General features: G+C 49.2%; 3 protein-coding genes across 21 annotated transcripts; 1 reads left to right on the top strand and 2 right to left on the bottom strand.

Moving 5' to 3' along the window:
* Positions 1 to 9,408: 9,408 nt before the first annotated feature.
* Positions 9,409 to 22,767, top strand: TMEM200B (transmembrane protein 200B). Its single transcript, XM_075047666.1, has 2 exons — positions 9,409 to 9,572; positions 16,874 to 22,767. The coding sequence occupies exon 2, from the start codon at positions 16,897 to 16,899 to the stop codon at positions 18,199 to 18,201; it is 1,305 nt and encodes a 434-aa protein (XP_074903767.1). The 5' UTR covers positions 9,409 to 9,572; positions 16,874 to 16,896; the 3' UTR covers positions 18,202 to 22,767.
* A 5,223-nt stretch (positions 22,768 to 27,990) lies between these two features.
* Positions 27,991 to 115,447, bottom strand: EPB41 (erythrocyte membrane protein band 4.1). Of its 19 annotated transcripts, XM_075047645.1 has the most exons (26): positions 105,328 to 105,344; positions 79,057 to 79,525; positions 76,476 to 76,706; positions 73,965 to 74,069; positions 70,812 to 70,854; positions 68,800 to 68,875; positions 68,061 to 68,279; positions 65,724 to 65,811; positions 65,019 to 65,171; positions 63,439 to 63,536; positions 62,921 to 63,093; positions 61,718 to 61,834; positions 60,245 to 60,373; positions 59,046 to 59,153; positions 57,282 to 57,493; positions 55,427 to 55,483; positions 55,266 to 55,310; positions 54,390 to 54,452; positions 51,342 to 51,521; positions 49,369 to 49,419; positions 37,300 to 37,752; positions 35,941 to 36,069; positions 34,100 to 34,201; positions 33,584 to 33,664; positions 32,607 to 32,714; positions 27,991 to 31,696 (listed from the first exon to the last, which is right to left on the bottom strand). In XM_075047645.1, exons 2-25 carry the CDS (start codon positions 79,516 to 79,518, stop codon positions 32,616 to 32,618), a joined length of 3,474 nt encoding a protein of 1,157 aa, XP_074903746.1. In that variant the 5' UTR covers positions 79,519 to 79,525; positions 105,328 to 105,344; the 3' UTR covers positions 27,991 to 31,696; positions 32,607 to 32,615. The 19 variants fall into 19 exon arrangements, with proteins under 19 accessions (XP_074903746.1, XP_074903755.1, XP_074903756.1 ...); XM_075047654.1 differs by lacking the exons at positions 37,300 to 37,752; positions 105,328 to 105,344 and adding an exon at positions 115,270 to 115,447; XM_075047655.1 differs by lacking the exons at positions 37,300 to 37,752; positions 105,328 to 105,344 and adding an exon at positions 115,270 to 115,447 and having other exon boundaries at positions 49,384 to 49,419.
* An 11,089-nt stretch (positions 115,448 to 126,536) lies between these two features.
* LOC142040185 (CCN family member 2-like) lies at positions 126,537 to 141,185 on the bottom strand. The gene is made up of 5 exons (XM_075047665.1): positions 139,242 to 141,185; positions 133,855 to 134,068; positions 129,683 to 129,934; positions 129,042 to 129,250; positions 126,537 to 128,830 (listed from the first exon to the last, which is right to left on the bottom strand). The coding sequence occupies exons 1-5, from the start codon at positions 139,302 to 139,304 to the stop codon at positions 128,519 to 128,521; spliced, it is 1,050 nt and encodes a 349-aa protein (XP_074903766.1). The 5' UTR covers positions 139,305 to 141,185; the 3' UTR covers positions 126,537 to 128,518.
* Positions 141,186 to 142,819: the final 1,634 nt, after the last annotated feature.

Here is a 142,819-nt window from a genome sequence, read left to right as displayed (position 1 = left end):
TTTAAGAGTGTGTAGTTCTTCCAAAATTCATCTTCTTCCTAGTGACATGCAGCAGTTCCCACAGGCTGGCAGTGGTGAAATTTTGCAGCATTCCAGGCAGTGGTTCCCAGTGACCTTCCCCAGCAGCCAGTGGTCAGTGCTGTGGGATGCCGAAACTCCTGCACCGTGCTTTTGCCTGGTAAATATGGGAAAGCATGATTACAGCTTCACCATTTCGGCTTTTTCTTGTATCCCATCAGCTGTGGAACTGCCTGGTTTTATCTAGAAAATAGCATGTTGAAGGTACATACCTGTTGCTAATTAATAGTTATTTCAACTGAGGTCAAAGTACAGTCACTCATTACATCGGGGGGGGGGGGGAGAAATGCAGTTAAAAGCTCTCCATTCTGACAATAATAATTAAACAAGTGCATTTATTAGCCAGGGCAGCTCCATTTCTGCTTAGCATCAGTAGGATCCAGGGTGACTAGCAAGATGGCATTAATGGTGAAGTATCCTGCATTGGGACTTCTGGAGTAAAAAAACTGCAATGTCCAGAGGATGTGTCGCAGGCTGAGGGGAGGGAATGGAAAGTGGGATTTTTATATCCCATGACCCATAGGGCATCAGCAAAGCAGAGCTGGGACCTATGCTGGGCACTGCCCAGGAGCCGCAGCTAAAACCGCACTGCTGCCAGCTTCCAGCGCTCGCAAATGGGGATCCCCGGCCCCCGACTCATTGCTCCGCATCCCCCTTAGCTCTGTCCCCAGTTCATCCCACTGCCACTTCCAGTGCTCAGCTTCCAGCTCCACTCACAACCCGACCCGCACCCTCCCCGGGCAGGGGAGATGCCTCCAGCTTTCCTGCAAGGCAGGACAACACATCAAAGGCACCAAACCCCTGACTCGTCCGTGTCCCGCCTCGGCCCCTCTCCCTCTCCTCCCCAGTTTGCATCATGGAAAATAATGTCCGCAGGCCTCCAGCCCAGGATGCTGGCTCGGCTCCATGGAGCCGCTCGGCTCCCTCGTGCCCAGGGCCGGGTGAGACGTGAACACAAGTTCCTCCTCTGTCTAGGGAGGGGGCATTTTTTCCCCTCCCTTCCCTGATGCTGCATCTCTTCCCCTCTCCTGGAATAATTATAGCTGCTTGGGAAACGCCGAGGAAAGCCAGCAAAAGAAACCGCTGCGTTTTCCTCCTTCCTTCCTTCTTGTCCACCAGCCAGAACCAATTAAACCTGCAGAAGCTCAGCTCTTCCCTGCTTCCCTTTTAATTTCAGACCCCCTAGTAAGAGGAGACATGATAAAATGCAAGATTAAATGCCTAATACGTAGGATTTGGGATTACCGAGGCTAGACTGGACAGTTGGAGGTAGAAGGATGTGTCCGGTTAAAAGGAGGTTTGAACTGGCAATGCTTCCCCGCATCTTCTCTCCCGTCTGCGGCATCGAAAGGGCAGGGCAAGTGTGAAACCCCTGCACAGATCCAGCCCAGAGGCGTTCAGAAACGAAAGGCTTTGCTCGCTGATGTTCAGGGGTGGCCTTGGGAGAGGGGTTCTGTGCAAGGCTGGGGGGTGAGGTCCAAAATCCCACCCCACTGCAGCAGGGTGGGGGTCCATGGGGCCAAGTCTTTTGGGTTTGTAGGTAACAGCATCGAATAGCCCCTATCATAAACCAAACATACCTCACCTTGACATCCCCTCTGCTTCTCACTCCATGCTGGAGGGTTTCAGGCTTTGATGGCTAGAAAGATGCTGCTGATTTATTCATGCCCACTTCCCACCCATTAGCGTTAATAGCTCTGGTTGCTCTCCTCCGTCTATGGAGCCCACTCCTGCCCCTGCCCGGCCTTTGCTGGGAAGGTCAAGCACAATGAGATGCTGGAGCCCAAATAATTTCCTGGAAATAACTGGTGTGCCAGGTTTCCATCCTCAGCATCCGACCTTTCCAACAGGGAAGGAGAAGGATGCCAGCAAATGCCCCCTCTCTGTTTCTTTTTCCTCTTCTCACTCAAGAGAAGAAATTGCAAAGACGAAATTGTGGAGAGCTGGTCTGCCTTCCTCCCAGCTGCTTGCCGGCTGCACCATATGGCAAACAAGCTCTGCTCTGGTTTGCTTTGGGTGGAAATGTGTCCTTTGGGTGAATCCCAGCCCTGTGTAAACCGCATGGCCACTGATCTTAAGATGGGATCACCACATCTCATCTCGCTGAGCAGCCGGGGGGGCCCAGGACCATTCCAGGGGAGGGAAAATCAGGTGTGTGAGATAAACCTCCACATCTGAGCTGGTCAGAGGGAAATGAGCTCCCCGAAAGATGCTGTTAAATGTCCTGGTGCTCCTGCCCTTATGTTCCCTCTTTGCTTCAAACCCATTGCCCTGCTCTGGTCCCACACCACCACCCCACGTCTGTTTAATTTTGCCACCTTCACTTTTAAACATTACCAGGGTGCAGCTCCAGCCCCGCTGCCAGACTGGTGTCCCTGGGGACTGGGATAGGAACGATTCGGGGGGCCATACTGGTGTTCTGGTGCTATAGGGCTGAAATCCCCTGCTGAGACCTTCGGGGGGGTCGGGGGGGGGCTGCCCTGCCAGGAGCATTGCAGTGATATGTGTGGGAGCGTTTCGCATCCTCCCAAGCCCTAGAAAGTGAGAGATACTCCTTGCACATGGCAGCTCTGTGCCTGCGAAGTGATGTGGGGGGGGATCTGAAAATGTCGAGGAAAGGACTGCAGAGGATGAACTTGTATCCAGGGGTGAAGCCGAATATCCCAAATGAAGAAAGCTTTGTGTGTGAGCTTCACGCTGGGCTCATCTCCTTTTCCAAGGGATCTTTCCCAAGTCCTGCCCCCTCCCAAGGTCTCCGCTCCCTGCCGGCACCCTGGGATGTTATTTGAAGCCCGGACATGGATAAATGCAGTAATGTTTGAGAGATGCTGAGATGCAGGTGATGGGTCGAGGAGCAGATAAATGTGTTAGGGCTGAGACACTGCTCAGGCTCCTCCTGCTCCTACCTGACCTGAGGTAACTAACTTTAATGTACAAAATGAGGCTGTGGCCATTGCATTGGATGATTTTTTATTTTTTTTTTTTAAACTAGTATTCCTTTAGAGCTTAATAGCAGAACCAGAGCCTTCTCTGGGGCTGCCTGGGGAGCTGGTGCTCAGACACAGCAAGAGACACCATTCGAGTGAGCAACTATTGGTAAGGGCACATCTCTGCTTTGGGGATATTCACCGTGTTTGGGAAATGTAGGGCTCAGTTATCTTAGTTGCCAATAAGGCCTATTTAATGTGCTGACGTAAGGTGTGTCCTCAACTTGCAGACCGAGGCAGGTGAGGGGACATTCTCCTCTCGTGGCTGCCAAAACGCCTGAGCCCTGCAGTTTTCCTTGTGTGACAGAGTGGAGATGCTCACCTTCTGCATCAGCAAAACAAATATCGAAGCATTTTTGGGAAGGGGGCATTTGGCACAGGACAGCTCCATGTCCTGCTGGGGGGAACAAGGAGCGGGGACATTGCCAGACACTGTTGGTGTCACCTCCGCTGGGAGGGTCCCTCCATCAGGCTGAGAGCAGGAGACAGCCCTCTCCCCCTGCCACACCAGCACAGCAAGCCGCTAATGAAGGCCTGGTGCTAATGAGGGTGTGATTTAATAAGGGAGGGGACAAACAAGGGACAGGAGGTGCAGAAGGGTTGGGGACATGGACCCCAGCCAGGGTCAGCCCTGTGGTAGGGCAGGTCTCCCATCAGGGACCGGGGTGAGAGCCAGGTGTGCGGAGGACGATGCTTTCCCGGTGTGGTCCATCCCTTCGGAGCGCTGATGCCTTAAGGGCTTCTGCGGCTGCAGACGTCATCCCATCGATCACGTTCATTAGCTGCCAATGCAATTCTCCATCAATTTGAGTTCTCTTTTGAACTTGTTCGTGAGCTCATACAGCCATGGGTTCAGCAATTCAGTTAAACAGAGTCTGAAAAATGTGTTTCCCTCTGTGTATGTTAAAATTTGGCCCTGGTGGTTTCATTGGATTCCCCCAGGATTTCTCCTGTAGGATGAAACACCACGAAGATCCCTTGCCTCTCCCCCGAACCGCTGTGGTTTTACCAAGCTGCTGTACCTGCAGCAAGAGCCCAACCTGCCCCGAGTCCTGCCCTGCCCCTGCCCGCTCCGGGAAAGCAAGAGAGGGTCAAAAAGAGCCATATGGAGCTGGGAATGTTATGGCTCATTTTGAAATGAAAAGGCAGTCTCAGAATATTGCATTTCTGTGAAATATCCCATCCTAGCTTTAGCTGAAGCACTTCGCTCCGGCTCTTATTTTTGTTACTTCAACTTTAGCAAGCACTAATGCTTAGTAATTTAGAACATACCTGAAATGACAAACCAAAACATTTTGATGTGGGAACCTCTCCGAAATCTGGGGAAGAGCTAGAAGGACAGCCTTTTGGTGCATTTTGGGATAATCCTTCCTAGACGGTCTCTTCTTCCCATCAGGACTCAGATCTTGATCTGTTGTGTGACCAAGCAAATAAAGCAATGGCCAGATGCATCTACTCCAGAGCAAAAAAACCCCTTTCCTGAACGCTTCTGGCCACTTAAAATTAAGGCACTGACCCCCAGCCCAAGCCATCCACCAAGGTGGTGAGTACATACACGATGGGAGCAAGTGCCTTCCCTCTAGCTCTCTATTCCATTCAGAACATACAGTATCTATTCTGCTTTAAAGAGACACTGGGTGAAATTAAAACCAGCTTCAATGCAGATTTCCTCCCCCAGCTTGTGCTAGCGCTGCGTTGTCGGAGCTGGAAATGCAATGGCCAAGTGGCTTCTGGCTAGTGCTGGTCCTGGGTCTGCAGCGTCTTGCTCCCCGCTCCTCCTCCTCCTCTCCCGGAGTGGCTGCTGGAGCATCAGGAATGTAACTGCAGCAGGCAATGTTATCTTCCCAAATATTTTCTGTCGAGCATGGGTATGTTTCTGTGGCCTTTCAGTTGCATAAAGCTTCACAGAGCTGTGTTTTGGCCTGAAGTTATCAGCTTGATGTTCCTTTCAACTGGAAAACGTTTCTTTTTGGTTGTTTGTATAGAAGGAATAATTCTTTATGCGGACCTCTGCAATCCGTGAGCCTGGTCAGGCAAGGAGGAATTGCTTTACATGGCAGTGGAGGAGAGATCCCGTAAATCAGGCCCCACCTTGTCTCCTGCACAAGTACTACTGGGTAGAGAATAAAATAGAACATCATACGGTACAGTATGACATGTGCAATACAGGAAAAGTTTGCAAAACAGGATTATAAATCACTGGAAAGAGAAGAAGCATTTAACTTAAAGCTTTGGAAATATATTAAAACTCACTCATTTTGTAAATTTGGTTAACTCATATTAATCTGTGAAAATATGCAGGTTTTCTTCTATGTGGAGACAGATGACATTTCCAGAACTCAAGTCTTTAGGCTTTTCCAAGTTCTTATTGAAAAGCCGGAGATAATTACTTTTCCAGGGACATAAAGATAATGATTCCACATTTACAGAACATGATTAATAACAAGTCTGTTTGTATTTACAGTCACTTTGCTTACCACTGAAATGGGGCCACCTCCAAAGCAGCCTATGGAGCTTTTTACCCCATGGTGCTGGGAATCTGGCACTGTGGTTATTTCCAGGCGTGACATCAAAAAATCTCTCTGAAAGGGACTTGGGGAAGATGCTGGCTCATCCTCCTGCTCCTAATGCCTTGCCCAAATCTCCTTCCCTGCCTGCCTTGGCTTCGGTGGGTGGGGGGAATGGTTTTTCCCCCTTCTCTCTGCAGCAATCGTAAATATTGGGGAAGCTGCTACAGCATCTCCCGCTGGATGGAAGCTGGATGGAAGCTGGATGAAAGCCTTCATGCCCTACAAGCATTGGCTGCCAGCAGCCTGGGAGGGGATGGTGGTCTGACTCCTCAGCCAGAGATTGCTTCCAGCCACAAAATGGTCTGCCTCTTCCCAGCGCGAGGAGAGCCTGACCACGGGCCAAGGATGCAGCAGTGAGCAACAGCCGTCGCAAGGCTTTTTTTTAACCTCTGCAGCTGACTTGGTGGTGGGAATACGTCACATCCCGCTCTGTGCCTCAGTTTCCCCATTACTAGGGAAGGGAGAGGGATGTCTGCTTCGTACCTTGCACTTCTTCACAGCTGCAGCTCCGGTGCTGAGCAGAGCTGACCCATCCAGCCCCATCCCATCCCCACGGCTCTGACTCCCCCCTTCCCCGGGGCAGCACCACCAACCCCAGCCAAAAGCAGACAAGCTCCTGCAGGTTCCTCAGCCAGAAGGGACCCTGCTAGCAAGAAACCTCACAGCTAAGCCCTGCCTGCTGCCCAAAATACTCTCCGGGTGGTGACCCTGCTTTGGCAGGCAGTGCTCCCCTCCCCATCACCTCCAGCCCAGGTTGGCAGCTGCCTCTGCCAAATCGGAGACATCGTGGAGGCTCCTCTCTCCCGTCTCTGCTAATGGGGAAGGCTCCGCAGCCTTGGCGAGCCGGTGCCAAATCCCACTCCAACAGCTGTATGTTCTCCAGCATGAGTCATCCCCACCCCGAGCTTTCAGCCTCTCCATAACAACATTCCTTCTCTCTGATCTCAGATCCTGGCTGTGATCGCTCGCTGTCTAGTTCTCCTTCCTCCATCCACATGGTTCCTCCTGTCCAGGCTCGGTCCCCAGCCGAGGCAGCAGAGAGCAGAGGAGGCTTTGCCAGGATCACCAGAGCTTGAAACAAGGTGGATGCAGGTCCCCTCCCTCCCCCAAATTCAAGAGGAGGTGCCCAATTACCATGAGATTCATTTTTTCTCTTTCTGAAGAGAGACGGTGACGTCAATTCTTTTTCGTATTGTTTTTTTGTTGTTCTTCCCCAACCAAGATGTGTCTGTAAGAGCAAGCGCTGCCCAGAGCATCGGGGAAAGGGCCCCGAGCCTTTGGTCCTGCACATCTCCTGTCCCGCCGTGAGCTCTGCTCCAGAGCCTCCTACCTGAGCCCCTTCCTCTCTCTCCCTGCTGTCACTTTTGTCCCCAGTGGGTTCTTTTCCCCTCTTCACCTCTCTGCTCCTCCGGAGGTGATCCTGCCGTCTGCAAGGACACAGGCAACTGCAGCATCCGCCTCCCCCTCCGTGAGCTGGGTATGGCTGGAAGGGCGGAAGAGCCAGGTTGAGCTCTTCCTTCTCTGCAGGAGCTCGTCCCCTGCACAGTCCAGCTTTAACCCCTGAAGAACGGCAGGCACCTGCCCTCTGCCCTACGCTGCCTCCAACATCGTTTATCACATTAATGGTAGGCCCACAGGAGACCAACCCGCTGGGGGGGCATCCCTGGGCGACCTGCAATCGGAAAACTGCTTTTGAGCAGGCTCCTGTGTAGGGATGGGCAGTGCCTGGGCGCGATGGCCCTGCGCCAGCCCCGTGCTGCCAGATCCCTTCCCTACCCGCGCTGCCGAAAGCGTTGACCCTTGCTCCTAAAGCTGCCGGCGCTGAGCTCTCGCTGCTTCCCCCTCCGGCTCTTTGGCCGGCTCCGCCTGGCACAGGTACAGCCTCTGAATAGAAATCAGATTTTGCTCAAAAGCATTAATTTCTTCTGGATCGTGGAGTGCCCAGATGGTCTCCAGTGGTAGCGAAGGGAGACCTTGAACGTGTCGCTTGAACAGCGTGAAAAGCCAAAGTCAAATATCATTCCTCCCTGGGCGGTTGTGTTTGTTAGCTTGCCTGGATGGCCGGGCTGAGCGAGGCATCGCCCTGGTCCAGCGGTGCAGCTGGTACGCTGAACCCGCAGCTATAATCCCTTGCCTTTCCCCAGCGCTCATCCCTCAAGAAGCTCCAAAGTTTCCCAAACACTGCTTTTATTCAGCCTGGCAGGGGAAGATGACCCTGTGTAACACCTCCACAGCATAACCCAGAAGTGGGGATTTTATTTCTCTCATCATCGACTCCCTGGATGATGCTCCCCTGCCAGAGACAGGTGAGGAACCCAGTATCCAGCGCCTCATTTTTGAGCTTTTCCCCTAAAAACCTTTCCTGGGCAGTGGTCCCTGCCAGAGAGCTGGCTGACTGCATTCTGCATCTGCTCACGGACCATGGGGTGCCTGTGGCAAAGTCACGCGGGGAATTGCAGAGTTGTGTTTTGTGGCTCCCTGGGGAGAGCAGGGGTCTGGTTTGATGCTCTGAGATTTACCACAAGTGTGGGGAAGAGGGGGGATGCAAGCTTGGTACATTTTTAATTAAAGGCTGATAAACAGCCTCTCTGACTGCAAAACATCAGTAGCTTGGGGGTGTAACGAGGCCGAATCTCCTCAGCACTTACCAGTGCGTTGTGTTGTGGTGTTGGTGCGTGAGTATGTTGGTGAAAGCTAGGAGCAGTTGTTTCAGTGCATCGCGATGTGCCACCAGCGGCTACAGCTGTAGGACTCCGCTCGCTGCCCTGTGAGGATGGGGATGCGGGGATGGGGATGTGGGAATGGGGATGAGGATGGGGATGCGGGGATGGGGATGAGGATGAGGGGATGGGGATGCAAGGATGGGGATGCGGATGCGGGGATAGGGATGAGGATGAGGGGATGGGGATGCAAGGATGGGGATGCGGGGATGGGGATGCAGGGATGGGGATGTGGGGATGCACTGCCATGACCCTTGGGGCTGACAGAGAGGTCTGCGTCTGTCATTGTGGCAAGTTCCGAGGAAGAAAGGCAAAGCGACGCACTCAGAGCCGGCTCCTCGCAGAAGCTCTCCTCTTTGTGCCTGCCTGGAGGAGAAAGTGCCTCTGGAACCTGCCTTAACCACTGTTTGCAGTGCGGGGGGGGGGGGCTCATCAAATGCCTCGGCTGCCAAAGTGAACTTGGGGTAATGCTTTTATCCCAACTGCTAAACTCTCCTGTGCTCTCACAGCTGGCAGGGGGAAAACCACCGCAAGCCCAGTCCCCGAGCAGACTGGCCTGGCTGGGAGAAGTGGGCTCTGTTGGTGCATCGCAGGGCTGGGGGGGGGGGGGGCGTGGGAGTGGGAGGAGGGTCCGTGGACTCTGAGCATCCCCTCAGGTATCGGCGGGTCCCATCCTGCGCCGGGAGGGGGCTGGGGGTCCCTGCCGGGAAAGGCAGAGAGGGCACCCGAGGGGAGGCGGTGGAAGGCAGCCCGGCCCCGGCGGCTGCCCGCCCTCCTCCCCGCCGCTCCCCGGGCTCCAGCCCCGCGCTCGGAGCCAGGAAAATCCCCGCAAAGCGATCGCAACTTTCCCACGGCCGCCAACCGCGCAGCCCGCACCCCCCCGGGAAGGGCAACCGGGGACCGGGGGAGGGGTGTCCCGGCCCGGTTCAGCCCGTCCCCCTTCCCCGTTCCCCGCCATCCCCGCGCTCCGCCTCCCCCCCGCGGGGCCGCGGCCGGGGCCGGGCGGGGCGGGGACCCGGGGCCGGGCGGAACCCGCCGCCCCCCGCCCAGACGTCCCGGCGGCGGCGGCGGCGGCAGCGAGCGGGGAACCGGGAACCGGCCGCTCCCGCCGCTCCATGGCCCCGGCCGCGGCGGAGCCCAGCGCCCGCCGCCCCCGGGGGACCGGCCCCGGCCCCGGCCCCGGTCCCGGTCCCGGTCCCGGCGGGAGGCTCAGGGCGGTGAGTGAGGGATGGGGCGGCGGGGGGGGGCACCGGCGGAGGGGGGGGACACCCACGCGGGTACACGGACCCGGTACCGGCCGTAGCCGCTTACATTAACCCCGGGCACAGCGACGCCGCCGCGGGATGCACAGCGGGCACCCCCGGCCACGGGGCATCCACGGACAGGGGGTACCCACGGACAGGGGGTACCCACGGCCACGAAGAGGCTCCCGCAGGCACCCAGCGCACGCAGGGACACGAGCAAGACGGACCGATGGACGCGGGCAGAGGCGCGCAGCCCTCACACGCGTGCCCACGGCGACACGCACACTCGTGTGCCAGCCCACGCACGGAGACACGCACCCTCACACGGCCAGAAACTGGGACCCGGGCAGCAGCCGGCTGTAGTATCCAAACCCCGGGAGTTTTTGCACTTCTGAGGAGCGGTCACGCAGCTAATCCCCACGCGGGTTTTGGTGTAGACACTCGAGAGAGGAGAAGCGGGTGGAAATTATCCCGGTAGCTCCTGGAGTTTGGGATGGGGAAGGCCTTTCAGCACAAGGGGCTCAGCTTTGCGGCTTGGAGTTGGGGGGGGGAACGACCGCAGGCAGAGCCACGGCTCCCGTCTCGCTTCCAGGTGGGTTTTGATTCCTGTTCATGAAATCAGGGAGATGGGGGTTTTTGCAGGGTAAAGAGTAGGGGAGATGGGAGGTTTAAAACGCCGGAGGCAAGAGTAATCCCAGCTGGGAATATGGCTAGAAACTTCACTGCCTGCAGGCAGAGTGGGATGTGGGTCCCTGGGGCGGGAGGAGATGGGTTATATGTGTTTGTACCCGCTGGATAACTTGGGCCATGCCTGGGAGCAGGGAGGACTTGGCAGCCCCCCCGGAGTCCCCTCCCTCCCTCCACGCTGGCAGGGATTTTTCAAAGGAGCAGCAGGGAAGGTGCCAAATTCAGAAAGAGTTTGCTCCTAATTCCCTGGAAATCCCAGCCTACGGATTTTATTTTTTTTTCCCCTCCTTCCTTTTCTCTTGGCCGTGAGGATTTGCAAGGTGCTTGGCCGCAGCCTGCATCCCCGGGTGCCCTGCCACCCCGCACCGCTTCCCGGAGGCAGGAATTCTCCCAGGAAATCCCCCTGAGCTCCCCACTCCTTCCCCCTCCACCAAGCAAGCAAAAAGCTGCCATTAGAAATCCACTCTCCATTTAAATTTAGATGCCTGCATTATCTTGAATTTGAATTTATTAATTATTTGCATCTGGTTCATATCAAAAAAAGTTGAGCAATGCAGATGTCCTGATTTCGGCATCAGCTTGGAGGAGAAACACAAAATTTGCCAGCATTTCTATTGTCTCCTTAAACAATGGCCCGTCAGAAGCAGCCGGGAATTACGATCCCCTTTGCAGGGGTCTGACATGAGTTAAGCATCCATCCAACTTGCATGATCCCCGCTATGGGTGACTGCGGCTCATTTCCTAGCCGTAGAGATTAGTCTAATTAGCAGAGCAAATCTGGGTAAGGCAAGCTCTTGTAATTAGTAATCAGTTGGATGTTTCCACGCACTTTCTTTGCCTGAGGGGTAGAGAGTTGTTTAGCCGATGGCCCCGTTTTGGAAGCAGGGAGGACTTTGGAGAAGTCAAGGTGAATGGAGCTGGAGCAGCTGGTGGCACTGGTGGCTCTCCTCAGTCCCAGGTGTTGCTGCATCCCATTTGCCCATCGTGATCTTCTTGCCTGGGGGAGCCCATCGAGCATGGGGTGGAAAGCAAAGAGACGGGCCCGTCTGCGTCCCCAAACCACCCCAGCACCGTCTTTCCCCATAGCCTCCTGTCCTGGATCGTGTTCCAAGCGACAGCGGTGGCCCCGGCAGCTCCTGGCTGCTGTCTGGGATGTGTGACCTGAAGATGGGAAGCCGGCAAGATGCTTCTCCGCAGCTTGGCCAGGCGTGGAGGTGATGTCTCCATCAGCAAGTGCTTAGTGGAGGTGGTTGTGTGTCAACATCTCATCCATCCCGTCCTTCGCTTGGGGAAACCGAGGTCTCCGCTGCTGTAGAGAGAGGAACGAAGGATGTTTAAGACTAATGAGCCATCACCTTTGGGTGACGGGCAGAGGGTAGTCATACCCGGGCTCTTCTGTGCTGCAGCAAGGGTGAAAATATATCACAAGCCTTGTTAAAACCAGGTGCAAGACCCCCCAGCCCAGGACCAGAAGGTGGTTCCTGCTGGGAAGGGGGATAATCCTTCCCACGCCGTGATAATTAGCATTACTGGGTTTATGTGGGAGCTTCTGTGAGGTAACTTAATTAATTATGATTGATTAACAGGTGTCCCCAGCCAAAGCTGAAGCTGGAGAGACGTTTTGTCACTGCGTTGGGAACATGCTTGTGCTGGGGTCACGGCAGGGTGGTTTTACCTCTTGGGACCGAGCCCAGAGGAGGCTTTGCAGCTTCAGAGTGGGAGCTGCCGGTGGGTGCTGGGATGGTGACAGCATTTTCTTCTGCTGAGAGAGACCCAGAAAGATACCCATTGGCTTTTTATTTTGTTTCCTCTGTCTGAACAACTTTAATGTGTAGCCAAGGGGGAAAATTTGAAGTGGACTGAATAAAATAGGAAAGGAGGCGGCACCACGCAGGCAAGGACGTGAGGCCTCAAACCACCCCAAGCATCCAAGATGCTGGATGCACCATGTGCCAGGACTGATGCTGCTCCTCCGCTGGCTTTGCTTCTCCTCCAGCTGGGATGGGAGGTGAGATAGGGAGAGGGGACCCAGTGCCTGGATGCTGCTCCATGCGATCCCCTCCCTGCCCCGCGCCGGGGGCGGCGTTGGAGGTTAGGCTGAAAGGGAGTTATTTTTAAGCATCACATCTCGGCGCAGACTGTCATTACCATTCCCCGTACCTTTCCCGGTGGGTGGGGAAGCCAAGGAAGGGCTCTCGCAGCACAGCTCGGCGCGTCCTCGTACCCGTAAGGTCTCGGCTGCCTGAGTCCCCCTTCCCTGCGGAGGGGGGACTTGGGGCAGCTCAGCCACCACGGGCTTTGGCGTCACGGGCTCCCTCGGGGGCTTGGACGAGGCGGAGGGGGCTGCGCTGTGCCTCGGCGCTTTGGGTGTCTCACCCATCACCGCGGCCTTTAAACACGCTGCGGGCTTTGCTGGCTGATTTGGCAACAAATTTCCAAACCGGTTTATTCCCAAAATCAGGAGAACGGCTTTAAAGTCACTTTTAGGAAAAGAAAAGGAGGTGCTCTCTGTTTGTCAGGCACTTCTTGAGTGTTCGTTACAGCCTAGGCTGCTCCCGATACCAGCTTCCCCAGGGTGATGCTCTGCAGATGTGACTTGCAGAATACTCCCAGGATGGGATCCTGGGTGCAGGATGGGATCATGCCCTGAGGATGGGCAACGCAGCCTGGAGCGGGGCAGGACGGTGATGGAAACACTCTCCCTGGGGAGATGCCGAGTTTTAAATCCCTGCTGGCGTGGTGGAGTCTGTCCCACACCGAAGCCCTTTCCAGGTGTGAGCCAAGTGCACTCCTGGAAAGAGAACTGGCAAGGGGGAGAAACCTGCAGGGGGAAGGCAGCTGCCCTCAGCGCTGCCTGCACTTGGCCCTTTTCCACTCGGTGTTTTTGCAGCTCTCCAGCACATCACCAAGCTGGCTGGCCGCTGGCTGGCATCTCCTGTGGCACAGCACTGGGGTGGCATTGCCCAGCACCGGTGCAGCCCTTCATCCCTCGGCCGGAGGGAAATTTTGAGGCCAAATCTGCTTTTTGATAGCCTGTGGCACGCTGCAAATTCAAGCTGGCAGCACGATCATGGCAGGGGCAGAGCATCCCCAGGGCGCTCAAGGGATGCAGGGACCCACCTGCAAGAGGGACCCTTCCCAAATTCCGCTTTACTCCCAGTCCAGCTCTGCTGTTGTCAGATGCGTTGGGATTTAGTGTCAAATTTTAGGAGCGTCTGTCTGCAAAGGCGGCGGGAGAGGATTGGGGGGGGGGGGTGGAGCCAGCAATATGCCTTCATGATGGGGGGGATTAGAGAAATATTTGGGTTTATTTTAATGCCAGGCTTATTGCGGGGATTGGAAGCTTAACTCCGAACCTGGCAGCAGAGCAGCCCTCATCTCGCTTGATAACGCTAACGGCGTTTACATTTCTATACTGTCATTCCTCCCCACCGGGAATCAAAACCTCAAAACTGGAGGCGTCGGGTCCCGGTGAACCACGGCTGCCTCCGGGCTGGAGGGAGGTGGCCGGGAGCCCTGGACCACTGCCTGTCCTGCCAAGGCACAGGGCTGTCCCCCTGCCCCGGCAGCACCCACGGGACCCCCGGCCCTGCCCTCCAGCTGAGCTGTGTCTATTGCCGCTGCTCCAACGTTGAATTAATCCATTCGCGTGAGTGTCAGCGTCTGCGAGTTGCAGAATTGGATGGCAATGCTGGGTTTTATTTTTTTTTTTTTTTAATATATTTTTTTAAAGAGCTTATATAACCTTGGGGATTCTATTAATAAAAATAATGGTTTTGAACTCTGGGAACAACCAGCCCCGGCAATGAGCAATTAAATGCTCCAACTTCAGAAAGCAGGCAGCTATCGGGCGGCGGGGAGATAAGGGGAGAGGCGCTCGGGGCAGGAATAGTGGCAGGGGGCTGGGGAGGGGGCGAAGAGGATTCCCTGCCTGGAGGCAGATTGCTGGCATCTGCCTGTCCCTCCTGCCCTGTATCTCCATCCCTGTTCCCTGGGCAAAGGGAGAAGAGGGGAGAATGGGGTCTGGACCCCGTGGATGTGGGGTGGATGGGCACCCTTTGGTCCTGCTACACCCATTTTTATCATCCCAGCTCCCATAGTTTAACACCGGGTTGTATCTGGCACAAAAGCGTGGGAACAGCAGCCCGGCATGGCCGAGGGGAACATCACCTGGACCCAACCCAACGCCCTCGGTGGGACCCCCGGGGGATGCTCGTGGTCCCCACGGGCGCTGGCTTTGGCTCCGGGGGGGCTCAGGTGGGCTAAAGGGGATAATGGCAGAATTGGGTTTAAAGAGGCACAACTGAGGCTCTGGGCCAAAAATCAGAGGTGGCTGGTGTGTGTGTTCAGCGTGATTTTCGGGGGCCATGAGCCCTGGGGGGTTGACATTTCTCTGCCTCAGCCAGTAACAAAGAGCCTTTGCTCCGCTCTTGCGGTTTGGGGGGGGGGGTGTCTTACTTTTTTAATCCCTGAGTAGCCAGCAAGGCATTTAAAGGGTTTGATATAAAATTAAGAGAGGTTGAATCTAAGATGGTAATTAGAGAAAGCTGGGACATAACCTAAATCAGGGCATTTGGAGGCAAAAAAACCACAGTCTTTGGGATGTGTTTGAGTTGTTTCCTTTTAATACCAAAATATTTAAAAACTCATTTTTCCATTCGGGGTGAACATTGCATTGGGTTTATTGTGTTTCTCCCTTTGCAATGCAGGATTATCAGCTTGTTTCACAGAAAGGTTTAACACCCCACTCAGCAGTGGGCTGTGGGTTTGGGTTGTTTTGTTTGGGACTTTATTTTTTTTCCTTTAAATCTCCCTTATTCAAATTGTCACAGCTTGACAGCCTTGTGCCAGGAACATGCTGTCATCCTGAAACTCATATCTTTAATTCCTTCCCTCTGATGCTAATAACACCTTAAGATGATTAAGACTGGGGAAAAAAAAAACTTAGTATCTTATTTTTCTGCCATCGGTGATGCTGGTTGCTGGCTCTCAGTGCTTCATTCATCTCGGGGAGTAAAATTAGAGCGGTCACCCTCCTCCTACCAGGGTGTTTCTCCATGGTTTTAGTCTCTGGCTTTTAATTGCTGAATATCGATGCCGCCGTGCTATCCGAACGCTTTCCTTTTGCAATTTAAGATGCAGCATCCCTTGGCTGGGGGCCACCCTGCAGCGCTCCCCGCTCACGCCGGTGGCACATCCCTGGGCCCCGTTTGGGAACAGCCCGGGCAGCGTTCCCACGCCAGCCTCCGGCAGCACCGGCAGTGCCAGGAGACGCCGGCGAGGGCACGGACATGCCGTCCTGCCCGGGCTGCACAGCCACAGCCCGCATTACCAACCATTGCCGGGCACACAGCAGCAAGTAGCCGGGCTGCAAGGACACGGATTCCTGTCAACATGAGGTTATTTATTTTTTTTAAAGATGTTTTCGGTCTGGGACGTGTTCAGGGCGTGTTTTAGCTTCCCCGTATCGCGGGGCACCGCTTACCCTGTGCACAGCAGTGCCAGCCCAGCTGACGCTTCCCTGCCAGGCTGGTCACCGGCTGGTTTTGGCAGCAACTTCGGCACCTTCTTGCTCATCTAGGAAACAAGGTACTGGATAAAATGGAATACAGTGCACTCTGGAAGGCCCCATAAATCCCTGGATGTGGAGCTTTATCTTGGTGTGTGCGAGGGCAGGACCCCGTGGGTGCACTGAGGGGGTCGGCTTCCCCCTGAAGCAGGAGACAGCAGCAGACTGGGAAAAACGCCTCTTTCAGCTTAAATCCTGCGTGGGTGCTGAGTTGGTGGGTCCTGCGGTCTGACGAGCAGCTCGAGGATGATGGGGTGTTGGTTTAGGTTTTTAGGTCGTGGTTGGATAGCGAGCGGAGCAAACTGGGGAGCTGCGTCGTTTGCAGGGCCCCGTGCAGTGCGGCTTTGTCAGAGCTTTGCTTTGGGTTTTCACGTGCAGCCGTGCCTCAGTTTCCCCAGCGGGCAAATAAACGGCCCGTTCCCTCACCGCTGTCAAGCCGAGCTGGCTGGTCGCACCCCTTTGGAGGTGTAGCGGGACTTGTTGACCCAGGACAGGTCATTTGGGCCCCTGATGCCAGCAATGTCTCTGTGCCAGTGCAGCATGTGGTGCAGTGGGGTCCCGGCCAACCTCACTGCCCTGCCCTGTCCCAGTTTAGGGATATGAGTTTTGAAGCTTTGGCAGCGCGGTCCACTGCTCTCGAGCGGGGAGAGAGAATTAACTAGAGGAAAGGAAGCAGGTGAGGGAGGAGAGCAAAGCTGCTGGTCCCTGACGTGGTGCAGCCTGTGGGCTCGGTGTCCCCTGTGCTCCCGGCATCCCCATGCTTCCCATATTCCTGGCATCCCCGTGTTCCTGGTGTTCCTATGCCCCCCATGCTCCCGGCATCCCCCTGCTCCCAGGGTCCCCATGCTGCCGGCACCCTCCTGCTCCCAGTGTCCCTGTGGTCCCCATGTTCCCAGCATCCTCACGCTCCCAGTGTCCCTGTGGTCCCCACGCTCGTGGCATCCCCATGCTCCCAGCATCTCGGGCACGCGGACCCCCAGTAATGCCTCTTCACCTTTTTCTCCTCCCCACCCCGCAGGAAGAGTGGCCGAGCCGGAGACGATGACTGCCGAGAGCGCTGAAACCAACGGACCCATGCGGGAGCCGGAGGGGGGGACGACTAAGCCACCGGTGCCCCCCGCTCCGCCACGGCGCCGGGGACGCAGGCTGCGGCGCAAGTCACCGCCGGAGGTCCCGGTGAAAGGGCAGCTCCGCATGCGCTCGCCGTCGGGAGCCTTCGTCATGGTGGGCATCTCAGTGGTCCTGGTGGGCATGACCATTGCCGTGGTGGGCTACTGGCCCCATCGGGGACCCGGGGGCACTGGGGCCGGTGCCAGGAATGCCAGCATCGCGGGGGACATGAGGAGGGAGGTGGCCGCCGGGCGCCACGTGCCCCACAGCGAGAAGCTCAAGCTGATCGGCCCCGTCATCATGGGCATCGGGCTCTTCATCTTCATCTGCGCCAACACCATGCTGTACGAGAACAGGGACATGGAGACCCGCAGGCTGATGCAGAAGGGGCTCTACTCCATGGCGGCGGGTCTCCCCGAGGGGACCGGCCCCGAGGACGGGCGCTGCCAGCGCGGGGACGGCCAGCCCGTCCCCAAGGCCAACGCTGAGTGCGTGGAGGGCTGCTACCAGGTGGATCTCTCCTGCCAGCCCTGCCCCGGCCCCTGCAGCAAGTGGTCCGACTGCTACGGCCCCAACAGGCTCCAGACCACAGCCGAGTTCCTCCAGCACCCGGCAGCATCTCCCGCCGCCTCCCTCCTCAGCCTCCGCTCCGGCGCCTCCGCCGAGGCCAACCTCAGCCTCTCCTGCCGCACCGGAGCGGAGTCCCTCCTCTCCTCGGCCGTCGGCGCCTTGGCGTTGCCCGTCATCAAGCTCAACAACCGCTTGCTGGACGCGGCGGCGCGGGGGGCCAGCGGGAGGGCCGAGGCGGGACATGCCGAGCCCCCCTCCGAAGCACCACGGCTCTCCCGGGCTCCGGTCTCTGGCAGCATCGCATCCCACAGCCAGGACCGTGGTGGTGGTGGTGGTGGCGGCCACATCGTCATCAACATGGATGGCGGCTGCCCCGGCACGGAGCCGGCGGCGGCAGAGCTCAGCCCCGATGCGCAGCTCCACACGCCGGGACACTCCAAGTCCCTGGACCTCGGCCAGCCGGGGATGCTGCTGGTGGCCCCCATCAAGGACCGTAAGAACCGGAGCTGGCCCCGGCTGGACCACGTCAGCCTGGTGGGTTATGCCAAACTGGAAAGTACTGGCGAGTCCTCGGACCGGCTGCTGGAGCCCAGTGAGCCCCCGAGCCGGGGCGAGCTCCGACCCAGCTCCTGGGTGGTGGGGATGGAGCGAGGCGTGCGGGTCTGACATCCCCAGTGCCCTCGGGGACCGTGACGTCGCAGTCCCTCATCCTGGCCCCCAGCACCCACCAGCAACCCCAAACCCCCGTGTCCAGGAGGTGTTCAGGGACAGTGTTTTTTACGCGGATGCCAAGATGGAGGTCCTGACCCGCTGCTCCTGGGGGAGGACTCGCCTGGGGTGGGTGGGATGTCCTCTCCTAGCTGCCTCTCGACAGCTTCCCGATGGATGCCCTTGGCCTTACAAGCCCTTCTCCCGGTGGCTTTTCCAGAGGAGCCCTCACTTTGAGACCCAACGCAAACCGCTGGATGGGGACACAGGGTAGGCGAAGTCCCACCAGCCCCCGCAGCACTTTATTTCAGCGGGGTTGGGGTGGGGGGATGTTTTGGGGGGTTGGTGTCCCCTTGCCCACTCTCAACCCACCGGAAAATTTGCTTGACCAGAGCACGTAAGCCCGACGGGGCTATTAAATATTATCTTGATGCCATGCGGTCCCGCCTCGCCTCGTTGTCTTCCCTGCAAGACGCTCAGCTGGAGAGAGTAAGGATGCTCTACAGCTACTGAATATTTGCAGGATAAGGTGATGAGCTCAAGGTTTGGGGCTTTTTTTTTTTGCAGAGTAGGGATGTAAAAGGTGCCCAGGAGAGCTGCAGGCAGCGAGCGAGATGCTGCTGCCCACCCTCCTGCCATCCAGGCAGCTGTGAAATTAAAACAGAGTCGCTGGGGTGCAGCAGTTCCCAAAGCCTGTCTGCGGGTCGGGGCTTATTTGTGCTGTTTTCTGGTGGGGTGAAGGATGCGGGTAGTGGGAGGAGGGATGCGATGGGGCAGAGAGGTAGGGGTGAGTGTTGGTGCTAGTTTTGCCGGGCCCTGTTGGGTGCCGTCGTGTTATTTGGTGCCCTTTGGATGCAGAACAGGAGCTGCGTGGGATGAGGCCAGAGGGCCAGTCTTGGCACTGGGGTGGTGTGATCCCCAGAGAGAAGGTAGCACAGAAACAAAACCCTCAAAAAACCTCTCATCATAGCAGAAAAATGCAGTAGGAAAATGTGGATAAACCGAAAAATGAAGTAGAGAAACAGGATTCACTGTGTTGGGTGAGGCTGCGCTGCGGGATGCAGCTCGCATCCCGTCTCAGGAGACAGCTCCAAGCTCAGCAGCCTGGAGAAGGGAAGCATCAGCTGCCTGTTTTCTTGCAAACAAGCAATGGTTGCTCCATCATTTCTTTCCCGATCCTGTCCCAGGACCTTTGCCATGTTTGCCCCTGGGGAAGGTGTGGGCTGGTCACTGCTTTGGTGCTCAGCCCCGATTCCTGTTGATTCCCCCTGGCATGTGGCTGCGGTGTCCCTCCGATGTCCCCCGTGGGTGAAGCCCACGTGGGGATGGGGACAGGGGGTGAGGAGCTGTCAGGTCCCACCAGCCATGGCATGGCCATGGGGCAGCAATGGTGGGGCCTGATTAAAATAAATAGGAACTGGAGGAATATCCTTCACCTTTGTATTTTCAAGGCAGGGGTGGAGTGTCCCAGCTGTGCCACCGGCTCATGCAAATGCTGGGACAAACCCCCGCCAGGGTGTCCTCCCTCCACCCTGGGAGGCACGATGCTGGGGTTTGACCCGGTCCTTCTCCCCCCCCAAAAAAACCCTTTTTTAACACCGAGTCCATCTCTGGCTCTGGCAGAGGCCCAGGAGCCGGAAGGGGGGTGGTTGGGCACCCACTGCCAGTGGGTGCTGAGCCTCGGGTGGCTGCCAAGGGCACCGAGGTGGGAGCATCCCCATGGCAGGGTACTACTTGGGCAGATGGCTGCATCTTTCCAAAGCATTTTTTTGCTCTTTGCCTGTTTCTTTTCCCCCATCTCCGGGGAGGTCACCTACCAAAAAGCAGAGAAGGATTTTTTTGCAGCAGCATTGCCTTTTCTAAGCGTCTGGCACCAGCATCTTGGCCAGGTACCCAAGGACCACGTCTGATCCTGCCCCCCTCATCAGTCCAGAAGTAAATGGTGCCCTTTATGCTCTGATCACTGCCCTGTTCTCCAGCCAGAAACACCCCATCCGTCTGCAGCAGCTGTGTCTGCTGGTGCTGGGGACCCAGCCCAGCCCATCCCACTCCCCCCAGTTCTGGGGCAGGAGGAGCCCCGGGATGCCAGGGGCTGTTGAAGGATGGATCGGAGAGAAAGGGCGAGGACTGGTCTGCTCTCCGGCAACTCAGGAGGCTTCAAAATGCAATGTTGCAGCTTAGATGGGATCTCTGCCTTTTGCCTTCCCAAGACCAGAGCCCACCATGGTGCATGTAAATGGCTGAAATATGTTTTATCTGTATGAAATGATTTGGGGTTTTTTATTCCTGTCTCTGCTTCTCCCTCTCTCTGGTCTGAACTGAGCATGGAGCCTTGGATCTTGCAAACTTCAGGGACGACATCCTTCTCCAGACCAAAATCTCCCTACAGAATGGCTTGGAAACTGCCTTTTCTGGCAAAAATATATTCCCAGCACAAGCACTCCTAGCAGCTCAGAGACTGACATCTCCCTGGCCCAGGGCTGGGGCTGGGCAGAGGGGAACTGTCCCCAGCCAGGGGCTTTTATCACCCATTTCTGTCACCCCATGGGGTTGGGGACAGGGGACAGGGCTGCAGGAGCCGGGGAGGGTTGTGCTGGCAATGCTATTGTCTCTCTCCTGGCTTTCGTCGCCTTCCACATCACCCTGCATTACCAGTGGCACTTGGCACTGGAGCTGGGAAGTGGTAGTTAAAGCCTGCAAGAAACAAAACCGCTCTGCACTCATTTTAGAAAAGTCAGGGTTTCCACAATTTTTTTTTTCACCTCCCTTAGGAAACTTGGCATGTTTTGTTTCAATTTTTAGTATTATTTTTTCATTTTAATTTCTATTTTGCCTTTCAAACAGGAGTGATAGCAGCTTTGTGCCCTATTGCCCAGACTAGATCTGGCCCCATCTCCACCTTCCCCCATGCTGCTCTACCTGGTCCCAGCCTGCCCCATGCGAGACCCCCCAGCTGCGGGGCTGCTGAACCACCCTTTTCCCAAAAAGCAACCCCTAAGCTCCCCTTACACCCCTGCAGTGTTTTTTTTTTTCTTTTTTTTTTTTCCTGCTTTACAAGAAAAGGCTGTCTCTGTTTCCGATGCAAACTCTCCCCAAGAAGTTGGGCACCAGCATCCCCCTTTGCAGGGAAGCAAAGATGGGGCCAACGGCTGCGGTTTGGGAGGCAGTAGCATCGCTGAGGTCTCGCTGGGAGCGATACCAACCCACAGCTCAGCTATTTATTTGGATGCTTAATCTCAAAATTATTTAGGCACTGGTTCAATGCAATAAACAGCAACAACAAAAAGTCACCGGCGGGGTCTGCCCTGAAGCAGCATCCCAGGGGACGTGCCAGGAGGTTGTTTTTAGCTGAAAATAACTTTTCATTCGGGCTTAACCAGCTGCAGCCAGAGCTAATGCCGGGCCCTGGGCCACACTTCAGAAACCGGCAGCAAGAATTGGAGCCTGAAACACTGTGAGGAGCTGCACCAGGAGCTGCTTCAGGGCTGGGGGCTTTTGTTTTAATTTTTCCCCTTCATTTTCTGGCTGAGACTCAGCCCGACCTTGGGAAGCGGCTGCAACCCAACGTGGCAAATGATGGGGGACGAGAGGGGAACCTGCCTGCAACATCTCCTACCTGGACCACGCACCCACTCCAGCACCCTCCTCCTCCCCCAGCATCCTCCCGGCCAACTCAGCAGCATCCTCCGAGGGAGAATTTCTGAGCCATGTAGGGATTATTTCAAAATGCAAAGCTGCTTTATTAATTAGTCTGGTGGGGTGAGAAGACCCATGCTCTCTCTGGGGAGTGCATCATCTGCACATCCCTCATCTGTAACTCTGCCTGTGGACACAGTTTCAAGAGTGTTTGTGGGATTTTAACATCCATCCATTTCAGTGGATGGATGCTGTGGATGCTCTCACTCCCACACTGTCCTGGCAGCATGCTGGGAATAACACTGAGCAGGAATGGATCTGGGTTAAAAACAAAAATTTAAAAATAAAGCAAAAAAAAAATCCACCCTGGATCCCTCCATTGACCCCACTCGGCTGCAGAGCTGTGAAATTAAACCACCCTGGAAGCACTGAAGATCTCATGCCGTGCAGCTTGTGAAGGGTGATGCTGGACGGTATCTTATCTTATCCTGCCTAGGAACCGGCTTTATAAACTATAGATTAAATATCCAGCCCTTATCATCACCCACTGGCGTATCCCCACCTCAGGAGGTGCCTGCTGCAGGTTGAGATTCTGACCAAGAGAAGGGGGATTTCACCAAAAACACCAGCAAAAGAAAATAGTGGGGTTGTCCCCAGTGCTGACCATCCAGGCTGACCAGGACTGACCACAGGGTGTCCCTTGGGCTAATTGCAATTACCCCCACACCACCAAGGGACCTCTAGGCTGGTGCACGGCTATGGAACAGTTTGGGCCAAAAATGGACAAAATGTGGAAAATGGGTTGGGGGAAACCACTGCTGTAGGCTGTGTGTGGGAAAAATGCCCCGGGGAAGGTGCAGACCCCACCAATGGTTGTGAGAGGGTCTCCCATGCCCAGGGCCACCCCAGCCAGCACTGGTGGGGCTCCAGGTTCGCTGCTGGGACACTTCCAGCACAGGGGAGGGGGTGGAGGGGAGGTGGGGGGGTAATAACAGCCCTTCAACCATCTCTTTAATGGGGCATCTGCACAGAGCCGGAGCCAAGGACTGTGCAGCTCAGACAGGGCAGGGTCGGAGCCAGCCCAAGAAACATCCCCCAAAGGGGCTAAAAGGGGGAGACAGAGAGAGAAGGGCTGCAGCAGCCATGCCAAAAAGCAGCAGATCCCAATCATAAAGGATCCAGACCTAAACCCCCGAGCACAGAGAGCTACGGCCACGCTCAACCAGATCAGCCGCAGCTGGGGCACGATTGCTCCCACCCCACACCTGATGCTGCTCAGCCCACCCGGTCCCACTAAGCTGCAGGGTTTGCAGCCCTTCCTCCTTCTCCTCCTTCCTCCTCCTCCTCTCCCCACAGCAAGGGAGGTCATTGCCATGAGTCTGCTTGGCCGGTAAGTCCTTCCTTAAGATTTAAAGTCTGTGTGAAGGAAAGCACTCTGCTAGCGGCCACGCACTTGTAGTACAGCCAGGGAATGCAAATGTTGGTGCATTATTTAGGGTGAGTGCTCTCTGCTATAAATCTCCTTCCCGAGGCGCTGGGAAGATGAAGTGTCGGGGTTTTCTGTGCTGGGGCTGAGGCTGGGGCCGTTGCAACGTGTGAGGAGCGATAGTGCGGCACTTTGCGCCTTATGTTTAAAGCTGAGGACCCCTAAGTGGGGGTGATGGCGTGTAGATGTGCTCCCCGGTGCTATAAAGCCTTGTGACCTTCTGGCGACGTATGAAGGGTGCTGCTTTTGGATGCTTTATTTAAAAAAAAAAAGGAAGGAAGCGTGATACCAAGTGCCCCTCTGTGTTAATGAGCCGGCACTGAGTCAAAGGTGTCTGTCTTAGTGCTTCCCGGCACCTAAAGGAGCCAGGACGGGGCTGGAGCTGGGGTGGGTTTGGGGGTAGTTGCTTCATTTCTTTTTTTCACTTTACTTTTTGGCTCTTGTGGGTTTGGGGGTGTCCTGCACAGGCTCGCTGGCACCCCAGGCTCTGCACCTTTCTCCTGCTGCAGAAACGGGCTGAGCAATGTGGGGCTGATCCCCCTGGGACTGGTCCTGGGTGGGATGGGGTGAGCCGAGCTCCAAAGGCAGAGTCCCCCATCGGCATCCAAGCGACATGTGCTGTCCTGAACAGCTGAGCACTGGAGTGTGGCCGGAGCTGGAACCCAAATCTCTGGGGCTTTGGCTTGGCATCCATTGGGAAGCGCTGCCCATGCTGGGGGCAAACTGGGGGAAGGAAAGGATGTGTGGACAACGTGGTATGTCTGGTATGCAAGGGGTTAACTGGAGCATGGGGCATTTAAGGGCTGGGAATTTGGGCTTTGGGAATTCATTCCTACCCCAGGAAAACTGTCTCATCTGGAGAAGCTTGGTAGGATGTGTGTGCTGGGGGCAGCAGGGGAAAGCTCGTGCCTTGAAGTTTTACTGCTATGGAGGCAGAGCAGGGTGCAGGTCAGGAACATCCAAAAGTCACTGCGTGCGGCTCCCCGGGGACTCGGCTGCACCAAAGCGTGGCCAGCTCTGGACCCTGGACCAGCCTCGGTGTCCCGCAGTGGGCAGGATGGGCAGGAGCCCTGTGGCTGCCTTCGGGAGATGAGATGTAGCTCCTCGTGCTGCCAGAGCTGGGACTGGTGGAGCCAGGGCCGGGGAGCAGTGGTTTGCTTCTGGACGTGTCCTCCAGGAGAAAGCTCCCGTGGCACTAAATGTCGTGGCCACCCGAGATGGCCCCTGGGTGCCGGAGCTGCTCCAACCCACTGCCTCGTCCTGGGTGAGTGTCTGGGCACTGGTTTGCACTGGCATAACTGGCCCCTGCTCCTGCCTCGGATCCCACGGCAGCAGGTCTGCAGGTTTCCCTGGCACTTGCCAAGGGCAGTGGGATGCATCCAGCCGGAGCGTCCTGCTCCACAGGGTGATGGCGGGGCCAGACTCTGGCCGGGGAGCTGCCACTTCCCTGCTTTGGGGGTTCGGAGCGGGAGGCGAGGCCGTGGTGACGATGGAGCGAGCTGGAGGGATGCCGCTTCAGGTCTGTGGTGTTTGAGAAGCCCAGCGTGGAGCAACTGGGCTGTACTGGTCTGCACCGGGCTGTAATCCGGCCAGTTGATTCGGTTTTCCAGCCTCCCAGGGGCTGGTGAGGTGCCAAGGTGCTCTGCAGAGCAATAGGGATGCTCTGCTCCCCCAAACTGACTTGGGGGGGCTGCTCCTGGGGGAGCATCGAGCCCTTAGGGTGGGAGTGAAGAGCTGCTGGGGCTGATGCCCACAGACCTGCAGGTGTCCCGCAGCAGTGGGCATCCCGGAGGGATGGGGACGAAGCGGGGATGAGCCCCATGCCACCGACCTGGCTGCTGCAGGACGGGAGGTCACTCCCTGCCTCTGGCTTTGACTCTTGCCCCGTGCCTCAGTTTCCCCAGTTATGGAGCTTGGGGCTGAGCCCGGTGTCTGTCCTACCTGGCCCGTTGCAAATGCAATTCCTCCCTTTCAACCCTGTTCATCCCAGACCCTCAACCACCCTGGGTTTTTCCATCTAGAAGTGATGGAGTCGACCCCGCTGCTTGCCTGATTCCCGCAGCAATTCCCCTCGGGGCCCTGAGAGCGGCCCTGACCCTGGGACACCATCCTGACCCGCCAGGAACACGACTGGCTGCCCGAGTCCCCGAAACGAGAGGAATGACCTAAAAATAGCCCAGGCTGGAACAAACTGGTGTTTGAATGGGAACTTTGTCCTCCCAGCGTGATGGCTGCTCCTCTGGGTGCTGGGTCAGGGTCCGGGATGGAGACCCGAGGAAGGACCAGGGATGGGGATGGGTGACAAAGGGAAATGGCTTTTGCCGGTCCTTCGCAAAGGATGGGACCTCTGGGATAGAGCCGTTGCCTTCCGTGTGGGATCTGGGGGCTGGAGCTGGCGTGGGGCCACCCAGGAGCCCGGGCTCGGCCCCCTGGGAGCCTGCGGGCTGCTGCTGCCTTCTGCTGGTGTTGGGATAAGGAGTTTGGGTTGGGTTTTTTTTTATTTATTTATTTGCATCTCTCTAGATTGCCATGGTGTTTGTTTGTTTACCTAATATTTTCCCTTGCTTGTAGCCAGGCAAAATGCCACAGGGCTCCAGGCTTGGCAGAATTTGCAGTTTGGGGGTGGGGGGCAAACTGTGGCATGGGGCTAAAGGGAAGCAATAGGGCTGAGCAACCCCTGCCCTGGCTGGTGGGGGGGGGTAAAGGCACCCTGTTCTTGGGACACCCAGCCTGGGGGAGGCTTTAAGGAAAAGCTGGGTGGTCTCCTGGTTGATGTCCCCAGGGCTCGGCGGCAGAGCGAAGGGTCCGAGCATCGGTGGTTGGTGTTTGCTGTCCTGGCGCTTGTCCCCTGGGGAAATGAGCCAGGGACAAACGTCCCCTGGGCATTTGACATGGGGCGTAAACGTCCCCTGTGCTGCCGGCGTCCTTGCACCTGCAATGGCAACGGTCCTGCCTGGCAAAGCATCGCGGCTCGGGCAGAGGGGCCGTGTGGGACCAGGTCCCTGGTGCCACCCGTGTCCCTCCAGCGTGCCCGGGCCAGCACTGGGGAGGGGACAGGCTGGGAGCCCCTTGGGGAGGGCAGGGGCAGCGGGGATGGTCGTCAGCTCAGCGTCCCCTCGCTGTAGGGTTGCCCTGGTGCAGGGCTTCCAGGGCTGATGGGTTTTTCTGCCAGGACACGCTGCCGGAGTCCAGCGCGCCCCGGTACGTGATGCTCCCCCCGTTATCGCCCCATGCCAAGCCGGGCACTGCGGGGACGGGCTGGGACCCACCTTTGCTGCGGGGCAGCTCGCTGGAGCCAGGCAAAGCTTAGTGCTGCTCCTTGGGTAATGTTAAATAATTCAGAGAGGGGGCAGGTGATGCCTTGGCCGACTGGCTGCTGAGCAGGGGACTGACACCCCAAAAAGCTGCTGACCAGGGGAATTAATCCTTTTCTTGGCCATTTGTCCCCCAACACGATGCCTTTGGCTGCAGCTCATCATGCCACTGCATTATCTGAAGGAGCTGGGACCTCCGCAAGACCCAGCTCCCCGGGACAGGGTTATTTAAAGTGCGTTTTGGTGTCACCCTAATGGGAATGGACAAGGCGAGGAGCCCGGGGCTGCCCTGGCCGTGTGCGACAGCCCGTGTTGGCTTAGAGAAATAACGTCATGTTCGACTCTGCCTCATTGTTCTAAGTAAATCAAGTTGCTGTGACAGGTTACAGAAAAGCAGCTCCAGCGGTGGTCATTTCCCAACTATCGGGGGCTGATTTCTGCGGCTCCTCTATAATTTTTGCTTTACAGTACATTGAGATTCAATACTTGGAGCAGCTTGAAAACAAACTGGCCAAAGGCAAGGTGTCAGTAAGATGCAATGACTTGTCTCTGGAGCAATTTGAATTAATGTTGCTTTTAGCATGTGAATATAGACATGTGCCCGAGTGACAATGAGGTCATGTAACCCTTCCCTTTCTGTCTGTTGGGGAAACTGAGGCACAAGGGAGGGTGGCATCACAGCCAGCCCCAGGGCTGCCCCTGCCCATAGGGATGTTTTTCCAGTTCCCAGTCTCCAACTGCACTAACTGGGCCAACTGGCTTTTGTTCTCTGTCGGGCTGGTGGCCAAGATGCCCCATCAGCTTTCTGCTTGGTATTTCTGTCCCTCCTAAAGATGCTGCAGTCAGAAAAAAAAATGAAACAGGACAAAAAAAGAGCTGGGTTAGACATCTCCCCTGCTCCAGTTCAATCCAATTCACTCGGGGTTTGGCAGCAGCTGCCGAGCAGAAACCCTCATCTGAGCTCACCTCAAATGCAATAGTTCAAAAAGGGTTTTATATCAAGTGATGATGCTTTAGGGAAAACTTGGACTCTGGGGCTCCCTTTTGGCCCCTTCTGGGGGCTTTGGTCCCACACATGTCCCCCCTGGGAATGGTTTAAAGTATCTGAAGCCACCAAGAGCACAGGACAATGCAGCTGGTGGCAGAGCCCAGTGCGGGGCTGGTGAGAGCTCCAGCAGTCATGGCACACAGCAGCACAGCCTGCACTGGCTCTGGCTTCGGTCAGAAAAAGCAAACTGCCACAAAGCTAGGCTGGGGAGAGAGACCTGGAGGAGGATGAGAAGATGAAAAAAGGCTTCAGGTCCAGGGAGGTAGTTTTGTTTGAAAATTTATTGAAAAATGCAATACAAGAAGCAATACTGAACACTTATGTCTGTCTAAATGCTACAGCAACTTTCCCTTTGATTTACTATGAAAGTCCAAAATAACAGCTCCTATCACTAGTCAATCTATAAAGATTTGCCAATTTTAAAAGTTCCTATCTTTATAAAGAAGAGTGTAAACGACTAGCCTAGACAATTCACAATTGCCTTAAAAAAATTGTACAAAGCTCCTTCATATTCTCAACTAAATTATTTTATTTTTTTTTTTACAAGTTTCATCTCTAAGGCTGGGACACTACCACCTCTTAAGGTAATTGTACAATTAGGAAAATCAGCAAACCACAGTTTATTAAAACCAGAAATCAGTCAGTCCTTTGCTAACACATCTGTGTGGTCAGAGATTGCTATTTGGCAACCAGAGCTGCCGTTCCAGTTTAATGGAGGAGAACATGAGCTCCTTGCCTTCCTTTCTATAAAAACATTCATTCATATATAAATAGCTTCCATATAATGTATATTATACAATCAAGACAGTCTCTGGGTGAATTTGTGGAGTGGGAAGAGCTGGGAACATTCATATAAATAGACCTTACTTAGCTGGTTTGTCCCTAGAAGTAACACAGCATGCTAAGAGCCAAGGATTTTAGAAACCCATCAGAGGTGGAAGGGATGCGGGCAGCCCTGCCATAGCCCCTGCTGAGGATGGAAGAAGCTTCTTCTGCTCTTAACTTTTATCTTCTTCCCAGGCTGCCGCTGCTCCTGTCCAGCCCCTGGGCTCGGGCGCTGCATGTAGACGGCTGTGTTGGCTGGAGAGGGTCAGCAGGGCTGGAAATCCCCCATGGGGTCAGACAGCAGGGTGATGGCAAAGGTCAGATGAGGCTCAGCGCAAGGGATGAGCTTGCTTGTCTGAAACCAGCTCTGGTCAGCACTATCGCCGTGAAGAGGCGATAACTTGTTTAAACTACTCAGGGAGAAGCAAGAACTTAAGAAGGGAAAGTGTGAGAATGAACAATCTGGAAACAGCCACCCCAAATCCAGGAAAAAAAAAAAGGGTGGTGGTGGTGTCTATGGGCCCTTAAAAAGGGAGGTACACAGACACAGTGAGCATATCCTTTTGGAAAGGAACCACCTCTCATGCCAGCAGGTTTTTCTCACCCTAGAAATCCCCTGCTTAGGGTGTTCTATCCCACTTATCGTGCTCCAGGCACAGGACACCCCAACTGAACAGCCAGGGCCAAGCTTCAGCCTTGCACCACGTTCTCCTAAATTCTCATGACAGCCAAGTGCCTTTAAGTGCTATGGACAAACTTAATTTATCATGCTGGCTTTGTCTGCTAAAGCTCAGAAATCCTCTTAATGATGACTCGGTGTGCCCTTTCACTCCTCAGGTAGCTGCAACAGGTTGAGAAGGAAGGACCGAGTGGCAAAAAGCTGAATTCCCAGAAAAGGGACATTGCCAGAGGGATGCTCAGCATGATGGGCGTTTAAGGCAAGCGTTACCCAACTAACTTGAGGACAGCAGGGACACAGATCTGTTAAAGGATCTGCGTAGCAGAATAAGGAAGGAAAGGGCTGTTCAGACATAAATAGGAAGACTTAATCTCTACACTACAGCTGTGGAGCCCAGGACTCCCTAAATCCCCAGAATAGGATGCCCGGTACCCAGTGGAAGGCAGAGCATCATTGTGGGAAGGGACCATGCACCCAGAGCAGCACAAGAAGCAGGTACCAGCATGGGAAGGCTGGAGGCTGGGAAGGACCCACGGCCAGCAAGGCTCAAAGAAAGCAAAAAAAATCCAGCAGCTCCAGCATTTTCAGCATAGTCTCCAATCAATACTGACAGCTTAATTAAAATTGCACCTGAATCTGAGAAGCTACACTAGCCCCAGTGTAGTTCAAAGGCTGTTTACAGCTAAACAGCAAGTCATTGCAGCCTGAGCTAAATCCAGTGACTTCTGAAACACATTATTCAAATTTAAAATAGCAGAGAGCTTTTTTTTATTGCCATTTGCTTCCCATCCTCGACTGAGGAGCAGCAGCAGAGCACTCCATGCCCTCAGCTACCAATGTGCCACACTATATATATATATATGGAAAAAAAAAACAACAAAAAAAAACCCAACAACCAAAACCACAACCTCAAAGTGTACTAAAGTGTTCACAAGTGTCTGGGCAGACTCTTTACAAAGATTGGGTTTTTGTTTGCTTTTTTTTTTTTTTTTTTAAATTTAAATGCTGGAAGGAGAAACCAGGGCATGATCAGAACATTTCCACACAGCTCAGAAAGCAGCAGTGGGACCTCAGCCCCCAGTGCTGTGGAGGGAAGCACATCCAGCCTCAGAAAAGATGTTTTCTGGTCACCTCCACCTAGCTGGAGATGGCCCCTGTGGTCTGTAAGCTCAGCCTAAAGATGCAGACACTAACCCTGGTATTTCATTCCAGCAAGGTGGTCATGAAGCCAAAGTACAGATCCTTAAAGCCAGCATGGAAGAGGGGGTGGCAGCACTTTCCACATGGCTTGGCTCGATCATGACCAGCAACACCTGACACCTAAGATTTCTTGTTCAGCCTCTCCAAATACAGCTTTACAGACCTAGGAAGGATTGTCTAAAGGATTTTAAATTAAATGATAGTAGGATATATGCCCTGGTATATGGGTAACAGGTTTAGCTTTAAATAGCACTGTGAGGGGAGGAAGAAACCCAACCCATAACTTACAAAAAAAACTCCCCTAATTTAAAAATCATGAACACAAGTGAAAAACTATGACACTGAAAAAAACCCAGTTACTATGAATGCTGCATAAGCCTACCTTAATAGCATTCAGAGTCCAAACACCTTAAACGCACACTTCTAAGGGCTTTTTAATTTAATGGCATCTAGAAAACACAAACAGGTAGGTAGCACTCGGCAGAGACACACAGGAGGAAGGCGAGTTGCTATCACAGTCCTCTTAAAGCTCTAAAATTCACAGTATAAGATACTTGAAGCAACTTCCAGTATTCCTTAAATCTAGTCAACTATTAAGATGTGTGCATAGGCTACACCACAAAACCCTACTGTGTTCACACATCGGGGGCCTGAAACCCAACGGGGAGGAAACTCGGAGCGAAGACAGCAGCTCTGCTCTGCACGCCCAGGTATCATGGCCGGAGTCTCAAGCTCCCTAGAGCTAAACAAAATCAAGAGGCAATCAGAAATGCTGCACAAAACTGAAGTCTGACTTTTTTAAACTGACTCTCCCAGCAGAAGGACCCATGGCTTTTTGAAGGCGCGTATGGATCCCGCGCTTGGAATATGCACGGATGTGGCTTATCTCCGTTATCCCTGATGAGGCAGAGGGAATATGACTTAAAAAAGTGACCCTTTGAGCCCTGCGAGGTGTGTCAGGGTCTGTATCTGAAGAGGCTATGCGTGAGAGGGAATGCAAAATTGAAAACCTGTAAAAAATATTCAGTACAGTTAGAAATATGGCATACTTTTGTCACAATATATAAAAAAAAAATCTATATCCAACGGGATCCAGTAGAGTCTGGAAAATCCCAAGTAAAATGTCAAAGCGCAACTCCTAATAAATGATATGAATGTCTCTGAGTGTCAAGTCTTGTAAATCCGAGGTCTTTGTGCTCCAGGTAGTTTCTTGGTAATTTTGCTGGGTTTCTTTTTCCTGGTGTTGTGTCTGGCAGGAATGCTACCTAGAAAGAGAGAAACATGGTAAGTCATGGCTACTAACAGCCATCTTTCTGGGAAAGAGAGGAACCTGCTTCCCTGAAGCTGTCAGAGAACTGAAATCAGAAGATGAGTTAACCATCAATGGTAGGTGTGAATTCAGGCTCAGAGCCACCACCAGGCACCTGGCACAAACAACGCCCTGCTCCCATCCCTGAAGGATCGTATTTTAAAAGTTGCAAGCCCAGGAACCGTTAGGAAACCTGTCCCATTTTTATTTAGGTTTGAAGAGATAAAAAGCTCCACCACAATGTCTGTTTAACCATGCTGTGTCTCCTGTTGCCTAACTTCTTCTTGTTCCACCTCCCAAATCTCAGCAAGTACCAAGTTTGTTGGGATGAGGCAGGACACACGCAGGGCAGCGGATGGCACAGACTTGGGCAACACCATCATCACAGGCATCAGGATGGGCTTTACAGCACTGATGTACAGGCAGAGCTGGATTCCTCAAGCAGCTCTTTCCCAAAACCATCAAGACTGCAGAAAAGGGATCTTTCCAGGCAAGTCAGGAGCACGAGGTCCATCTCAGGTACTGACACAGGCAGGGGTCTACGTGAAACCTATAGGTCAGTGTGCTTCAGGTGCATCAGAGGTGTTTGGTAAGGCAAAACAGCCTCATCGCAGGAGCCACGTAGCGTCTTTTAGACAATTTTGGCTCACTTCCACAGCAGGATTAGTCTGTATTTGTGACTGCTTCATCAGCCTTAAATGATTTAATAGGAACAGCCTGAGCAGGACTCATCATCAGCCAACAATAATAATTTTACTTAAACTTTGACCATATTTAGCCAAACCTCAGTTGCACAGAGATCAAGCCCCCCACCCTGGGGGGAAAGCAGCACCCGTCACTCACTTATACATGGTCTCCCTACTCACACAGCCTCGCTACTCCTCTGCAATCTCGGTCTCCTGGTGTACAACCACTTTGGTCACCGACATGTCCGGGTGCTGCTCCTTTGCTGCCTTTATCGCCTGCGCTAGAACCTGAAAGAGACCACATTTCAGAGCATGCCACCGAGGGTCCTCAGGGGAATAAGAGGCTTTCTAACTCTGGGGAGAGAAAAAGAAAAGTGATTCCACTTCAGCTGCACAGTTTGGTGACTTTTGGTGGTATTAGATTTTCTTCTGAAAGGAAAAGCTGTTTTCTAAGAATACACTACATCTCTCCACTGCCCCATGGTAGAAGATGGATGAGAGCAATTAAGCAAACCCCGTTTATTCTTCCAGCAAGTGCGATGAGCACATTTCAGGTATCTTCTCCGACATTTTCTTTTGGAATTAATAAACTAGTTCTTGTTGTATGAATATTCTCCAGCCCCGTGATACTTGCAACTAAAATTAAATTCAAAGTATAATTCTCTGATGACAAAATCATCACTTCCAACACACTCTAGAGGCCAATGAGGCTGACTCATCAGAAAGGTTTCCTATAAAGCCAATGAGATTTAATGCAGGTGCTGAGTGCTATGAAATGACTTCTGGCACTATACAGTAGCAATAGCACTTCAGAGTTACTAGAAAATTAATGCAGATCATCCAGATGCCAAGTAAAACTTTTATTTCACATTTTTGTGGATTTTTTTTTTTTTTAAATTGCATTTGTCCAAACCAGTCCTGGAATCAAAACTTTGCTGCCAACACCAGTTTCAGAGCAGAATTAAGCTTTGCTGGCCCAGCTATACAGCTGCCTGCTGTCAAAGAGGAATTTAGTTACTGAAATCAGTTTTAAAGTTTTATTTCTACCCCAGTAAAACTTCCCTAGGTTGTTTTCTGGTTAAGTTGTCTTCAGAAGGGCAGCCTGTCTAGTCGTGCCAGCTCTGAGAAGCTCTTTTGGACTGCATCCAAGCTCCTACCTGGTCGTGATCTACATCTGCATCTCCTGTGATGACAATCCTTTTTTCAATCCGTGTCTCTGAAATACCACCTTTTACAGTCTAGTACAAAAGGAAAAAACTACTGTTAGTCTAGAAGTGAAAAAGAATTTGAGTGCACTGGGGCTGCCTTTCTAAAGACGGTATCAAAAATAGTGTTACCAAATACTGCTGTCGTACCACAGCATCAGAATCATGGGGGAAAACTGCCACTGCTCAAAGAAAAAATGTCAAATATTCCTTTTCTTATAATTGAACCAGGGAAGACCTTTGACTCACAGTCCATGTCCACAGACTGTACTGCAATTAATGCATAATCTACAGTCTTAGTTCACCACAGGGAAACCTGGGACCCTTGTGCTTTGTTTCAGGTATTAATCACGTTTTTTGAAAGGAACTTTCAAAAGCTATTTTTTCTATTATTCAACTCTGCCCATCTCTCTATCATGTTGCTGTTTTAGTTGTTGTTGTTGTTTTATCATGTTCCTGTAGTGTTACCTTTGTGATCTGTGTGGTGGTGGTGCTGCTGGTGGTTTCCGAAGTGATGGTCTGAGCAGTCAGCAGGATGCCAGGGTCTAAATCTCCATTGCCACCATCTGTCTGTGGGATAGAAGAACAGGCCATCATCTCTGTGGGCAGCGTGGACAGAAGCAGGGGCTCCACATCAACAGAGCAGGATGAAATCCAAGGACAGAAACTCTTCTCCGTCATGGACCGCGGGACTGAGTGAGGTGATCTGCAGCCGGCTGAGCTGCGCCCAGCTGCACAAGGACTTCGCAGGTCTCTGAAGGCTCAGCACAAAGCCCCTGGACTTTAAGGTTGAAAATGCAGGGATCCACAAAATCACCCAGGCAGGACCTATGACACTCCTCAGACCAGGTGGGCTAGGATATACCCAAATGTGGGTACACTGCAATGCCGGTCATGCTCCTCCTTGCCAAGCTGCATGCTTTGGACCATGGAGGGAGACCAAAGCAGACACCTATCCTGAACTACACCTGCCTGGATCCACAGAGGTTCACAAAGCCAGAGAGCACAATCTGATTCAGAAGGTACTTGCTACCTTTCCTCCCTCCTGACGCCACCTTGCACATCACTCGCTTTAAACTCTGCAGAAGCAAAGTCCAGATACCTGCTGAACTAGGAACAACTTCTTTTACAGCTGGTTACATGGTTCCCATCCTGCACGACTTGACTTTTCAAGGTCTGCTAAAAAACCTAAAATAAGTCATCCTTGCCATCTCATCCCGGCCGCGTCTCCCTTACGGTGTACCACACACGAATGCTGGGCAGCATCCCCAGCACGGTGGTGGGACGATATCTGGAATTACCACAAGGTGGGACCATTTTCCACAGACTGGGAGAAATCTCATGGCACGTCACAAGCCAGTGCACGCACGGCCAACTTCTCCCAGCCCGGGAGACACACTTTTCCTTTTCATTTCCCAATTAGAAACGGTAACAGCAGTAACCAGAGCAGAACTGCTCTGTTCATCTACTCGCTCGCTGTGAAACATGGCGATGCTCACCACTGCCCGGTGTGGGCATGTCTGAATGCGTCCTCTACTCCAGCAATCAGGGAGGATGCTGAGCAGCCACGGGATTCCTTGGGAATCCCAAATTATACAAGTGTGGTCCATGGGCTACCCATACCTGACCCTACATCCCACAGTCATTGCACTCCAGCAGCAGAGCATGGGCTGCTTCTAAGAACCACAGTTATGACAAACCCAAAGCTAACAAAGGCTCCAAATTCTCAAATACACAAATAAAACCTATTTTAGATTGAGGATTAATTTTAACCTCAGCAATGAAACCATACCTGCACATGTTGGTATCGCTCCACTAACATTTCTAGTTTCCAATCACTGGATACCCACTCTGGTTGCATTTTATACAAAACTTTTGGTTTTCCACGCCTGTTTCAGGGTTGAAACCTAAAGGACAATCGAATCATTTATATACCAAGTTCTGAAGAGCATAAACAGCCAGGAGAGCTGGAGAAAACAAGACAAGGCATCTCTTGCAGATAAAAGTCCAACTCGGGTTAACTCCATACAGTCAAATCCACATTCTGAAGCCACCAGCAGCTGAAGATAACTTCTGTTTGCACACACATCTTGAAAAAAATATTACTCTTCAGGGATAGTAAAAACACTGCTGCTCTAAAAACACCAGCTGCACCTGGAAATAGCATCCACAGCATCAGCTGACGTCTGTGCTGTGACTCAGGTGCTTGGAGAAAAGCAGGTGCTGCTGTTTCATTTGGAGGATCTGGAAACAAAACGCTTACTTGAGTTTAATTAAGCCCCTGGAAAACTAATTAGAACACACCTTACCTGTGCAGCTTCATAGGTGATGGTCTTCGTCTCCGTGTGGACAATGGGGACTTCTTTTGTGGGAATTTCACTTTTGACGGCACTGGACACATCGGAGATGGTGACCGTCTGTGTCTTCACTAGCGGTGGCTATGAAACAGGGTTAAAAACATCTCTGTAAAGACCCAGTTAGCATTTCCACGTGACCGTGCTGCTGGCAAAAGTTCTGACACTGATCTGATAAAAGCACTGTGGGAACCAAGGTCAGCCTGGAAATCTTTGGTTTTAGGCCTCTGGTATGACACACACTGCTCAGAGGGCAGAGAACATGCGTGAGGATTAAACAGAAAAATCCTCCAGACCTTCCCCAACACCGTGCCTCAGCCCAAGCGAGGCATTAAGGATTTAACCAGTGTGTCACAATACCACGAAGAAACTGTCTGCACTGATTATTAACTTTCTAATTACTAGAAGCTCATTGCCAGCTGCCAGTAAAAGATGACCCTCATCTACTGATGACAATGTCAAGACTAGTAGAAACCCTGCGCAAATAAGACTTATCACAGCTGAGAAGCTTTATCCTGACTGCAAGTGAAACACTGCATTATTAAAAATCCTCATCAGATCCTAGGTCTTTAACTTTTATTAAATCAATGTCAGACAAAACAGAAACATGACATCTTGAAAGAGAAATGGGGGGGGAAGAGAAATCAGTTGTTCCACCACCTGGTAAGTATCCAGAGGAAGACAAGAGTTAGTTCAGACCCACAGTGTTTTCCCAGAGGGCTCGATTTCTGCTCACCGTCCCCAAACCTGGCAGATGCCACCATGATTGTTAGCAGGGGAACTGGACGTCTATTTGACCATAAGCAATTAATATCAACACTGAAGCAGGCAAAAATATCTCCCACGGTGGGGAGCAGAAAGGGGATATCAAAGCCCACGTTCACAATGTAAAAGCACGTTTGACAGCGCTTCAAATTTGCTCTGCTGTGCTAAGGCTCAGCCTCCAGTACAGCAGGAGATGGCAAAAACCTTACAGAACTAAAATTACATGCCTTTGGAGCCTAAATATTTCCCTTTTGGGGGACGCACAAGATGCTTTGATCAAAGAAAGGCAAAGGGCGTTGCGCTGCGGCAATTGTATTTAATGCAAAGATAAATCGAGTGGGGCTCGTATTTAATGCAAAGATAAATTGAGAGGGGCTTGTGTGCACTGACTGTGGGAGATTAACTGGCTAATTAGCTCCAAGCATGAGTCCAAGCCAAGCAAACACAACTCCTCTCTGGGTCCGTGGCATCTGCTTGCTGCAGTGTTTGGGGTCCCACTCCAAAGCCAGCCGGGGGGGGTGTGGGGGAGCAGGCGCTGGGGCTCACTACCTGGAAGCAGCGAATGACTGCTGGCAGCCCGTTATTAACATCTGAGTCGTGACACTCGCCATTTAGCTTTCTAAAGGCAAATCTGTCTTCGCCATCCTCTGCCACCTCCTCCTCTCCTCCCGAGGGCTGCCAGGGAGGTGCGGCAGGGCTGGCGGGGGGCTCCAGCTCAAAGAGCTCCGAGTCCTTCTCCGCATCCGCACAAACCCCCTTTCCACATCTCAGGTCCTCCTCGCTCGCGGGGAGGCTGGGAGCCGCCGCCTCCTCCTCCTCCTCCTCGCTGCTTAGGGAGGAAGCAGCAAAGTCATGGCCGGGAGAAGGCTCTGAGGCGGGTGGCACTGGGGTCTCACTAAAAGCTAGTGACTGCTTTGAGCCCTCGCATGCAAAGCCAGTGTTAGCACTGCTCCTCTCTGGCACTGCAGCCACATCCTCTCTGGAGAGAAAGTCACTCATTTTCTAAAAAGAAACGAATACACAAAAAAGGCCAGAGAGAGAGAGAGAGAGAAAGAGAGCGTTAGGGAGAACAGGAGGTCATGAAGCATAAAGGCAAAACATCGGTTTCTTACAATACATCACATCTCCAGTAACGCATGCAACAGCAGTGGGTTTGCACACTTGAAAACCTTTGTGCTATGCGACGTATCCAGTGCATTTACTGACACGGCTTTCCTGGCAAATTAATAATCCGCTCTCCTGAAGTTTAAGGAATTAATATTAAAACAACTCTCTGCACCTAAAGGAAGAGCCACCACTAAGCACTTTTTGCCCAGTTTGGAAACAGGAAAAATTTCAGTGTAGCAAGTGGGGACTTGTGCACATCCAAAATTCATGTGTGCCACAAAACCCACTGACTACACCAAAACCACACCCCAATTCTGCTTTTAACTCCTTGAAATATTTTACGCTGTGTTTTAATTTGCACATGGAGGTGAAGAGAATAAGCTCAGAATTAGCGTGCACAATAATCCACAGAGCCTGCACCTTGCTCTTTTCTTTGCCCCGGGAACGCTCACACCTCTGAGCACCCTCGTTGCTGTTGCAGTCTCTGGGATAACTAACACAGACTTGTCATTATGGCATTGGTAAAATTATTGTAAGAATACCTACAAGTTAGTATTGAAATCAACTGCTTCAATTACCACGAGGCTCCTGAATTGGCGATGCAGTGTGGTCATCTGAAGGAACTTTTACTATTTCTTTGAGACAAACCGGTTCAATTAACTTAGCACAAAACTTTTCAGCTGAGGAATAAAGAAACGCGGCTTTAAGCTGGAAAGCCAGATGTTCACACCAGTGTGTGCTGATCCCATCGTCACCAAGCATGCGGTTCAGTTGACTGCTTAACAAGCTGCATTTGCCCATTTATTCAGGACTATCGAAATATTTGTAACATACTTGATCCCAAAAGCAGTTGGCGCACAGAAACCTTCGCGGTAGCTAAACCTCCCGAAGGTGGAACATAATTGGCATTTGTGATGGTGCACCCCAGAGAAGACACGTAATGAAGCAACTCAGCCCTCCGAGAAGCAAGCAAGCATGTCTAGAGCACCTGAGATATTTGGGAAGAGCGTGCCAAGCCAGAGGGTTTAACTAAGGCTGGTGCTATTCTGCTCTCCGTTCAGCTCGTTAGCAAGGTCTCAACTAGGTCTTCTCACATCTCTGGGAGCCCTCTAGCCAGGAGGGAAGCAACAGTGATAGAAGAGAAGAAAAGAGTTAAAACATGAACAAGACAGAAAGCTTTAGCAAAAATCAGTTGTTTGCCCAAATGCCCGAGTGATGAATATTTCATATGCACAGAGAAGCAGCATTTCAGTCACCAGCAGTAAATGATGGCTACAGTCCTGCCCTGTGCTAGAAGTTGTGTTTCTCATTATTGACATGGAAAGTTGCCTTCAAGGAAGGGCAGAATAAGCAGTTACATGCACCTACAATTTTACACATATCAAAGTTGTCGCATCATCCAGCATCAGGGAACAAGGAGGGAAAAAAACCAGAGGGATGCTGCTATTTCTTCTCAATAATTAACCTCACGGTTGATTTCTGGTAACTTTGTATAAAAATAGCCACATATCTGTTCGTCCAAAAACAGTGATTAAATTTTCATAAAAGCATGGCAAGTCCATTTTGTCAACTGTTATTCTAGTTTTGGTGGTGGTATTAAGATGAACAGAAACTGTTGCCTCACTTTCTATTACGAAGATTCTCTGGGCAACCAAAAAACTCTAATTTGTGCTTAAAATGTGAGGTCTGAACCCTGTGGGTTATCCGGTACAATGCATTTTCTGTACACCAGAGGCTTTCACCCTGACTGACCTCATCTAATGGCACAGTTCAACAGTATGTTAAGAACAGGAGCTGCCTTATGTAGGAACAAATAGATGCTTATTTTAGTATCATTTCAAGAAATGACTCTTCCACCATTCCTCCTGGGTATTTTTCAGTTCCCTGCTTCTTTATGTTGCAGATAGATTACCTATAAGATTTCTCTCCATTAGGATTTCCAGCCTCTTGGGCTTCTCTTAAGTTCTTGGGATACTGCTTAGGAAAACGCATTTAATAGGAACGAAGGGACAGCGATCAGCACTGTGGTGATCAGGTCAGACCACACACATAGGGAAGTGTTATTTCTGATCAAAACCCACTTCCATACATGCTCCTCCAAAGGTATATCCACCTCCTACCCTCATTTTGCCTAACGCAAGATACTATACTGCGATATTTCACAAAACAGAATAGGAACGGAGGTTATCAGCTTTGAACGCCCACGTCTTAATCTTGCTTTAAAACCTGAATTTATATACTGCCACTATACTGATCTTTCCTTAATTATATATGCTACATCTTGCAAATTAATCAGGGGATCTTGAAAAGACACATCTTCTGGGGTTTAATGGAAAATGCCTTAGGAGCAAGATTGCCTTATACCAGCTGGGGCACTACTCGACCAAGAGGAAGAAACACAGATAAAACAAAGCAGATTAAACAGCTACACAAACGTAGATCTGTTTCAGAGACAAACATTTGTATACAGTCAAAACAACTTCCCAGCTCCCTTTCATATACACAAAAAATAATTTGCATTTTGGAAGTATCTTGTATGGTAAAAGCATAAAGGAAGGGAAAAGCTTAAATGAAGCCTATGGCATACATATATTGCTTGTCAGTAGAACCAAGTGTGGCAATAAACATGCAAACTATAAAAACAGAATGAAATCCTGATAAGATCAACCGATCAGAAGCACTTTTTTTTCTTGCCTTCCTATTCTACCAGTAAGAAGACAGACTCATTGAAAGGTATTTGTTTCTATATAAAATTATCTATTTACACACACCTTTTTTTTTTAAAATACAACTATGCTTGCACCTATATTTAAAAACACAGTTTGCATGTAGGCTAGAAAAGATTATCTTTTTATAAAAGAAAAACAAAAAACCCCTAGGAATTTGAACATCTGTTACAAATTCTGATCTTATCAAGATTTATTTTAATTTGCAAATGCAAAAGCATTGCTATTTTTAGGGCTCAGATTTGCAGAGTTCCAAGCTCTCCTTGAGACCCATGAAACCTGGGAGTGCCTGGGCTGCAAACTACTCATTTCCAGAGACACAAAACCAAACCAGGGATGTCTAAAACATGAAGCAGACTATTCGCACAAGCCATACGCAATGTAAAGAAAACACAGGACATGATGCAGTGCCCCAGAAGAAACAAATCGAACCAGACATGAATGCGACTAAACCATTACCCTGCTAAATACAAATTTTTGTGCACCTGATGCTGACAAATACTGAGGATATAGCTTAATTTAAGCGTTACAGTGGAAAAAAGTGACACACAATAATTCAGACTGGGGATAAATTAATAACAGGCTTAATTGCATGGCTGATACCAGCAACCGAAAGGATTTATTTTTCTTAAAAATTGTTTTTGTATAAATTTGTTTGCCTGTATTTTTTCAAGAACCTACTATTTTGGATCAGGATATATACATATGAACCAGCTGCCCTGCACTGCCAGAACGGATACCTGCTTTGCTTTATGTAGCCCATGTAGGCACGCTGCTGCCTCTCCCCAGAAATATTCAATTATCCTCATCCCAAACCAGACTCCTATCCTGCGGGAAACTTAAGGAGTGCAAAAATGATGTCAACCTGCCAGTTACCAAAGACATTTGATAAAAATTGATAAAACCATGAAATTACGGTGCATGCTAACTTCCTACAGCCACCATATGAAATGCTATAAATTCCAGCTAGTTAGTACTTCCCAGTCCCGTTCTTGTTCAGTATGGCGTTGCAGTCGTTAATGCTGGCGCATGTTATTAGGTTATCCCCAAACAAGTATCCACATAAGCTAACAGGCTCGGCGTGACCATCTACAGATGCACAAGTAGATGATGTTGCTTTTGCAGCGAACCACACTCACCAGTGAGAACTCCCAGATCAAGTCTCACAGCTGTCAAAGCACTTGGGTAAAAAGTATTATGAAGCAGAAAACAAGAGATCCTTATTTTACAGTACCTGCCATGCCTTATAGAACTGCTTTGCCTTAAAGATAGAAGTTAAAAAGTTTAGAAGCTGTTCAACAAATCCTGGCATTTGAAAATGATGGCCATTACCTACGGATTTGCATTTTTGGATGGATTTTTTAATTGCCATTGATCTGATCACAACATTCTGACCAGCCTAGTCAGACAACAGAAGGATAAAAGAGAATTTGACCAAAGTTAAAAGTAAGGCTAGAAAATACACAGCATGCTACAAGCTTAAAAAGATTAAATTGCTGTCATGAATAAAAATCCCAGGATATTGCACAATACACAACAGCCACCTCCAGTCCACTGCATCAACTACTTGGCAACATGAAACAACCTCAAAATCAATACTTAAATTATTAAAATAACGTTGCTGAGCAATGATTCCTTTCCCCATCCACCCTGATCCCCTTCCCATCCCTTTTGTGGGGCAGGTACTCTTGGATGAGGGGCTTCTTATTCCAAATTCCCTCTGCAGAGAAAAAGCTGCTAGTGGCATTGCAAAAACTGCCTCTGATGTAGTGTAGCAGCAGCAGGTGAAAAGAGCAGGGATACCATCAGGGTTTATAACTGACATAAATTCTGTGCTCCTGCATTTCACTTGCTTCATTTCATAAATAAAGTTACAGCTCTGATCTGGTGCCAGGCTCATCCAGGAGAGCAGCAGCACAAGCCTTGTGCCACTCCATCGCAGCCAGATTTGCTTTCCTGTGATCGCTCGTGACTGCACAGAATGAGCCAAACAGTTTAACCAGAAGTAAATAACCTCACAGAAGAAAAGTTGGGAGTTAAAATTAAGACTGACTTTTGATACAGCCTCTAGACACAACTTCAGGCAGCTTCAACCAGCTAAAACCCAACCAGAGGTCTGCATTGTATAACCAAGCAGAAAGGCGGTGGTTAATTAGGGAACATGGTTTCTTTGCTTACAAAAATAGAAAGGAGCAATTTTGTCCTCAAATTAATACAACATGCAGGCCAGAGGCTCTTGCAGTTGCATTGCACAGGACCCGCGATGCTTCTGCTCTCGGGACAACTTTCTGCAAGCTGTTTTTCCTATTATTCAGTCTCAAAAGTGAAGAGGGAGAACATGTTAGCGTTACATTAAGTATCTGGTAGAGGGCTGAACCTTCTGACCCCTCTGGAAACAAAGCCTTTCTTAAACCAAGCCAGATTTAATCCTCAGTTGAATTATTCTGGCCATTTTGAGAGTGTGCATTGCTTACAGCTGTAGTCTTGCATGTCCCCTCTCCCCAGGGGCACGAAACCCACACCAGAGAGTGCCCAGCAGACCCAACACCCTGAATGCAACCAGTAACAGCTAGGGTCTGATGGCTCGTGGTCTGAGAAAGCTATACTGAGGGTTAGTCCAAGGTAGTTGTTAACACAGGTCATATATAGCCTTTTTGTTAATAAGCAGTGGAAAGAAGAATCTGATTTGCAATAACATTTATTAATGATAAATGTACATATTTACAAAGAAAAGTCTGAGAAAAAATACAAAACCAAAAAAGTGTTCCAAAAGAGAGCATTTTAGATAAAAAAGAAAGTGTTTTTAGTCCCCACAAACTGATCCAACGTGACTGTGTACCACCGCTAGAAGATCCCACAGTGGCACAAACCAAGGCTAGTCTTTCCCTCCAGCTTCACAAACCAAAACAGATCATGGAACCATACAATGGTTTGGATTGGAAGGGACCTTAAAGATCATCTAGTTCCAACCCCCCTGCCAACTTTCCACTAGACCAGCCCCATCCAACCTGGCCTGAACACTTCCAGGGATGGGGCAGCCACAACCTCTCTGGGCAAACAGGGACACAAGAGAAACCACCACTGTCACGTTCTCCAAAGTGCAGACCAAAGGGTTTCTAAATGAATCCGTAACCCTTCTTTGAGCTAAATTTTTCCAGAAAGCATCCTTCCTCAGTCTGTAAGTCAGAACAGGTGCCATCAACTCATGACCAGGAAAAACGAAACCCAATAAACCAGTGGAATAATTCTCAGAGTGACAAATTACTGACCCTTACGTGAAGTTAAAGACACTTTTTGCCTATAACCTTCCTGAGGAGCCCCACGGTACGGACACAGAAAGGCCAGCCCAACCTCTTTCCTGCAAACATGAACTACTCCTTTGGTGCCACGCCAAGGAAATTCCATCTCTCCTCATTATTTCAGGATAGGAGGCAAATATTGAATACCTACTCTTTAGGGTCATCACTAGTTACTGCACAAACTGCAAGGGAGGAGAGTGGGTCTTAGCTTAACTCTGTAACCTAACCTGACCTGCCCGTAGAGAGTCCTCAGTTCATCTTCTATTGACCCGCAGGGCAAAGCGGCACACGGCAGGAGATGCAGACAATACCCTCATTTATCTGTTCACTTTTAATAATGGAAAAGAAAAAAGGGATGTTGTTTTACAGTAACGCACACCTTGAATATCACCGATGATCACTGTATACAGAGCGTGATACCTAACGCAGCCTCAGAGCTCAAACTGAGTTTCAAGGAATCGGCTCTGGCATACTTGCTGCTTCAAAACGCTAACGCCAACCTTCTCCTAAAGCATGAAAGCACAAGATTTTGCATTTTATCTGAAGTTCAGAAAAGCTGATATCAGGATAAGAATATTCAGAATGTGAGTTTCAGGATTTCTCACACCAACCTGGACGGGGTTACGTGCTGCGGACATTTCCACCTTCCCTTTGGAAGGGATAATTCAGCTTTCCATCACTCCCAGACTGGCATTGCACCAGCCACGTATGAACAGGGTGCGTTAATCCCACCACTGCTCGGGTCAGTGATGGTGTCGGGGCAGGTGGCTGGGGGGGCTGCGGTGCTTTGCAGCAAGTTTGTTCCTGAGGAAAAAAGGGAGCAAAGTACACGTGTTGGTTCCTTTATGAAAACCCTGAGACCTCTGCCCATAAACAAAGCTAGAGCAAATCAACTCTCCCTGTGCACGGGTACGACAGCAGGCTTCCCAAAATCCCTCCTTTCAGCGCCGCATCCTGCACGGTCATCAAGGGAAAAGGATGAAACCAGGAATCAACCAGCACAGCACCAACATGTACAAGATACATAATGTGCAGGAACGGGATATATAATGTGCAGGAATGAGACCGTACATGGATTGCCACGGGGCACGTCTGTAACTCCCTTTGCTTTGCAAGCAAATGGAAAAAAAGTGGAGGAGCGACCGGCAAAGGGGCTGGAGCACAGCGGACACATCACTGCGGCATTGAACGGATGAGGTTTCTGTTCCTGATAAGCTACGGGCTTTCTCTGTCAGAAGAGATCATATCCACCTGGATGAATATAGATAACTGGCCTCTAAACTGCCATAGAAATATAAAGCATTTGTTTAGTTTCTTTATACTCTGCAGTGATAATTGTTATATAAATCCCCAAAATGTTCCTGAGCATTCTCAGAATGTAAAGTTTCAAAGTTTTTTTGCTGATGACAACCAGCCTTATCTCAAGATTAAAAAAAGGAAAAGCAAGAGAGAGACCGTTTTAATTAAGAAGTTAAAGAACTGAGTTTAAGTGACAGAGTGCATATCTCATCACTCTGGGATAAGATACCCTGAGCACTATGTTCAAACATTGCTCTGGGCAAAGATTTTTAGACTTCAGGTCCTTTGGAAATGGTAGATGGAGCTGCAGAAACCACGGCTTTGCAAAAGCCACGGGTATGGCTTCAAAGTACTTGTCATTGGTTCAGAAAGACAGCATGCAGTAACCTCAGCAGTGCTCAAAGCAGCATCACGGCGGCTAACCCGAGCCATGGCTTTTGAAAGGAAGCAGGTGTGTGTTTAAGCTGCTCTTCTCCAGGAAATATGGGCAGAAAATGGACAGAGATAGATCGAAACAACTCCTGTCCCTTCCCTCTCCGCGCCAGGTTGGGGAGAATGAACAGTCCCTGTTTTTCTTCACATCTGTTCCACTTTTGGGAAGGACATTCAGGCAGGGAATCCCAGCCGGAAGCATCCCCCCAGCTTCTTCCATCCTGCATCTTCTGCACAGCACGTGGCACCACAGCATCCTTCCCCACCTCTCCTCTCCAGGGCCCACCTTCTCAAGGTAAGTCTTCCTAAACTTCACGCCAAGCTTGCTGGAGTTCAAGTGCATCCTAAGGCATGCTCCTCGGATGCAGGCACGCAGCCCACTGAGCAGCACCGTCCATCCGCTGCCTGTGCTGAGCACGCAGGCAGCAGGCAGACTGCGCTGCGACTGCTCTCCTTCACACCACGGTACGCCTGTACCAACAACCCAGCGACTTCTACACTTCCAACCACTGAAAGAGGAAGACTGTGTATTAAAGGCAGTGTATTAAAAAGGGAAGAATACTTTCCAATGAAAAATCAGCGTCCTCACAAAACAAAGTCCTAAAGGCACAAACCGGTGAACTAATCGGAGCAGGTTACAAGAGTAATCGGAAAGATTCCTGCGAGATTAAAACGAAGGGTTTCACTATCAACCTAAACTTCAGAGAGCCTCAACCTGTACACTGAGAGCAAGAGAGGCAGTTCAAATGGTCCGTGATACACCACGGTCCTTCAGATCAGACAGCACATGCCGTATTTGCCTTATGTCTTTTTCCTGCAAGCTTATCTGCTAGCTTCCTAAATAACACTGTTCACACAGATACAGATCTATAAAGGGTTATAAATACATGTATTTATATATATTCACACATTTTAGTCCCTGTAATAAAAGTCTGCTCCTTTCTCTTCTGTGCTGCTGGAGCAGCTGCCAACACTGATGGCACTGGTGGCTGTTCTCAGAAGTAATTGTGTCTACACCAATCCTCCAGAGAATGCAACAGAAAGCAGATTACTACCGAAAGGAGAAGCAGTGGGCTCAGCTCAGTCCCATAATTACTATATACAGAAAAGAAACCCCTTAGACACAAAGTCCCATCTTCCCTCCAGCTCGTAAACCAGTTCTGCTCAGCCCATCTGGGCAACTCATCTTGGAGCCTACACAGCTCAACCAGGGTAACTCAGATAAACGTGACCATCATCCAGACATTTACATTTGTAGGCAATAAACAACAAGCGGCATGCAACGGTTTAGTTAGAGAAGTCAAAACAATCGATGGCTTTAACATTAGAAGTGTGTCCTGATGTGGTAAAGTCAACATGCTAACAGAGGAGACGTACCTAACAGTAGGTTACCCCATTCCTGTGACCTAAGCAAACATGCGTCAGTTAGTTCAACACAAATTAAATAAAACACATCTGAAGTGCACCAAGACCACCAGATTCAGAAAAATGATTAATCTATGTTTACAATAAATATTTCCTTGCAATGGGTTTTCTCCTATAACATGGTGTATTTTCTTGGAAACAAGAATAGGGGTGCGAGAGGGAAGCTGTGATGCTTTGCAAAAGGCTTCCCCCAGTGGGAAAATGAAAAGTTGCCTGTCTCTGTCTCTAAGTTAACACTAACAGCAGCATTGATAATCAACACTTTTTATTTAAATGCCAATCTTAGTTTCCTAGAAAAGGAGTGGTTATGGATTAGATTCAGCAGATTACTGTAAAGCTTCTTTTGGATCAGTATCAAATGTTCTTCAGCTTGTGAACATCTTACATTTAAAACAACAAGCTTAAAAGCAAGTCTTCAGCAATTCCTACGTGGCATCTACAGGGGCTGAAGAAGCAAACATCTCCTCCCACGTATTTACACTCCCCGTCTGCCCTCTTACAGCAATCAGGAGCACGGTTCAGAGAATTTGCTTTAGCACACTAGGAAACTTCAAAATGGACCTGGCAATCCATGACCACTCCTGCCAGGTCCTGGATCACAGCTACACAACGACACACAGCAGGATTAACACGACGGTCGCAGGGTGTCCCTCCCCGGGACAGTGAACTATGGAGATCAAAGACCAGGACAAGGAAGATGCGGCAGAGGCTACGGCCAAGAAATTCTGGAGCTTTGGTCTTGAGGTTTCAACATGACCCTGTTGCCACTCAGAGAAAGAGCAGCCACCAAACAGTCAGTGCTATGACCAGGAGAAAGGACATCATAAAGGGAATACGTGGAGAAGGAAAAATGCTAGAGTACAGCTGACACTTTTTGAGTGATTTCTGCTCTTCAGGAATTGGAATAGAAACCTTTGGAAGAGTTTCTTCACTTGCTTGCCGGGGAAAAGCTGTCTCAGTAGGTATCTCCTGCTTTTTTAGTTTGTCTTCATCCTGTACTAACAGAGGACGTTCCTGTGTCTGCTTTCGTGGTAGAAGATCAAGAAAGACAGAGAGAGATGAACAAAAATGACAGATGGAAAGTGCCCAAAATGATACTTGGAGGTGTGCAAAGCGTTAGGACAGCCTTCCTCTCAATGGAAAAATAAACTGCCCTGGAGAGCAGAGCCGCTGGTGGCTTGGGTCGCACCAGCCTTAGAGCTACAAAACCTTGCGCTTTCTGCAGAGCTCATGAACATCTGGATCAGGATCACATGTGTTTTGACGCAAAGCTCTGGATTGTGATCATGCGTATTTTGTGCCTGCCCTCCCAGAAAAGCGTATGCTCAAAACTTACTGAAGTGTGTTTTGGAATTGGAATGGTTGAGACAAAAGTTTGAGGCATTAGAAATAGAAATGGTGTAGTACAAAACGTGGTCTCTGACAGCTTCCTGTTCTACAGTGCCCTTAAAAAATAGTGTCTGTTAAATATCATTGAACATCCAGACTGCAGTGCGGATACAAAATGCTTTTTCAAAGTTCTGACAAGAGTATCAAAATTTTGATTGTTTTGAAAATTCTACTGGAACAAGTGAAAAACTGTTAATCTTAGAAATCCCAAGCGTGGAACAGGCGGGATGGCAGTAGGAGCACTGCAAACTCCTTAAATTTGGCTCCGCATTTTTAGCACTTTTGTTTCTGGAGTCTAAAGAATGTAAAAAACCAGAATGAGTAAATCATCACACAGGATCATGCAAGGGCTCTAGCACTTCCGTTGAAGAAAGAAAAGATAGTGGGAAACGTTGCTGTTTAGTAACTCTCCATCCCTTTAGTTTGCCAGACCTGGTCAAACCCAAGTGTACCTAGGAGAGGAAAAACTTGGCTCTAAGCTCTCTCAGTTGAGCTAGCCTCCTTTGATCAGTGCGGTATTTCGGGACTGGTTCTTTGCACACCCCTAAGTGATGAGTATTGGGGAGAAAGTAGCTGGGAGACTGGGCAGCAAAAGAAAATATAAAATGCAAGAGTAACATGATCATTAAAACAAAAAACGGAAAGAAAGACAACATAAAAAGAACAGGGTACAGTTAAACTTTCATAATTGCTTTTCTCTCCAAATACACGGTTATATCTTTCATGCAGCTTTTTCGAACCAGCCATGCACCAAAATAAGCAAAATTGAAAGCTGCAAAAGCTGCAGCAGTGCAGAAGTCCTCTCGGTGTGAGTTATGAAACTACATCATGTAGCCAAAAGAAAAAAAATGTTATCCAGCAGCTGCTGTTGAGTTTTTGCTCGGTGCCATTGCAATAGCAAAAGTCTGGTTCAGAAGCACATATCAGAACAGCAGCTTTACCTCAAGCCCACCAACCTGTCTCTCAGAAGATAGGACAGTGATTTTCTTGACCTGGACACACAAAGCGTGTTAAGGTTCAGTTGTCTTGTAATAAAACATATAGGAACAGCAGAAAAGCAGCCCCTGGCAGAATACCCTTTGGCCACTACAGCAGGGTAAAGATACCACCATGAACAGGAGAAACAGGATTGCTTTGCATCTTTAAGTGATTTACCATCCTTAAACATTAAGCGATCTTTAGTAATCAATGATAACGATAAGTAATCATTAAGTGATTTGCCATCCTTAAAACATGTGCAGGTGAAGGAAAACACCCTCCCTGGCAGGTGCCTGGTGAAGATGCATTTCTGGAAGCTCACAGCAGAACATGTCCACCTCCACCTCAGAGCAAGACTACTTCAGAGAGGATCAGATTAAGAGGGAATTTCCAGAAATGCAAATCCAGGGCTGACATCAATCCTTGCATCGCTGTGGACCACCGCAGCCTTAGATGGGGAAAACCACAGCATCCAGTTATCGTGAACAGCAGCCCCCCCAAGACCCCACAATGCGGTCACCATGCAAGAAATTCTTCATAATAACCAAGAACATAATTCCTAAACTGCAGCTGTGGAGCTTGAAAGCCCCTACTCTATCCCACCCGCACATCCATAAACCACGTGGCACCATGGGCAGAGCTCTGCATCAGTCTGCTGCCCAAATTCCTGCAGAATTTACACTGAGACTCAGCAACCAAAGGAAAGTCCATCCATGTGTTAAACACACTAATTCCAAGGATAGTGATCAATCCTCATTAGTTCTTTTTGTGAGTTTTGTTTTTCTAGGGGGGCGGGGCAGGGGGGGAAGCCCTATAATTGTCATGACTTTTCTCTATGCTTTGAGGAATCTGTAGTAAACCTGGCTGCTAAAACCCCTTGTACCTGTTCTGATAATCCTCCCTCCACTGCAAGATTATTTCTGTTTAAAAAGTATCTCCCTTGCAATGGTTTGAAGATGAAATGCAAGCTTATCTGCAGCGCTGTGGGCAGCAACAGGAGAAGCTAGGCTTAAACCAGGAGAGACTCCACAAACTGCCACCACTGCAGCCAGGATGCAATTTTTCAGTTGTAATGAAAAATCGCATTTACTGTTTAAGAGACTGATTACTACGGGGTCTAACTACAGTTTTACTCACAAGCTTCAAATCTGAGCTAGGTAACACCAATATTAAACAGAGAAGCTGTCTGTTATCCCAGAAGAAACCAGTTGGCAGACAGATCTCTGCTTCTCCAACTCGGTTTCTTTGAAAAATTACCTTCTTAAGGAAATTAGCAGAGAAACTGTGAATGTATGTCGCTACTAACATACAGGCACTGTTCCTGTAAGGAGAAAGATTTCCATCATGTATGAACAGCCCTGCCGTAGCCACCTGAGGAGTCTTCTTGAAGCCTCCACAGCAGATCAGCACCTGCAGATCCTAATGCAAGACTAAACCCAATGACATACCGGATTAACTGGAGAATAAAGTGACTTTTGAAAATTGATACCATCCTAGTGCTTCTCCACTGGGTGATCTGTAATATTATCTCTGAAGTAATAATTGCCTTTAACTTAGGTGTCTGGGTTTTGGGGTTTTTTTCCCACATTCTGGGGAGATACATTCCCTGGCACCAGGAATAAGCCAGTCCCCAAGACAGCCATGTGAAATAAAGTCTATCACCATGGATGAAAGCCACGCTAGGAAAAGCAGCATCAAAACCAGGTGAAGAATTCCTACCTTCTTGTCTACCAAAAAAAAAAAATCACATTTTTATGATACTACAACTAAAGCATCGGTTCTCTCAGAGGCCACTATACATGTTAGAAGTCAATATTAACTACTAAAATTCAAGATAACTAAAAACTAAGGGGAGCTGAGGCTGAATCCTAGGTTGCAAAGCTGTCCCTTGGAACAATGCAGTGCACTAACACCCACATGCCACTGAGGTACTCACTCCATCCGCTCCCATGGGAATCTGCCCGTTGACGTTGAGGGTTCGGAAAGGGGAGTGAGTGGACAAACGTTTGTCCCATTCACTCGGCCGAGGCTCCGGGACGGACTCCATAAAGTTCTTCTTCAACTCACTGATGTTGGCATGGTGTTTCTTTATTTCTTCTTGGGTCTTATCTAGATCCTATTAGTAAAAGGACAGGATAAATGAAGAGACACGGAGATGACACCTGCGATTGCCTAGGCTGCCGCATAGCAAAGCTGCGCTCAGCAGAGTTGTTGCCGACTTCCATCAATTGTGCTCACACTGCAAACACACAAAGGGAGCGTCCTCTCTCCTCTTTCCTCTTGTATTATTTGGGATAAACTGCAATCGGCAGGGAGTGGGGTCTCCTCCAGGAGCGGGACGTGCCATCGGTTCATCTCGAGCTACACCAAAACAGATGACAGCTGAGACATAATCTCACGGGTTTTCCCCATATGGGATTTTTTTAAGTTGCAAGACTATGTTTGTTTGGGTTATTTAATTTAATGCCTTTAAATTGGGTGGGTTTGCTTTCTTTTCCCTCTGCTAGCCTGAATATTCACAGCTATAAATGCAATTAATGTTTAAGAAAATGTTTTCCCAATTTTATTTATTCTCTTCATACCTATTTCTCTTTCATCCTACCAGGAATTAGCTCTGGTCCCAGAATACCCCCATTACCTTTTTTGCCCCCCTCTCATCTCATCCCTCCAGCAGCTACCACAGGAAGTTTTAGACTTCTGAAATGAAGATGAGATGACAGCTCTTTAAAAATCAAACTGAGAATTTACTTTATGCTGGATCAATCAAGAAACTCCTGCTAAAATTCTTCATGTGGAAAAAGCCAGATTTCTGCTCTGTGATGCCAGTTTACAGCATAGATGCACAGACTTCAAGGCAAGTCAGCTCTCTTCAACTTGTTTAAAAATAGCTTTTCCTTGCAAGCAAACCAGAGTTTGTTGAAAACAAAGCATTTGCATAAAATAGGCATAAGCCAAACAACAACTTTTCTGGACGGTGCCAAAAAGCAGCAAGCCTCACCTGTTAGAAAGGGGGAAATTAAGGTCAGTAAAAGCATTGCTGGGCAATTTCACTATTTTTGTGCTTTTAGTTGTTACTCAGCCCATCGATTTTAGAAGATGGGAGAGCAAATGCATCCCTAAAGGAGGGGTCTCCCCACAAATATCTGTGTCCCTGCAGCTTACCCAGGACACACCGCCCTCCCTCTCCTGGGCTATAGCCCCAAATGCCTCATTAACAACATTTGCTCTTTTTGGCACGGTTCTAGGGGAAAAAAACCAGTTTTGGCATCCATCCCAGATGAAAGCACAAGGCAAGTGCCTGCTAGTTAGAAAAAAAAGCACAAATAAGTCTGCCGAGGACTCCAGGATAAAGACCTACCCAGGTCCAGGAGCCCTACAGCTGCTCCTGGTTTAGAGAAGAGAGAAAGACCACCTTGGCTATCCACCACTGCGCAAGAGCTGGTCCTGGGAGGGTTTGCAGAGAAGCTAAAGCCACGAGGAGCTACGTGGAGCCAAAATGGGTCTTGAAAGCATCTTGAGGAACAAGCTCGCTAAGCATTAATGCTTTTCCTCTTGTTTTGCCCTTTTTGTAAGAACACGGAGCATGGGTTATCGAGCACGGAGCATTAAACGGCTTTCAACAAAATCAAGTAGCAGCTTCAGGAGTGTGAGGTCTGCCGGAAAAATATCTGATCTGCCAAATGCATGGATTAAAAAAAAAAAAAAAAAAAAGGAATAAAGTTGGTGAGCTGCTGGGGTCAGCCCTTTTCTATGGGAGGGCTGGAGCACCTGCAACAGAACAGTGGGAAGGGCAGCAGAGAGAGGGAACGGGCTGGAGAAGGGGCCAGGTGTCAGAGCCAAGTATTGCACTAACAGGAAAAAGGGGTTTAGAAGCAATGAAAAAGCTCTGTTTGGGGTTGGGGAGATAGAGCTGTTTGAGTTGGGTGAAAGAAAGCAACAGGCACAGTCTTCGCAGCACTCCAGCGGCTGAACCCTGCCCGTTGTGCCACAGACCCTTCGCTCATGGCCGAAAGCTCTAAGTTGTAGCAGTCAAAAAAAAAAAAAATTAAAAAAAAAAAAAACCCCAACACCCAAAAGCTGCAAAACTTTTAAAATTCAGGTTAGGAGGAGGCAGTTAGTACACTTCACTTGCAAGAGATACCAACATGGAAACCCTACCAGCTGCTGGTGCTGCAATTTTGAGTAGAAACACATAACACAGAGTATCAGAAGCCACAAAACGTCTTCCATAACACAGTGTATTAAAAAAAATAAAATATATGATTGGCATGGTCTGTTCTGAGACCGTGCTTAGGCGAAACCAAGTGTAAAGGGCTCCCAAAGCCAAAGGGAACAGCTGTACGGGGAGGGATGAAATGGCTTCTCGCCCGCTCGCCAGCCACCCATGACCATCGAGCCCCCGCGTCAGCTCCAAGGGGACCTGGCGCCGATGCAGGATGGGGCCCCGGGGACCGGTAAAGACACTGCAAGGCAAGTAAGCATTGGGAGAAGGGATTGCAGTGCTGCAAGACCAGCAGCAACGTCTGAAAGGAGGACTCGCTCCTGTCTGAAGCAACGTGGACATCGCGGTAGCCTGAACGCCACAGAGGTGACAATTTCACCTGCAGCTTATCCTGAATTTTGCATTTTCATAGACGGTCTTTTCCCCCAGGAAAATAATTTATTTCAAGCCCCCCCCCACAATTCATGTCACCATCAGCACCCAGTGGATCCAAGAGCAGACCTGAGCACGCAGCTCTGCCAATCATATATTTTGGGTAAGTATGAGAGAATGAAAGTCAGAAGAGGTAGAAGGAAGAATGCCTGCACATCGTCATGTTTACTGTCACCATGCAAAAGCATATTAAAAAAAAAAAAAAAAAAAGGTCTTTCATGCAACAGCATGCAAAAACAAAGGCAGCAGCAGAAGAGGAAGAAAAAGTTCAGCGCAGATGCAGAAGGTCTAGGCAAACGCAACTGAAAAAAGCTTCAAGTTCATACAAACCTCCAACATTAAATTGCTATGCCTGATATAAATGTTTTCACCATCTAGCCTCTTTGATCTTTTCTGTGAAAATGAAAGAAAAGGGGGAAACAAAACAAAAAAAAAAAAAGAAAAGCACAAAAAATTAAAATGTTGTTCTTGCGGGATTGACAAATTGGCAAATTAAAAAAGTTAACTCAATGTTGGGAGTGCAGCACTGTGCCAGCGTGGGGTGGGGACCCAGCCGCAGGGACACCACCAAGAAATGGGGGTTCTTGCTCATGGAGAATGGGGAAATGCAATGAGTCCTTTAAAGAGACAGCTCCCAGGCGTTTGTCGGCTTTTGCCTTCATTTATATTGCTCGCCACAAAGAGACAGTTTACCCATTTTCAGTGGAAGCCTTGCACAAAGTCACAAGTTCATATTCCTGATAGTGATGCATGCCCACCCCAGTGTACGAGGCTGTACTGCCTGGTGTAACTTTTACAGGGCCTCAATGTGCATAGTAACTATGTCTTAACCATCTTTCCCATCTTGGATATTTCCCCTATTACTCAATCAATACAAAAAAGCATTACACTTTTTTCTTTTTTCCCCTGAAGTGCACACTATATGGTTTTCTTCGGTTTATAATTAAATTTGTTACAGAGAAGATAAATTTTATCAATCAAACCAAGTGTGTTTCCAACATTCAACATGCATAATTTTAGCAATCAGACTGTCTATGGGACAAAAAGCTGTTCATTTTGAAATCAAATATTTGATAGCTGCAGTTTATAAAAAAAACCAAAAACCCAACCCAAAGCACATGAAGTTGGAGCACTGTCTTTTTAAACAGGTTACAGATGCATGAATGATATGGCAAATTTGTTTGGTGAAAGTGTAAAATGGCTAACCTTCCTCATTCTTATCAGTTCTTCCTCTTTTTCTGCAGGCTGCTGCTGTTTGGCAGTGATAAAAAAAAAAAAAAGTTGTTGGTTCATTTAACTATGTTGAACCTCACTGTTTAACCTTAAAAAAAAAATGTGAGCAACCTAACTGAATTATTAGCACAAACCTGGGGCTGGTCACCATTCGTGGTGGGTACTGTGACCTCAATGTGCGTTTTCCTCACCTACATTTAAGAAATAAATTGGTAAAAACATTTCTTGTTAGTAGACTTGTTTAAAGAGACCATTTAGTTTCAAAACACAGCTGCATAAAGTTGGTTTTGAAATGCTGGGTGAACATGCAAAAACCAACATGCAGTCCTCCGGAAAGAGTTAATGACACCGCAGCTCTCTGACAGTCTGTTAGTTAACAGCACATTTACAATAATTCCTTCAGCTTGAGAATTATTTGCATTTGAAACCAGTGCTCTCTAGTGCTTCTGAAGAGGAGCTTCCCACTTGCATTAGCTTTGCCAGGCAATGTTTTCAAATTTCAGTTGCAGCTGGATCTCCCAGTGAAATCCATACCAAAAGCAACATGCTCAAATTAACACAGACCTTCTCAAAACCAGAAAATTATTTGTTATGCACAGGTATTATGCTCACAGAGTCAGTAAGAAGAGACCTATCTACAAAATCAAGCCTAACATCACAAATTAAGCTCTTTACTGTCTGTAAGTAGAGAGCCAAGATTGTCTTAACACTTTAAGGAAAGTATTTTAGGGAAACTGGATTGCCAAATACTCTGAAGGCGAAAGCATCGGTGGGTGTTAAATGAAGTGATGCAGCTACATTTGAGAAACAGGGTAAATATGGCACGTTCAAATCCACAATTTCCTCCCACATCTACATTTAAAGAAAAAAAAATCCAGTGTTAAAGCATTTAGGAAAAGACCCTGTAATAAGAGAGATGGGATGAATAAAATTTACTTGTTCTCAGTTTAATGCTAGGGAGGGCGAGCAGCCGTGCAGGAACAGCATTACAGGAACTGTGTGCCACGATGCACACTCCAAAGTGCCAGCCTGAAGATCCCTTCAGCATTTTCCTTTAAAAATTACTGGTCACACAGGCCACAAAATTTTTTAAAGCAACTGTCCTTTCTTCACCTCCATCTCCCAGCTTAATTAATAGTGATCTCCCCTGGAGTATGTCATACAAGACCCACCACGTGATACGTTACAGCTAAAATGTGGCTCCGGTAATGCTGAGAACAGCTAAATAGTCAGAGTAATGTGAAAATTGTATCACAAGGCATACAGCTCTGCTGCAACATTGGAAGGTTTCAGTCAATAAGATTTGTAGAATATTAAGGACACTATAATATGAACAATTATTTTTCACATTATGTTCACTAATGGGAACAATACACATATATCAACATCAGCAGAGGTCTCAGACATCTGTAGAAAGCTCAAATAATGTTTAAAAAAATTTCATTTAAACAATAAACTCCCTAATGTCTCAACAGTACCATTCAAAACCAAAGTTTTAGTCCAGTTTGCAGAAACATATTAACAGCTCTCCCAGAGAAAGCCTATCAATGTCAAAAACATCTGCATTCAGACGCTGGGCTGTGGACCAGATCTGTATCACCAATTTCACTGGAATTGCTCCTGCTGTCATACCAGGAATCAGCCGAGACAGCCTAGCAATGGGTGAGCCCTATATTCACGTACCATAAACTTGCATGCAATTCTTGCCAGCTTTTTTAATGCCATTATCAGTAAGTTGCATTTAGTTTAACTGCAACCACCAAAACCCAGCCGCCCTGGACCTCCTCCTTCCTTGCACCTGGAGGGTCAGGGCTGGGATTTCCCTGGGACCCAGACCCCCGTACCACCCCATGTCTGGGCAAGGAATAAACCCTTTGCTGCCCAGGAGGGGAAGGTGCACAGAGCTGCTGCTCTGGCGTGGGTTCTAGAGCTGATGCTCCAGCCCAGCACAAGCGCAGCCTCTTCCAAAGAGACTCTGGTCTGACATACCTTTGACACATCGGCTGGCTCCGGCTTGACTTTCTCCGGTGGGATTTCTTCACGTCTCGCATCGGGTTTTGCTGTTTCCTTTTCTACTTTAGATGCAGGAACTGCATCCTTCCTGTCGGGCTTAGCTGGGACTGGTTCTGCAGCGTGGCTCTGAGCGATGGCCGGGGCAGAGGTGGGACGGGGACTCCTCTCAGGGGTTATCACAGCCACTGCTGAGTATGGGGGAGAGACAGACAGGGACAAGGTTCAGAGCGGGCAATGTTTCTAAAGCGCCAGGCAAAGTCTCTCCTAGTTACAGTGCTGACATTTAAAAAGAAAGGGAGGAGGAGGAGGAAAAAAAGGGAAAAGAAATAAAGATGTTGAGCAAAGCAGCTTGTGCATTTAGTACAGGAAAGTTGAGATTATTTTCCTTATGGCATAAATAAAATAAAATAAAACCCCACAACAGATGGTTTACAAAAAGCAAGCTTGCACTCTGCAGAGAAGCCACACCAGAAAGGCAAATCTATTTTTGACATCGTGCCATCAATTTCTGGGTCCTTCACAAACAACTGACACAGAAGTCCATTCCAATGCAACCATTAAAATAGAAACACTTATAGCTGTAGTGAGTTCTTGACTCATTCGCATCTCCTCAAACAGAAACAGATGGTTTCTGGAAGGGCAACACAGGCTTTCCCCCATCTCCCCAATCTTTTCAGCAATTCAAACAAAAAAATAATCAACAAGCATTGCTCTATAAAACTTCACAGCAACTTCCAGGTGGGTTTCAAAGCAGGCTGGGGCTGCGTGTCTGAGATGGGTATCTGCTGCTGCAGCCCAAGGCACCACTGCAAGAAGATACCCAGCATCTCCAGATCAGTGACAGTGCAGAAATGAATAGCATGCTGCCAAAAAATCATCTTTCCAGAGGATGACAGTCTTAAATACAAGTGCTAGGTACACACAAAATCAGCTGCCTACTCCTTTTCTTCAATTCCTGACTTCCCAGACAGTTCCTGGTCCCAGAAAAGCTTGACACCTCCAAAATATTCAAACCAATACTGTGTGACAAAGCAAGCCCCAATTAAGTCACTGTGCATATCTATAGATGCAGTAAGCTATTTAGTTCTCCTGATGTTGGTTTTTATGGCTGTTCCACTGAAAATATACCTAGTCACCTAAAATAATTTCTTTGACATGGTCTCATATTCCTAAAGTCACAGTTCATGCAATAAGGGTCACACTGTGTAACCTGTCCCAGCCAATACAAGGTTACTAGCATCCATCCAGCTAGTCAAAGACACTAGAAAATTTGGCATTAGAAAAGAAATTGTAATTTTAAGTAACTCCTTAGTAAGAACTCCTGTTTCACTGAGAAGATAACTGCATCTCATCAGTGTGTATAAAACATGTACAGAATAAAGTATCCATGTGGTCAAAAACATACAAGATGTAGGGGCAAAAAAGAACCCGATTTTTCAGAGACTGAAATTGTACTTTTAATACAAACTCCTAGACACCGTATCTTGCTGAAAATCCACCCCAAAACCCATACCACCACCGCCATCTCTGTTATCTCGCCTGCTCTTCAGCACAGCAGTTCATTTCTGCGAGCCAGACATTGTGTGATCCTTTCGGAAGGAAAACCGGTGCTGCATCCTGGTGTATTTATGCCACTGAAGCAGTTACAGCCACCGGAGATGTTGTACAGAGGGACGGTGAGATGGCAGGGACAGTCGGGATTAGGAGGATGCTGGGTGTGCAAAGCCGTCGCGGTGGTACCTGACTCCTTCGGGACCGGCTCTAGTTCTCTCATCACCACCATTTTTTCTTCCTCCTCCTCCTCCTCTTCAATTGGGCTTATCTCAACACTGCCAAGAGCACGTTTGGCTAAAAAAGTTATGGACGTGTTAAAATGCCACCTCGCAGATGAAGTAGCAAATGAAATACTGCCATCAGTAAATCCGCACAGTCACCTCTCCTGCTTCTCTCACAGTGCTTCAGAGCATCAAGACACGCAGGAAAAGTAACAACAGATACCAAGCTTTTCCTTTGCCATTCAACGATGAGTTCTGTGCTGTCCAGAACTGCGTTATTTTAGTTACATTTTCTTGATTAACTACCTTTGGCTATTTTGACACATGATGATTTAAACACTGTAAAAAAGCACTGCTCCAAAATGAGATATAAAATACCAATCATCATCACCTCGGCCAAGAAAATGGTTCCTCCTGCGAACAAAAGTGTCAAGAGGAGGAAAAAGAGCAGGAGGTGAATGAGAAGGAGCAGCTGCAGCCGGAGACTCCTGGACGTGCTCGGGTCTGACACTGGCTGCTGTCTGCTCTGCTGCTGCCCATCCCATGGAATATCCTCCAGTCTAAGCGCAGGGGCTGGTTTAGTATTTCTCATAATATTCAAGAAAATGGGTGACGTTCTCAGTTACCTCCCTGCATGGCTTCAATCTCTTCTTCCTGCAATGACTAACCAACTCTGCTTTTAATTATGATTAGGGTGGATCTGGCTGCAGCAGTGAAGTTGCTCTGAAAAAACACCCCAACTAGGGAAAAAGCAGGCTCCCTAGCAAAGGAAAAAAAGCAGAGTGTAGGTGACCTCCAGCAGTCCTGGAGCACACCACCTGATTTTCAGGCACCGCAAGTTCCTACAGCTCAGAGGAGCAAACCTTACAAGAAGGAACAGTAACAGAGGAGCGTTAAGAGGCCACTGCACACTCATTTCAACATGCAGGCACGCAGCCAAGCCACAGCACAGCACCTCCTCATCTCACCCAGAAGCACACCCCAATAAAGCAGCGCTTGCATATTACAGACACACTTGCAAAGCTGGGTGTGATTTTAATGGCAATGAACACCACCGCAAACAATTCAACCTCTGTCCTACAGCACTGCATCACTTCAACCCAGCAGGTCACAGCATGGGCGGCCGCAGGAGCCACACCGATGCCAACATCACTGCGGCTGTACCTGACCACATCTGCAACAGCTCCGGTAACTTTGGCTTGGCAACGGGAACCTTAACCACCTCTACCTTCTCCTCCTCCTCTTCCTCCTCTGCAATTGGTTTCATTTCAAATGTTTCAAGAGCATGTTTGGCTAGAAAGAAGTTTGCATGCATTAATAGAGCGGTTGGAGAACCGCGTAGACACGCAACAGTTGCTGCAGCAGAGGAAAGAGCAAGAGGAGATCCCTCTCCAAGGCAGCGGCTGAGAACAGCAAGGAGATTTTTAAACCAGGCAGCTTAATGGTAACTTTTCACCGCACAATTGCGTATCAGTCTTCCTAGTGCTGCCAGGCCCAACAGTGTATTGGATGAGAGGGGGAAAAGAACAACACAAGTACACTTTGCAGGCTTCTTGCCCAGGCAGGGATATGTGGGGACACACAAACAGCTCTCCAGCGTGGTACTAGGATGGGCTCTGCCGGCAAAGTCTGGGGAGATGCAGGTGCTGGCTGGTAAAATCCAGGAAAAACACACCCAGGCTCCTCTCAATAAAAACCTGTATAAAAACTAGCAGCTTTAATTAAAAGTACTTGAGTGATCAACTTAAAATCTAGAAATTAAGAACATACAGCCATCTACCCTGGTGTCTTAAATTTTCCACCTTCTGTTTTTACAGCGTCAGGTTTTCCCTGCCAGGCGATGCTGACTAGTGAGAATTCAAGGCAAGACAGTGGTGGCGAGACAGTCTGCCACACGGCTTTGTGAAAGCTTGATCTAGATTTCATACTAGGAAAAACAGTGATGTCAAAAACACGCTGTAAAAAATACAGGGTGGAAGAAGGGAAGTAGAGCAGTACACAATGCATTTGCATACGAATTATCTCCAGCCCTAATGCACCACAGGCATTCGCTATTTAAGTGATGAAGACTGCAAATATTTGACAACACTGCTTCTGTGATACGCTTATTAGTATTCAGATATGCTGTTGTACCTACACACCTCTTAAGGGCATTAATATTTATTAATAGTACCTATCTTAACAGAAATATAAGCTCCATACAGCAAAATGGGTGGTATTTCTCATCCCCCCCAAAAAAAAACAGAATAGGCTTAAAAAATGGCAAGCAGGTCCTGCGATGAAGAATTTCAGAAGCTTTACAAGAAGTTTCAAGATCAAACGTTAAAATTTTCTAATCCACATTTAAAAAAACACCCAAATTTAATAAGGAGGCACTTCTCAAGTGCCAGCACATCCTAAACTTTTCCCCACATCCCGCAAGAATTACAGTCTAATGAGGTGCAAGGCAGAAATTTACTGAGTCTCCCAGAGCCAGGGCTCTGCTGGGCTGTCTGTCCTCTGACTGCGAAACTCTTCTTGCAAAGAAACAAAAAAAGAAAGCTGCCAGATTTGGTGAAACTTTGAGTTGTCAGGAACAAGCATGTAAAGGATAGGAAAGGTGCTGCAGAAGAGTTGTAGCCACCACCACAGCTATACCTGGCTTCTCTCGGATCTGATCCGTGGGTTTTGGTTCGGGAACCTCAACCACCACCACCTCCTCCTGCTTCTCTTCCTCTACGGCTCTGAACTCAACTTTTTGAGTCGCACGTTTAGCTGAAGAAATGGGGCACATGTTAAAGACTGCCCACACAGCAGAAGGAAAAAGGCTGCAGACTTCAACGGGGACAGAAGCGTTACGTTCACAGGCTGCTCTTTTCTAAGCTCTGACATTCAGGTGCAGGATTGCAGCGGGGACTTCTCCACTCATCTAGGGGGTCGTAACCGTCTACAGGACATGGCCAAAGGGCAACCAACAGCGCTGGTCCCCTTGCCTCTGTGCATCATGCCTGGGTAACCTCGCACGCCCGGACTGCAAGCAAGCTGGCATTTTGCTTTGCAGCAGTACAGAGCTCAAACCAAGAAGCCCTTTCCCTGCTGGCTCTAAGGCATGAAGCCCAGGCTCAGGGTGTTGCTGAGCCCTGGACATCCATGCCAAGAGCAGGGGCAGCCTGGCTGGTGCTGGCCACAGGGCACTGGGAGAGCCCTGCTCCCTCCTGAGTTGTAGCACAACCTCAGGGCTCAAAGCAATGCTGTTCCTGCTCCATCAGGTGCCCCTGGTGCAAAGGAATGCTCCCCTTTCCCTGAATCCTAATTTTACAAGCACCCCGTGATCCAGATCAAAGGCAGCAAACTTAGGCACTCCCTCTTCCATGCCTCACCTCCTCTAGCCTGCTGCTATCTGGCTCTTCAAAATGTCAGGAATGAGCCCACCTGATTGATATGCCACAAACTTCAACATTAGCATCGCTTTAACAGATGCTGAAAAAGTTTCCAACAGTTGTGGCAAAAAAATCCCCCCCTCAAGGAAAACTACATAATTTAAGAATCCACGTTAAACAAAACAAATCCTAGAATAGCTTAATTCCTGATTTGCTAAAAGGAAAATGCGTTGAGATTGAATGAGGAAATATCTTTACAACCAGAACTTTGCCATAAGTCTTCAGCACCCACCTACATCCTTTTTGTCAGTCAGTTCTTGCTAGTACTATCGGTTTGCATTTTATATCCAGGTCTTGTATTAAAAGTGAGAAGTTATGCTTTCTTTTTTTAAAAGAAAACAGGGAATTTAGGTGGTATTTAAGGAGTATTTCAGCATCCTACTGAATCCAGCCACAGAGAGGGAAGAGGCACCACACTCACCTCCATCGAGGCTCCTGGAGGCTCGCTTACTTGCCGTCCGCTCGAACTGGGGAGCGGGTCGGTCAATCAAGGCACTCGCCTGCCTCGTCTGCGCCTGCGTCCGGCCGCTGTAGCGGAACTTGGAGCCCAGCGCCAGGAACCTGCTCTTCGGGATGGCCTCAGTGGAAGTCAGCCTGAAAACCACACGCACAATTTAAAAATCATACCTCCAGATCCAGGAAGAGGCAGGTAAAGAGAAATTAAAATACAAATTAAAGAAGTCTCTGCATACACTCGATTAACAAAACAACACACACTAATATTAAGCCCCACATCTACATAAGCTATAAGACCTCTGTCTTATGTATCTTATGAAGTGGAAGCTGCCTAGAAATTTATTGCAATAAACACTTATGTCTCTGCAACCATTCCACTCCAATTTTTGCAAAACCCTAAGGAACAGTGAAGGAGTGCTCATTTTCAGCAGCTAATCTAAAGCACTAGTTATTCAAGGCAAGCCTACCATTTAGAAAACCCACCTGAAAAACGTGTGATGTTCAACACACACTTTCCACAGCTTCTTCGCTGCCCGGTAACTTGGTAGCTTGAACCCAATTGTACTCTCATACTGTTCTTGCTGCAGAAAATAGAAGTTATTTAGGTATAGTAAGAAAAAAATGTGGCAGGAGTCCAGTCCCCATCGACCTGTTCTGCTGTGGCACAAGCTGCTGGTCTAGCCCAAGAGCAGCTGAACTCACTCCACAACGTGCAAGAGGAGCTCAGGTCTGAGAAAAGAAAGGGCTTGGCCACAAGCCCGGGCATCTCTCAGGACGCACTGGGATTTGCAGAGGAGCGTGCCATGGGTTTTGCAGCCATTCAGACTCATTTACCCCCTGTGTCCTGGTTTTGGCTGGGATAGAGTTAATTTTCTTCCTAGTAGCTGGTACAGTGTTATGTTTTGGATTTAGGATGAGAAAAATGTTGATAACACACTGACATTTTCAGTTGTTGCTAAGTAGTGTTTATACTAAGGCAAGGATTTTTCAGCTTCTCATGCCCAGCCAGCGAGAAGGCTGGAGGGGCTCAGGAAGTTGGGAGGGGACACAGCCAGGACAGCTGACCTGAACTAGCCAAAGGGGTATTCCATACCGTGTCACACCGTGCCCAGTATATAAACTGGGGGGAGTTGGCTGGGACAGGCTATTGCTGCTTGGGAACTGACTGGGCATCGGTCGGCAAGTGGTGAGCAATTGCATTGTGTGTCACTTGATCTGTATATTCTAATCCTTTCATTATTATTATTGTCATTTTATTATTGTTATTATTATTATAATTATTATTATTTTCTTCCTTTCTGTCCTATTAAACTGCCTTTATCTCAACCCACAAGTTTTACTTTTTTCCCAATTCTCTCCCCCACCCCACTGGGTGGGGGGAGTGAGTGAGCGGCTGCATGGTGCTCAGTTGCCGGCTGGGGTTAAACCATGACACCCTGTCATACTGCCCAGCTGCGGGATGGGGTCAAAAACTGACCTCCCTGCAAGGCTGGGTTATGGCAGTCAAAGCAGGAGGAGGAAGAAGAGGAGGAAAGAGACAGACCTCTATTGTAGCCTCTCTCCCCACCGAGTTTCCAGCGATCAGGCTGCTCCAGGGATCTCCCTGTTCACAGGAGGCAGCGTCAGGGCAGCCACCCCCTGCCTGCTGCAGTCTAAGTGAAAAGGTATGTGTCTGTATTTTTTAAATTTTTTTTTTAAATGAAAGTGAGACAAAGAGCCTCTGTCTTGCTCCATTTCCAAAAAAGGACTTAGTCCTCTCCCAATTTCAACTGTGAACTTCCCACTGGTTTCCTCTGGATGCTGGGAATACCACGCGGTGCCAGGAGGTGGTGCTGGATGACACGTTGTTTAAATTGTCACTGGCTGGTTTATAGCTTCAGCAAGGTCAGCGGGCTCTACCTGAACTTAATACCAAGCCAAGATCAGAAACCCTGTAGAGTGTAAAATGCTCATTCAGAGAAAAGCTTGCTCCCTCCTCCTACTTTGTTTTAGTAAAGCATACACGTTGGTGATAATCAGAAGACAATTAAAGAAGACATGAGCACAAAAAAGTCAGAACATACCTCCCCTGGCCGAATCTTAATAAAGAAGCTGCTGCGTTTGTAGGAAATCTTCAGGACTTTGGGCCAAGGGAAGCGGTTGATTCTCAGTTTATCTTTGTAAACAAGAAGGCCACTGGAACAGACTCCCAGAGTGATATCTACTCCTTCCAAGTCCTGGGAAAGCCGATGAGGATTTAAGCAGTGTCAGGGTTACAAGTTTCAGGTCAATGTCTGCCTTCCAAATTAACCCTTTGGTCTTCCCCTGAATTCAAATCCCCACCACCCAGACTTCAGCTTCCAGCTCCCTGTGCAGCCAGGGCCAGGCTTGCTTTTCCTTCACGTTTCTCCTTACAACCTCCTCCCTTCTGCTGATCTCTCCTGAGATGCTGTTTGCTCAGAGGGCTCATCTAGAGTCTATCCTGCATTTCCCTGAGCAGAGTGGCTCACCTGGCAGGGTCAGAGCCTTATATTCTAAGTTCCTCAGAGCAAGGACCTGTCTACATCAGTAGCTTTGTAAAGCTTCCTGTAATATATAAATAATAAGCAATCAGGAAGAATTGCTTCTCTTGCAAGAATACTTGAGGCATTTCTGTTGTGTGTCTGTGTTTTCACACTTCCTATATATTTCAAAAGAAGCCTCCTGAAACAGGTAAAATTGCTCCTGCAAGGGAAGGATAATCAAATTACAAAATCCACAGGCAGGTGTGCACACACACTGATTCCCACCTTGGCTTGGTGAAGGTCGACTCCATACATAGACAGCTTTTTTGCATTCTCAAGGAATTCCAGGTCTGCTTGGGCTGGAGTCATGGATCTGGGGAAAGAGAGAAAGGATTTAGTAATCTCCTAACTGTTGCTTTTAGGAGGGGACAGATCACACTTCACATAACCATTTACTCGTTAGATTTTCCTTTGATTTCAATACAAACAGATTTGTGCCCAGATGATGAATTATTAAATTGCTCTGAATCCACAGATTTGTGCTTTGAGACATCCTCATAAAACAGATGCACCCTATTTCTGTGGAGCTGTACAGACCCCAGACAAGAAAGCAAGTTATCAGGTGAGGAAGTGCAGTACGGGGTCCAAAACTTGATTCAGTGGAAGAAACACCAATTCAGCTGAAGGCAGAGGGTGGCAAGTACTGTCCTCCCCAACCTCCTGCCTCCAGACCCCCCCCAAACCCAGCTATTGTTCTCCAAACCAAACACAAGGACAGCTGAGACCACTTAGCAATGATTCCTACTGGGGCGGACCAGATGAATGAGACATTTTCTGGGAACAGATGGTACCCTGTCTGCAGGAGAGGCAACCCAACACAACTTCGCTTAACAGAAACATCCTGATAATGGAGGCCATTATCAACGTTATTGAAGTGCCCTTGTTAATAAGTTTCTGGTGTACAAGGTACATCTAACAGCTCTGTTGGGAGAGTATTCAGCTGTATACATTTCATTTTGTTCCCTGCTTTGATGTCTTCCTTACTGAGCACTTGCATACATCTTGCTTGCGATGTAAATAGAGGTTTTAGTGGTGGGAGACATGGCAGACAAAGACAACTGTAAGGACAATCCTCTAGGAAGGATCCAAGAGCAGTTGTCACCTCTGGCGTGTGCCATGTGCTTTGCAAATAAAGTAGCAAGAGATGGAGCATGGTTTAGCAGAGTTTTCCCACTGAAAACCCTCTGACGGTTTAATGTTCACAGAATATGGACCAGAAATTAAATGGGTACATGTTGCTTCCTCCTGCATACACAAGCAGATTAAATATAACTACATCCTATACTTTGAAGTATCCTTCTAATGAAGCCATGAATAATTCAGCAACGTGATCTGCCACTTCTAGCACAGCTAACGGCCTTTGACTTCAAGTCATGAAGCTTGTCAGCGGCCCAGTACTTATTTTCCCTCATTTCCTCTCCTCTCAGTGCAAATGGAGGGGAATCAATTTAAAGTATTGATTTGCGGGGTTGAGCGAGGTGTTAATTGTAGCTTCGGTCACAGCCAGGGGCACACGTCCACCCTTCCCTACTGCACTCAGGTTATTAGTTCCCATCTGTTTGCGAGAAGGTCTCATCTTTGCTCTGTTCTCATTATTAGTGCATCAGCCAGCAGCTTTTCACAGGTCAAGGGGCTGCTGGTTGAAGGCCTCGGTAACACCAAGTGGTTTTATGGGCTTTTTTTCCCCCCCCTAAAACCCAAATCTATCTCTGGGAGGGTGCAGAAGTTGCCAGCTGGCCGCAATCCATGCCAGCCCTCTGCGCTGGCGAGCGCACAGCTCCACACAGCTCCTGCAATCCAAGCACTCGAGAGCATCCAGGAAAAGAAGCTCAGAATAAGATGAGGAAGAGGTTCAGTTACTGTCACCCTTTAATCTGGTACCAGGGAGACTCCCAGGAGTCCTTCAACCCTACCTGACCAAGAGACATCTGCCCAGGTCATGGCTGTGCTGGCAAACACAAGGAGGACAGCCTAACTGCAGGTTTATATCTCCTGCATCATCTGGAATACTTCCATGTTAGAAAAGTGTTACTCATTAAATGTGGCAGCAGAAAACCCCAAACACACTGTAGGGTACAGTGTATAGACAAAGAGATGAGATCTGCTCCAACCAGATTGCAATCCAAAAATTACATAAATCTCAAAGCACATAAAAAAAAAAAGACAAAGGGCAAGGTTAAAACAACCAAACCTTCTATTTTCACATGAAATAAAACCCACTTTCACAGCTATACTGTTGAAAAAGAATACCTGTTAATAAACAATTGCAAGACTTTGCATCTGCTTCCTAAAAACATAGTTTCTTCTTCATGTAGGAAAAAAGAATTCTAGCTTCTAGAAAGATTTTATTATAAAGTATCAGATCTTTTTAAAAAAACTGATATTCTCAATAGCTGAAAATTCACACCTTACTGCTAAAGCTTCTATTGCAAATACAAAAAAAATGGTGCAGCAGGAAACCAAAAGCATACAACAGAGGTGGGGAAAATACCAGAAAGCCCCACTATTTCCTTTATTTCAGGCTGCTGTGCACAAACAAGTCCTCCAGCTGTCACACCTTACCTGTATGTTTTATGAAGCTCCACAACCTTCTCTTCGAGCTCTTTTGTCTGGTTTGGGGCCAATTTAAATTCACTGATGTAATCCGGGCTGTGTAGTTCAGGATCGTAGTCTCCCAACTCGGACTGGACTGTGTACGAACCCAGCAGAGCCAAAGTCGCAAAGGAACAGGGCAGCCGCCCCGTAATGATGTCTTGTCTAAGCTGAAGACACAAGTAATACCTGGGGGGGGGCGGCAGGGAAGCAAAATACTATTTACAGAGAGCATAGAGAAACTTAAGAAACTGGAGGATCAAACAGAATCTCTTTTTTTATGCCACTGATGAATGCAACATGATGCTTGTTTCTAATTTCTACCTGTATTTTTACTTATGGGGTAATATTCCCACGATAAACAGCATGGAGAACAGGAGGACTTAAGGTCACCTCCACTCTTGCAAATGGAGTAGAGGACACTGATGATCAGAAAATCTTGTTTCAAAATAAAAATTTACTTTTCTATACAAACACATCCATGCCAGGATTATAAATGATGATGTTTTACACATGTTGACTACAGTGGAGAGCGGGAGCATCCCACACATCCGCTAAAAACAAACAAAAAACCCTTCGAACTGTTAAGATATCTGATCTCCTTGCTGAAGGATGGAAAAACACTCAAATATTAAAAATTTCTGTTCAATATTCACTGCTTTGCTGAGTTGAGCCCCCTGGCTGGCAGCAAGAGTCCCAGATAATTCACCTGGTTATGTCCTCTGTCAGCTGCGCAGGATCCGGTGGATAAAACTTGACATTGAAGGTAAAATCCCAGGGGCCTCCTGCAATTACAAAGAAGAGGTTGAGAAAAATAAGCACACCAGAACAGCTTGGTGATAGTCAGTCATTACAAAAAAAGCTGGGAATATCCAATCTGATCTTCAAAATACAGCCAGCAGATCATAATACTGATTTTAATACTGCTCGCTCGCACAGCTAGCTGCTGCTTAGCAGACGGTATAAGATACAATTTCATTTACAGGAGCTAAGATACAAGCAGGAGAAAACAAAGCAGAGCAGGCAAATACATATGAATAAACCACAACTTGTGGAAAAAAATAAATTCATTGCTAAGAGGCTAAATTACATATTTTTCATTGATTGAAAAGGATTCATGAAGAGAGGTCAGGCATGTGCTATACGTTAGTGAATTAGTACTGTTTTATCACTCGACCCAATTTTCAAATTTCTCGTAAAGAGCAGATGTGCTAATTCACTCAGCAGCCTAATGCACTGTGGTGGGGTGGTCAGACCACAGTTTAAACTCTGCACAATACAAGCATCAATCTCTGGATGAAACCAGCAAGCACCAAGACAGAAAGAGCTTTACAAGTCCAAACCTAAATGCTTTAATACAGCTTGTTGTAAACCTTGTACAGCACTGTTACGGGCATTAACTGGAGTGAGAATCCACACAATTGCACCTAGAATTGGCATTATATATGGTATGGACAGTCTAGGTGACACAGCTGAAGGGGTTGCTCTCTCATGTTTACCTGCAGAAAATAGACCTGACTGACCCATTAAGCACTCAAAGTAATTCGCATAGTTATAACTCCCCCCTGCTGTGCCCCTTAACACTAGTTCAAAATAATACTTATTTCAGAAGGAGAAGACACCCCTGCACTTAACTTCCTCAGAGATTTATCGCAGTCTCAAACAGGGACAAGGGGGGACGTAGCATTCATGGATTTATTTCTTATGCAATGCCATAACAGGGATTAAACACAAGGCATGTTGTTTTCATTACACGCAGTTCAAAACAAGTTATTCCAAGGAGACATTTTAGGTAGCAGAGGTTACCTATGTACATTCAACATATATTCAAGTAAACTCAAATAATTTGCCATTTAACCCATCTCAGGGGATCAGATTCCATAGCAGGTTGCTCATTACACTTATGAGCTGAATTTTACCTGCACGGCATGACCGGAGCAGCTCATGCCCTTTACACACATCCTGCTATCGATTCAAAAAGAAGTTGGTTAGAGCAGGAGCTTTTCCTACTCCATAGCCCTGAGGCATTTTCCCCCCTAATCTGTACTTAATGACACACTTTGTTCTGTGCCCCCCACCAAAAGCATATGTAAAACGGTATTTTACTTTCAAAGCAGTCAGACTTGCTCCTGAGAGAAAACAAAAGCCTCTCAAATTTATTTAACTTTGACACTGCTCTCATCTTGAGGGAACTAATTCAGTGCTAGCAGACCTTAAAATACGACTTTGGAGAGCATCTGGTATTTGCCCTGATACTATTCAAGCCATTTACCATTCCAGTACTCCTATTTGGACCCCAAAACAGCCTCAGAGTCCATAAAACCTTGCTACAGCATACAATTTTGCTCGGGCTCTCCCAGTCTCCTTTGAGATTTAAATGGTTCTCACCGACACCTATTCTCCCATCCTCCAACAGAGAGCAGATCTCCCATTTCAGCATCGCATGGTAGCAAGGACAGCGTAGGTTTGCATAGGGCAAACACACCCCAAGCTATGTTTTCCCAAGGAAATTACATTTTTTTCCTAAATCTAGAGCATCACTAAGTACTTAAGAAGAGAAAGGATGCACAAACTGCTTGAATTTGTCCTGATCCCTGCCAGACACCCTCACTTGAACTCTCACCCATCCTTGGGCCCCCTGGATGGCCCGCCAAAACCATGCTTATTTAGGAAAGCAGGGAGAAACCACACACACCCACATCATAAATTCAATCTACTTACCGTGAACCTGTTTTTTTATTTCTTTGGCAGGATCCAGCCACGTCTGTAAGAGGATAAAAACATTCACAGTTTAACAGACATCCCAGAAACACCACAGGAAACTGCAAATTGCTAAAAATACGGCAAAAAGACAACATTTGACATGAATGCAGCCATGGAAACTGGAGAGACAGTACATTTTTTACAACTTTTACTCCAGTCTGTGGTCTCGGTGGGTGCATTTCCAACCCTTCACCTACCAGGTACTTGCAGGGGAGGCACGAGGAACAGGAGAAAAAAAAAAAAAAAAGCAGCATGTGAGGGCTGCAAGGACATAGCAGCAAGTACGGCTGCAGCTACATCCAGCTACGACGGGCACTTGTGCAACACTTTTTTTTTTCTCCAGAACCTTTAAAAACAGGCAAATAGGATGTTTGCATTCATTTTAGGCACCCTGTTCCATACTTACCCTATTCAGAACAAAGATCACCAAGACTTTCTATTATTAGCTATGGTTTTTAACGACCTAATCACTGAAATACGAGTGAAAACATCCAATCGCTGGGGAAGGCTGGAATCTTTTACAGAAGTGTGACATAAACTTCGTCTCTTTTAAGTATGACTCAAGTTTCTAGTAATTATCTCAGCTACAAATTTAGAAATATATCCTTTTTTTTCCTCCCCTCTGTAATTTGGGGTTTTGTGGGACAGTGGTGCAATATAAGCCTCAAAAAACAACTCCTGCTTTTGCCAGCACAGTCTGAGCAACTCCCAGCACATCCAGCCTGAGCCTTTCCCTTTGCAGCGGTCAGGGTCTGCCCCGCTGAAGGGGATGGCACAGTGCTAACAGCCCTCCTGAAGAGGCTACATTAAACCACATTCTTCATTTTCACAAGCCCTGAGCAGGATTTGGATGTCCAGGTCTCCCGAGGTGAAGGAATTAACTCATTGAATCCCCCAAGTTAATCTGTCTTGACCAGGACACGTAACTTCATGGCAGGGGGACAGCGATACTTACATTTAATCTTATCTTTTTATAAGCTTGCTCCTCTAACCTATAAAACTGGGGATACAAAATCCATTAGAAAGGTGCACATGCCACTTGCTCTCTTTTTAGGGCCACTGTTTCAAGCAGAGCATCTCTACATCCACGCTGGTGCCACAACTGGTCATTACTGCAGTGATAACAGCTGGGTTTTGGGCAGCCGAGCCCGGGGTGCAGTTATGCATCCTCGGCACTCATGCTGCCTGATCCAGTGGACAATGATGGGTACAGCAATTAACAGCACTTTTATCCACACTGTGTCATGAATCGGTGGGAAACAATCCTCCCTTTCAGAGCAGCATAAACATCAAGCTCCTTTGGTGCTGACCAGCTGCTCTATCCACTGTCACAATCTCCTGTTCCCACTGTCACCCTCTGCTATTCCCATGTGGGAAAATGCCCATCCTCAGAAATGTTTATTCCCTAAATATCAAGGTGGACAATCCCGCATACAACCCTTCCCTGTCCAGGTATATACACGTGCATCTCCACCTGCTCCACACAGCTGCAGGTGAGGTGCAAAAGTTCTTCCACTGGTTTCCTATTAAGATCATTTCTACTTGTGAATCAGCAAATCAAGTGTTGGGTCTTGTTTGAAGTTACAGCAGGAGAGAGATGGAGCTTCAGATTTTGAAGTTCGATGAAACATAACCAGAAAGGCTCCCCCAAAAAAACCCCAAAATGGTGGTTTTCCCCATCAGAGCAAACCAGACTTCCACCGAGCAGCTTACTCTCCACTGGCACTAAACCCATGCACAGTGGCTTTACCATACTCAGCTCCCAGCTCTGGGACACAAATCTGACAAAAGTATCTGTTTTCAGTCCCTATGGTTAAAAAGCTGCACAGCTCCTTAGCCCTCGTCAGCTTGGGGCGAAGGAGGTGTATGCTTTTGCATTTGGAAGAATCAATGCTAGCACACCTGGACATGAGAAGAGCAAGTCCCAGAGGTCCGGGAGATGCAGCAGTGAGCTACCCACAGCACAAGTGTGAGAAGTTGAGCTGCTCCAGCTAAACTCTTTTTGCTCTTAATTGGATCTAAAAGTACACCTATCCCTCCCTCTGCAAGCACAACAAACTACTAGAGTAAAAAAATCCAGGCTATATACATGGAAGCAAATTTCACATACAAGAAAATAGTAAGACACCAGAGAGAGTAAAACAAATCCAAGACAGAGCTCTGCCTGACTCAAGTAGTGATGGGGTGTTACTTCGCCTGTGTATTAAAAATTCACACTTGCAATTATTAAGTATTTAATGACAGATGTCTGTCAGCCGTAGTACCATGGCCCATAAGTGATTGCTGTAGGTGAAGCACAGGAACAGTCAGAATGTGGACCAACGTAACTGGACTAAAGGACATAAAAATGGGTCCTTAATTTCAATTTAGCACAGTTTTGGCTAGCTTCATGAAACAGAGTTTGAGCAATTGCTTGAGTTAAAGCGTAACCAAGGGTTTAAAAGATAAAGACACTGCTTGAGCCTAACCAAACAAAGACCTTAAACTGAAACCATATGAGTAAGAGTTTTGTTATGAATAGTCACATGCATTCTTTTGCAAGGCAAAGCCTCAACTCAAAACTGCTCTGGATGGCTCTGACCAAACCTTACAAAAAATTGACACCCATGCCAGGGCAGCCAGCTTTTACTCCTGCTGACTGCTTAGCCTTGCACCTTTGCTGAACACAGGCTCCAGGACTGTGAAGTCCCTTTGCAGTATGTCAACATTCAGGCTCGTCTTCTATAGCCTAGGAGTAGCTAACCTATTCTTAAAATCACAATTAAAAAAACCTGCTGCTTTTGTACAGTGAGAAAAGCCTTATCTTCCTCTAACTTCTTGAGCTACAGCTTTAAAAATTAATGGCATCTTTTTGCAGTAAACTAATATAATGAATTTTCTCCAGGTGAAGATACAAGTTCATGTAGCTTTTTCACTAAAATCCACACTCCTGTAGTCATTTATTCACAATTTCTGCCTCTGTGATGACCCTTTTAGTCCTTTTTTGAGGACGACACCAAAAGGAGTTTTAAGAAGAGCTCATGCACTACCTCCTCCCCAGGGGAGATGAACCTCCTTCGGAAGAGCTGAACCCACCCGGGTACAGAACACCACACAACCGCAGTTGCTTACCCTGGAGGTCGGTGTGTCCCATATGGCCAAACCAAAGTAGTCTTCTTCCAGGAGATTGAGGTGGTCACAGACTTTTTTAAGTAGATCCTGCCCCTTGGCGTGTTTCTGCAAAAAGAAAATTCACACCAATTCATACAAAAGAAATTCTGTAGGACAGGCTGATTTTTGCCTGCTCTCATTCATGGGAGAGGGGAGAAAGGGAACGTAATCAAACCACACTATACACTGCCAAGAGGGAAAAAAGTCCCGAGTAGCTCAAAATCAGATCTCCTGGCCACTTCTGAGCAAGCACCCCTTATAGGAAAGAGCATCAGGCATAAAAATTCAAACCAGAGAGGCAATGGGAACTGCAGCGTCTCTCTCTGCTACCACCAGCTCCACAAAGCTGAGCTTCTAAACACGACTCCATAAACACCAAGGATTTGTATGGTTTTTACCTCCCAAACTACACCTACTGCACTGATACCTCCCAGCTCCAGGCTGTCATACAATTGAGCATTTATCGAAAGATGATCAATGCAGGGTATGAAACTGCTGCTACAACCCACTGCTATAGTCCCATCTTGGGGGCAACCTGGCTTAGCAGGGTCACAAAAGAAACAGCGGCTCAGAACCAAAGACCACCATTTCCATGGCCTTTTCATCAACCCGATCTGCTGATGAAACCTAGCTTCTCCAGTTTTGCCTTACGCACCGAAAGCTGCTTCGCACACAACTTCTTGCCTCAAGAAATACACTTGAGAATTCCTGTCTCCTCTTTCCACCCCCCCCAAATCCTGCAGAAGTGAACTGGCCCTAGGAACAGATACCCTTTTAGTCCAAAAGCATGAAGGAAAACATCCCTGAGGCACAAAACTATGGTAACCAGGAGCAGCTAATTCTATTGAAGTCTGCTAAAAAGAAAGTACGGTTCCAGTGACGCAAAATAAGCTTTACTAATGCATCACTTGTGCCCACATCTCTCCTTTTAGTCATATTTGCACGGCAACTGATCCAAAAACATAGCCTTGTTTTATTCCAGTCCTTCAGCTGTAAGATCCTCAGTGCATACATTGTCACTCTATAGGTAACATAGTACATGTGTTAGCCTGGATATTTCTTAAGGAATTGGCATTTAAAGACATAGGAATTAAAAACCTTCCATGGCTGTCAATTGGAAAGGATGTCTGAAAGCACTTCTTCTTCTTCTTCCTGAATAAAGGCATTTGTGCTGGTCTTTGCCTACACCTTTGCAATTCCTTCTCAATTAAGTCTTAATTGGCAGTGTAGAATTATACTGGCGTTAAAGCCAAGGGTACTTGTCAAGTCAAGAGGGTCTCACCGACACAGCAGCCCCTCCTAACCCTCTCTGCAGTGCTCACCGCAATCCTCTGGACCTACAGAAAGAGACTTCTAATGTCCTGCTCAAGTCAGGACCAACCACACCACCACCAGCTCTCCCACCACCAGTGTCTGTGCAGCCTGCTGGTAGTTGAAGGCGTTGCTGCAGCAAACTCGTACACAAAGCCACAGCAAGCTGCCAGCATTTCGGGGAACAGTTTCCTTTCCAGGGCTGCACACAAAATCCCTAGCAAAGGGGAAGGCGATCAGAGCAGTGATGCTCCGAGTTGATCCCAGGCAATAACAACAGCAACGCTGTTACACAAACGGCCGGTGCTGACCTACTTGCCCAGGATCACCCAAGGTAACTGCTTTCACAAGGAGCCCTGTGCCCACATACCCTCTCATGGCCCATTTAGCCAGCGGGACTGGGGAAAAACAAGCTGATGGAAGTATGCTCGAATGGTAAGTACCGGATTATTAATATTCCGGACAAGTACTTCAATACTGAAATGGGGATTTCTGCTAGCTTTTTATTGCCCTGACAGCAAGACAGCCCTGTGAGGGAATGCACAAAATAAAGCAGAATAAAAGCTCTCAGATGAAGGGGTTTGCAGTGCTGTAAGACAACATAATAATTTTAAATTGTTTACTGCAAATATATTCAACTGCAGGCTAAACACAGCATGTTTTTCTTTACATCCAAGCTCCAGGAGCTATGTTAGCCAGCAGCCTGATAGGCAAAGGTACCTTGGTTGAACAGAAAAGCACAAATCAATTTGACAACCTATTTTATTCAAAGGAAAGGGGCAAAAGTTATTTAGACAATCCCAAACTAACACAAAACCCTAAACTCTAGTCTGGGATACAAATGAGAGAGAAGATGAACAGCAAGTAAGATAACTTCTTTTTTTTTTTAAACTTCCCTCCACCTTTACAAAGCAAGGAACCCTGGAAATTGTAGAACAATTAAAAAAAAAAACAAAACATTCCGAGGCACCAAGAGTTTTTTACAACATACTAAATAAGTTGCTACAGCTTACAGCAAGATTGTTCTGCAGTAAAGCCTGTCATGTAATTCACTGGCAGAAAATTAGGCCTCTGTTAAATCGTGTTTGCGGTGATTTTTCAAGGGGAGGAGAAGGGAGAGGGAAAAGAGGCAAAGCAGAAACAAACCCCAAAAGTACTTACATCCACGGAACACTCAAAAATGGCGTCATCCAGCAAGACAACTTTGCAGTACATGTTTCTGTGTCTTTTTACTGCTTTCTGGGCAGTTTTCAAATCCTTCTCTGCTTTGGTCTCTGGAGTCTCTTGTTTCGGCTCTGGCTTGGCGCACTCTTCCTTCGCTTCCCCTCCTTCCTTGCCCCCGAGGTCTCTGCTGTCCGGCTCCTGGTCGTCCCTCCTCTCCTCCTGCGCAGGCTGAAACCCCCACATCACCCAAATTGCAATTTAGATGTGTCAAGCAAAAAAACCATCACATGAAACAAGCATTGCATAGGTGCACTACAGGGCTGGGATTTCACCCCAGAATTAGTTGTCTGACTTAAATGTGTAACCCGGGACCTGGAGTGGCAGCTTGGGTGAGCACGGTAATGATATTAATTTTTAAAGCCCTTCAAGTCATTCTCAAGTCTTCATTTAATAAAGGATGTAATAAAAAAGGAAAAAGGGTTGATTAGAGAAATCAGGGCAGATGACATCATGCAAATCTTCATGGTCTTAATGACAACACCTTTTGAACTAGTAAATTTTTCCCCTCCTAGGCAAGACACCCAGTGCACCCACTGCACATGCCCCCATGTTCCCACTGCTGTCCTGGGTGATGGGCTTTGCTCCAGCACACCGGCCCCCAGTATAGCAGCAGTGGCATTAAAAAGGGGGAGTCAGTGCTGAGATTTCACAGCCATCGGAGCTGATCAAGCAGCTCTCTGCCACCAAAAAGGGAAGGCAGCCTTCATACCACTCTCTCTTTGCCTACTGAAGCACTTTGCAAGCCAGTTTAATTCACTAAAATAGCAGAAAGAGATGGAGTTCGGGAACAGGAGGAGGAAGGAAGCTGGGTTGTTGTTTTTTTTCCACTGCCATTTCAGCAGGTTAAACGAGTTCACGGCAGGCTCTGACAAGTGCTGGAAGTGGCTCGATGCAGCAGGAACACGCAGCCGCGGCAGAGGAAGAGTAAACCCTGTCTTTTCAGCCCATCGCATCTCATGAAATCACACCCAGGCACAACTGCACGGAGGTATTTAAAAACTAAATAATGTCCACAAGCTGCTGACTTCTGTTCCAGCAGGGCCGGGACAATCAGGAACAGGGAATCAGTCAAAGCTCGTAATGCCCGTCGGTCAGCATTTATCAAACAGGCAGCACCTCGCAAATGCTTTCACAGCAGAAATATCTGCCGAGTGTCACAGTTCAAAAAGCCACTGACGTTGATCTAAAATAAGAACTAGAAAAAAAAAAAAGCACAAATGCTTCGTCTGAAACAAACAGCCCATGGTGAAGGAAGGCTGTGGGTACACATGCGCTCAGAAGCAGCACATCAAAGTTAAATAGAGAAAGAAATCATGCATTTCCTCTTCAAGACACAATTTCTGGGCTGAAATTGCATGAAAATTTCCAGCTCCTCCCCATTCTGCTAATCTCAACCCTCAGAGGTACAAAACACGAGCAGAGATCATCCCATGGTTTTCACAGGCTCAGAAATTTGGGAAAAGAAAGAAGAAGGTGTTACCTACTACCTTCTCTACAACTTCGTAATTTTAAGGAGGTGGATTTACAATTATTGCTTACAGCTGGCCACGCTCTAACTCATAAAGTATTGCTCCAAAAGTCAGAGTTTGCAGATATGTAATACCTCTCTAGAGCCCACTCAAAACTTAAGGCAGTGGGGTAAGTAATCCAGATTTTACCATGAATGTGCTATGACTCCAGCAATACACACAGGTTCATTGGGTTGTAAGAAATCCCCATCTCGGGACAAGGGGCACTCACCTTTGTCTAACTCCGCACTAGTAACAGCAGAGCTGCAATTACCCAAGGAGTAAGAGAGGACATCCAATACCACCAAATCAATAACCACCTGCAGCTTTGTGAATGTCTCCCTGCAGGTGTGTCTGCCTCAGTTTCTATCATGCTTTAAAAACTTTAAATTTTGCATGAAAAATGACCCTGGCTGTAAAGAGTAGACATCAGACAGCTACGAGGAGCTGGGCTCAGCCCACGTGCTGTGCAGAAATCCCTGTCTACATGATGCATAAGCAGAAAGTATTTGTTTTTGGCAGGCTCAGCACCAGCCTGGACTGAACAAACGACCAAGTCCTGAAACGCCACACTTGCGCTCCTCGAAGTTCAAGAAATCCTTTCCCAAATCCACATCCTCATGCAATCTGCACCTCACACCACTGGCCTGCCTTTATTCTGCACACACCAAGGACATCCCAATGAGCAATTGCTCTGTCACGAATTATGAATCTGAACCCTAGTTCTGATGTGACTCCCCAAGCCTCAGCAGAGTAAAGAGTCAGCACAGGGCTGTGAAGCGTGAGCACAATTTCAGGAGCAGGTACTTTGCAGCACAGTCTGATACAGGAATGCAAGAGTTGGAAGTATGCGATGCAACACAGAGAGCTGACAAGAGCCTTTTTAACATCCCATGAGTTTTTCTGATCAAGCTTACTATCCTAGGATATGAAGGTTTTTATAGTTTTGGCTAAAAGGACACATTTTCAAGAACAGAAGGGAGCGCATCACACAGCGCAGGGTGTTTTACCTGTGTTTCTGCACTGCTTAAGGAATGGAGATCTAGTGATGGATCAGTTTTGAGCTCAGGCTCAGGAGCTGCAATTGGGGCTTTCACCAGGATGTCTTCATCAGGGCTGGCTCCTAAACCCGGGTCTTTCTGGTCACCTCCCGCCTCTTTAGGAACATCAGTGTCTTTGTCCTCTTCGGACACCTGAGACTTGGGCCTCCTGAGAAAGGATGAGAACAGGCGGGAGAGACCTCGGCCCTCAGAGGTGCGGCGCTCCTTCTTGCTTTGCTCCTCGTGTGTGGGTGTATCGCCGTTGGAGGCCTTCTGCTTCTGCCCCGCTGCAGGCTGTCCCTCCGACGTCTGCTGAGCCCCTTCCTCTAGGGAAGCCTCTTGCTTTTGTGTTTCAGCAGCTCCTTCCTCCTCCTTGGCTTGCTGCTGCTCCGAATTGTCGGCGTCCGCCCCTAGACTCTTCTCTGTTGTCATGATGATGCTGTAAGAGAGGTGCAAAAGGTCTCAAACAAGAGTTTTCCAATATTTAAGTCTGCATTAAGCTATTCAAACCAAGCCACAAGAACAGACACACCACGTTCGCCAGTCACACCATCCTGTCCTGCTGACTCCAGCCTACAAATTCATTAAGAGCAAAATCATTCATTTTGCTAAGGTTTGCTTTGATAGAAACATCTCTATCGACATTTACCCATGCATCTTCCACCATTTGGATGACACTGACTCCAAACTGCTAAATGCTCTGGCACCAGGTCTACAGCCTGACAAGAGCAAATGATTAAAAAAATGCAAACAAGATTAGGGAAAGGGGAGGAGGTGGCAGAGGGTCTTGCTCCACAGGGCTGTGCTGATGTCCTCTCTTCCACCAAATCCCTGTTCCCCTCTGGCAGCACTGGCTGTGGGAGCAGAGCAGTTGAGAATCATAGAATCATTTAGGTTGGAAAAGACCTTTAAGATCATCAAGTCCAACCATATGAGGACACGCACATGACCAGGCAACCTTCCTGCTACCATGCCATGCCAAAACCCCAGACGGCCCGCAATGGCTTGCAGTGTTTACAGCATCCTTCACCACCACAGCGAGTGGAGGGAGAAATCCGCTGCTTGAGAGTCAAAAATTGCACGGCCACAACAAATTTTAACAGCTGCTCACTTCTAAATATCCCTGAAAGAGGCCACAGATCCTCACCATGAATGAAAAAGGGGGATATTTAAACACGATGAACCACACTGATGCTCTGTTCTGGACGGGACTCATCAGTGTTGATCAACTATGTTGACCTGCCAAAGAAAGGTCCAGTGAAAGAGAGCAGGCTTCAGGATTCATGAGATCTTTGCATTGCACACTGAAGAAATGTAAAATGAAAAGGCTTCCAAATAGTCCCCATAATGGAGAGCAGATTTCTTCAGAGCCTGTGCTATTAAGCTGATGCAATGTTTATTTCAACTTTAGCCTGGGCTGTTGACACAAAAAGATGGAAATCACATGAGAAGAATATCTATTTAAGGTATAAAGAGGACCCAAAATAATCATGCTTTAGAGAGGATAGAACTAATCTTTGCGCGTTGCATCACATGCATCTGCAGCAATAAATTGCCACTGCTTACACAGACCAAATAGCATATAATCCAATATGCCTTTCAATCCCCCCAGCCCAAGCCTCAGCATACAAACATTTGCTCAAAATACATACTTAAAATTAAGAAACATTTCAAGATGTCACCCTCCTACATATTATTGCATTCAACAATTTTAATTTAACTCATCCTGATTGCCAAAATAACCAGAGTGCTTGAAAGAGAAAAGCCCTCCTAGCTTTCCAAACTACTCTTCCCCTGCATTTAATGCAAAAGCTTATCATTGTTAAAGCTGTGGTTAAAACAAAGCAGCGTTAGAGACCTTCAATGAATGTGTTTCTCCAGCAATGCAATTTTCCTGAGTTTACAAGGTTTGTTTTGTTTTCAGTTTTGGTTTGGGAGGGGGGGTTTGGGAGTTGCAAGGAGGGCTTTTGGAAAAGCGGGCATGGTAACCCACAGGGTCTGTGCTCCCATCGGAATGATTCAGAGCGGTATCACATTTGGGACAGGCTCTCTGAACTGTTTGAAACCTCTTCGCTTGGACGAGCTCCACCAGCCAGCTTTGGGATGAGCTGCAGGGCCCATTTTAGCTTGGTCTCCTGCAGAAGCCAGGTTTACAGCCTCATGTCCTACACACCATCTCCCCTCAGTGTGCTGCGCTGGGTTTCTCCAAACCCAATGGAGAGGTGGAGGCCACTGAAACAGCAGCTTTCTACCTGCACTGAGAAAATGAGCATCCAAGCAGACAGCCTGCACGGGCATCTGAGGGCACCTGATGCACCAGGGATATTGCAAGGCAAAGATGCTGCCAAAATCTAGACATAGCAAGGCTCCAAGCTAGATGGAGACGCAGATGTGCAGAAAACCACACTGCATCAGTTCTCCTCCTCCAGCATTTTGCATGGGAGAAGACAGGACAGCTTGGCATAGCCCACAAGGCAACAAGAGCACCCAAGGGTAATTCTCCAAAACGCTGTTGAGTTGGGCATTATGTCACCTCATTTCCCCAGAAGTCTTGCAGGAGTTTGTTTTTGCAAGATTATCACAGAACAGGCTCCACGAGAAAGCTGTAAAATCCAAGTCAAATGAAAGGCTACAGTGGATTCATGCAGCACCCAGCTGGCTCCCACAACCACCCTTGAGGAGGGGGCAGCTTCACGCCTGCTGCTCGCTTTGGGGGGGAAGCAAAAAAAATCCACAATGCTGAATTTCCTTCTCCCCTAAACGAGTAACATCTGCAGTTCGGTTCAGGAGAGGTTTTGAAGGGGCTGCGCACTCACCGGGGGGGGCACAGGGCTGCAATTGGTTTGCAGATGGCAGCATGTGGGTGACTTGCCCCTGCAACTTATTGCTGTTTCTCCTCTTCCTGCGATGCCTTGCTAGGGATGCTGCTGGCCCCGCTAGCAGCACACGGCTCTGTCTGCAGAGTCACCCCAGCTACCATGCAGCCAACACATGCTCTCAACAGCTCTCCAAAAATTCCTGGAGATGCTGCAAGGTGGTGCAGGGGCAACAAGCTACATTCAGCCAAACATAAATCACCCCAAGCCCATGATGCAGGACAGGCTCGCCATGGCCAAATCCCGGGGTGAAGCTCCTGAAGCCCTGACACGCATAGAGTGGGATGGACGTGTTGCAAGACTATCCCACCACGAACACACGAAAATAGCAAGCTCCTTTTTGCATCAGCTGCCAAAGCAGTCTGCTTTGTAGTTGCTTCCTACTGTGTTTGTTTTGAATAAATACATTTGTAAGCATCATTATCAAAACACACATTGGATGCATGTTGCTCTCCTAAAAATAAAAAGGCAAAACCAAAGCTCTTACAATCCCAACTGCAGGGAGGGCACAGCTGAAAAGCAGCTCTTATCAGCCGTGGTAAACAAGAGGGACAGTCCACAAACAAACATTTCCTCTGGACGTAGTTTTCTCTCTTTAAATACCAACATTTCTGGAACAAGAAATGTTTACTTGTTTGGATTTCAAAGCTGCAGTCATGGACCTTTCCCAGTGTGGGAAGGTGGGTCTTGCTGGCAATGAGCAAATGTCTCCACGTCTTTCCTCCATCCCCCGGGAACAACCTTGCAGCTCAGCCAGACCCCCTCAGCAGGGCTGGCGATGTGGAGATGGGCACGTACAAGCCCTTCCCTTCCCAATAAACATTTTATAGCGGCAGCCAGCACCAATAACTCACTGGGTGCAGGCAAACATCTTGCTGCAAGACCCAAGTGTGCTTCTCTGATGTGTGGGCTCATGGGTGGTTCCCTCCCTTTTATGTTCAGAAATGGATTTGAACCATTGAACTAAGCTCTTGACCGAAAGCAGAGATCTGTGAGCAACATAACCAAGAGGCTGTATTATTTTAAAAAAGCACCTTTACTGCACAAAGATGTTTGCTAAGTAGCATTTTGTTTCCAACCCAGCCCACACCAGAGCCAACATGAAGAGTGAGGTTCCTGCTCTGCTGCTCTTCAACTCATTATTTGGAGAAAGCACTGTCCACAGCCAAACCACAAGCAGGTTTTTATTTAAATTAAATTTTCTTCCATTGCTATTCCACAAGGCAATCCTGCAGAGCCTGCAGATGCCTCGGGAGCTCCATGGATGCTGGAGGAGGATGCTCTGCTCTTGTAGGAGCACCCAAGCAGTGTTGCTCACCTCCTGCTGAGCTACCATGCTTGTAAATGCTGGGTTTGGGGTTTGTTTTTTTTTGGTAGAGGATGAGGGTTTGATGCCAGACAGCCTGTAAAAGGCAGGCTCTTCACAAGTCTAGTGTAGAGAAGGCGTTTAACGCTACGGAAATAAGCAAATCACAGCAAAACTTAGATATGATCCCACATAGAGATTTCAGAGCAAAAATCTAATCAGAAAATAGTTCAAATATGTGTTTATATTTAAGCATTTTTAAGTTCAAGAACACGCTACTCCAGACAAGAAGACTTTAGCAACAGGAAGCAATCTGAAAAAAAGGTAATTAAACACACCCAGAGCAGCCTGTGGGGAGAAGACAAATAGGCTTCTCGCTGCCGAGGAGACCCGCACCACAGGTTGACCTCCCCACTGACAGCATCCCCCTTCACCTGCACCACATCACCCCCAGAAGAGGACCTGGACCTCCTGGTGTCCCACAGCACCACATCAGTGCTTCGGTGATGAGGAGCAAGCCCCGCACATCTCTTCTTAAAAGGTATCAGCGACTCTGAACACCAAACGTCAAAGCAAACTGCTACACAGGCACCTTATGAACCTGCCACCCCTTGCACAGCAGACCCTCCAGACACCCAAATATCCTGAGACCCCCAACCTCAGCACTCACCCCCGTTTCTGTCCAAGGGCATGGCTACAGGGAGTATACATCATCTCTGCGGGCTCGTTGTCACCTACACACTCACCCTGCTTCTCTGCATCAAAATCCTTTCAACAAAACAGACTTGAGGCTTAAAAGGAGTGCAAGGGCTCGTTGCTCATCCTGTTCCTAACATCCATGGTTTAATTCAACACTACTTAATATCTAGCGAGCAGAGGATAGCAAAACTCGGTTTCAACTGGTCCACGGGCTCTGCTCTTGCAGACGTCAAAAGACAACCACGCTCCAAGTCAAACCATTCCCCTTTTCCAGCCTGCACACATGCACAATTATTTAGCTAAAATACAGATTTTAGAGTAGCTCAACAGATCCCAACGGCTCCCTGTCGAGAAAGCCTTCAAGCCTGGAGGATGCCGAATTACTCAGTCGCTGCGCCTGTGCTCCCAGAACGTTGTCATTAAGTGATGGTGCGTTAGTTCTCTGGAAATAACAATGCTGCTCATTTGGGTTGTTTCGTGACAAGTTACAGAGGCTCAAAGAAACACTAATATTTAGATATGCGTCTGTCACCATCTCCTACCTGTCAGGGTGCTCCAGTCTTTCTTATTTAGGCATACAAATAAGCGTAGTAATAGCAAAATCTAACTTAACCCTGCTTCCAAGGCTGGAAATATGATTTATGGCTCATGCCATCACTGACTTAATTCCCAGTGTTTTAGTCTTTCAGTGAGAGAAGAAAAAGGACTGTCCACCGGGAAGGTTCATTTCTCAGAAAAACAAACCGTTTCACAGTGATGCCCAATGCCAGATAATGGTAATCACGCTGCTGGAACGAACTGTCTTGACCTTCCTACCCAAAAACGTGTGGCTTCACCAAACGCTACTGCTATAGCAAAAGCTGGAGACCAAGATAAGAAAGAAACTTCTGCTAAAAATAGGCAAAAAAATCAAATAGTTTCAGCAGCAGTGTGGTTTTTTTAAATGCGTTCTTTCCCATTTCATAATGTGTGTGAAAAGCACACAATTCACCAGGGAAACTATGCAGAACATTGCTCTGAAATAGATAGCACAGGCTGAAAATACAGTTTTTTCAAGATCTGGTGCGCGTGCAACAAACCTGTGTTTGCGGGTGGGAGAGGAGGGAACTGCAACCACCACAAGCAGGACTCATGCCATGCTTGTGTTTAAGTTACGTATCCTACACGTGATTTTTACTACAGTTAAAAAAAACATAGCAGAGAGCTGTTTGTTCGGGTTTTTTTAAAACAAAATAAGAAATTCAAATGCAATAAAATAAGCCTCTCAATAAGAAAATCAAACTTTAAAATACTGTAAAGCATCAGAGCCTTTCAAAATTTATTTAATCTATTTTATTAATGGAATAATTACTGCTGGCATTTTATAACCCCCGTTAGAATTAACATGCATCATCTTTTTTGTGCTGGTACTTTGGGTCCCGAACAAAAGGGATGCTGTCGCTCAGCCAGCAACACTGCCTTACCCAGAGGGTAACAGGAGACTTCAGGAGCTTCGTCGAATGGGGAAAAATAAACCACCCAACACAACACAGATGGCACATTACAACCGCCCGGATTTAATTCTCACCAGACCAGCCCTCGTAATCTACTGTATGTCGGCAGCACCATGCCCCTCTTTCATCTTCTGCTATCGTACAGCTTTCCTATTTAAATGAGGGCAAAAAATAGTAGCTCACCATCTGCTGAAAGCAAATCATTTATGTCAAATTTAAGACTGGGCTTATAAATGACCTGACTAAATGGAGCAGTAAGTGCATTACAACCGAAGGGAGCCGGGAGCTCCTCCCCTGTATCCTCAGAAATCCTCCTGGATGCTACAGAATTCCTTACGCAAAAATTCATGGGCTTTGCTCATCAGTAAAGCGCTGAAATTTAAAAGAAAACATCTATTTGTCACTGGAACCCTGTCTACAGCAATAGGTTTGGAAAGGCTGCCCATGTGGGACTTGTTAAGAAAACTCACTTGAACTTGGAGCGGTTGGACCCAGAATAGAGCCATGGGGAAGGCATGTGCACCAGGCTGCCAGCAAAATAAAGCTGCTCATAGACTATCCCTCCTCATGTTGCAACGTAGGAGCAAATCAGTAGTTTGCTAAAAAGACTAAGAAAACCGTCAGTTTAATACAAGTGTTGCTTCCTATTCCACAGCGAGCAGCAGAAGCAACTCTTGGGGCTCCCTTGCCCTGCTTCAACAGAGGTCAGAGCAGAAACAACAAGGTTTTGCCTCGAATGCACAGTGCCTACCAAAGTTTTCCCTCTGCAGAAACAAGTCTCCAAACCACCCGACCACACCAAACCCCCCCAAGGAGGAAAGAGCGAGCTCAGCCTCGCAGGCGGCAGTCGCACCAAAACCCTCCTTTGCAGAAGGAGCCGGTATCTGCCCGACCTCACAGAGGAAGGGAGGGACCCCCAGCACCCGTCCCCACCCCACAGGCAGCTCCGGCACCTGCACTTTGCAGATAGCATCCCCGGGGGCTGCTCCGTCCACCAGCCTCCCGTGGAGGCAGGGAGCGCGGGCAGCCCGGCATGCATGAAATGAGGCAGGTGCCAAAATCTGTGCAAATAAACGTAGCGGGAATGGTGCAGCCCACAAGCTCACAAGAGTGCCACGAGTGAGCGGCACTGCGTCACAGGCTAGCAAAGCCAAGGACACGCAGGCTTCGTCCCAGCAGGTCACTCCATCACAACCCCTCCTGACTTTGCACTGAAGGAATACCGAGAGTGGCGACGACAGCAAAACCGAGACGGTAACGCCAGCGTCGCACGTGACAACAGCCTTCTTCCTCCAGCAGCACACCGCTTTCTAAAGCAACAGTTAAACAGAAATAAGCAATAGATCTCCATCAACTGAATAGGAGGATTTTTTCCATGCATTATTCATAAGGGTTTTTTTCCCCTGCCTAACACAGATGTGTTTACTCACACTGTGCCTCATTTACACTCAAGGTTTAACATAACAGGGCTCATTTTCCTTCTTTACAGTTTTTCAAGCACAGGGCTAAAGCGCTTTTTGCTTTTGTTGTTTTCCCTTTGGCTGTTTCCAAACCAAAGCTATAATTAGAACCCAAGAGGGACCTGCACACTCCTTTGATAAAGAGCTGCCTGCTAGATAAATACCACCCGTGCACACACACACACAGAGGCACCTGCCAAGTACGTACCACCGCAGCACCGAGAACCAGAAGGATGTTTGATGCTAAAAGCTCTTAACCGGCTTCACTGCCTGCTGCTGCTCTGCAGCGGGTGGCAACGGCTCCAGTTCACACACACGAGCCGTTCTTCTGTGTGCTGGGGACGTCGCACTTAACTGTTTTATTTGTAGTTATACGGCTGCAATACAATTTGCATTCATCCAAGTGCCTCAAATACATCTGCCACTCCCTGGTACAACGCCCAAAATTCATTAAAAATAACCTATCACGCCAGTTATTTTTACATTATTAGCTGCACCAAAATGCACAACATTTAAACTATCTAAGGGAACCACTTACAAGAAGGGTTGGCACGGCCCGAATCATGCTAGGCTTGCCCTCTGCCAAGCCCAGGTAAAAGCTAGCTGAAAGCATCCCCAACCTGGGCTTTAAGCTGGGCTTATTACTTCAAGATTGCCACTGCCTATGAAGGATATTTAAACAAGCTAGCAGCTACACTACCCTAAGTGGATTTCAAGACCTTTTCTCCTGTAAATCAGCTATTGCTGCTCTTCCTCCTGACACCAACACTCCAAAAACATTCAGTGCAAAGGAGACTCATTCTCCCTGGCAAGAGTCTACAGTGAGAGATACCCCCAGGACACACTGTCTAAACCAGGGCTACAAGGGTCTGCCCAGAGGCAGCAGCAATGTAGTTTTGTTGCCATTTTAATGAGTTGGTACCAGCCGCCAGGCTGAGTTTATTTACATGGTTTGCTCTAGCATGCTCACAGCAACCATTGAGCAACATGCACTGAAGATGGGGGCTGCAAGGGGAGATCTACCTTTAAAGTAATTATCAGCAAGCCCTGAACATTGCACTTTCAAAGTTTAATGACCCCCACCTAGGAGAGCTGGAAGGCACTGGCCAGCTGTGAAATATCCTACTAAATTCCTTAATTCTTGGTTTCCTCAACAGGATGGCCAAGCCCCAGTCACTTACACCTGTAGAGCAACACAGGGGAAGGAGAAGCCAGAGACCTCGTCAGCATCCACCAGCCCAGAACGAGCCAGCCCCACCATGGCCATGGCCGCTGGCTCTGGAGACACAACTGCAACGACTGGACGGGGTCACAACTGGGACAACTGCAAAAAGCTTTGACAAGCCCAGGAGGAATGAGTCAGCTAGCAGGGAGGTTTGTAAAGCCCAGTTTCACTGGGTGGGTACATACCACTACAGGTATCATACTCAAACAGCCTGCATTGCTTCTGAGCAAAGGGAAGGCTTTGCTTCAGGAAGCTGCCACCCTTCAGTGTTTTCCCTTTTCTGAAGTCTCCTCTTCTCCTTCCAGGGCTCAGCATCACACGCAGCAACACTAGCACAGGGACCAAGGAGAAATCTGTTCCCACCACAAACCTCCAGCTGTATACTCCCAGTACCACAGAAAGAACCCAACCTTTAACCGCTGGAAAACTCACATGACCTTGCAGCTTCACTTTAGAAACCACTAAGAGCTAATTAAACACCCCCAACCAAACCAGAAGAGCCTGCAGAAGCACAAGCCCTCTCCAAGCTGGCTGCAGCTCCGCAAGGCACATTGCAATGGGGAATGCAAACTGGGATGCAGACCCCCAGCCAGCTGCTGACCTTGCCTCAAGACTAAGAACAGCAAAGCATCTTCTGTTGGCACTGTGCACAGAAGGGACGTGGGGAGACACCTGCTCCAGAAAGCTGCCCCCCCCCCTTTTTTTTTTTAATAGTGCAGGTGATGAGTTAATTCAAACTCTGTGCACCATTCCAAGAAAAGCATCCCATGGACATGATCCCACTGCACATCTCTGGGCTCCTGCCTGGGCCCAAGGATAGCAGGCAAACACCCAGCACCATTTAAAGCCTAGGTGCAACCATGTTCTCAACCAGACCTTGCCCACAGGTAATCAACAGGCAGGCCTGCAAACCAGTCATTCAGATGTTTTCTCAAATACCCACATCCAAGAGTCAGATGCTGTTTGTAAAGCCTCAGGGTATTTGATTGGGACGAACTCAAATGCCACCAGGGCCCCAGAAGGACGTTGCCCCAACGAATGGAGGAGCATCACGCATGCATTTTATGTCGCAGGCACGCGCTTGGGACACTTAACACAACCTCCACAAGGATGGCTTTCTTCCCACCTTTCCTGCTCATGATGCTCAGTGACCCCAAAGTCACCCTTCCTGCTAGGTGGCTTCACAAGCTGGAGGGCAAAGGAGAAGATGGTTCCTGGCAAATCACAGCAGGCATTTCAACACCTCCCGCAAGGAGGGTGTTCCCCCAGGAGCCCTTCAGGGATCCTGCTCCCACACGGCATGCGACACCCGCCTGGAGTCAAATAAGCAATGGGAGATCATAGTGTCAGGATTAGTGAGACATCCTCGTTGGTAGTCCCCACCCCATGACATAGTAGTTCTCCTCTTAGCAAGGCTAGGGAGAAGCCCACATGGAGCACAGCTTCCTAATAGTTCCATTGCACAATGTTCACTGTCCCAAATTTGGCACAATACTGCCCGTTTCATGCATGCAAAAGCACCTCACGGATGCCTGAAGGTCCTGCCCTGTGTCCAGCACCTCATACACAAATCTCGCTTCTGCTTCTATGCAACAAGATCCCACACCACCATCCCAACAGCCAAGAGCCGGTGACAGGTCCAGAGGTGGTGGGGAGACACCGGGACACCAACCCACCATGGGGTGACATGACTGTGACCTCCCCGAGGCTGCATCCCAGCACAGCTGGCAGGGGATGAAAATCCTCCCATCCCCACCAGGAACAGAAACCAAATGGGAGGGAGTGCAAAGCAGCAATTAAATTTCTTCTGCGCTCAGCAGTCAATTACGCACAAATTACAGAGCAGCTCAGTCCTGTCACCCTCCCCAGAGCTGCTCCTTTCCGTACCCGATGTGGCTGCAGCAGAACCACCCTACCCAAGACTTGGCCTCCCAGCCATTTCCACCAGTCAGTCTGTTTGTTTTTTCCACCCAGCAGTGAAATCAGGCAGCTTTAGTTTTTAATCCCCTTAATTAGGGGTGTGCAGCAGTCTTCATTCCTTAATTACATCTATTGACACATCTGATGCAACACATTTACAAACAACCATTTTCACTGGAGATTGCTTTGAATTAAAATTGCCATCTTTCCCACACTGGCTGTGCTGTGTCACCAATGGGGAGAAGACACAACCCAGCTTTCCAGATGCTTTAACAAGACACACTCGCGCATAGCTTGGAAATGCGATTTTCATTAAATAAGCACCTGTTTCTTTGGCAGGATTTAAGCACGAGGTGACTACAGTGCTGAGAAACCGCTGGCAGTCTGCTTGAAGCAGCAGAGTGGGAGCGCAGCTATTAAAAGTTTGCAGCAAAAAAGTTACCATTTCAGGCAATACTCTCAATATTGACCCACAGGATAGAGGGACAATATTTCAATGCCTAATCTGGTTATTTTGGTATATCACCTTTTGGTGTAACACAGCTAAAGGCGGACAACGGCGCATTTCATTTCAGTTGCTCAGCTGTCAGGAATCCCTTTGATCCTCTGGGAGAGCAAATACCCAGCAAGCACTTGATTACCACCACTTCTGCTGCCGAACCAAAATAATTACGCTGACACCTTCTGCCTGCCCACGGAGCCATTATCGCGTTATTCCACGGGGTGTCTGTGTTCACTCTTGCTTTGAATTACTACACCGGACTCCCATCCTAATGCACTAATAGCTCACTAGGACGCGGCAGCTGAGCTCCAGCATGCAGCCTGTCCTATCAGCGATAGGAAATAGTAAGCAGGATATTAAATATCGTCTTGGGGGGAAGGGAGAGCACTGATTTAAAAAATGAGAAGGAAGATAACATGGCATTGCAAGATTTTTTCCACTACTGGAGACCCAAGTGAGCATCCTCACTGGTCCCCGCAGCACCCTCCACTCAGCTCCTGCATCAACCCTCCTGCTCACCATCACTGCAATCATTTGCATGGAGGAAGTGTGCACAAATGTTGCTTTCTTCAAACTACAGAAAGAAAAAGGAAGCTGAGTTCACCCTCAATACCTGCAGGGAGGGGGTCAGAAACACACTGTGCGCCCACATCACAGGGGCTGTTTGCTTGTATTTTCAGTTGCTGCCTTCCTTTCTGCACTCGATGGGTTGGGAAGGGGTTTTTGTAGGTTTTGATTTCACTGAACAAACACTAGCACTGCCATGTTTGAACAGTTCTCAAGAGGTATTTTTTACTTCTTCAACTCCCACCTTTGCCTTCCAGCACCCTAAGAGGACAGTATGAGTGGCCAGTCTCATACTGGTGCTCCTGGACAGCCCTTGTATTTCTGAGTAACACACCACAGCACCTTCCTCTCCAGCCACGCTTAATTCTGCTGATCCAAACATCGCTCCACCCAGGAGTCCGTACACTGCTCGATAGACACGATGCACTAGAAGGGTTTCTTCCACCCTCCTGCCTGGCTGCCTTAGACCTGCTCTCCCCACCACCCCGCCATCAATGCCCTCCTACCTTCTCCCCACTCCCGGGGGCTGCCCGGGTCCCCCCTTCCCCAGCCTACTCACACTTTTCCCCCCACAGCCCCTTCTACCTTCTCCCCTTCATTCTGCATTAAACACCACACCGGGAGAGGCTTAATGTCCCCGAAGGCATTAAAGAGAGCCTGGGTGTAAAGACAGGCGGGCAGACCACAGGCATGCACACTGGGGAAACCAGGGCATCGCTTTGAAGTTGTAAACCAGCTTTCTCCGCTCCCACTGGTGCCAAAACACACCACCAGTGCTGATACACACTGTTGTGGCACAGACAGCACGGTGCCGGCCACTGCCCATCTGAGAAGAGAAGAGCAAACAGCTCAGTACTTCTTAAACATTGCAATTTGAAAAAAAATTAAAAAAAATAGGAGCCCTGCAAGACAAAATATTTCCTTTAGCAAGGATAAAGCGTATGCAGAAAAGAGAAAGGAGCTGGTTTAAATATCTCCCTGTTAAATCGTAGCTGAGGCTAGCGCTGCTTTCTGGATAAGCTACTGGTCTTGTGTACACAATTTAGCATCCCATTGATACTTATTTTACAAGTTAGGTCTCAGAATAATCCTTACTCTATTCAAAGTGTGCGCATATGTGTGCGTACGCACACACACCCAACAATACAAAGGCAGTATGAATAACTGCATGTTTTTTTGGAGAAGCTTTGCTTATTTTTCCCTTTTTTATATTTAAATCCCAGTTGTGCAATTGCCTCATGCACAGCTGAAGCCTCATTGAGCCCAACACTGCTTCATCCAGCTGAAAGCTCTGCAGACTCATGGGGACTCAGTGTGGCTCAGGTATTTATCAAGTACCAAAACCACCAGAAAATTAAGAATAAACCTTATTATCCTCAGTATTTTGGACTCAAAACCTACTGGCCTTGTCCAGCACCCAGTACTGAAGACTGAATGGAGAGCCCCAGCTAAAATTATGCTGCAAAAGGGCTGCGAGTGCCACAGTCGCAATACCAGACAAGTGAGCTACTCTTTTCACTGTGCTGCTGACAGCAGGAGCCACACAACAATATTGCTGAAATCCACATTCATGCAGCACAAGGGAATAAAATGCCACACAAATCCTCTTTTCTGCAAGCTCTGTTGATATCATTGTTCGGGCTAAAACTGCCGTGAGAAGACCCTTCAAATGAGGCCAGGGCGAAAGAGTGGAGGGAGCAAAAAGCATCAGTGAGCTCACCCAGGCTCCCCGGCCAGGCAGCTCATGCCAAACCAGCTCTTTACTCCTCCAATAAATACGTTCTTAAAACACCTCCTTTGTACTTCCTTCAGGTTCTCTTTATACATACACAAGTTGAAGGTAAATGGTTTCCTGTTCCTCTGTAAGATGAAAATAATGAACATGCAAATGAGGTCTGACTGGGGTTCAGCTCGCTCTGAGACACCTCCTCACCGGTGTAAGCTGTTAGCAAAGCATTACGGAAAATGAGAGTAGAGAAAAGCCACACTGGCTCCAGAAAGCAGGTTGTTTTTTGCAGCCCTCGCAGTGGCAAGAAGTGTGGTTTAAGAGTAAAAAGCAAAGCAGGAACAGAAAAAAAATGTAATGAGCTGGTCTCCCATTTAGGATGTTGGTACACACACATACAGCAGCCTGAGCTCGTTCCAGCTCCCCAAACTAAACGAGTTGCAAAAACTGTTTAGTGGTGAATTACAACTCCACAACGCGAACATTTCATTGTCTTACTCCTAAGCAAGGGAGATGCTTAAAAAAAATCTGCCTTACCGGGTGGTGTCCCGTCTTCAGCACCCAGGGAAAGAGGAGAGGAGCCTGCCCCTGCTCTGCATCTGCATGTTTTGGTTTCGCTGGGTTTGCTTTGAAGCACGCCTGCATTCAGCACGGACCTCGCTCGCGGATGCTCGCAGCGCGCGTCATTGCCATGTGGATTTGCCGTTTCCCAGGCGTTTCACCAGCTGACATTACGATTGCAGGCCTGATTGTTTTATTTAACCATGCTCCTACTCTTAAGCTACCATCCAATTACTGCTCTCAATTACTCGGCGCTCAAGAGCCAACATTAATTACAGAGTTCCCTGCGCACGAGGTTGTTGCTGGCTGCGCTGCGTGGAGTTGAAGGCACTGCTTCAAACCCACCAGCATCCAGGACCAGCCTCTCCTCTAGGAAAAGAAACAGAGATTCCCTGTCTCGGTGGTGGACTAAAAGCCCCGAGCATGAAGAGCAGGTTTGGTGAAACAGCAGATGAGCAGAAGGTCATCATAGCCTCAATGCCCAGATCTCAGCAGCCTCTGCCAGCCCCTCCGAGCCCCGTGCATCCACACCACTAAACATCTGTTTTCATCTTTGGGATTCAACTAAACACAGCATCAGTTCAGGACTGGGTAGGTTAACCTGGAAATCTTCAGGATGTGGGGCACACATCACCATCAGCAGCCAGCGCCATATAAATTCATGCGAGTTCCAAGTGTCTTTGGCAAACCATTCCGAAAAAGGAGGATGGAGACACCCAAACTCCCCAGACTATGGGAGAAATGCCTGAAAACCATCTCCCTCCAAGCACAGGTCACTTTAAACCACAGACTGAGCCTGTTCAGGTATTAACACCAGACCTGGGAGGTAAGACCTGAAACAACGCCCTGTTGTACAGCCCAGGGACAAGGGAGCACAGCATGAGCCTTAGGAAATGGCACAGAACGACCCTTTGCCACTTGTGAAGCCTTCACAAACACACTGGCATCTGCAGACAGCAGCGCAAGAAGTTGTTTTGCAACTCACATTGCTCAGATTTAATAATCACCCCGGTGCAAGGCATCCTTCTGTCGGGTTTTGAGAAAGATCCCATAAACTTTGGTCTCTTTTTTTCCTTTCTACAAATAGATATCTATTGCACAAAGGACTGACACAGTGCCACTTGTGTGAAACAGCTATACACCAGAAGAAAACATCGCTTCACCACAATTCTCTACTCATTTTTTAATTGAATATTAGGGGGTTTTTTTCAAAACGTTTCTCTTTGCATGGTGAAGTGCACTTTCAAAGTGTTTCACAAACAGCACTGCAAAACTCATTCTTGATAAGAGCAGGGAAGGTCAGTGCTAGACTTCTTCTATATAGAAGAGGAAAAATAAAAAGGTAAATAGCTCTTCTCTGTGCTTCATTTTTGCTCCCAGCTCTTGCCTACCTTCCCAAGCACAAGTTTTTTGAGAAAAACCCATCTTGTTGCAGGTTTGCTCAGCAGCAGGGCTTGAAGACCCTGCCGGACCACGAGCAGGGAATCCGGTGGTGGCATGAACTGCTCACATCAGGTCTGTGCCTGCATGGGGACATGAGGAAGGCGGACAACTCACACACATCTGGGACTGCTTCAGTCGAGTACTTTGGGGCAGCAGAATGTGCCTTTCTAATCCACAATATATTTAATATTAAGAGCAGCAATTAAATGAATTAGTGGTCACCCAGTGAGCTGCTAGTTTACAAAAGGAGTTCATTTTAAGCAGCAAAAACAACTTCCAGCATGGTTTAAAATAGGAAGATGCTACACAAACATAAACATGCTTGTGCCATTAGGAATTAGGCAATGGCTGTGTAGGCTTTTACTGCAGGTGGCACATACCAAACACTCTTGTTTAATAAAAGAAATGGGTGGATCTCAGATTTCGAATGAAACACATCCCCATTTACAGTGATTCAACCAAAATGACAGTCCTCCTAGTAAATGCAAGTGCCATATCCATTTTTCCTTGCAGTAAACGCAGATCACATATACGATCACTGCAATCCTACAAAGCCATAAGGGGCTGTACCGGGTACCACACTGGCTCATTACTTGCGCGACAAACTATCAACTTAAAAATCAAGTATCTGCACTGCTCCAAGCTGAATTTTTTCCAATTTACATTTTTTAAAAACTATAATTCACTGCTTGGAGCAGCAAAGACAGATTTTTCTTTAAAAAGAGAGCAACAAATTTCAAGTATTATTTCCCAAAGCACCATTAAAAGAGCTCATAGCTGTCAATACCAAGAGGTCTAGATCTTTTTGTGTCTTGGGAGTTAACCCTTAATTTTAAGCTTGGGCAAAGCCTGGGGATCTCCCAGGTTGTTTTCAAGAAACTTGCCCCGTCCTGAGCTCTAGTGACTCATTCCCAAACATCACTGACTCGCAACATCTGAACTGGCTGCACCCATGAAACACTGAAACACCTTGTGACTAGGCAAAAACACAGTAAATGGGTGGGAAAGCAATGCAAGGAGATTAACTCAGAAAAGCAGATGAAAACTGCACGTTCCCCAGTTGCCATTTCCTCCAGAGAGGAGGAACGGAGCGACTGCTGGGCTTGGCTTATGTAGGGATGTTGAGACGATGCTCGACTTCGCGCAGTGCAGTCAGCTGCATTTCTGCACTGTCTTAATAAACTGCCCCATTGCAAAAGCTCTGATGATGTTTTCCAACTGAAGGGATAGAGAGGCTTGTGCTTTTCTCCACTTGTTTTTTGTTTTAAAGAAATGCCTCAAAATATTTTCTGAGGGAGTGTTTCTGCTGAAGTGGATCAGGGTATTCAACAGAGGGGAAAAAATAAGCACACCCTTGGAGTACACAGGAACAACTCACCCACAAACCTCGTACTTCAGAGATACACGGCTGCAACTTCAGTGTATGTCCTCTCCACCCCCAGCTAGACTATGATAAAGTTTATTAGGTGTTTTTAATAAAAAACCAAATGTCCTTCAGCTATCTTAAGTAAAGCTGAAATGTTACAAAAGTTACAATTAATCAATCTTTAGTTTCAGTATAACTAATCACTGGGGTTTTTGCTGGAGTCAGAAGTTTCAGAAGGTTAAACTGTTTCCAAAACAAGCACAATCAACAGTTTTTCAGTTGATTTTATAGTTAATACATCAAAGGGGCACAGCTCTTTGTTTCCTTACAATTCTGTTTTCAATTTAAAAGACCCAGGCAGGAGGTGGTATGCTGCACAGCAAAACCAGGGCTGAGGGTTTTTGCATCTGTTCCTACCACATGAGCGATTTACAATTGTTTGTGATGAAAAATCATGAGAAATAGTTAATGGGCAACCACTTCAACCAGCAGCATTAGCCCAGCAAACAAAGCTAACCCTGTAATCAGGCTTGCACCTCGTCATGCCGCTGATTAGCACTGTGCAAACCTTACGACCTACTGAACTTGGGCATGATTGATCTCTGGGCAGAGGGTGCCCGCAGGTCTCCCTACACTGGCTCTGCTGCTCGCTTCACCTGTGTTTGCAATGAATCTAATCGCTGGCAGAGATGCAGCTGAGCATCTACTGCAAAAAAAGGAGAAAAAGTTCAAGTCCCCTGTATTTGCATCACTAGATCACCTGTCTTTTCTGCGATTAGCACTGCATGGATCAAACCCAGCCTGAACAATCCCACCAGTGTAATAATTGGGCAATACTCATGCTGGAGAGTCTGGTTCAATTATAGAAAGAAAGCAAGCTACAAGAAAAGCATCACAGTGAAATACCAAATTTCACTGTAATTGCAAGCCTCCTTGCTTTGCTGAAGTCATCTCTCATGTTCATTATCTAGTCCCATTCCTGCCTCTGGAGGCACGCAGGCACGTAACACTAACAGATGCAGTTTCCCCGAGCTCTCCCTCTCTATTCCTCATGTGGTGGGAACTCTTTTTTTTATAAACTACATCTTTACAAAAGGAATATCGCCATTTGTCACCATCAGGTCAGATGAAGAGACTCAACCATCATTTTTAAATAAGCCAAGAGCAACAGCTGCAAAAGACGAAGCCCACACCCCTGCTGGTTTCTCCACCGGCATCCAAGATGCCATTCAGCTGCACATTTGCAGGTGGGGATCGAGTGTACCTGAATGCAACCAAGACAAGGACTATCTTCTGCATCAGTGCCCCAAAACTGAGGGGATGGGAGACACCAGCTACTCAAAGCATCTCACTTCAGAAGCAAAATAAAATAGGAAAAAAACTTGCTCCAGCTTGCAAGCAGGGGGAAAAAGGTCATTCTTTGAGACAAACACGCTCGGGCACTGCTAGTCCCTTAGGTTCTTGTTACCATTTCTAACGAGGGTGTGAAGCATCCCAAACCACGATGCAGAGAGGGGCAGCGACCCAAGCCCTGTACCGGGACAGGCACAACGGCTGCTCTGACCTCATCAGCCAAGTCCAGCTTTTCTCCACCATTTCCTGGGGGAGGGAAAGGAAGCACAGAGACAGGCGGGAGCAAACAAAACAGATACTGCTGCCTGTAAACAAAGGAAGTGTTTTTTGAAGACAGCATCTAGGTAGACAGGAGGGAAATAACAAGCAGCAGTTACAACAACAACAAAAAACTCAACAAGAAGTCTAAAGAAACTATTTCCTCTAACGAAGCACGCTGGAAACGGTACCAGACACTGCTGAAGTCAGAGGAATTCAGCACGTGGCCATTTCCCTGTGCTATCGGCAGCACACCCTTCCCATGTTGATGCAATCACCCCCGTTGCTCCTCCTGGCTTCACCACAGATACATCCCCCTTCTCCAGGGTCCATCCTGTGCCCGTCCTCTACAATATAAAATTATTTTTCAGAAACTCCTGTAGAATGAAGTCAGCCGATCTGTGCAATCAGCTCAGCAAACCCGTGCATATGCAAGAGCTCTTTTCCATCACATTTAAACACCCCAGGAGGCCTGGCTGCACATGAAAATTGATGGAAAAACAACATATATTTAGCCTGCATTTTTTCCCTCCCAAATCAGTTTCTCCTCCTAGTTGTTCCCCCTCTCCAAGAAAGCATGGGGGTCCTTAAACTGTTTTGACTAGAGCTACATACAACAAACAGCTGAAAAAAGTCATTTTCTCTGCAGCCAGACTCCTCCCCAAGCCCCAAATATTTCTGACTTGTACCTAGATGAAAGTTATTCCAGCAGCTGCACCAGGCAGCCCACGCTTCGATTTTATAGTATTGCTATCTGACGTGCTTATTCACCAAGTTTCACTAGCTTCTCACCACATATACTCACTTTCAAGTTAGCAGCTGGAGATAAAAAAACAGCAATACTGGCATGGACTGCCGGCACCAACCTCGGGAGAGATGAAGAGACACAGGGGCAGTGCTGGTACTGCTCAGGAGGGATGGATGGAGTGACATCCTTGGCAGGGTACATCCCCAGGAGAGATGGAGGGACACTGGGGCACTGCCAGTACTTACCCCACCTGGTTTCTCACAGCTCAAATTTTAATACTTGCTACTGAGGACCCTAAAAATGCTGTTTTATTGCGCGGGATGTGACCCTTTCCTCCTGCAAGAAGCCTGGGAACACATCCTCTGCCTCTGCCAGGGCGTGTTTACATTGTAGTTAGCCTTTTTACCATCTCTATACACTTACACACACTCGCAAAAGACAAACGGAGATGTTGGTTAGGCAGCATTTCTTTTGACTTTGCACAAAGAACAACTCCCCACACAACTTTAAACACACAATTTCCATCTTGCATGTCAATCACTGCCAAGCCAACAGCTGTAAAACAGGCACCTAAGACAGAAAACTTTGGCTTAATGCTGGATTTTAAGACTTTTCAGACAAAAATGAACAGCTATATTTTCATTTATATGAAGAACAGGAGGGCTCCCTTGGCTGGGGAGGATTACAGCTCACCCCTGCCCTTCTTCCCCATCCACCCAAGGAACTGCATCCCCGTTGGGTCCCACCAGCTCATGTCTCTAACGACTGATGTGCGCGTTAAGATGACGCTGCTAGGGTATGCGTGTTTGCAAGCAGGACTAGAAAACTACATGCACGCAGAATCCAGTATTTAAAAGACAGACTAGAAGGTTTTGTTTGGGGATTCAAGGGGGTTTTTTTGTCAGACTGCAAAATGCCACCCTGAGCTGCCTCTGCCTGCACCTCTTAAAATTTGCACCTTTCTGTAAAGCCTCAGGGCATCCTGCTTTCCTCTGGCCCTCATGTTATGAGGAAAAATTATGGATATTTGGTTGTAGGACCCTCTTATCATTTGTTTCAGGAACTGGAAGGCACCAAGCAAGGCAGGGCTGCAGGAGGAGAAACATTTCCTAGCTATGACAGCTGAAGCTGGACCTGAAAGATTTTTACCCTTCCATGAACCATCTCCTGCCCAATGATGAACGACTCTTAAAACTCCCCAGGAATGGTCACCAGCTGCATGTTTCTCATTTTCCGAGTGCCTGGCTTGAGGCACTGCGGGCAGCTCACAGAGGCAGAAACTGGGGCTTGAATTAAAATATTCCACCACGCTCCACGTTCAACAGATAAAACCAAACCACCCTTCAATGCTTATACCATTACCTGTCCCGAAGCATCCAGCTCCGTCTCACAAGTGAATTGCAAAGACCAGCTTATGCCTTTAATTCATTTGCACACAGGCATCGCAGATGAACCCGGGCGGGAATTATTAATCCTGTCTTTGGAGCAGAGTTTGAATAGCGGGAAATAAATACAGCCCGGGGCCCCGTACACAATGGAATGGGACTGTACCCACTTAGCAGGCGGCTTTCTCTTATATTTAGCGATATGCAAGCCCTGTGGGGGAAAAGCCCACATGCAATCACACACTGAGACCACGCTGGTCTGCGCTTACACGGAAAAGCAGAGGAGATGCTGCGGGACCAGCAGCCACACACGCCATCTTCTACCTCCAAGTGTTTGACTCTGCAATTCTACTATAAAGCCGCGTGAGCGGCTTAGTTATTTATTTAACGAAAAGCTTTTAATTATCTCTCACACACACACGCATTATGTGGGGCGGGGAAGGGGGGGAATAATCAGCCTACAACTGGTGACCCGTGGGTTCAAAGGAATTGGGTTTTTCATAGAAACAGCTAACTAGCCCAAATCTTCTCCTGCTGCTTCCAAACCACGCTTCATCTGCAGGGCTCCATCCACGGTGTATTTTGCTGCGGCTACAACTCAGGCTGACCTGAACCTTCTAAGAAGGACCTTGGTCCGAGCAGAGCGAAGGCTCTTCCCCAAGTCTGGGCTGCAAGTTTCCTCAGGCAGCCACAGAGGACATTATTTCATGGTATGAACCTGCCAGAAAGTCCGACTGACATCCCATGGCACTCACCCTCGCCAACAGATGGAATGGACCGTTCTCCAAAAATACACGCATGGGAGGGAAGCACACAATGCAATGGCCGTGGCCACACTATCAGCCAGCCATGGAGCTCTCCCACCACCAGAAACACACCACAACACTACATGGAGCTGCTCTTCTTCCTACGTCTCCCAAGCTCTGCATCAAGATCAGGGAGATACAAAATACTCGGTCCCCTCCAAAAGCACCAGAGTTCAAGTGCTCTGCGACTTAATAAATTATAAACCACTGCTGTAGACGTTTGCTCTGAGCACAGGAGCTAAAGCAAGTTGGCATGGGAATTTGTTTAAAAAGCCCATATCAGACATGCAGTGGGGTCTGCAGAAGCATGCCCTAGAAGAGTTCGATTGCTTGAAACACACATCCCAAGCCCACACAATTTTTCTCTCTGTGGAACTGCTTCATTAAAAAAAAAAAAAAAAAAAAAAGAGAGATTTAGTCCATCTACGCAAACAAATTAAAAGTATTTGCTGCTTTTAATACATAATGTTAGCAGCATTACACAAGCAAAAATTCACATAAACAGAAAACAAGCGTAAACAACCGACTGAACGTAAAGAAACTAATAATATTAATCTGGATTAAGTACAAGCCATGAACGTTCCTACCTAATCCATCCGATGGACAAAGATAAATCCCTGCTATGCCGCATCCTACAGTTCTTTGCAACTTAAGGAACCAGAGTACCGACCAAAACAGCATAGCAGATGAGAAGTATAAGGTGAAATCTTTATGTATAGCTGCCTGCTTAATCTACACAAGATTACAGCAAAAACCAAGTACCAAGAAAGCAGAACAATCATTGCAAAAGATCGCCAAGCCCAGAGTGCAATTTCCACTCGAGAGGCAAAGCTTCGCGTTGAGCTTCCCCAGAGAGATGCATGACAGCAAAAAAACACAGCTCTGAGTCTGAACAATCTGAATATCTGCCATTTCTTAACGCTCCAGAAAAGTTGCACGGGGGTGAACCGCAGTTAGGAAGAAGCCAGTAGATCTGCAGCAGAGTTTAAAAGCACAGAATAAGGTTTGTAATAGGAAATAATTTGCATCCACAGGGCTGCTGCAGGCCCCTCAAAGACTACCTTACTAAAACAACACCTCTGATTCATCACTGCTCATTACCGTGAACGTAAAAGCAGCTTCAGCAAGCAGAGCAAGTCCAGGCTAACCCAGTGCAGCACACAACTACAGCCCAGCTCAAGCTCCCCATCTGCAGAGCTGTGCACACCTCCACCCGCAGCGGGGTGGGAAGCACCCGCTCTGCCTCCCACTCCGGTCGGGTTTCTCTATCGCAGGCGATCCCCTGACCCCGACAACTGGAGAGAGCCCGGAGCTCTCACCACCCACGATGGACGCAGCATCTCCGAGCAGTACCAACTTCTCAGGCTTTTTCCAAGAAATAGATGGTATGTGGCAGTAAGAGGCTGAAGAAGAATCCGCTCTGCAGCAGAATGGGTACCGTCATGGTCCCCCCAAAGGAAGAGGCTCTCATCAAACACCCCTCATTAGAGAACACAAGGAAAGGTGTTTGATGAGAAACTCCTGACTAGATGCTGTGGACACGCAGCCAACACCTCCACTGAACTGCCCCGAGGATGAAGAGCCAGAGGTTTACTTGCTGACCCCAAAAATCCAAGATTCCTTTGAGATGTTAAGTAACTCCTGGTGAAAACCTAGTACAGAGTCACTGCCTTCCATCAGCAACACTTCTGTATGTACAATTTTATTCCAGCATGTTACATGCCACACTCCCAACATCATCATCCACCCATCAACATATCAAAGCACACAGAGCATCCAAACAACCCGTGGCTGGAAGCCTGCAAGCTACCTCTGCACAGCAACACTTTGATCACTAATGAATGAATTTGTAAACGTGGTTGCTTGCTAGAGAAGCCACGTACCTACCAGCCTACCTCCCATCAATTCAAATATTTGCTCAACAAGCAGTAAATGGGGCATCAGAATAGATGTGTTTTACCGCTTTCCGAAAATCAAATGCTGTCAAGTGAAAATATCGCGTCCGCTCATGCAGAGCACACGGGCAGTTGGCAGCGCATTACCGGAGACAGAAGCTGTAGATTTGAAGTATCATTGTCTAAAGCATTTTTAGGCTTTGGGAACATACGGTGTGTTGAAACAGGCTGAGAAGAGTCCTTCCTCCCCTCGCCCAAGCCAGGAGTGCCAGAGAGAGAGAGACTGCTGCCTTCCCATCAAATGCTTTGCTTCTGATAAGAATTTGTTTTAAATTGCAATTATGAGATCAGATGAAAACACAGGTAATTCCCGTTCTTCCAATCTAAACTGATACAGGAAATAATTAATGCATTTATGTTAGGAAAAAAATCATCATTATCTCCATTTTGTAAGGTTCTAATTGAGTTTTAAATGTAAGGAGCACTATGTTTATCCTGATATTTACCTTCTGCAGCAGATTATGTCTGTCCATGGGAATCCTAGAAAATCCTCACCTACTTTATTAAGGCCATGTCAGCAGAGATACACAAAGGACCCCACTGCCTCGTAAATCACACCCAATGCTCAAAATTGTCACAGAAACATAACTGAAGATGCCAGACGTTGGCACCATGATGTAAAAAAATAAACGTCAAGTGCATTAGCAGCATTGACACCTGACACACACCGCAAGCAGGACATCCCCAATAACAGCCACCACAACATTACAGGAAAACCTTCAATGAATTAAAAATATGGTTGTGCCAGCCAACCAAAAAAACTGCTATTGCATCTCCACAAAGCAACCTTTCAAGCGAAGGGAGCAGCTCCTGGGGCAGCGACATGCCAGTCAGCTAATTGTGGAAGGAATTGCACTCCACAACATCGCCACAGAGATGAACGGCGATAGCAGCCAGGTCAGAGCCCCTCCACATCTCCCATCAATATACAGCCATATTCTCCTCCCACCGAGACCTTACAGGGATTATTTTTACATTCAGTAACTCAATTATGAAATAAGAATCAATTAATTAGAAGGACCATCCCTCCAGATCTACCTAACTTAGGCAAACAAAACCTAGCGTGTTTAGAAAGCCTTAAAGTCCTAAATATAAAGAGCAAGGTAAGGCAAAAATTGATTTTGTGCTGTTGCTCAGAAATAAGATTTTACTTCGCTTCTCTGTAATTTTACCAGTATCTTAACTAATTTATAAGACGGAGAATTGAATTATAACTGAACTACAATTTCTAGCACAACACCTGCCCCAGAATTTGGACAGTCTCTAAGAAATTTTCTCCTTACAGCTGGATATGCAATTCTTAAATAAACACTTACGCACCCACAGCTGGGAGGGCTGCCAGCCCCTGCCCAAAACCAGCCCCCTCAAACCACATACAGCCCTCTCGGTGCACAAAGGGAGAGCAAGATCCTTTTCCCCAAGAAACACTTAAGCGACTGCACTCGGGACGCTTGCAGACTCGGCACTCACAGATGCAGTCAAGGTGCGATTTTTAACTCATTCCGGGCCCTTTGGAGTCATTTTTGTTGTAAACGTTGCCTTGCTGGAGGTAAAAATAAAAACACGCCTCGGCGGAAAATCCTTTTAGCTGAAGAGCACTGCTTCCCAGCAGGCGAAGGTGTTTTCATGAGCTGAAATTCAGAGGGAAGCGGGATGCACAGCCTGGAAAGAGCCTTTACCCGGCCAGCGCCAGACCACGGCGCCCACGTTCATCCCACGGGTGGGCGAGCGGGGGCCCCGACAGTTTGCAGAGCTCGGAGCTCTTCCCCGCCATGTCTCCTTCCTCCTCCTCCTCTTCCTGCACAATGGACTCCGGGCAGAGCTGGGGACCCCGGCTCGGTCACCGGCAGCCCCGGGCACCCCCTGCCCCAGCAAGGGGGTGACACCGGGTGCCAGCTCCCCTGCGTTGTGTCCCCCCATCCCGCTATCCTCCCCCCCCCACCCCCCAGTTTCTCGCCTCCTGCAGAACCCGTCTCTGGCTGAGCCTCAGCCTTTCGGCTTGCAGCTCTCCATGACACACGCACCCCCACGGAGAGCTCGCACACCGCGCTGTGCACACACGGATACGCTGCGTGCACACACACACACACACACCGTGCGCACACAGACACACCGTGCGCACGCACACACACACGCTGTGCACGCGTGCAGAGACCACAGCGGACACGCAACACGCACCCCAGATACACCGCACACACACACACAGTGCCGATGCAGGCACTGTGCAGACCACGCGTGCACACTCACACCCCACGCACGCGTACCCTTTACGCGCACAGGAGCACGGCGCACACAAGCCACGCACGCACGCACGCTCACCGTGCAGACACAGACGCACCTTGCACACACGAACACGCGCAGCGTGTGCATGCAGAGATACCCCAGGCACGCACACGCGCACCGTGCGGAGACCCCGCGCACACGCACACACACGTACACATACACGCCCCGACGGCACCGGGACCGCGGGCACGCACCGATACGCCGTTTGCACACACGCCGCGCGCCCCGCGGAAAAAAACACCCATACGCGCACAGATAGCGCCGCGCGCGCGCGCACACACACACGCACGCGCTCCCGCGCGCACTTACCCGCCCGCCGAGGGCGCGCGCGCGCCCGCGGCCGCCCCCGCCGCCGGGCCCCGCCGATCCCCGCCGGTACGGCACCTCGGGGGTCGCTCCGCTCCGCGCCGAGCCCAGCCCAGCCCGCTCCGCTCCGGTGAGTGCCGCTGCCGCCGCCGCCCGCCCCGCGGCTCTGCACCCTCCCCCCCCCTCCACCTTCTCCAGCCCCGCCCCCACCCACAACACTGTAGTAAGTTCCCATTGGTCGAGAGCAGGGAGGCGGGGAGCGAGCGCCGCCTCGCTATTGGCTGAGGGAAAACCGCGGCTGGCGGGGAGGGTGGGGGGAGCGGGAGCGCGCGCCCCCTCAGAGCTCCCCCACCCCCCCCCGCCCTCCCCTGCGCGCCGTTTCCCTCCCTCAGGGCCGGGGCTCGGCGCCCGCGGGCGGCCCTGAGGGACCGCGGCCCTGCCCCGCCTCGGCCGCCTCCCTCAGCCCGGCGGAAAAACACCCCCCGCGCCCCGGGAGGGGGAGGCTGAACTGACAGGATTACCGGCAGCCCCCCCTCGCCCGCCGCCGGCCCGGCGCTAAGCCGATACCGGGGGTGAGGGGGGGTGGAGGGAAGGGGCCGCGGTCATTTGGCATCGCCCGGAACCGGTACGAAAGGGGCAGGAGGGGCCCTGCCTGCCGGTAACGCCGAGCGGCAGCGGGCGGCTCTCCCCTCCCTCCGTGACCTAGATTTTTAAATACAGTTCGCTGTCTCCCAGAGAAAGTTGTGGCCCATCTCAGCAGGAAGAACCGGGGGGGGGAGGGGGCGCCTTGTGGGGTTTCTTTATTTTTTTAAACGCAAGGCCATTAGGAACCGAACAGGTACTGGGCTCAGTGGAGGGGGTGCCGGGCCGATAAAGTCACAATTGAGATGGCGAGAGCTTCGTCCACAAGAAAAGCCCACAGCCGTGCTGGTGAACGTGCAAAAACAGGAGCACCGGTCCGACCGCGCAGAGGAGACTGACCCACGCACCACTCTGAAACTGTGCACATAACAGCACCGTGAAGCTTTTCCTCACCTACAGCCAAATTATAAGAAGTTATTTTTGTCAGCTAGAGCTGTCCAGCTCTCCCTGCTAAATACACCAGAGCAAAACGTTCCCCAGCTTCTTGTCAGCACTTCATGGGGCTCCAGCAAAGTTGCTGCCAGTACGCCAGCCTGACCAGCTTGGGGGGTGACCAAATCCCTCTCAAATATTTACACAACCCCAAAAGACAAAGGGCACCAGGGCATCTCCATTTGCCTCCCAAAGAGAATTAAGCTATCAGGCGCATTATTCTGCTTGCATTAAGAGCAACCATCCTACCTCTTCATCGGCAGATAATACCCTGGGCTGACACACGCCCTGGCTGGGCTCAAGCCGAAGCCCTCACTAGTACCAACCTAGCAAGGAACACTCACACACTAGGGACACTTGTGCTAAATAGGAGCCAAACAAACCCAATTTTCTAGAAAAATTAACATGCTTCTCACAGCTATTTACCCCTTCTCCCCTATATGTCTATGACACTTGGCTCTGCCAAAACACGCAGAACGGGGCAGCTCCCCTCTTGTCTCGGCATTGAGATTGCTAGCAAAAAAGCCCTTAATGGGAGGGAAGAGAGGTATTTTTGCCTTAAATCTGGACTATCTGGTGGTTTCCTTGGACTCAGATGAGCACGTTCCATTCAAAGACACAGGCTGGGAAAGGTCTGGCGGCTGCAAGTTGCTGCTTCTACACCAGGGACAGGCAGTTCCCCTGAAACATGCCCTGAAGCTCCGACTTCACTCCCCAAGGCATTAAATTAAGACATTTTAATAGCCCAGGCTGTGAATGGAGGAGGCTCAGCTGTTTGGTGCTGGCCCACCACAATAACTGCTGCCTTTGCTACTGCTCACCCACGATGGGCTGAAAACAGACTGTGTCAGAAGAGAAATGCAAGTCCAAAGGACTTAAGGAGAAAACCACCGAGCAAAGCAGCCACAGTTTTTGGATGCGAGGGATTGGCAACAGCTTCTTGCAATTAAGAAAAACAAGCAAACAAAACCACACTGCTTCATCATAACATGCACACACGCTGACCGACGGCAGATTGCAGATTACATGGCGAAGAGACCAGGGCAACGAAAACTTCACATCAAAACGGTGATTTAACACCACACAGCACGTCATCCACCATGCTCAGATCACCAGATGATCCCCAACTCCATCTGCCAGCATCTGAGTACAGCGAGCAGCAGCTCCTGTATTTTGAGCCGTTATTTCCCAGGTGAAGCATTTATCCACAGGGAGCACTAGTGCAAGCTGCCATACATGCTGTGCACGAGGGCAAAGGACGCTGTTACCTCTTCAGACTCCAAACAAACAGCCAAGACTTCGAATGGCAGGAGAAGCTTAAGAGCAATAGTCATCAGACATGAAATGAGGCACATGGTCTGTGCCATGAGAGTGCCTTGAAAATGTTCTGGGGCAGGGCGATTTGAACCTAAGCCAAAGCAATCCTTTTGTAGGGAGCAGAAAAAAGGAAAAAAGAAAAAAAAAAAAACACAAAAACAAACCAAAACCAACACTCTTCTGCATATGGAAATACCACCATCAACACCACACTTCTGCTGTAAATCGCCAGCTTAGCTTCTAACCTTTTCCTTCCTACACGGCCCCAAACTGACCTCTGAAATCCCATAGGAAGTAATGGAAATTTCTTAAATTCTTCACTATAAGAACAGTTTGCCCCGTGCCAAGCCCAGATTGCAAATATTTAAAGAACTCTCCCAGTTATAGCTGGTTTAAGTTGCTTTATAGAAGTCAATTAGAGACTGAGAATTATTTTAATAAGTCAGGATTTCTTGGTATTCAACTGCTGGATATAGGAATAAGGAGAGGAATTATATTCATTTTAGGCATGTGTTTGTGGTCTCTAAGGCAGAAGCTGTTCCTTGCAAGCTGAAAGGCCACTCGGTGAGCGCTCAGATCCCAATGGACTCAAGCAGTGCAAATCAACTGGGTCACAACAGAGAACGATGCCAAACCCTACCCTCTGCCTGTTCAATGTTCATGCAGCTAGCAAGCGGCTCAGAAGTACACACTCTAGCATCTTAAGAGCATCTAGACAGTAGACTAAATCCAGCTCAAGTAAGTTCTTCATAAAAAAAAATCCTTTGTAAGGTGATCCAGTGCTTTGCAGGCCCCTGCAGGATGCACTACTGGTAGGATTAGTTGTAAAGCAGGGCTCCCAATTTACAACAGTGCTGGTGAACACTGTGCCTAGAGCATTACTGGCACAAGAATAAACTGCACAGAGCTCTCTTCACCCCAAGGAGGTTCACTACATGAGGAATTCCCAATCTAAACAAAGGAATTGTACATCACACTGGTATCGGTGCTCCCTCCCCCAAAACAAGCAGGATTTAAGGTGAAGAGAAATACTCAGGATTACACCAAGTTCTAGGAAAACAAAGAAATTAAGCTGGTCAACTGAATCATTTATCCACTACTGCTCCAAGTAAGCTCATTGTGTCTATATTATGCATACGTATGTGTACATACAATAGGCATACTCTGTTTACGTGCCACGTTCACACACTTTGCTAGCAAGTGAGAGTCTCCAAAGCAGCAGCAGCCATTTCACAAGAGCAAACAAGGTGGGAGAAGAGCAGGTGGCTCAGTTTTGCCAGCTACTGGCCCTCTGCCCTTGGCTCCTCTTCCGAGATTTACTGTCACCATCAGCAGGGCTGATTTGGCTGGGAGCAGAAGGCCAGGATGAGGTGTAAAGGAAATCTCCCTTCAACTTCACAAGATTCCTTGATCTAGAACAAAAATATTTCAGGTAAATGATTTACCTAGAAGGAAGGGGTGCTTCAGCTAATGCTGCATTTCTCCCTTGCTCACCCCTCAATTTAGCACACAAAGTGGCAGGCACAGCAGAATTCACTGCCAGAAAAAGCCTCTAACAGGCTGAATTGCAAACTCAAGAAATTTTCACAAAGAACTAGAACACGCTGCACCGCTTTGCTACAACATGTGTGTGCATGGTGAAGGCAACCTGGAACATCCACAGTCACCTGGCTCTGTATCAAGTATTTAACCAAAGATTAAATCTAGTCCAGCCCATCACAGCACTCTCCAAAACCAACAATCGATTCATTGTTGAGCCAGTTATTAAAGGGCCACGCAGCACCCTCCATAGTTAAAGACACTAAGTGATTTTGCTATTGTAACCCCACTTGGCATCATGGCAGTTAGCCTCCAGTTTTGCTAAATCCAAGCTGCTTCTCCTATCCTTTTCTGTGTGGTTTCCTACTGGAGAGTTTTCCTTTGTTGGTTGTTTTAACAGCAGGAGTTGCACCCTTTGAAGGCCATTGTTGCCAAACTAAAACCGCACGTTCTTTCTTGTGGGAAGAAGAATCCAGTTTTCCAGCCACTACATCTTTTTAGTACAAGGCTGGCTTATGCAGATGCCTTTTAGGGAGATGGGGAAGGCAGAAGGGACAGCTGGGCAACTAAGCCTGTACACCTAGGAATTTCATCCCACCCAGAATCTGGTTAATTTATGCAAAAAGCTCCCATCATGGGTTTCATCAGTTTGCATGAAGTTGATGTTCAGTCGAGACGGTGTCTTGCAGCACAGCAGACTAGTTCCAAGAAGAAAGAGGAATAAAATAGAGGAAGAGGAGCATCAGCTCTCTCCAGGCTGTGTGCCAGTACAGGGAAGAACAGCTCCCTGGAAAGCCAGCTTTGTTCCAAGGCTTAGAGATGATGCGTAAAGCACATTTCTGCCAGGATGCACCGTTTAAAGATTAGAGGAGGTCAGCTTCAGCTTGCAGGATCCAGTTTTCATACAGTGAATGTTTGTACGTTGAGAGAGAAATACTCTTCCCCTTAAGTATGGGTAGGAAGTATTAAACACATGAGTGGCTGCACTTAAAGGATCTAGAAAGTGCTTAAGAAAACCTGGAGAATAGATTACATGTGATGCTGTGAATACAAGTAGTGCAGGCTCAGGAAAAGGCAGAATCAGTGTGGCATGAGCCTGAGCTCCAGAAACAGCCTGAGAAATGGACTGAACCATGGAAAGAGCCATCACAAGAGAGACAGCCAGCCCAACGGCATGCTGACCTCCATCAAGTTGCAAGCTCTCCCTTATTTCAAGCATTTACCAGTTTTTCATTCCCTAGCAGTCTTAGTGAAAAGAAGACACAACTAAAAACAGAGGAGCATGCTCACAGAGAGCGCTCGACTCCCTGCCCCTTGTTAATAAATTCCAGGAGACGCTGCTGGAAACCTCTTCTGTTTGGGCAGCAGGAGGAAGTTCAAGCCCTTGCGCCAGCCTCCTAAACCAAACACAAACAGCCAGCTTGGCCAGAGACGCAGCTGTCACTTCAGCGGGGGACAAGCTCAGCTATGCAGCCTTTGTTGAAATAAACCCAAAAATAACAGTTAGTGCCACCTAGGGACCAGTGCTAAGGCAGGGAAGCAGAAGAGCCATACCCCAAACAAAGGATGTCACTGGCAGGTTTAGTCCTTGCATGGATGAGAAGTCAAACTGCAGCAAGAAGCAGCTCTGGTCTATTTAAATAACACCAGGTAGGTGTTTTTTGAACTGCAGCTTCTCCCCATAAAGGCACCAGTTAGGTGAAGCTTTCACAAGGGGCTGCTCAAGCACAGATTTGACTCCATACTGTTACGCTCTCAATTTAGGCAAAGAGCATCCCTTGGCTTCAAACTACTCAAGAGCTCTTTGGTTCAGGGAAGGAAAGTTTCAAGATCAGTGTTTATTTAGGACCAATAGGTACCCAGCAGTAACTTAGAGCTAGGTACTTGGTTGAGAGCCCTCTAGTCTGTACTAACACATCACTTGTAATCCAAAGGCTGGGCAGCAAATTCACCCAAGCTATGACCCCAGCACTAGACAACTGACAGCCGTTCATTATTGCAGGCTAGACCTGCACATCAGTGAGGGACACCTGGCAAGACCTAACATTTATCTAATTGAGACTTTATCTATGGAGAGCAAATACAACTTCTAAACAGAGCATGGGCTACCTAATTTCTTCCAGAAGTAAGAGTTGAAGCTCTGCACCACCTCATTCAGTGCTGTTTCTCCTACCTGCTATCTCCTTGGACCTTGCAGGGTTTGTCTTAAGCTACTAACTGGATCAGACTCATCAACCCGAGTCCTTTCTACAGATGATCCCACAACCTAATACATCACAGCCAAAGGCTGCTGAGAGGGGCATTTCTGCAGGTGTGCAATGATTAATTGGTGCACATTTCCATATCACAAATTTTAAAAAAAGACTTCTCAGCTTGGTTGAAATGCAGTATATTAACCTTTGAAACTGGCAGTCATGGATACCAGCTTCAAAAAGATTACTATCAATAGGACAAAATCCCAGAGGATAGCATCACATTGCTGCCAGTTTTTCTGGAGCTTTACAAAATAAGGCATTTTGAGGCTTCAATTAAGGTCGTATCTTTCCGTGCTCATTTTATAAAGAAAACCCAAAGTGGTTCAGATTTATAGGCAGAATCCAAGTACTGGGGGAGGGGAGAGGGGGGGAAATCAGAAGTTGTAGAGGAAAGCTGTGGGTATGGATGGAGAGACAGGGAGGAGAGAGCAGGAAGCATGCTTCATCTGAACTGTTGCCATTGTCACAGTTAATTGCCAAGAGTCATCCTCCCTGAAAAAGGTTTCTTACTGAAATAAATAATAATAGTTCAGCGCGTTCTGCAGGTCCACAGAGGCTGGAAGTTAACATGGTGTGAACGGTAAATCTTTTGAGCAAGAGATGCAGCAACAGCTTTGAGATGCACACTAGCCGGACCTTACCCCTGCATTCACTGCAGACTGCATCAGAAAGAAGCTAATAATCATTAAGCTGCCATCTTTTATTTCTAATTATTTGTCTCCACAGCAGGGTTCCTCCAACCATGAAGCACAAGGGAAGCAAGTCTCAAAGGAGTAACTGTTTCGAAGAGGGCTTGCAGCTGCCACTGCATGAATGGCTCTCCAAGAACAGTAGCAACTGCTACAAACTGCCGACAGAGCTAGGAGGAAAGCATCTCTGTTTAGCCTGTTTTTCAATGTTGGTTTTTAGGTCAACTAAAACAGCTTTTCTTATGCAACAAGAGATGCAGAAAGCTCACTTGCTTTTGAGTTTTTGCTTTCATTTAATTAGATGGTAATTCAGAAGGCAGCACTGCTATTTTAAACACCACAATGAGAACTATTTCACCGCCTTACAAAGCACTAAAGTGAAACCACTGAGCTACGCCAGCCCTAGAACTTGACACCGCATCGGATTCTGATGGTCTCTTCTGAAGGGGTGGGACAAGCGAAAGAGATACCCTGCTACCACATTTCCAGGAGAGGTTCAAAGCAGAAAAATCTCACTGAAAGGTGGAAAAGGAGACCTTATTCGTTCATCCTCTTTGAGCTGTACGTGAACAAGAATTAAGGGGAGACCCAAGTTCATAACACAACTGCTGTTCAACAGCTTCACAAAGCAATGCCCTTCTCTAGGTGAATTAAGGGACAGAAAGAAACAGTTTCACATACAGGTAAGCTAAGATCAACTACACCAACATGTGGCTCCCAGCATTACCGATGCCAAAGTATGGAAAGACACAGCCCAGCAGCAGCCCATTAACGGACACACTGTGCTTACCAGCTCCTTTGCCACAAACATAGCTCTGATCATTTTTTCAGCCAGCACATATGACCTCACCTCGGATTTCTTGACAGGCCTCAAATAATGGCAACATATGTGAATCTTAGCTGAAGGTCAAGAGCACAACCTCAAACGTCACAGGCTCCACTTGCATCTTCAGCATTTTTCTTCATGGTTTCTGCCCTCCAGCTTCTCACAGCACGTCCCTCTGTGGAAGCTGCTGGTGTGTTACTTTTAGGACTGATGCCCCAACCGTCTTATCAGGCCAGGAGAGGAGATTCACTTACTACAGCTCCTATGCATTTTATGTTTACCTAAGAGATAAGCCAGGCTTAAAGATGGAAAGGCAACCTGACCCTGCTGTTTTCTCTGACGGGTGAAGGTCAGGGCTGTCCCTGATCCAGTGAAACTATACCATACAACCTTTATCTTTGCCATCACTAACAAGGTACCACTTAGCTTTCTTGTTTGCTGACCAAGAATAATACCAACTATTCAGCAAGCAGCAAATTTCATCTCGTATCAGGGTCAAAACCCCAAAAGCCTATAATAAGCAGGACCATTGAAATGCAATTCTCTACCCTCTGTGCAGTATGTGGAAAACAGACCACTCAGGCAAACAAAAGTCACAGTGAGACTGCTCTGGGGACAGCAAACCAGGGGTTGTTTGGGGTACCAGCTTTCCCCAAGGAAGAAATTCACCCCTGACCAAAGACTTGTCACACAGCGATAACCAGATGGGTGACTGTCCTGAAGGTCTGCTCAAGCACAAAGGACCAAGATCCTGCTGCTGCTCAGCTGGTCTGGGACATCCTGGCCAGCCTTGGACAGTTATAGCTGCTGCACATGCCTCTTGCTAACCCACTCCAACAGTCACGCGAGTAAGCGCTTGCATTTTGCTCCAAATACGAGCTCCCAGCCAGCACACTGCCAGCCTGCATTTCTCGCAGCTACACCTTCTGTGTGGAGGAGCTTTATTCTGCATTCAAATGACTGCTGGGTGTTTGGTGGGGATGGGAGCTCAGCACCTCTGATCAAGGCAGGTTCTCTAGGTAATTAATGATCTTTCTTTTAGAGATTTCGTAGCAAAGAACAGCTCATTCAGAACAGGAGACAGCTGCTCAGCTTCCAAATATAGTGCTTCACTTACTTCTGTGTAAGAACAACAGGTTTATGCTTGGATTTGATTCATCTCTCCTGCCCTCCACTGTGAGGCATTGTATAATAATGCTGAGTTTAAGAATAAAGCAATCTGTTCCCAGAACCTTCTTCTGCTTTCCCTTCAAGTCTTTCATCAGTGACTGGCAGCACATTGAACGCACTCAAAATACACTCCAGTCTTTTCCGTTACTGGGAGAGGAGAGGATATTACTGGGGAAGGGGGGGTGATGGACAGGAAAGGGGAAAGCTTAGCAGGAAGATACTTTAAATTTTTTTTAAAAAAAGTAAATTAAAAACTTCTGAAGTTTCCAGAGATAGCAACCTCAACGCAAAAGCACCACTGCATCCAGAGAACCAGCTTTACCAAGCAGAGACCCCTTCCTTTCCTCCACCCTGAGCACACACCCCTTATTTTGAGAGTCCTTAATACACAAACAGCACCTTGCAGCCAGCCTCAGGGGCAGGCACCAAACCTCCGCTGGAAAACCATGAGAATCCACCCCACCAGGACAATTTTCCCCCTACGCAAAGCAGGATCTCTCTGAACGGAAGCTAGAAACATCGGTGCCTGCCGCACTTCTCCAAGCGTGACACGCATTTCCCCTCCTCTCCTGCCAGAAGGGCCTCAGGCCTTTGTGCCCTGCAAAGCCCCGCACATCTGCAGGTTTGCAAAGGGGAAGCCAGCCCAGCGCTGCACTCCGGCCTTCAGAGAGTCCCTTACACAACCATGGCACTGATTTACCATCAACAGCTGCCAGGGGGCATCTGGGGAGAAACAGGGAGTATTGCTTTCCACTACCAAAAACATTTTCACTTCCATTTGCTCACTTGCTGGCACTTGGTGTGCTTTTATCACCGGGTCAGCACTCTGCAGCCCAGGCTGGCAGGAAAACTACGGCTGGGGGCTTTTTCATGTTATAAATTTGGCCTGGAAATTGCTATATTAAGCGCTTTTCAATATCCAAAATCGTCACACACACACAAGATAAATCCTCCTGTTTGATAACAATCAATGCTCCAGAGTGTAAGACACAATAAACAGGTCAGTTCATTATTTAAGTCCAAGTGATTCGTTTCGGCTACTTCCTCTCGCTGATCTAATGAAGCAGTTACTTACCCAGAGATGAGACAGCCGGGCAAACCACGCAGGCAAGGCACCAAAATCCATCACGGGGCAGTGTATAGAAGAGAAAGGAGAAGAGACACTGGTTAATAGACAGTTCTAGCTAAACATGAAAAACCCCATGCACCTGCCAGAAAAAGCCCTCGAGCCACAAAGCCAAATCCTCACACTTGTATTTTACGTGAGCACTGCAAGCAGAGTTCACGTAAGCGAACTTTGGTGTCTGACTCTTCCCAGAACTGAAGGTGGAACCGGACATTCACGTTGAGCCACTTCTTAGAAATGTAAACATCAAGTGGGGAAGGAAGAAAAAATAAAAAAAAAACCCCAAAACATTAGCCCAACATTACTTAACGCTGATAATACAGCAAGTGGTGACGCAGGCGTCCCGTGCCTGCCAAGCTCCAGCGAGTACGGCCTCCAGAGCCCCAACCGGTGCCCAGGGCAGCACGGCACGGGTCGGGCACTGCTGAGTCCTGGGCAGAGCTGGGCTGGAGAAGCAGCAAGCGCGGTGTGGAGCCTGCAGACTGGCCCCGTCCGATTCTGTGTCCGTCTGGCTCCTCCAGCCTTACATAACTTCTTGTGCAAACTTCTGCAAGGGATGGACACAGCCCAGCGCCTCCGGCCCCAATCCACAGGGCTCCAACTGAGCCCTCTAGTGGGCTTTAAAAACTCAACAAAACACCCATAGATTTAATTTAATTAACACTCTGCCAGAGGCCTCTAAACCCTAATCCTCTCAACAAAAGGATCATTAACTAAATGAAGAGATTCAAGAGAGCAACGGTGCTCTCAGCCGCAGCAAGGCCGGCTCCGTGCTCCGGCGGGCACACGCCAGGACCCGAGCAGGATGCTGAAATCCAGCCAGATCCTCGGTCCACCGAGGGTCCAGGGACCCGCTCGACAGACAAATGCTCATAGCACGCAGGGCAAGTCTAGCACGGTGCCGCGCTGCACCAGGCACAGGACTATGCACCTCCTTTACAGCCATCCTGCCGCACCGGAGAGACAGGCACAAGCCTGCACCCATCCTTTGGGATGCACTGCGATGCTGACAGTCTCCATTGAGACTGAAAGCCCGAACTGCTGAACCAGGAGAGGATTTAGCTGGAGCGCTGGTTGTTTTTAAGTGTTATTATCCACTGATGTCAAGAGCCTGGCAAGCAGGTGAGAGCTCTCGTTTCAAGAGGCAGCCTCGGTCCTTCAACCGAAGGCTGGGAAAACATCTCCATCTCGCCCAGCCCTGCTAGCATAAACGGCAGGAGGGGTTTTCCTCACTTGAGCAAATGGGGTGTACATTGGCAGACGAATTTACTGCATGCAGGTTGCAGTCCAGTAAGATGCAGTCAGGAAAAAATCTTTACAGTCAAAGGTTCCCAGTCCATGAGCTTCAGCCCAGTGAGACAGGGATGAAGATTTGGGGTTGCCCTTTGCAGGTGGCTCTCTTGGAAAGCCACCTCCACTTTCTGAGCCACGCAGAGGATCCAGAGCAGCTGCAAGGAGCACACCCACGAGAGTACTCATTAGTATGGTGAACAGGAGCAGAAGAGATCTTAATTATAGGGCAGGGATCATTCCCTCTGGGTTCGGATATCAGCAGCCTCGCCGGGGCCATGCTGCCCCACGGGACAGGCGTTCCTCGACAGAGCCCACAGCAAGTGCTGCCTTTGCCTGTGCCATGTGCAGAGCCTGCGGTCAGCGGGATCCTGGTTGGGGCTCTGCAATGAGCTGCAGAGCCTCAGGCTCACAAATGTGAGAATCCAAACCAAGGAAGACTTCAGGTGTTGCTTGCAAAAAAGCTTCTCTCCGTCAGCAGCAGCCTGCACAGGTCTCTCTGGAGATGGTACTGCAGCCCACCGATAGGTACTGGTCCCCTGACTTTGGTGCTGTGTGCGAGCACCCCAGTCTCATCAGCAGCTTCTGAAGCTCAAATCCAAGCTCCAGCCGTGGCGTTCACCAGGGCAGAGACTGCAGTAGCTGCTGGCAGCGCAGGCTCATACCAGCGCAGCTGCCACAACCTGGGGCAGGGCTTTTAGGGTGGCCAGGAGATGCTTTAGCACACTACCTCTCCCCGGACAAACGCAGCCTTCCTTAGAGGGACCTCAGCCCTCCAAGATGCCAGCCCAGCCCATTACAGACCCTCTATGTTTGGGTTTGTATGCTGGAAAGCATTCAGAAAGGTCTCCATTTTCTTTTGCCCTGCCCCCTCCCTGCAGGTTTTCAGGACGTGCCTCCAGGATAGAGCTGACACGTCGTTCAGGCCTCCTTGCCTGAGGATGCGGGAACAACTGTTCCCAGAGCTAATGAGGCTGTCCTGCTTTGACCCGGGGCAGTTTTCAGCAGACACAGAATAAACAGTCCTCTCCATGTTCACCTCCTGGAATAAATCCCAAGAGCTCCCATCTCCCCAGCCCAGGCAAGAACACAGATGGTCGCGGAGATTAAAACATACAGAGAATTAACCGCCCCGTGCAAATGAGCTTCTTCATCCAGCCCAGCGCTGCAAGGTGGTTTGAGGTACAGCACTTGGATGTGATCATCACGGTTTGCTGAGCTCCGATAACAGCCTCGTATCGACCAGAACAAGGACCCAGAAAGCTGAGAAATTTGAAGGCAGTTTGTAGAGGAGGCAAGATGCAAACTGCCAGAGCCAGGCAGCTGCCGTAACCACAGTTGCCTCCTGCTACAGCAGAAGAAGAAAAAAACAGCGGCACCGGGAAAAAGCCTGGCCAGCAGCGCAGATCAATTCTGTGCTCAGCTATCTTGTGTATTCCCACCGAAAGGCAGCTTAGATGGATCAAGCAGCACTGCAACCCCGACGTGAGCCATCTGCAACTCCGGACGCTGCCCCAACACCTCCAACCGCTGCTCACAAGGCACCGGGCACCCACGGGCTGGCAGCAGGCAGCGAGGGAAACCCACACCGGCCCCCGCTGCCTTTCCTAGAAGGCTGAAGTCTTGGCACCCAGCTGAGGCACAGGATCTGTCAGCACAGCACACCGGGAAGGATCCGACCGTCACACGGGGCCAAGAGACCTTCCCAAGGAAGGCAGGGCTTTCTCCAGGCTGCCTCCCAGGGAGGAACTGCACCCCAAACCCATGAGCACGTTAGCATCACCAGTGATAGGTTTAAACCTTATTTCATTTTTACTCAAAACCAGGGAAAAATTTCTGAAAGGAATGGACTTCTTGCTCAGCCACATCCCAGCTGCCAGTTGGTATTTCTAAGGAACAGGTTTCAAGCTATGCAATGATACAGATGACTGCGTTTGCTATTAAAAGCCTCCACTTTGCATCCGAGGAAATCCCCAAGCAGCACTGACCCCATCTGCCAGCCCGCGGCGAGGCTCCTCACAGCCGCAGATTGGCCAAGGCCGATCCCAACCATACGGCAGAGGTTCACCTCCACGTCAGACGCAGGCACCTCCAGTGCAACATCAACACAGAGAAAGTCACGTTACAGCCCAACATGGCTCAGGGCTGGGCCAGCGTCTGCCCTCCATTGCTCCCATGCTCAGCATTTGAGTTCATGCAGATGCAGGGAGGTGACTCGGTGCTGATATGGACCCTCCATGCAGAGAAAGAGCTCCCCTCAAGTTTTGAAGTGCCCACAAACAGCTTACCCCATCTCCAAGGGCTTTTGGAAAGCAGATATAGAAATACAAGCCCTTAAAAGGCTAAACCACCACTGCAATCGGGGGAGAGCTACCAAGCAGGGATCATCTCACTGAGGTCACATATAGCATGGTAAATGCTGTAATGCATCAGCTGCGTTAACGCCCTGGCTACGATGATGCTTCAAGGCATCGGTCCACCCCAGCTCCCACCCATGCCGAGCAGAGCTCAGCACCAACACCAGGTTCTCCAGGCTGTAAACAAGTCCAGAGTTTCCCCACGTCTCCCACCCCATCGCTGCGATGCACTGGCTCGTTTGCAACACCTACAAGATTGCTTTAACACTGCTGCAGTCAGAGCTTGGTCACTCCGAAGACTCCCAGCACACGTCAAGCCTCACAACCCCTTGCTCAAATCCAGCTCAGGTCAACCGTGGCCAGATGTAATTACCTACATGAAAGGAGCTAGAAGCTGCCTCTAATAAGAGGATGTATTTGTGCCACCAGGCCAGGGCTCCTCCTCCTCTTTTGCCGCTTACCAGGCTGCCAAAACTTGCCTCACATTAAGTGGACCAGCAAGAACTTAACCTCATTCCTTGCTACGAAACCTGGCTTTCCCAGGAATGGCAGGAAAAGGCAGGTTTCTTAGTCATTTATTTACGAACAGGAGCGGAGAACATTTTAACAGGATTCGTTCATTTAATTGAATAGCGCACGGGACATCAGTGGCTTTATTTGTGTTGGCAAAAGGCTTTGGGATGAGCAAATGGAGGAGCAAGGGCAGGGCCTACACCCCAAAACACTTCCCGGGGCCAGGCAACGCGCTGCCCTTGAGCCCGCAGCCGTCCGCAGGCCGGTGTGGGGCTGGGGTGGTTCCCGACAGCCTCAGCATCCTCCCGGGTGCGTTTTCCCAGCTGCCTCCAAATCACCAAGCTGCAGGAAGCAGCAGCAGACGGCTCTAGCTAAGAGGCACAGCAAAATAACATGACCCGAGTTCCCTTCCAGCCTCTCCTCCTAAAATGTGCGAGCGCGAGGCAGCTTTAGAGCCCTCCCAGAGCAGCAGGGTCCAACTCACATGAGGCTCAGACAACACAAAGCCATTTTGACCCGGCGTTTTGTGCCCCTGAGCAGACACTCGGGCCGGGAGCCCAGATGGTGCCTGTGTGTGCACTGCCCACGGCACCCCGTGCCTGCATGTCTGATATTTCAGGATTTTCTCGGGGGGCATCAGGAGGGGACTAGAGACAAACCATGCTAATTGGATAGACGAAGAGTCCTCTGCAGCCCTATAAAGCTGCAAGCAGCTGCTCAAAACCTCTTGTGAACCACAAAAATAGTTTCATCTAAGGAGCAGGCATGGATTAAACGCTACAAACACCCTTTTCTTTTCTGTGCGCAAAGTGCACTTTTCCCCACTGCGGTCCCAAAACAAAAACCAGACCCGCAGATCAAACCAGGAAATTCAGTGAACTTTGAGCACCAACAATAGCAGGAGGATTTTCCAGACCTTCAAGCTTGTTTTGCAAGTCCCAGATTATGTAAAGCGCTGGGCTGCCATTGTCGGGGAAGCCACGCTGCCTGCTCGGTGCTGGAGCCAGCTGGCACCACGCTGCCCTCCCGGCAGTGCCTGTACCTAGCAAAGGCAGCAGGGTCTTGTGCAACGCCGCAAATTCCTTCCCAGGCACCTTCCACTGCAGCTATTGCCACGCGGCAGCAACTGCCTTTCGTTTTACACCTAATTGTTATGTGATTAATCATCTTCCCAGGGTCTGGGTTTGTTTTCCAGACTACACTCCTGCCCAGGCTTTAGGTACTAAACCAGCTGCCCTGGAAGAAGAGTCTCCTTTGTGTCTACAGGGCGGCTTTACTGTGCCATCACGGCTGTGCCCAGCGGTGAAGCATCCCTTCCAACGCTTCACTAATCCTTGGCTTTTCTGCCAGTTGGGATACGCCGGAGGGGTGAGGCAGTTATCGCTGCACACACGTCCTCCGGGAGAACAATATGAGAAGCTGAATTCATCCCACATTCAGCACCCAGCTGGAAAAACCCCGTCAACACCCCCGAGGCTGGCGGGATGGGAGCCGGCATCCCTGGTACCCGGCTCCACGCATGATCCGTGTCCCCTGGCAATGGCCTCGCACACGGTCCCGCTGCATTTGCCTAATTAAGACCTAATGAAGCGGGAAGATCCATTGTGGGCCTGGCAGGGGAGCAGATGTGCCCCCTGAACCCGGTCGCTGCCGGAGGGGAAGCCCGCTGCTGTCTCCAGGGTGAATCAGCAGGAAAAGCTCAGGCTGGGATGCTCAGCCCTGCAAATTCAAGACCCCGCTGCTCTGTCAGAGCCAGGGAAAGAAAAATGCTCTGTTCGTCAGCAGCCTCTAGTGGGGAGAAGCACGCAGATGGGCTGGCCGCTTCGGATGCACCCCGCCAGACCCAGAGAGCCCACCCTGGCTGTCCCCACCAGCTCAGCCAGGGCTGGCCCGGCACAGTCCCAGTGCTCACGGCATAAGGGACCCCAAGAGCCACGAACCGAACCCACCACAGCCTCAGCGGCACATCCAGTGTGCGAGGCTGCTCAGAGGGGTCGTCCCCACGCGCCGGCTGCAGTCCCACACCCAGCGCTGGTCCCAGGCTAAGCACAGAGAGCTGGCTAGAGCATCTCTCCGTGAAGCCTGACTCAGAGCCTCGCACAAATCACTAGGTGAAGAAAAGTGCGTAAAAGGGACAACTGACACATCCCCATCCTTCCTGGGCAGCTCACTGAGAGAGAGATCTCCAGGCTGATGGTGGGCGAGTCCCTCCCCCCCACCTGAATCACACCTCAGACAGCTCCCACACCTCCAACCTGCAGCACCCAGCGTGGCCAAGAGCCAATTTGAACCCCAAACTTCCAGCCACCACGGCCTCGAGCCTCTTCCTGCAGGTGGGAACGCGCACAAAGGTAAAACGCTGCTCGGCAGAGAAGGGAGGGTATCTGCCCTCCGGGGTAGACACCCTCTGCAGTCTGCTCCCCTCCCCGGGCAAGGGCTGCAGATGGAGCTCAGAAAAAGCTCCATTATACATTAAATTAGTGATGTAACTTCAGAGTCCCCCGCTCAGAGAACAGTTGATATTTTCCTTACCCTCCAAGCAATCTTCACCCACCAGCAGCTCCGAAAGGACCGTGCCAGCCCAGGGGGGACGCACGGTACAGAGAGATGTGGCTGCAGGCAATTCCAGCAGCTGCCAGGCTGCGTGCCGGGAGGAAAGCCTCGTCAGAGCAGCACCGCCGCGGATGAGAAGGCACTTTCTCTCCTCGGCAGGGTTTCAAACCCTCTCGAGAAGGCCTGAAGTTTCTCTTAAGCGCAAGGCAAAGCCAAGAGAAGGGACGGGGGAGGCCCCTGCCGCCTGCAGAACAGCTTGAGCCCGACCACGGGGAAGCAGTTTGATGCACGGATGAACTTTTTGCTGCTGCTGACTCGCCGTTACCATCACGACACGCAGAAGTGGCACGTGCCCCGCTTCGGGCGAGAAACAGGAGGGACTGCCAGCACCGCGACGAGCTGGGGGAGACCCACGTCTACGCACACCCCGGCGCTCAGAGAGAAGCCGCACACCTGGGAGGGCACGAATTGCTCCACAAGTTTTTGTTGCCTCCTTTCGGGGACGGGCACAGCGTAGCTGCATCACTCACGGGCACATTTAGCATGAGCAGGGCAACGGCTGCGGAGGAAGGATTAGGCAGAACAGGGAACCTCAGCTCCGTGTCACCCAAAGCTCTGGCGCGGGTGCAAGTTACTCCCACAGACTAACCGGGTTACTCTGGCAGAAAGAGGATGCAGAGGGGAGCATGCGCACCGCCGCCGGCAGCCCTGACCCCAGCTCTCCCAGAGCCGTGTCCGTGCCTTCGTTAAAGCCTTAGGAAGGGAACAGCAGATGGATGAAGAGGGTTTTGGGGTGCACCTTGCAAGAACCTGACTTGCTCCCGCACCCCAAGGCAGCTCCCTACTGGCGGGGCAGCAGAGATTTCCTCGCACCAACAGCCTTCCCCATCCCCGGCCATTTGCTCCGGCTCACCAGGTCTCACGGCACGTGTGAGGGTGCCAGGGGGCCGTTGGTGCACCCCACGCCGAACCACAGCCCCACGCACCTTTGCGCAGCCTGACCTCGCACGGGGCGTACGTTGCCTGACATCAGCCCCTGCCCGCCCGAGCTGGCAGGGCCGGCCAGCAGCCTTGGCAGCGACCCCACCGCAGGCAGCTGCCAACACCGCCTGACCCCAGACTTCAGCCCCATGACGGGGCCAGCCCCACAGCCCCGCTACAGACCCCACAGAGGACACGGCACCCCAACACCCACTCCCGCAAACTGCAAAGCAAATGTTTATTTTTCCCACGCGGGAGCCTCGGCGTAAGGCAATCCTCAGGCAAGGAGGCGGCTGCCGGCAGCGCAGAGCCAAGGCACACCCCTCCATTGCAACACAGCCCTAAAGATAGCTGCTGTCCCCTACGACTCCGGCCAGCGGCTCGGACCCCGCAGCACCTGCCGAGCCCACCGGGAAGCGGGGATGCCCCCGGCGCAGCCCACAGCACGGACTAGCGAGCAGGTTTCACCGACCCCTCGTCCCTCTATGGCTGCAGGAGGGCAAAATTCAGGAAGGGAAGAGATTGCAGGAACCGCCGGGGACGCCGAGTCCCGCTGCACGCTCCTCTGGTCGCAACGTCAGCACCCCATCTAAAAGGGGATGTGGCGAAAGAAATCCCCTGCTCCCGCAGCCAGTAACTGTGCAGAAAAGTCGATGGCGAGATTTTTAGCACTGCTTGGTTGAGCGTGGCATCAATCCGCACCGGGACAGGTATCAATGGGAGGAGGAGGCCCCCGCCACCGGCTTTGGGAACTGTCTCAGCAGGCGCAGACGGCGTCTTGGAGAGAGGGGACAGAGCGCGGCCGCCCCAAAGCTCTGGGCTGAGCCGGCTGCGGCTCAAGCGCAAACCCAGCGAGCACCAGACACCTCCGGGAAATCACAGCCGGACCCAGATGCCAACACGGGAGCTGCCTCCTCCCAGGGAGGGACGACCAGCGCCGCTGCCGTGACCATGGGGTGTGTGGGGGGGGGGGGGGGGACCCCCACTCCCCGAGGTTGCACCCACCTTTTCCCCCTCTGTTGCAGCAGTGGGAATGCCACCGCGGCGGGGAAAAACACCCCAGTCCCAGGGTTGGGATCCCACTGTGGGGCAGGGCCCCCACACCCTCTGTGCCCCCTTCCACCTCCCAAGCCTGAGCCTGCTGTGGGCCCCCCGCTGCCCCCCCAGAGCACCCCGGCCCTCCCCACCCCATATCCTCCCCCTCAGCCCCACGCACCCCCCAACCCCACTCGGGGTCCCTGCTACAGCCCCAGTGCACCCGATTCCCCCCCACATTCTCCCCACACTCACGCCACACCCTGCCTGACCCCACTGCTTCCCCCCCCCCCCGCAGAGCACCCCCAATCCCCCCTTCTGCCCCATATGCTTCCTGACCCCCTGCGGGTGCCTCCCTGGTCTCTCCCAGCCCCAGGACACCCTCCACTTCCCCCTACCCCCCCTGCCCCACACCTCACTCACTGTGGGTCCCCCACATCCAGCCTGACCCCCCACCCCAAAGCCCCAGAGCACCTTAAAGCACCTCACATCTAGCTTGACCTCTATGGGTCCCCCTGGCTCCCCCAGCCCCTGGTCACCCCCACCCCCCTCACCCCACACCTAGCCTGACCTCACCCCACAGCACTCCAGGTCCCCTCATAACCTCCCCACTCCAAACCAGCCTGACCCCCCCACGTGCCCCCCAGAGCACCCCAAATCCTCCTATAACCCCCCACCCCATAACCAGACTGACCCACTACCGGCCCCTCTAGGGAGCCCCAAATCCCCCCATAACCCCCCCAGCCCCACAGCCAGCCTGACCTCACTACAGCCCCCCACCAGAGTGCCCCAGACCCCCCTATAGCCCCCCGCGCCCCATAACCGGCCTGACCCCACTGTGGGCCCCCCAAAACTCCCTGTGACCTCAGCCCACCCCACAACCACGCCGGAGCCCCCTTTAGCCCCCCTCACCCCACGGCTGCCCTGTGACCCCCCCCTCCCCTTACCCGGGCCGGGGCCGCCGCTCCGCTCCGCACCGCGCTGCCTCCACCTGCACCGCAGGCCCCGCCCCCGCTGACGTCAGCGCGCGCCCCGCCCCCCCGGGGCCGCCGACCGCGCCCACTGGCTGCCGCCACCGCCCGTCAGCGCCGCGGAGGGGGCGGGGCCGCCGGCGGCGCGGCGCTGCAGTGGGCGGGGCGGGCAGGTGACGGTGTGGCGTCACGGTGGGAGAAGGGGCGGGGCCAGGAAATTCCCCCCTACCTCCCCGCGGGGGGGGGGGCGCGTGACCTCAACGCCGGCCTCCGAGTGCCGCCGTGACGTCACCGCCCCATATAAGGAGAAAGCGTTCCCGCGGGTTCCCCCAGGCGCCACCCCGGGCCGTGGGTCCCCCCGGGCGTGTCTGGGTGCCCGGCACAGCCAGCAGAGCCCCAAATCCCCCCCCCAGACCCGGCGGAATCGGCTCTTTTCTAGATCTTTACGCTCGTTTTCACCCGCCTCCTTTTTTTGGTTCTTTTTTTTTTTTTTAGGGGGGGGGGGAGAAAAAAAACAACCACCCCTCCCTCCGCAGCGGGTCCCCGCACGGCTCCGGCCGCCCGAGAAGGCGGGGGGCACGCCCGGGCTATCGGTGCCGCGCAGGCGGCGGCGGCTGCGGGCGATAAGGTGGGGGGGGGACCGGGACGGGCACGGAGGTGGGGGCGGGCTGGAATCGTCGTCGTCGTGTCCCCCCCGTCAGCACCAAGGGTCCCACCGCCCTCTCTGCCAGCCCCCGCGGTGGCACTGGGTGGCCGGGGCCGGGCCGGGGGAGGGGGGTGCCCCCTGCCTGGGGGACAGGGACGGGGTGTCCCTGGAGGGAGGTGCCTGGTGCCACCTAACGGCCACCGCCCTGGGGACACCGGCAAGGACCCCCCCCCCCAGGGCCTCCAGAGAGCGACGGGACGGGTCCTGCTCCGGGCTCAGCGCCTCGACCCCCCCGCAGCTCCCGCTCGACCGGGGCTTGTCCCCCACCGTGTCCCCGTCCCCCCCCCCGGTCACCTCCCTCTCCCCAGGGAGCCCTAAGCCTTCCCCAGGGGAAGAGGAAGGTTTGGGGGGGGGGGGGAGGAAGAGCCTCTCGCCCCCACCGCGGTGCCGGGGGTGGGAGAGGGGGGAGCCCCTGGCTAATGTGATGAGAGGGGGATGAATCCGTAAGCTGTTAAGCCGCTGCAAAGCCCCTCGCGTTCTGGCCCCGTTATCGCCGACTTCTGCTCACATCTGCTCCCAGGGTTATTTTTAACCGGGTATTAAGGACTTCTGGGTCCTTAAGCAGGCGAGTGGGGGGGAGGTCTGTGTGTCCCCTCCCAGAGGTGCCCATGAGACACCAACATCAGCCCCGCTGCTGTTCGGGAAAGGGAACAGCCCCCCCTCTCTCCTGTGGACCCCCCATCCTCTCCGCACCCAGCCATTGGCTTTGAAGAGGATTCCAGCACTGGTCCCAGCAGGCTGGTGGCACTGGGGAAAGGCCGGAGGGGAAGCTGGGCAGGAGCCTCACACAGAGGGATGCTGCCAGGGATATAAAAAATAAAGAGATATTTATTAGCATTGAGTAAAGTGCGACCTCAGTGTAGTTTTACACTCAGAAGCCATGTAAACGGCAGCAGAAAAAAGTTCAGAGCAGACCTGGAGGGCAAGGGGAGAAAAGGCCCCGAGCGAGGTTGTACTAAAAGGATACAAGAACTGTACAAAGGCCTTTAAAAAAAAAACAACAACATCAGATAAATTATTTACAGTTCTAATTGATTACAGGAGGCTGAAGGCTCATGAGCTTCCGCAGGCTGAGAGAGCAAGAAAAGAGGGGCTGAGACAAGACACAGGCCCCGAGCTGGCATTTCAGCGGAGTTACAAGCTGCAGGGCAGCGTTTATTGATGGCTGGGATTATCCTCCGGCATCAGGTTCTGCTTTGGGGTGGGAGTTGTGGTGGGGTAAAGCCTCAGTGCTGCAGCATGACCCCTGCTCCTGCCTGGCCGGGACAGGAATTCATCATGATTTCCAGTGGTGAAAGGCCGGGAAGATTTAAGGAACGAGATAAGGCACTTTACCTGGATGTTTCTGCTAAAAATCAGCAGACATTAAACACAACTGGTAAGACTTCACAGACACCATGGAGCTGCCGAGGTGCACGGGGCTGCATCGCTGCTGGCTGTGCCAGCCAGGCTGGGGGCTTACGGGACCGCTCCTGTGATAGTGGCCTCTCCCGGAGCCACGGGCTGGCCATCAGCACGTCGTTAACGGCAGAGAGACTCTGCACAGGTTTGGCAAGAAGGGAATCCCAGTGCTGGAGACCCCAGCACCATGCAGCTTTCTGTGCCACTGCCTCGGTAACTCCATTTACAAATACAGGCATTTTTCTTGCCAGTGCCTTAAATTCCCTGGGGAGACCTGAGCTGAACTGCATTCCTCCAACTTGTGACCCATCAGCAAAGACTCCAGAGCCGAAACGTAGCTGCAGCCCCACTGTGGATGTGCGAGCCGGCGGAGTCCAGCCCCTCTCCCACCCCAAAGCCATTTCTGAAGAGCTTACCGAAAGGGACAATAGGACATGCTCATCACGGCACTAAAAACACTGCCCTGCCAGCACCAGAGGCAAAGCTACAGCCTGGCCAAATCCATTTTTCTAACTCCTTCCTGGGCTCAGATCTTCTGGAGAAGGCCCTGAGCCACACTCCATCTCCTGCAGTGACACTACACAACTGGCTGTTTCCTTGTCTTCGCCATCACCCTCACTGGCACACGAGGCTAAAAGGAATTTAATGGGGGAAAAAAGCAAGCCCAGCCTCGAGCTGCCCGGAGGACGGGTTGCCCAGCAGATGATCCGGCCTTTCTAGGAGCAAACGGATCTGGAACAAAGCTGCTGACGGGAAAGCACATGGGAGGGTGAAAGGTGGGCACTAGGATGCGGAAGAGTTTTTGCCAACTTGTTGGATCCAATTAGCCAAAAATAGTTGAAAAGCTCAGCAGAAGCCCAGCACCGGGCCAGGACCACTTTCCTCACTGAGAAGCTTTGCATCAACACGCAGGAGAGCCCCACTCTGCTAGAAAGCAGGCTGCAGAGCTCAGCTTTAGCTCAGGCCTCCTGGGCTTCCCCTGTCTCGTGCTCTGGGTTTGCTGCATGGTTTTGGCAGGCCAGTGGCCACGGGGAATCGTACCCGCTGTGCTCTCAGCTGGACACAGGCTGGAGCCACGCGGCTTTGATCCACTCTCCCATCTGGTCAGTGGGAACATGGATCAAGTTTGCGGCTCAAGCCTGTTTCTGGTTCCTTCACTGACCTTTGCACCACCACGGGTGAAGGTCAGGAGCCTGGAGCAGATGGGGCTGTGCCCCCACGCACCTCGGCTTGTTAGGAAGGCCACTGGGACCACTGGTGGCAAACGGTGCTGTTCTGAAGAGCACAGCCCCTCACAGAGGGGGAAGAGGCTGCATTGACCTGGGACACAGCCACGAAAGCACTGCAGAGCCCTCTTGACACCTTGGCCTGTGGATCTGGCACGGAGAGGGCTACTGCCTCTCTGTCTTGACATGGTCTCCAATCATCCTCCTGTGATAGGTGGCCAGAAAGATGTCGTTGTCTCGGGGGCAGTCGTAGTGGCAGGAGCACACCTTGATGAACATCATCTTCCGCTGGAAGAAGTCCCCCTCGGGGCAGCGGAACTCCACTTCCACAGTGCTGGTGACGTAGGGGGTGCAGCAGCGGCCGTCCGTGCAGCTGCCGCAGAACTTGGGCCGGTAGGAACGGGTGCTGGTGCAGCCCGAAAACTCAAAGTGGAGGCTCTGGCGTGGCTTTGGGGTCCGCACACACTTCTTCCCCTTCTAGGGAGAGAGCAGATGGGTTAACAAGGACATGACAATCAGACGAAAGGTCCACTGAGGCCTGTGCTCTATCTCTGTCACTGGGCAATAGGACACAGAAAAAGTGGAAGCAGAGAGCAAACCCTCTGAGATGGGCTCATGCCTGACAAGTACCTAGCCAGGTTGTCCCTGGCATTCACGGTGTTGTGTCCCCTCTCCCCAAGCCCAGTACCTTGGTTTTCTCCATGGGGAAGTCGCAGGGCCGGACCATGCAGAGCCGGGTCTCCTTCTCCAGGCGGCACTGGGGGTTGTCGTTGGTTACTCGGGCAGAGATGCCCATGCCACAGCTCTTGGAGCAAGCACTCCACTCGGTGGTCTGCACCAAGCAGTTCTCCTGCAGGTTATTCAGCTCTGGCTTGTGTGCTGGATCCTCCCTGAAAACTGAGCAACACAGAAGAGACACAAGGCAAGGTTCAGGGCTTGGGACAAAATGTGGCAGCTCCATGGCTGCCCCCAGCTTGGTCTAACTCTTCAGGAACAGTAGCAAAGGTCTGATCCATCCTGTGAGCTCCTCAGCCTCTCAGCAAGAGGAGGACGCAGGCAAGCATGGTGCCATTTCCTACCATGGCCCAGCTCCCACCAGCTCTGCTGCTACACCAGAGGGTGTGCAAGCCTCCCCGCAGCATCGCTAAAGTCTCACCTTAACGGATCTGGAGTTCAACGCTTGGTACCCACACCACGGTGCACCAAGTAAACAGTCACGTCCAGTTCCAAACCAGATGTGACTTAGGGCCCCGATCCAAAGGCAGTTTGGATCCACCCCTATCCCCCAGCAAACAGCTCCCAGCCCTGTCATGTCTGCCCACCACTCACCCGCCATGGCTGTTTCGAAGCGGTTTTCCTCGCTGCCCTCCTCGCAGATCCACTCTTCGCAGCACTTATTGTGGAACTTCACCCGCCGCGGGTTGGGGCACTCGGGGGACGGCAGCCGCAGGTCGTCGGAGCAGAGCGGGATGCAGCCGATGGCCCCGTCCATGCAGATGCACTGCAGCTTGCAGGTGGGCTGGAAGCTCTCTCCATTGTGGTAGATCTTGCCCAGCAGGTCACAAGTCGCACCCTCGTGAGCTGTAGGAAGCGGGAAGAGGAGGAGGAGAAGCTGAGCAGATGGTAGGGGGCTAGCAGCACGGCCTCTGCCTCAGGGGGTCACAGGGCTCCTGGTGAGGGACTAGTGCCCACGCGCAGACTCTCCCCTGCTCTGCCATCCCAGTGCTGGACATGGCAAAAGTTGGCGCTTTTCATATTTGTCTCCCTGGACCCAAGGCTATTCCTGACATTGATTTTTGGAAGTTGGCTCCAGCTGTGCCAGACCTCCCAAAATTCTCTAGAAAAATCTCTTCTCCACTTGGATGAGCTACTAAGTGGGACTTTGTCTTTACAGCTTGTAAACAGCCTGTTCTCCAGTCAGAGGTCTTCCTGTCCAGCTCAGAGAGTGCCCAGGCAGCGGTGTTGTGCAAGATGCATTCCTGACACGACACATGAGCCAGCAGCTTTGCTCCTCGTTACTCTTAGGAGACCAAAGGCAACATTCTCCTAAAAGCAGTTGGTTCCCCACATATCTAAAGGTATGTACAAAAGGAAAATAACACTTTGGGTTTATGACCTTTTTGGCTCCTCTGTGGTGCATGAATCCTTCCAGCCACAACTTTTTCTATTTCTCTCTGTTCTGATCTCCAGATCTCTCATCTCCAGCCCTCCTACGAGTCTTTCACTCCTTCCCGATAAAACTTAAATGAGCAAAAAAGGAAATGCAACAATATCTGACACATAGGAGCAATCTTCAGTCTGGGAGTGCAAGCAATGCTCACAAGTTCTTACGTCTGTATTAGCCAACATTTTTCCAGTGGAAGTTTTCCAGCAGAAAACTCTTATTTGATTAAGAGTTTTGCAGGCACAGATCAATGTCAGGAATGTTTTCAATGAGAAACAACTGAAGCATTTTAATTCGATATCAAAGATTTCCTTTATGCTCTTACAATAGCTCAACCAAAATACTTGTTGGACAGTATCCATAGGGGGAAGCATTTTGCTCGGGTAATTATTTTAGATACTATAAAGATCAAGATGAAACATTTTGATATGTTGGAAAGTTTGGAAAGTTTTGACACAGCCAAATGAGTATTCTAAATAACTCATGGAAAGTTTTGAGATTTTTTTTTTATATATATTTTTTTTCTTTCAGCCTGAAATGAAATGTTGAAATCTCAGAGTTGTTCACAGGACAGAAATCCTGCTTTTGGACAGTTCTCATCAGCTGCTGCTTTCTGCAATCCTGACCCTTAAAAAACAGAAAAAGTCCATACAAACTTCTATTGGGAAGTTACCAAAATGAAGGATTCTCGGCTGCTTGTGGAGGCTTACCAGGAAACCTGATCTATTTTCCCCTTACTCCTGCTCGCCCATGGAACATTGTCTCAGACATTAAGTGTTTGGACCAAACAAGGAGCAAGAGCCTCTTTCCATCCCACCTAGTCCTTGAGGGGACACAAATCCTTCCGGGCTGCTAGTGCCTTGTTTCTAACCAGAGCTGGATCTCAACTTGCAACTCTTTTCAATGCCATTGGTATAAAAATACTCCTGTGCTCCTACTCAGAAGTTTCAAAATCCTCACTTTTTCCATCAAAGTGGAAGCCATCCACTTTCCCTCTACACAACCATTCATACTTATTTTTAAATCCTCTTTCATTGGTTTTTAGCCCGAGCCCTCTCCCTTTCCCAATGAACTGATCGTGCTGTTCCCTCAGCAGCACTCCTCCCCACCCAAGGAATGGCAGCCTCCTCGGGGGTTTTATTATGTTTTCAAAACTCAATCATTTTGTCATGCCCTTCATTACCCTACAATGACCTCACTTTCCTGTTGACCTGATCCAATTAAAGCACCAAAACAGATTGTGCCAGCGGAGTGAGACGGCTCTTTCTTCACCAGCTCTGCTTGGCACCGCTGCTGCCTCCCGCCTCCAAACACCGAGTCCAGCCAAGGAGACTTTTGCCCTTTTCTGCAGGGAATATGGCAGAGCTCAAGTGAGCCGCTCCAGTGGCCGCAGCTCTGCCAGCTCCCTGCACCCATCCAGGCCACCCTACCACCCTTAGGCTCTCCTACTCTAGAGTTACTACGGGATTGTCTCTACCTTTCTGATATTCCAAGGTCTCTGCAGGAAGGGAAGAATTCCTCTGCAATACGTGAAATGCTACATACTGTGATTAACATTAAACAAACACACAGTAATTTTCACTCTGATGGTTCCCTTCCTATCTCTTCTGATATGGCCTTCAGGCTGGTACCCAACCCAGCAGCTTTTCCCATGACACCTGAACACCTCTCTGCTCCCATCACATCTGTCTTACTTGGATACCTGTAAATCCTGTCTTCTCTATTCACAAACACTGATCTTTCTCCTCATTCAATTCATTGCTCCACCTTCAGCTTCCTTCACTGCCTCCAGAATCCCCCATCTTCCAAGAGATCAGTGTGGACATCAGAAAAATATCACCCAAGGACATTACATCCCAAAACTTCAGTCCAATTTAGGGAAGATATCCTGGTCTATGTTCACCTGGGAATTTTGCCATGGAAATCTTAATTTCTCATTTAAAGACAGGAAGGACAGTTGTGGTCTTCAAGTCTGATTTTCTACACAGCAGGGATCTGGGACCCTGACTCCAAAATCTTTGTATCAAACCCATATGTCATGGTGAATACGAAGAACTTTTATTAGACGAATGTCCAGTCTTCATGTGAAGTCTGAGATGGAGACTCCTCCACACTCCTGAGTAAATTGTTCCAGTGATTTAGCTACCTTTACTCCACAAACATACACCTCATTTCCCGTCTTAATTAGGCAGTCTACAGCTTACACCCAATGGATGTTATTACGCCTACATTTACCTTATTAAGCTTCAATCATCAGGTCTTAGGTGTATCAATGCCTGCAGAAAGTACTAGGAAGCGCATGTGGTTTCTAAAGATCACAATAACTGGGGGAGAAAGGCTAAACAACTTATAAAAACTTCTCATAAGAAAAGAGAAAACACCTTCTACAAGTTAAATTCATTATTTAGATTTAAAAAAATTGTATGTGATCCTGGCACTGCAAAACAGTGCAGTTCCACCCCAAACCCCCAACGTCCCTGTCTCGGGGTGGTGTGAGTAGTGCGGTTGCTGGAGCATTTCCAGACATGCCCCGTGCAGTGGCTGAACGCTTCCCAAAGCATTCACCTCAGCTTTCCAGCCCTCCTGTCTTCTTCACTATTTTGAAAAGCTTGGATTAAAAAAACGGTCAGCTCCTGGCAAAGATGGGGCAGAGGAGTCTTGTTTTTAAACAAAGAACAGGAGACTGAGGAAATACTTTTTTTTCCTCTACACCAAAATAATTTTTGCATGCTTTAAAAATAGCTACTACACAAAAAAAAATCAAAAAGATTTTTCTTTTCTGGCTAAAAAGAGGCACCAAGAGAGAAAACAGGTCTGCATTTGTATTTACCTGGCTCAGTAATTCTTGTGTTCTACTTACACACTATTTTGCAAACGAGTTGTTCAGCTCTTTCCACCCACGTGCTACAGCCAGAAATATGGTATGCCTTTTGCATGTAAGCAGTCGAGTGCAGAATGCTAATCTCCAGTGCAAGGCAGTGAGATTTTGGGTGAGATTTTCCAAGCAACTGTACTTTCCAGTAAAAGTCCAGATTGCTAGTATTTACCCACAGGTGCTACAGGGTTAGAGGATGTCTCCTAACAATGTCACAGGAACAAGGAGAGTCCCAAACCCCAACTCGTGCCTTTGGAAACATCCTTCATTGCAGGAGGAAGTAGGTTGCATGTGTGAAGGTATCAGTGAATTTGCTGGCTCGCAGGGCTGGCACAGATCTCACAACGTGATGCTGGATGAAGCTCCAAGCGCTGCAGGAAATTCTGACGATGCCGTGGGTTTTCTGGGAGGTCTGAAGGGGCCACAAGAAAACCGCACAATAACAGAACATACAGCTCTCACCTAAGCAGATCCCGCTGCCTCTGTGGATTTTGGAGAAGTCGCAGTAGAGTCCCTTGTGATGATCACAGGGTTTCTGCAGGGAACAGAGCTCGCCAAGCTGCCTGGCACACACCTTGCAGCAACCACAGGCATCCAACACATGGCTGGTGCCAGGGGGGCACTGCAGAGGCTGGGAGGGACACTGGCATGGATACGTGCAGGCCTGCGGTTCTACCTGGAGGGCAAACAAGCCATGGAGAGAATGAGTCTCCCGCAAGCCAGCCAGGCAGAGAAATGAAAAACACGATTCTGCTTCAAGCACAGACACCCCATCAAGAGGAGGGAAGACCAACTTCACGCTCCACTGGAGAGCCCTGCTGCAGAGGATGTGTGTGCAGCTCCCAAGGACTCGCAAGACTAATCTTTTCCTCATCCCTAACTCATCTGGAGCTCAAGGAAAAAAAAAAGATGCCTCTGAGAAGCAGGGCCAAAACAAACAGGACAAGCAGTAGCTTGGAGTCCCACATGCAGCTCAGCCCCCCGCTTCCCTGGAAACAATAAAATAGTAATTATTAACAGTAAGTAATTCCCAGCTTTTACATAGCACTGCTCAGAAGAAGATATCGAAGCACTCTGCAGCAGCACCATTAGACCCAGTCTGAAGATGGAAAAAGTGAGGTACATAGCGAAAGGACTTGCCCAAAGACAGCCAGCAGGACTGCAGCAGCGCTGAAAACTGACCCAAAGGCTCCTGAGTTCCATTTTGTCCCCTGGATGTCATACTTTCTTTGTTATTCCCAGAGATGCACCCTCTCCTCTCCCCTTTCAAAGAATACAGCGCAACCGACCTTTCTTGGAACCCTGTGAATCTACAATTGCCTCACTTGATAGCATTGCAGAAGTGCTGGCCACCTCTTGAAACCCACCTTTTATGGCTTTTATGCCACTTCAGCAGCTAGACAGAGATCAGGCTATGTCTGAAGGAGGGTTACCTTCTCCGGAAAACCCAGGATGCTTCAAACACTCCAATAACTCAGTCTGTGGCTTCCTTGTTCTGAATCAGTTTGGAGCAGATACACCAGCCTCAGATCTGGATGTGCCCAGATTTGGGCAAGATGTAAAACCACAACCTTGAAAGGTGCAGAGCATATGGTCTCTAAAGATCCTCTCATACCTCCTCAGAACCATCAGTGTGCCAACTCTAGCCTGGTTTTCTGTTCTGCCCAATAAAATTCTCCAGGTAGTTCAGAGGGATGCAAGAGCACTACTCCAATTTGCAGTGCTCACATGCTGTGCGTTGCTAGATATGGGTCAGCTCCCACCCCAGGGGCAGCTGCTGCCGCAGGGCTGATACAACCCTTGCACGTAGATGATGCCAGCAAAACGCTTTGGGATCCTGTATTGCTGTGAGCTGGGTGAAGATGAAAGCACCCGACAGGACAGAACCCTCACGGCTCCCCTGCCAGACCCGGCCACTGCCACCCAGGGAGAAGGGCTGCAGCAGCTGGAAAGAGCCTGGGGGCAGGCAGGAGGGGGGGCCACCTGGAACAGAAGCCAAAAAAATATCTTGCTACAGCTCTGTTTGCACTTGTTATATCCCACCCAGCCCTCGCTTGTGAAACAGCTTCCTTGGATATTGTGTTTGTCACCAATAACAGTAGTAAAACTCTTCCAGCTGTTTTGACTGTTGCTCAAAACAGCTGCTCTGACTTTAGCTCACGTGGGGTCAGAAGATGCCAACTGCTTTGTACTTCTGTAACAATCAGCACAGTATGGTGTAGGACAGGGATCTTAACTCACAAGTCCTCCCAGAGTCTCACCCTGCTCAGCAGGAATCAGTGTAATTCTCCTTGAAAACTCCTAGCACAAAGTATTTTGGAAACAAGCCTCTCTTGCCTGTAGCCCAGCTGTTCTGAGACGGCAGTCTCAGAGCCACTCGCTGGGAGCTGGCATGTCACAGGGATCTCCTCCCGACTGCTAAAGTGCATTAAAAGATGCTAAAAATACAGAAATGCTCTCCTACTGTTTTTCATGTATGCAACCGCTGTAGCTGCCAAAAGGACATGTTATTCAACCATGGATGAGTGGGTGGGGGGTACATGAGATCATAAAAGAGGCAAAGCATTCCTAACACAGGACCTATATTAAGATGCAATGCATGCACTTAAAAAAAAAAATGACAACAAGCATTTTCCAATGCAGTGTCAGCCACAGGCCATATAAAGAAACACTCTCAAAATAGCTCTCCTACTGAAAAACAAACCAAACCAACCTCTTTCAGGATAACAGAGAATGCAATGGAATTAAACCCAACCGAGTTTTCCTTCTTGCCTTCATTAATCATTGCTGGCGCAGTTTATTTCATTTAATAACTCACCCGAAGAAACTAGACCACCTGGTTTTACCTTCTGTTCACAATCAGCTTCACTTCCTCATCATATTACGGCTGCTTTTCAGCACAAGAACATCTGGACTCAGATCTCCGACGTACCAGAGACCTGCCGGGTGACTCTGCACCCCTACCTCTGCTGTGCCTCATTTCCCCCACCTGTGAGCAGAAGCACGGCTTAAAAGGCCCAATTCATCCATATTTGCAGGGCTCTTTTCAATACTTCAAGACTTTCTGATCAGTCAGCTCAGACATGCCTCTCTTCATCGCCCAGTCCACCTGGCCCCAGGGTGTGCTGGGGCTCCTGTTTGCTTGTTTTACTACTGAGCAAAGTCAGCTCGTGCTATTTATAACTCCCGCTCCTCTTATGGGCCCAAGAGAGAGGAGAGAATAGGCTGAAATCTTTTTTGGCTCATGCACACTCAACCGTCAGCACTGAATAACTGCCTGGCAAGGGGAACTTCTTGAGCTGGGAACAGCCGGTAGAAAGTCAACATTGAACCAACTTCCTAGAGTTCTCCATTACTTAATTTGCTTTCACAGCAATTTCAAAGAGGCTAAATAATGGATTATATTGCATTTGCATGGAGCACCCTCCACCCTGCATTATTTTCAAGGACTGCTTCTAGGCGTTGTTTCAATACAGTGTTGAAACTGCCCAAACTGTCCCAAAGAACTGCAAGGACTCACATTCAGGGCTTTGCTACAGACCCACACGTAACACAAAGACCAGCATTTCCACATAACATGCCACTGACCTGGGTGCAGAGGGATTCAACCTGGAGAACATTTAATTTTCTTCCCTCTGCAGAAGGGTCTGTCCCCAAAACTACACTTTTACCATCGTTGAGCAGGATCCTAACTTCAAGTTCACTACAGCCTTGACCTTGTTGCTGTTGAGGTTAGCAGTGCATTTCTGTGAACTTTGAGAGCAGCAGAACAGAACCAGTCTTACAGAGATCAAGGCTATAGATTTAAGAAAGCACTAAAGCCTGGAATATCAGCTCTCCCTGCTCCTGGCTTTGCTGGCAGTTCTCATATCAATCACAATCACTACATGTGCATCTGCCACTCCCAGGACCGCTGAGCGATGGCCAAGCCACAACAGGAGTGCAAACAGACTAGAGGACTCCCTTGCCTGGACTCCATACATGCTCTCCACCACTGACTCCCAGGTCCCATCTGCTCAGCTGACAAGCCAGAACAAGCTTCCTCCCAACTGCCAGCACCAAATCCAGTTACCTGGGGGAAAATAAAAAGTGAGAATGTTCTTCCTGCTTCATATCCACATAAAACCTCTTCCCCCTATGCCCTCAGGAAGGCTCAAGTTGGGGGGGACAATCTCACACCACTGCAGCAGTTCCGTGGCATCGTCAGGACTTCTCCTTCCTGATCAGTCAATGTCCACACGAGCCCAGGGAACCAGCTAAGAGGGCCAAACCAAAGAGGATTTTTAAAACGCGTTTGGGCTCGTGACTGCATTCAAAGGGCTGGGAAAGGAGTGTTCTGAAGCTGAGCTAGCTGTTTGCAAAGTGCTTTGGGAGCCAGGAGGTAACACTGCAAGGTAGAAGTAATATAATAAACACGTAACTGGTTCTCTTTCACGTTCCAAGAGTGGCAGTAGATAAAGCAGCCAAAACACAGCTATTCACATACTCCAAACACTGAATTATCGTGGATAATACCTGCTCTCCCTCCACCACAGGCTCTCAAGGCACCTTCCCAAGGCTGCTGCAGCACATTGTACAACAGCGTATTACAGGAGACAAGAATCATTACCCCCATTTCACAGACAGAGCATGGAGACACGAAGACTGGCCCAGGCTGAGCCTGGCAGAGCTAAACATAACTCCCAGCAATCCTGGTTCTACTCTTGCCTCTGAACAACACAGGAGGCAGACTCAGGAGTAACAGCTCTCATTTCCTTGCTCGATCCACTAAACACCACTCTCAGAGCTCAAAGAAAGTCAAAAGTCCCATTTCCGAGGCAGCTGGCAGGTTTAGGGAAAATGACATCACTTCAGAGTAATCACAGAATCATAGAATACCAGGTTGGAAGGGACCTCAAGGATCATCTGGTCCAACCTTTCTTGGTAAAAATAATAAATTTGGTAATAATAAAGTGTCACAGTGGTGGGATTCACTGCCTTCATTTATATGACCAATATAATGCTGCCAAAGCTGGGTCAGAGCAACAATCAAGATGACCATTCCAAATCACAGAAATTACCCTTAGATCACAGTAGTGTTAGGTGCACAGGACGCCTTTTCTGGCAGGAAAGTGGCTGGCACATGCTGGGTGCTGCCAGGAGCAATCAAACAGACCTCATCAAACAGAAGTTTATTGCACCTATCAGCACAATAAGCCGTGCAAGGCACAGTGGCTCTGTGAACCTGATTTCTTCACTGATCCAAAAGGCACTTACTGCAATTCAGGTACATTAATGACTGCAGCAATGTTCCTGCTATTACTGGCACTGTAATAGCACATAGAAGTCCTAAGCAGAATCAGCTGCTCTGTGAAGCACTTGTATTAACACAAAAACAGGCACAAATCCTGCTCTGGAGAGGCTGCAGTCTAATTTCCCCCTCGGGATCACTGTTTTTGGGAACACATGGGTGGATTCAGTGGCAGCTGGGGAAGGATGGTGATGGTAAGGACCTGGGCTACAAGACTTTTATTCCTTGCAGTGACATAAACTCAGTGACCTCACCTCTCCCTCTTGTAAACCAGGGCTGGCTTCTAGCTCACAGGAGTGGAGTGAAAAAAAAATCCATTCACATTTGCCAAGAGCTTTGAGATCCGTAGCTGACAGGCATTACGCGCAGTGCAGCTCCGAGCGTGATTTAGTTACACAGTGCATTTGCATTGTTCTGCTAACAGCCAAACTTCTCTCAGAAACCTTTGGAGGCAGGTGGCACCTGGGAAGATTTATTCAGCCTAAAGCATTCGCATGCATCAAAGCAAGAAGCTGCAATGCCCAGCCAGCAAACAGAGCTGCTGCAGTGTAATACATACCCAGCCAGGCGCAAGGAGGAGAAGGAACAGGGTCCAGGTCACTGTCCCCAAGTTGCCAGACATCCCGAGTAAAGGGAAGGGAGGGGATTCAGGCTGCCGACTGACTCACTCCTCCTTCAGAGTTTCTCCTCGCTCGTTGGAGAAAGTTGCACACCAGCTCCTCTTTAAATAGCCTCCTGGAGGGGGCGTGCCCCGCGCTTGAGTGACAATCTGGAAAGCAAGCCGAAATGGGTGCAACAAAAAATGTCCAAATTCCAAGGAACATGAGCAGATTCCTGTGGCCCTGGTGGTTACGGGGCTGCCGGCGCAGCCTGCAGCTTGGTTACTTTCCACGTGGGTAAATCAAATCCCAGTAAAAGCAGGATTATTATTTTTTAATTTTCCTCTTTTTAACTCCAAAAGTATGAAGCTTGGGACAGCTTTCTTAACGCAACCCCCCTTTCCTTACCTACATCCATTCCTTTTTGGCTGCAAGAGCTGAGGACTTAAATAAGCACAGCTTTGTGGTGCTCAATGTTTTTCCTTTGAACAGGAGGGAGAGACGGAAAGTTCAGTGCTGTTAGGCGCAATTAGGTACCATAACTGACCGTGCATCACCAGCGCTTGCTGCTGCCAGCTCCAAGAAATGAAAGTTTCATGACTATAAAGGCTGCCGTCTGAACTCCTGCAACTAGAAGCTGCTTGTTTTATGAGGCAATGAAAAGCTACGGGGTGAAGGTTATTGATAAAGGACAGCAATTCCCCATAGTGCTTTATTTGCGCCTCGGGATTGATGCAGGATATAACACATTTTTATCTCAGGGCATGATCTTTTTTGTTTGCTGCTGAAATACAGAACCAGGCTTCTTCACCGCCTGCACAAAAAGAGCTTTAGAATATGAAAGAGTTGTTTTGTGTATTAAAGAGTTGTTTTGTTTATTCCCAAACAGCAAGTGGAATGCTGCCATGGAAAGATGAGGAGAAGGAGTGCAGCAGAGGGCACTCTTAGTCCTTGCTGGCCTGGGGTGTGACAGAGCAGGTTGGGTACCGGACAGGAATCCTCTGTGCTGCACATGAAGTGGCCTTAAAAAGACTTTGAGTCAGGACCTCTCCACGGTAGAAGTGGTGCAAGATCTCTGTACTTACCTTGGGCCAACATAAAGCAAGGGGCAGGAGCATATGCAGAATGCACTGTGCCATACAGTCCCTACCACATCCCTGCAGAGTGTGCTGGGAAGTAGGAGAGAAGATGAAGAAAAATAATAGGGAGTGTGTAGTGGGTCATTTAAATTTGGCCTACTTCCTGCGTGCCTCTAAGTGTAGGGCATCTTAGCTGGGAATCAAGCCCTGCGTTTTACGCAGGGCTTTTCAGGTCCCTGTGCAACGCCAGCTCAGCTTCCACACTCCCTACGCTACTGTTTGTCCACTGCTGAAAACAGACAACCCCGACTTAATTAATTAGCACTCAGAAAGCCCCTTGAGATTTGAGGCTGGAGAGCATTAACACAGTGCAAACCACCTCAGATGCACCTCCTTCTTCTCCTCTTCCATAAGACGAAGGATTTCACAATCATTTCCGTAACAGCTACCTCTACTAATGTCACAACAAAGGATTACGTCTCCACACAAAAGATTTAATGTACTGGAGGTGGCATAAACATCCAGTGCCCTAGAGCAGCTTGGAGCTAAAGACAGTCTAGCTGGATATACATTCCTCCCCTTTTGGAAGGCTTGGCACCTTAAACTATGTTGTCACCTAAAATTAGCTGCTCACATTTCGCAGGACATTCTCCTACTGCTCGTAAATAAGACAGGGATAAAGTGCTACACACCTCTGTTCTCATTTTCTCACACAGCAAGAGTATAAACCACAGCTGAATTCCAAGCCATATGGAGCATCTGAAGGTGTTATATTTGTGCCTTTTTAAAAGGACAGTGCTTAACGTATGGCTTGATTCATACATTGCTCCTTGTCCAAGAAGCAGCAGTTGCACCTCAAGCCATGATCTTCCAAATTCTGCTTTCAGAATTTCTTTTAACCTGCTGCATAACCTCAAATGAACTGTTCAACCAAAATCATAACGCTTACTCGCCTGTCCCGAGTTTTGTGGGGAATATTCAGCACTAAACCAGCATTATGATTGCTGATTAAGTTTTCAACCTACAACAAAAACAAAGAATAATTTGATTATAAAACATCCTTACCAAGCTACTCATCATCATCCACCTGAATGCTTTCAACTTCCAGAACAGTAGCATAAGTAAAACGTACAGAGGTGCAATCCTGCTCATCCCTCAAGCCACCTTAGCTCTGCCATGGCCAGCCAGCTGTCTCCCCTGCCTTGCCAAGAGATGAGTGTCTGGATCCACTCTAGCTCCTTTACTGGATAACAGAACCAACACCTTGCACCAGCCTCTTCACTGCAAAGCACCAGGAGCAGCACCAAGCCCTCCACATGCGTGTTTCTCCGGACAGAGGAGCCCAGAGCAAGTCTGCCACCAAGGCACCTTTTTACCATAAGCTGAAAAAAAGTAGAGGGGCAGCAGAACATGAAGGACAAGTGAGGTCCCTACACCCATGGTCCAAGATTTTGTTAGGGCACTGGGACAACCAAAACTACCCCTAATGCTAGCAGCTGAACTGTTCACCCCATTGGACATGTCACTTGCCAAGAAGCAAGAGAAGAACATGAAGGTTGAGTGACTCAGAACGATCAAAGGGAGGAAACACTCAAGTTAACACTGATTTGCATCTCTTCTTTTTGCCTCAGCTGCCTCAAGAGAAGGGATAAAGATGTCAACCCTGCTTAAAATCTCCCCCAAGCAAAGAATAGTGGGTGTTTAATTCACCTTGTTACGTTCTTCTGGATTCACTCACCATGCCCAACCAGTAGCTTTCCTGAATTTATAGTAATTAAAAAAAGAAGACATTTAGATAATTGCTGAAAATCATGTAAGGGTAAAAAATAAAATTAAGGCAAGCACACACACAGGTTTTTTGCTCAGCATGATCTCTCGCAGTGGCACTCTGCCTGCAGAAGCCAAAATAAAAAGCCGTCACAAACAGCATGTAGGGGGAATCATGCTCACCCAGTCCTCAATGACTTCAAAGCTGTCCCCTGTCTCAAAGCTGCTCAGTTGCCCACAGGACATGCCGGTGGCTTTCAGGACTGCTCTTTACAGGAAGGCTTTCATTCTCACAGCTGGCAAGTCTTGGCAAAAGTCACTGTTGGAGTAGATCACAGGCAATCACTCTAATCTGGCACTCTTTTAACTTTATAAGTCTCGCCGACATTATATCAAACACAAATTTGGCCCAGCGGAGATGGTGAGCTTCATCTAGCTAGATGGTCTGAAACACAGGAATTTCATTTAATTGTTCATTACCCAACTACTGATGCCTGCTTGATGCATCCTGCTCACATGTTCAGGCTAAACTGATTGCCAGATTTGGGACCATGAAGGAGTCCTGTCCCCTGCTTTTTGCTGCATTCTGTAGTTTAAAGATAAGATGCAATTCTTAAGATTGGCTGGGCAGTTTCACCCAGCTTCTCCTCTGATGATACAAGACATAAGTGGGACTGTTGGTTTCTCCATCT

Source organism: Buteo buteo, chromosome 16 (genome assembly GCF_964188355.1).
Source record: "Buteo buteo chromosome 16, bButBut1.hap1.1, whole genome shotgun sequence".
Classification (NCBI taxonomy): domain Eukaryota; kingdom Metazoa; phylum Chordata; class Aves; order Accipitriformes; family Accipitridae; genus Buteo; species Buteo buteo.
Note: the sequence above shows the minus strand (reverse complement) of the source record. Positions and strands in the feature narration are given on the sequence as shown.

Coding starts and splice junctions, on each gene's coding strand:
- TMEM200B (XM_075047666.1), top strand. CDS start 16,897: ATGACTGCCGAGAGCGCTGAAACCAACGGACCCATGCGGGAGCCGGAG.
- EPB41 (XM_075047645.1), bottom strand. CDS start 79,518: ATGACAACAGAGAAGAGTCTAGGGGCGGACGCCGACAATTCGGAGCAG. Junction 68,280..68,799: donor CTGACAGAGGACATAACCAG/GTGAATTATCTG, acceptor GCCCCCCCCCAG/GTATTACTTGTGTCTTCAGC. Junction 59,154..60,244: donor GCTGTTGCAGATGTGGTCAG/GTACAGCCGCAG, acceptor TAACTTTTTTAG/CCAAACGTGCTCTTGGCAGT.
- LOC142040185 (XM_075047665.1), bottom strand. CDS start 139,304: ATGTCTGGCAACTTGGGGACAGTGACCTGGACCCTGTTCCTTCTCCTC. Junction 134,069..139,241: donor TCCTCCTTGCGCCTGGCTGG/GTATGTATTACA, acceptor TTTGCCCTCCAG/GTAGAACCGCAGGCCTGCAC. Junction 129,935..133,854: donor AGGCAGCGGGATCTGCTTAG/GTGAGAGCTGTA, acceptor CGCTTCCTACAG/CTCACGAGGGTGCGACTTGT.